The sequence below is a fragment of the Pseudophryne corroboree genome, chromosome 9 (genome assembly GCF_028390025.1).
Source record: "Pseudophryne corroboree isolate aPseCor3 chromosome 9, aPseCor3.hap2, whole genome shotgun sequence".
Lineage (NCBI taxonomy): Eukaryota > Metazoa > Chordata > Amphibia > Anura > Myobatrachidae > Pseudophryne > Pseudophryne corroboree.
This window is the reverse complement of record NC_086452.1, coordinates 46,951,361-47,095,539: the sequence shown is the minus strand read 5'-3', so window position 1 is coordinate 47,095,539 and position 144,179 is coordinate 46,951,361. Positions and strand designations below refer to the sequence as shown.

The window sequence follows — 144,179 nt, the reverse complement described above, 5'->3', positions numbered from 1 at the left end:
TGATACTGACAGAGATTTTGGAGAGTAGGTGTGGCATTGCTGCGGCTGGCATCTTATCATAGGCATTGTAGTCAGAACATTATTGATTGTGCTCGCAAATACAGACGAAACATCAGCACTACTGTATGTGTGTGTGATCAGTTTCCAAATATACAAACAGGTGAAGAGGAAGCACCAAACATCCTGAGTGGAAGGAACGGCTATGGGTGCCCCTTGGCCAACTTAACACCTGGTGGAGAAGAAAACTACACTTAACACCCTATCGCCTGATGTGTGTCTGCTCCCTAATTACAAGATAAACAGCTTCACAGTTAACCTTACTGAAGGAACAACATGGAGGCATATATATGGGGGAAAGAAAAGGTCTGCTTTATTTAATGAAGTGAAACAACTAAAGGGGAAAATGAAAAGGACAGCTAAAGTATGGTTTCAAAGAAAGAACGGCCCCACTAAGCAACATCACCGTCTGCAAACACATCCTAGATGGGAGGACCACTGCCAACTTGTGTATCCATCTCCCAAACCAATGACACAAAAGGCCCACCTAGAACCAGGGCCGTATTATCCATAAGGTTGACTAGGCTGTAGCCTAGGGGCCCGGCAGGGACTAGGGATCCATCAATTTATTTTTGCTGAGGCACTGCTACCTGCACCTAGGGCTCCATTGGTTAAATGCACTTTGCATAGTAGTCAGCTAAGGTTTTTTTTAAGACGATGGGGGGGGGGGGGTAATAGCGGACCAAAAGTAAAATGAGAAAAGAAAAGGAAGAACGATTGTGCTGTGAGAAAAGAGGTCGGCAGACTTTATTTCTACCCAGAGATGTTGCATTAATATGGGGATGGAGCATGACAGAAGATACTGTAAGTAAGCTGGACACTAGCCTACGGAAACATTCAGTGGCAGCGGTAGAATCCCAGGCTAGCTGCACGGAGGGCGTCCATGCTTCTGATATGTGGTTTCTGTGTTAGACGTGAGATTGGGCAACTCTCTGACTAAGCAGTTTCAGAAAATATTTTGAAGATTTAAAAGTGAAGTCTCTTTTTTTTTTAGATTGTGTCAGAATTATGTCAGCTGCAAATAGGCCTTAGGAGCACAAGAAGAAGCCTGTGCTGGGTGCGCTGCCAGCGCCTATGTGTGTGGGATGTTGTGTCCCGGACTCTGCCAAATCGCACACAGTCCTCCCAGTCACTCTACCTGGACCCACAGGATATTGCTCCACTTTACAAACAGATTTAACTCCATTGCTACCAGCCGTGATTTACTGGTCTCTGACGCATTCCTGGGCCTCTTAGCATGTAAAGTATAGTGGTTAAAGGACCAGTAAACTTTATATAGAATTTGATTTATGTAATAATAATATATTAACGAGTGAGAGCTGTATCAAAGCTTCTAAAGAGTGGACATGTGGACAACTGGAGGAGTTGCCCATAGCAACCAATACGTTTCTACTTATTTTATAGAATGTACTTGATAAATGATAGCTAGAAGCTGAATGGCAGTATCGCTGCTGCAGTGCGACCTGGAGCGTCCTTTGGTCACTCTGGGCACGTACCCTACAGTCTGCACAGCTGAGGACGCTCCGAGCAGTGCCATATTTCCAGAAATTGGCGGCCCTGCCCCCTCGGTACAACATCATGACATCTGCTACAGAGAGAGGAAAAAAGGTCATATTAGCGTGGGGATGATGGGCTATCCTATAAATGCTAGATCAGAGGGTTTACTCCCTCGTGGCCAAACCGTATCTCACTACCTGGGAAATGTTCTGCAACATTTGGAAGGCTTTTTACTTTGTTTCTCACTCTATCAGATATCTTTTATTTTATATTTATGGGATAACTGGAGCTATTGTAATCTAGCAAATCAGAACATATATACTTTTTATTTTATAAACATCACATAAAAATACATGCAAAAATACAGCTATTACTTGTTTCTCTACTTGCTCTAAAGCAGTGATCTCCAATCCGTAGCTCGCCGTAGTATTTTCGGTAGCTCACAGAGCGCACAGGCTTGGGCAGTCACTGGCACTCCTTCTCCCTTCATTTTTAATATGGTGCCGGCCGTCAGCCAATCAGAGCTCGTGGACCGGCACTGGCGGCACCTGATTGGCTGCCGGACCGCGAGTTTTGATTGGCTCACTTACCAGCACCATATTTTAAATGCCCGTCACCGCCGGAGACTCTGTCACCCTCACCACAGCCGCTCTCCGGACTTCACAAGAGAGGTGCGCGCTGCGCTCTCCTCCCCTTCCGTCCCTCATACAGGAGGAGCAGCACCGGCGGCAGTAGAAGAAGCCAGCAAGGGTTAGCACTGTGTGGGGCACTGTATCAGACACTGCGGGGGGGCATTTTATCTGGTGCTGCGGGGGACATTTTAAATGGCACTGCGGGGGGGGGAATTGTATCTGGCACTGGTGGGGGCATTATTTGTGTATGTGGCACTGCTGGGAGGCATTATTTGTATATCTGGCACTGCTGAGGGGCATTATTTGTGTATCTGCCACTACTGAGGGGCATTATTTGTGTATCTGGCACTGCTGAAGGGCATTATTTGTGTATCTGGCACTGCTGAGGGGCATTATTTGTGTATCTGGCACTGCTGAAGGGCATTATTTGTATATATGGCACTGCTGAGGGGCATTATTTGTGTATCTGGCACTGCTGAAGGGCATTATTTGTGTATATGTCACTGCTGAGGGGCATTATTTGTGTATCTGGCACTACGCAGGGGGGGTGCATTACTTGAAGTTGGGAGGCCACACCCACTTGTGTGAGGCCACACCCACTTTCACAGAAACGCACGCACATTGGGGAGAGGGGGTAGCTCCTTCAGAGGTTTTATTTTCCGAAAGTAGCTCACACCCCAATTAAGGTTGGAGACCTCTGCTCTAAAGTAACTGATGCAGTCCCTGAAATTTACTCCATAATTTAATGTGTAGTAATTTAAAGCATGTCTGAGGTAGCTATAGGCCAACAACCAAAGTACCAGATTATTTACCCCTTCTGCACACATGAAAGAAGGTCATTTATAAACTTTTTATTTTATTTTTCAACTTTTTATTTTGTCACATTTTTTAGTTTTATTATTTATACTTTCACTTTTAGTTTGAAAACTTTATTTGCACTAGAACAACGAGTGAGAGCTGTATCAAAGCTTCTAAAGAGTGGACATGTGGACAACTGGAGGAGTTGCCCATAGCAACCAATACGTTTCTACTTATTTTATAGAATGTACTTGATAAATGATAGCTAGAAGCTGAATGGCACCCTCAGATCCACGATTTCCCTGCCCATTAATAATGTGATATTACTCCTAATAATTGTGCCCCCCTCTGCCCTAAGAGGTCCAGCTGCTGCTAGAGTAGGAGAACCTAGTGACATCATTGCAACATCACCAGTTTCCACGGCAACCACAATGCGGGTGCAGTGTTTCTATTTACCATTATTACATAGGATGCACGGCTGCCATCTCTACAAGTCATATATTCCCTCGTCTGACAGGATATAGATAAATAGTTAGTGGTCGGGAAGTGGCTAACCTCTATGTGCTCCAGATCTGGGAGCCGGCTTCAAATTCCAGGGCACAGTTTATATTTGATTTTCTTTTTAATTAGGAATACAAGTTAGATATATTGTTTTTATTAAAAATAAAAGATTAAAAATAATATGTTTATATGAAGTACTAGAACATATTTTAAAATATGATTTTTAAATAGTTTGTTCTGTTGTAGTTCATTGTCATGTTAGGACATACAGCCGTAACATCTACAGTATATAGGGGGCCGTAGTGACTGATATGTATAGAAGGCATTGTGTGAAGCATGACAAGTGTTCAGTATGCGGACATGCAATGTACATGTTATGTGGACCTCCTGGAAGGGGGGTCAGCTTGTTGGTGATAGCTATCCTCATCTGGAGGTAGCATGCAGCTACTTTGTTTAAATGGAGAGTGTACCCTCTTCCGGGGCAGAGAGCATACGCATGCCCTTGACCTTCAACCCTTCTTTAATGGGTACACAACAACTGGTCACTTCTCCTGCCCTAGCTGCCTCCCTCATTACTCTGCTGTGTGCATTCCTCACCACACCTACCTTTTGTCTGTCTCAGTAACCCCCAAGTCTCTGTCTCCCCCTTTGTATTTACCTTATTGTCTCCAGTTTTCTATGTGTACCTCTCTCTCTATTTGTTTATGTATACATCATCGTCTTAACTGTATCTGACGGCCACTCCCCCCCCCCCCCCTATGTGTGTCTGCCACTCTCTCTTCCCTCCCTATGTGTGCATGTTTGACACTTTCCCCACCTGCCTTATGTGTGTCTGTCACTCTCTCTTCCCTCCCTATGTGTGCATGTTTGACACTTTCCCCACCTGCCTTATGTGTGTCTGTCACTCTCTCTTCCCTCCCTATGTGTGCATGTTTGACACTTTCCCCACCTGCCTTATGTGTGTCTGTCACTCTCTCTTCCCTCCCTATGTGTGCATGTTTGACACTTTCCCCACCTGCCTTATGTGTGTCTGTCACTCTCTCTTCCCTCCCTATGTGTGCATGTTTGACACTTTCCCCACCTGCCTTATGTGTGTCTGTCACTCTCTCTTCCCTCCCTATTGGGTATATGCAATTGCGGTCGAATTCCCGAAATTGTCGAATTTCGGGTCATTTTCGACCAAAAAAAAAAATCGCCTATGCAATTCAGTGCTTTCCGACCAAAAAACGGACTTTCAAAATTCGACTTTTTGAAATTCGACTTTTTGCAAATTCGACTTTTCTGCAATGATACAAGTGCTGCAATTCGACCAAAGCATATTCAATTCAAGTTTGGAAATTCGACAGCAGTGCTTTTAGACAGCAAATTCGTCATTTTCAATCCGCCACACTTTGGAGGGTGAAAACAAATAAAAAAATTTTAAACATGTTTTTTTTTGTGTTTTTTTGGGGGGGAATAGCAGATCTATTTATATTAGAAGGGATTAGGTACTTTTTTTTTTTTTTTTTTTGGAGGCACAAATATTATTTATATATTTTTTAAAATATTTTTTATTTTTTTTTATTTTTTTTATGCTGGAACGGTGAAATCATAAAAAAAAATGGCGTGGGGTTCCCCCTCCAAAGCATAACCAGCCTCGGGCTCTTCGAGCTGGTCCTGGTTCTAAAAATGCGGGGGAAAAATTGACAGGGGATCCCCCGTATTTTTAAAACCAGCACCGGGCTCTGCGCCTGGTGCTGGTGCCAAAAATACGGGGGACAAAAAGAGTAGGGGTCCCCCGTATTTTTAACACCAGCATCGGGCTCCACTAGCTGGACAGATAATGCCACAGCCGGGGGTCACTTTTATGCCGTGCCCTGCGGCCGTGGCATTAAATATCCAACTAGTCACCCCTGGCCGGGGTACCCTGGGGGAGTGGGGACCCCTTCAATCAAGTACGTGGATTTATCTCTGGACCATGGCTGAGGTGAGTATATTGATCTTTATTGATCTTTTCTTTTCAGGTATCCGTGGATTCTACATGGAGAAGAGGACCGATGTCGGCTTGTGAACATAGGTAAGTATGTGTGTGTCGACCTATGAAATAAAGTTTTACTGTCGACGGTGTGTGTGTCCTGTTTTTATTTGGGTATTTTTTTCCCAGTAGTACTACAGGTACCAGCGGACCCGTTTTTCTCCCGCATGCTGGTACTTGTGGTTCTCCAAGTACCAGCTTGCGGGGGAGGCTTGCTGGGACTTGTAGTACTGCTGGAAAAAACAATATCTTTTTATTATCACAAAAGGCTATCAGCCCCCCCATCCGCAGCCCATTGGATGGGGGGGGGACAGCCTCGGGCTTCACCCCTGGCCCTTGGGTGGCTGGGGGGGGGGACCCCTTGATTGAAGGGGTCCCCACTCCCCCAGGGTACCCCGGCCAGGGGTGACTAGTTGGATATTTAATGCCACGGCCGCAGGGCACGGCATAAAAGTGACCCCCGGCTGTGGCATTATCTGTCCAGCTAGTGGAGCCCGATGCTGGTGTTAAAAATACGGGGGACCCCTACTCTTTTTGTCCCCCGTATTTTAGGCACCAGCACCAGGCGCAGAGCCCGGTGCTGGTTTTAAAAATACGGGGGATCCCTGGCCAATTTTTCCCCTGCATTTTTAGAACCAGGACCAGCTCGATGAGCCCGAGGCTGGTTATGCTTTGGAGGGGGGACCCCACGCCATTTTTTTTTCGGGTTTTTCACGTTTTTTTACCGTTTTTTAAAATCGCGGCAAAATCCGCCAAATCGGCCGATTTTCGCCCGCGACTCTGGCAAATCCGTTTTTCATTGAATATGGTGAATTCCGGAAGCCACCTTCCGGGATTCACCTGTCGAATTGAGTCGAATTAAAAAACGGCGAAAATTGCCGCGAATTCGACCGCAATTGCATATACCCCTATGTGTGCATGTTTGACACTTTCCCCACCTGCCTTATGTGTGTCTGTCACTCTCTCTTCCCTCCCTATGTGTGCATGTTTGACACTTTCCCCACCTGCCTTATGTGTGTCTGCCACTCTCTCTTCCCTCCCTGTGGGGTCGATTTACTTAGCCTTAAATGGAGATAAAGTTGACGGAGATAAGTCACAGCCAATCGGCTACTAACTGCCATGTCACAGTCTGGGTTTGAAAAATGGCAGTTAGGAGCTGATTGGCTGATACTTTATCTCCATTCACTTTATCTCCATCCAAGGCTTAGTAAATAGACCTTTATGTGTGCATGTTTGACACTTTCCCCACCTGCCCTATGTGTGTCCATCCTCCACTCTCCCTCCCTGCCCCTTTGTGTGTCTGTCTGCAACTCTTCTGCTCCTACCCGATGTGTATATTTTTGCCACTTTCCTTCCCTGCCCTATCTGTGTTTGTTTGCCTCGCTCCCTCCAGGCTCCTTTGTATGTCTTTCTCCGGGCCTGATTCAGGTTTGTTAGCAAAGCAAAAAAATCACACGACTGGGAAAAGCCATGCTGCACTGCAGGTGGGGCAGATGTAACATGTGCAGAGAGATTAGGTTTGGGTGGGCTGTGTTCAAGCTGAAACCTGAATTGTAGCGTAAATATAAAGCTGTCTAACATTTGTGGCTACATGCAAAAACAAGTAGTATTTACCCTGCATAGAAATAATGTAACCCACCCAAATCTAAATCTCTCTGCACATGTTACAGCTCCACCTGCAGTGCAGCATGGTTTTGCACAGCTGTATGCTTTTTCACTTTGCTTACAAACCTGAATTAGGACCCCACTCCGCCCCTTTGTGTATCTGTCTCATTTCTCTCTGCTTCATGTGTCTGTCTCTAATTTTGCATGTACACCTCTGTCTTCCCATTTGTCGCTCTTTGCCCTTTATGTGTCCGCCTGTCTCCCTTAAGCTGACTTATCATAATATATGATATATATATATTGTTTATAAATTGTGGCAATAATAAACAGGTCCTTACCTTTTTTACCTGGATCATAGATGTCATGACTCAAGTTACCAGGCCATTTTGCTGGTTTAGATTATCGCTTTCCAAATAATTTTGCAATAAAAATGGAAATAATAATTTTTTACATATAGGTGATGTTATGACTTTTTTTTAAAATATAGCGAGAGCCCTTAAAATCTCAAACTTGCGATTACATAATATAATTACTTTTTACAGCGATGCAAGCTTCCCATGTGGATGGACTCTACTGCCTGCACTACGCAGGAGATGCTACAGAGGTGAGGCCGGCCCAAATGCAAGTTTCAAGGTAAGTAGCCATCGGTAAATGACCTTCCCTTTTTATCAGTGGCCCTAGCTCTATTGTAATAGGCCCCAGAAACCCTGGATCCCAGTTGTTGCTAGCCAAAGGGTTAGCCGCAGGCAGAGTAAGGGACAAATGTTGGATATACAGGCAGGCAGTCAGAATTCTGTTGCCTCTAGCCAAGGGATGATACAGGGGCAAGGTCAAGAACAAATCCAGGGAGAAACAGAGCTGAAAAGGAAGTCACATAAAGCCAAAGGTCAAAGTGCAGGAAGACAAACACAGCGGTGCCTGGTTAACAGGAACAGCCAGGATAGAGTGTTGCTGTTGTTTTCCAGACGTATATACCACCAGGATGCAGGGTATTGCTTGTAGAAAAGAAGTGGGCGCAGACCAGGCAAATAAATTATGTGTACGTTATTCAGAATAGGGGCCAAAATAATCAACACCTGCTGTGCCCGTCCCCCTCACCTATAACTTCCATATGGGGAAATCCAATTTCCCTCTGGGGCTCTCATTTCATATGGCCAATGCGTGAGTGAACATCAAGAATGGACCGCAGGTCACTAATGCCCATACGTAAACATGTTTTTTTTATGCATGCTGAAGCCTTTGCAATGGTTTTTTTTCCCCATCCTATTCTTTTGATACAATGGTGTTATGAGTCACCAAGCTGGCAGCGATGGCTCACAAGTTGCTAGGCATCCAGGCCGCTACAAGTGACCACACTGGCTGCTGGTCCCGGCTGTTACTAAGCAGCCGTGATGCCTGCCTGTGCCGCCTCCGCCACTCACAGCCATGCAGCTGCAGCGCAATTACATTAAACATAGAAACAGAATTTGACGACAGATAAGAGCCTCTAAGTCCCTCTAGCCCCTTTAAAATGAACAGGACCTGTCACATTAGGGAAAAATCTGAGTGGCTCCTGTATATTGTAAAAGACTGGGAGGGCCTAGCAGTTTCCGTAACCAGGGTGGTGCGGCCGGTGCCATGGCACAGAGCGCAGATGTCCTGTAGGCATACACATCTCAGCGGCGGACGCCCGGCTCAGTCTGACTCCTGGTTGAACTTAGACAGTGAGCTCCGCCTCCCGCAGTCTGATGGTAGAGATGTCAGGACATCAATACGTCCCTCCAGTTTGACTGAGGAGTAGGAACGATGAGGAGGATGGAGGAGTAGGAGCGGTGATGAGGGGGAATGAGGAGGAATGATGTTGAATGATGATGATGATAATAATGATGATGCGGATGATGATGATGATGATGATGACGAACGAGGAGATGCTTTACTGTGGAGTAATGTGTATAAGGGGCTAGGAGTTCATGCAGTTACCTGGGTGTGCTGTAACAGATAGATAGATAGATAGATAGATAGATAGATAGATAGATAGATAGATAGATAGATAGATAGATGCCATCACATTGAAAGTTTTGATGGTCGGCGCTAAGCCATCATTTGCTGGCAGGATTCTGATGTCCATCCTAGTCAACAACATACATCCTGCATACATGTTTTTCAATGCTTATTTCTCCAGAGTCTGAGTCGGCACCGGCAGTGCTGCAAAAACAACCGGGAAAATGGCACAGCAGCCATGTTTCTGGTGATTTGATCATGCACAGTAGAAAAATCTCCAGGAAAATGGCCACCGCAACAGTTTCACGCACACCTGCACACGTACGGTAGACTCTGGAACAGCAGGCTAGAGAGGATGGGGCCAGGACAGAGACTGCACATGGGCCCCCTCCTCTGTTAATACGCCCCTGCAAGACTTCACCCAAGACAGGATTTCTAAATGAATTTCTTATATTTTAAGTCTTCCCTCACTTCTCTGGCCTAAGCCACCCGTGTGACCGCTCACAGTGACAGTTACATCAATATTTGAATTAAAGTAAATTTTTATCTGAAATAATTTCTCCTGTGCCTCTCATCATATTGGAAATTCTCTTTCTCCATAGTCCCCCTGTAGGAGCCTTATCTCAACCCACTATAACTACTTATCTCAACCCACTATAACTACTACTACGAGCAGCACAAAAGAAATAAAAATCATAAACCGATGTGGCTTAACAAAAAGATAAAGGAACTTATGGGCAAGAAAAGGCGAGCATTTAAAAAATACAAATCTGACGGGGAAGCAGAGTCATTTCAGCACTATAAGGAATGTAACAAAATATGCAAAAAGGAAATAAGGGCGGCTAAAGTAGAAACTGAAAAACTAGTAGCAAAGGAAAGCAAAGCGAATCCCAAAAAATTATTTAAATACATTAATAGCAAGAGATTAAAGAAGGAGAGTATAGGCCCTTTAAAAGACAAGTTGGGAGTCTTAAGCAAAAATGATAATGACATAGCGGACACACTAAATGAGTTTTTTTCAACAGTATTCACTAGAGAGGACCCAATTCAGGGACTGACACACAATCTCAATAATGAGAATATCCCACTGATAGGTACTTATTTAAGCGAGGAAGTAGTCTGTGACCGATTAAAACATTTAAAGATTAATAAGTCACCAGGTCCCGATGGTATACTATTCACCCAAGGGTTCTAATGGAACTTCACTCTGAACTTGCAAAACCGCTATTTTTGATCTTTAAGGATTCAGTAATATCAGGTATGGTTCCCAAAGACTGGCGTATAGCGGAAGTAGTGCCTATATTCAAAAAGGGAAGTAAAGCTGAACCAGGTAATTATAGACCAGTTAGTCTTACATCTATAGTGGGGAAAGTATTGGAAGGTTTTCTAAGAGATAGTATTCAGAAGTTCCTTGAAGTCAATAAGGTCATTAAAAGGAATCAACATGGGTTTATGAAGGACAGATCCTGTCAAACCAACTTACTTGGCTTTTATGAAACAGTAAGCGCAAACCTAGATCAGGGTAAAGAGCTGGATGTAATCTTTTTAGATTTTGCCAAAGCATTCGACACTGTACCACACATGAGACTTATCTACAAGCTACAAGAAACAGGGCTAGGAAGCACAATATGCACTTGGGTCAAAAACTGGTTAGATAATAGGGAGCAGCGCGTTGTGGTTAATGGATCTTTTTCAAATTGGACTGAAGTGCTAAGTGGTGTGCCGCAAGGCTCAGTATTAGGACCGCTATTGTTCAATATTTTCATTAACGACCTAACAGAAGGTCTAGAGAGCATGGTGTCAATTTTTGCAGATGATACTAAATTGTGTAAAGTTATAAATGCGGAGGGGGATGCTGAGTCGCTTCAGAACGACTTAGTTAAATTAGAAGCTTGGGCAGCGAAATGGAGAATGCGCTTCAATACAGACAAGTGTAAGGTAATGCACTGTGGTAACAAGAACAAAAATAACACCTACCTACTAAATGGGGTAAAATTAGGGGATTCTGTACTGGAAAAAGACTTAGGTGTCCTCATAGATAGCAAACTAAGCCCAAAGTAGGACTGCAGCAAAGAAGGCTAATAAGATATTAGCATGCATAAAATGGGGAATTGATGCTAGGGACGAGAGTATTATACTCCCGTTATATAAATCACTTGTGAGGCCACACCTTGAATGCTGTGTACAATTCTGGGCACCTTACTACAAAAAGGATATCCTGGAGCTAGAAAAGGTTCAGAGGCGGGCGACCAAACTAATTAAGGGTATGGAGACGTTGGAATATGAGGAAAAGGCTTGCAAGACTAGGCATGTTTACACTGGAATAGAGGAGATTAAGAGGGGACATGATCAACATTTACAAATATATAAGTGGACAATATACAGATCTTGCGCAGGACCTGTTTTTGGTTAGCTCAATTGAGGTTTGGAGAGAAAAAAGAAACAGAAGAATCTGTAATATTGACACACTTACTAGAACTATTATTAAAATATAACCTTTATTCGATATTCATTAAATGAGAGTTGTATTATGAATGATTGATCCAGACTACAGCGAAACATAGAATAAAAAAATGACAAGGACTAACATATATGTGAATTAAAGAAATGAGAAAATGTGAATAAAGATTTAAAAAGTGTGTCCACGTGTGTTTTTCAATATGAGATCTTACCACCTCCCACCCAACCGCACCACCCCGCCAAATGCGTTAACCCCGCACCAGCCCCTCACCCACCCACAGCGCCCTCTGATCCCCTCCCCCATCCCCCATCCGCCCTATCCCCGCACCCGCCTCTCCCCTGCCCGCAGTGCATCCAGGCCCCTACCACACCCCCACAGCCACCACTCCCCCACCCACAGCACCTCCGGCCCCTCCCCCACCCCGATCATCTATAGACACCTCCCCCACCCCCAGCACTTCTACAAACCATCACCCAACCTCCCCCTCTGCAACCCCACCTCCCCCTACATCGCCCCTCCCCCACACACAGCACCTCCAGACCCCCTCCTTCATCCACAGCCTCCTGCACCTGCCCCTCCACCACCAGCAGCATCTACAGACCCCATCCACACACCCTCACCCCCCCCCACCCCTGGCACCCCACCCGCAGCATCCCCACACCAGCCCCTTCCCCACCGCCGCACCCCCTCCCCTGCACCAACCGCCCTACCCCAACCGCGGTATCCCTGCACCGGCACCCTCCCCCACCCACCGCAGCAGCACACCTGGCCCACCACAACCGCCGTAACCCCGCACCCACCCCTCACTCATCCACAGCGCCCACGGACCCCGTCCCCCATCTGTGCCATCCCCGCACCCGCCCCTCCCCTGGCTACCGCACATCCACATCACCTACCCCATCCAGATCACCTACCCCACCCGCAACACCCCCGCCACTCCCACAACCACAGCACCTACCCACCCGCATTATCTACAGACACCCTCCACATCTGCGGACCTCCCACACCTGCCCCTCCCCCACCCGCAACACCTCTGGACCACCACCCGAACCACCTCTGGACTCCCTCCCCCATCCACAGCTCCCCCGCATCCACCCCTCCCCCATCCACAACATCTACATCCCCCATCCGTGCCATCCCACTCCTCCCCCACCCACAGCACTTCTGAAACCCATCACCTAAGCTCACCCCCCCTGCACCTCCAAACGCACACCCCTACATCGCCCCTCCCACACACACATCACCTCTATACCCCTTCCTTCATCCACAGTCCCCCGCACCCACCCTTCCCCCACCAACAGCAACTACACTCCCCATCCGCGCCCCCTCTACACCTACCCCTCCCCCACCCACAGCACCTCTGCACCCTTTCCGCCATCCGTGCCCCTGCACCCACCCCTCCGCCACCCACAACACCTCTGGACCCCCTCCCACACCCACCCCTCCACCACACGTAGCACCTCAGACACCATCCACAGCCGCTACAAGTGATTCCCTGAATCGGGCTGATCAGCCGCACAGATAGGAACCTCACTGAACCCACCCCCTTTCCAAACCCCCCATACTTTTGTGAGTATAGTTGCTACCAATGGACATTGGATTAATTAGAAACACTAATACTGTGGCCATTATGTGTATAAGCAACACTGCTACCTGTGCCCATTGTGTATAAGTGGCGCTGCTACCTGTGCACACTGTGTGTATAAGCGGCTCTGCTATCTGTGGGCACTGTGTGTATAAGCGGCTTTGCTACCTGTGGGTATTGTGTGTATACGCCGCTCTGCTACCTGTGGGTATTGTGTGTACACGTGGCTCTGCTACCTGTGCCCATTGTGTGTATAAGCACCTCTGCTACCTGTGGGCACTGTGTATAAGCGCCTCTGCTACCTGGGGGTATTGTGTGTATAAGCGGCTCTGCTACCTGTGGGCACTGTGTGTATAAGCGTCTCTGCCCCCTGTAGGTATTGTGTGTATAAGCGGTTCTGCTACCTGTGGGTAATGTGTGTACATGTAGCTCTGCTACCTGTGCCCATTGTGTGTATAAGCCCCTCTGCTACCTGTGGGCACTGTGTGTATAAGCGGCTCTGCTACCTGTGGCCATTGTGTGTATAAGCGCCTCTGCTACCTGTGGGCACTGTGTGTATAAGCGCCTCTGCTACCTGGGGGTATTGTGTGTATAAGCGGCTCTGCTACCTGTGAGCACTGTGTGTATAAGCGCCTCTGCCCCCTGTGGGTATTGTGTGTATAAGCAGTTCTGCTACCTGTGGGTAATGTGTGTTTAAGCGGCTCTGCTACCTGTGGGTATTGTGTGTATAAGCGGTTCTGCTACCTGTGGGTATTGTGTGTATAAGCGGTTCTGCTACCTGTGGGTATTGTGTGTATAAGCGGCTCTGCTACCTGTGGCCATTGTGTGTATAAGCGGCTCTGCAACCTGTGGCCACTGTGTGTATAAGCGCCTCTGCTACCTGTGGGTATTGTGTGTATAAGCGGCTCTGCTACCTGTGGGTATTGTGTGTATAAGCGGCTCTGCTACCTGTGGCCATTGTGTGTATAAGCGGCTCTGCTACCTGTGGCCACAGCACCTTGGTATCTTATCTACAGTGCATTGCTGTTACTTATCCTGTACTTCATAATGCAGACACTAGCAGTATATACTACACTATGTTATTCATTGTGCCCTGTGGCCACTCTGCACGCCCTCACAAAGACCTACGCCCCCTTGACAATCGCACGCCCTCCCCCCTTACAATATTTACCCACTGCCATAAAAAAAAAATCAGGTAATACTCCATCTAATAACAATTATAGCACAGCTGAAGCCCGTGCAGGGGATAATGGGTCATAGCCTCTTGCAACGGTATTTTCTCTCTAACCCCTTGCCTCTCTTTATCCTCTCCCTACCACCCTGACTCTCCCTATCCTTTACCGATCGCACAGCGTTTCTGTACATTCCCTTTCTCCCCCCCCTACGCCTCTCTATCTTATCTCAACCGGACACCATTTCTGTATGCCCTCTATACTGCCCTGCGTTTCTGATTCTGTTATCTACCGCCCTGCGTATGTTCAAAGGCGTACAGAGGTTAACGGGGCGTAGCCCCTAACGACGGTGTAAAGAGCGCCCGTAGGGCGCGATGAATAACCTAGTATAAGATATAAAAGACAATATAAAAGACATATATCTACAATAGATAAATTAGATGTAAATGATGAGATGTTCATCATGAGTCCACTATGTTCTGTTACAGACAGTAAAGGATCTTTATCTTTGTATCTGACAATGTGGGGGCCAGAAAACCTGTCTATGGCTAGATCCTCCTAAAGGACCGCTGATGCGGTCAATGGGTCAGGGACGTGAAGTCTGGAATCAGCACAGTCTGTTCTGAGGGAGAGGTAAAATAGAAAAAATCCCAGATGCGCTGTCAAAGCTGCCAGTAAGGGATTGTCAATCCCAAAAGAGAGATCACAAACAATATAAAAAAGAAACTGGCGCTGTGTTGTGTCTCCAATGATATATACGGATGGATAAAGTTAAAAATTAATTATTTACATTAATAGAAATTCATTTTTTAAAAACATGATTATACATGAATAAAAAAAAGGCTGAGAAGTAAAAATTAATATGTAACTGCTCTCCTTCTAATCCACAATGGGATCCCGGACAGATAGTAGCAATTGCTCCCAATAGGTACCAAATAAGAACAGCTGGTATTACCCGTGGTATATGGTGATATCCAAAGATATGAGGATGTTCAGCAAGCAAGCTGTAAAATGCAGTCCACTGGGTGTTTTCCAAATAATGCTGTATTGCAGTCGGTCCAAGAAATAGATACAGTCCCGGGAGTCTTGTTTAAAAGTCCATATCTGGATCCTTTTGCGCAGGTGGAGAAGGACAACGGCAGTTCAATGGTCTTTACGCGTTTCTCTAGGCACGGCCACCTAGCTTCTGAGGGAGAGCTTTAGTATAGTGAATACAGAAATCCAGCAATTAATGAAATAAAGCCTTCATGGTCTACAGTGCCAATGTGTGTGGTCGTTGCTTATGCCACTGGCAGAGTATAAAACATGGAAACATTAACGGCAGATAAGAACCACTTGCCCATCTAGTCTGCCCATGTACATACATATACACACTAACACACTAGGGTTCATTTTTGTTGGAAGCCTACTAACCTACTGTACCAGTATATTTTTGGATTGTGGGAGGAAGCTGGAGCACCTGGAGAAAACCCGCACAAGTATGGGGAGAATATACAAACTCCACACAGTTAGGGCCATGGTGGAAAGGATAGCATTGACCTGACGTGTTCCATTACACTGTCATAACTTCATCAGAGATAAGGTTTTGGCTCTCTGGACATCAAAATCAACCAGTTCTCAATCTGTTTCTTTTTTAATTTCCTCCATGTGCTCATTATAGTGTAGACTACCTTCTACAGACTTCTTTCCCTTCCTCTCCGTCATTATAATCATCGCCAGCTTACACCCTTGTTTTTTCTCCTAGCTGGGCTTAGAGTCTTAAAGTTTTCAAATATTACATCATGTTTATCATTGCTGACTTTACTCCAAAGTCTATACTTGTGTTTGTCAGCGGCTTCGCTCACGTAGATGTCATTGCTCAGGGAACTAATTTTACAATGACAGTAGTGCCATCTAACATAGGGGGTCATTCCGAGTTGATCGCTCGCTAGCAGTTTTTAGCAGCCGTGCAAACGCATTGTCGCCGCCCACAGGGGAGTGTATTTTTGCTTTGAAGAAGTGCGAACGCCTGTGCAGCAAAGCGCCTGCAAAAACATTTTGTGCAGAAAAAGACCAGCCCAGGACTTACTCTTCGTGTGCGTTGATTCTAAAGTTGGAGGGTTGGCTTTTGACGTCACACACCCGCCCAGCCACGCCTGCGTTTTTCCAAACACTCCCTGAAAACGGCCAGTTGACACCCAGAAACGCCCCCTTCCTGTCAATCTTCTTGCGTTGTGCGTGCGACTGAAAGCTTCGCTAGAACCTGTGCAAAACCACAAAGGACTTTGTACCCGTACGTCGCACGTGCGCATTGCGGAGCATACGCATGCGCAGAAATGCCGATTTTTAGCCTGATCACTGCGCTACGAACAACGGCAGCTAGCGATCAACTCGGAATTACCCCAATTGTGATGTATATTTTATATTGTACACATGGGGGGGTCATTCCGAGTTGTTCGCTCGTTGCCGATTTTCGCTATACTGCGATTAGTCGCTAACTGCGCATGCGCAAGGTTCGCAGAGCGCATGCGCTTAGTTATTTTACACAAAAGTTAGGTATTTTACTCACGGCATAACGAAGCTTTTTCATCGTTCTGGTGATCGTAGTGTGATTGACAGGAAGTGGGTGTTTCTGGGCGGAAACTGGACGTTTTATGGGAGTGTGCGGAAAAACGCAGGCGTTCGAGTTGCAAAACGCAGGAGTGGCTGGAGAAACGGGGGAGTGGTTGGGCAAACGCTGGGTGTGTTTGTGACGTGAAACCAGGAACGAAAAGGACTGAGCTGGTCGCAATGGCTGAGTAAGTCTAGAGCTACTCAGAAACTGCTAAGAAATTTCTATTCGCAATTCTGCTAATCTTTCGTTCGCAATTCTGCTAAGCTAAGATACACTCCCAGAGGGCGGCGGCTTAGCGTGTGCAATGCTGCTAAAAGCAGCTAGCGAGCGAACTCGGAATCACCCCCATTGATCACAAAAGTTCTTTGTAAACAATATTTGCAGTTTTCCTTCAGGGATTAACACAAAAAGATGTTTGGGGCTACGACCTCATGAGCAGGCCACGTAAAGCTGTCCATGGGAGAAGCAGCTGATCCTGAGATCTCTGTCAGCAGCCCTGAGCATTTGCCCCTGCGACTTGTTGATTTTCATAGTGAAGCAAACGCTTACAGGAAACTGCAGATGCTTGGATTGAAAAGGAAATTTGTTGGTAATAAGGGGTATATGTGGTATAAAAACCTACGCCACATCCCATTAGAATTTTACTTGGGTGGAGTCAAAATCTGCAGAAGCATGATCGGAACACCAGCTTTCATTTTGCTGAGTGTCAAGCATCTGGCTTTTCCTTTATTGCTCCTGTGTCTAATGTCACATTAAGATCATACATACCTCAGTTTCTTTCTAGGGGCCTAGTTCAGACCTGATCGCTGTGCTGCAAACAGGGGCGTGGCTATGCCTGACGGGGCCCCATAGCATAATTCCTCCCCCAAGAACAGACCCGCCCCCCGCCGCTGCTGACGTGCGTGTCCGTGTCCCCATCCCCCCTGGTAATTCCTCAAAAGAACCCCTTCCACGCAGCACTCACCAGTGGGGCTGCACTGCCACATCATTCGCTCTCCCGGCCGGCTCGGCTCCATCTCGTGTCTCGTCACAAACGCTGGGAGGAGGCGTGGCTGTGGTCCAGGGATGTTCCTGCAGACTCAGCCATGCCTCCTCCAAGCATTAGTTAGTACTCAGGAGAGGCGGAGCTGGCGGCCGGGTGAGCAAGTGTGGCTGCTGTGCAGCAGCACACTTGTAAAGGTTAAAGATGCCAGCGCCGGGGCTCAGCAACTAGGAAGGCTCGGGCCCCAGAGACAACTTGGGCCCTTAAGCAGTCGCATCCCCTGCACCTATGGTAGCTACGCCCATGGCTGCAAAATTACACTGTCCTGCGGTCAGATAGTCGCCGTCCAGGGGGAGTGAAAATTTGCCCAGTGCAAGTGTACGATTGCATGTGTACGCTGAAAATTCCCCTCAGTCAGTGGACAGCTGCAAAACCGTTCGAATCAGACTGATCATTGAGTGTTTTTCCCATTCTGCGCAGTGTGTGCAGTCTGTGCGTAGCTCAATACTTACTCCTCCAGTGCGAAGAAATCAGGCTGATCGGGGCTGGAGCTGACGTCACACACCCGCCCTGAAAAAGCTTGGGAACGCCTGCGTTTTTCCAGACACTTCCAGAAAATGGCCAGTTACCACCCACAAATGTCCTCTACCTGTTAATCAGCTTGCGAACACCCGTGCAATCAAAATTTTCGCACCATCCTGTCGTTGTTTTACAATGCACCTCGGCATTGTGGTGCATACGCATGCGCAGTAGTTCGATAATCGCCCGCTGTGCGAAAACGCACATCAGCGATCAGGTCTGAATCGGGCCCTAGGTCACTAAGCTATACAATAGGGAAAATGTGATTCAAATTCATCCAGTCGTTTTTGCATGAAACCGGAACAGACAGACAAAAATTCTGTCTCCAGAGTTCATAAACAGTCCCTGGCTCCCCCCTTCCAAAAAAAATTCTGATGCCTCCCCCCTCCCATGATACCTGCTCATTTTCAGAGTATTCCTCCCCCCCCCCCCCCAACAGCCGCCACCTCCGTGGATCTGCAGTCTCGGCGGGGAGCCGCTGTTGGCTCCTGCCCCCTTCATACATTGAAAATGTCCCTCCCAAAATGGCCACCGCCTCCTCTAGCATCCTTAACACCAAATGGCGGTGGCCATTTTGGGAGGGATATCTCCCGCATGGTGGTGCTCCTTAGGCCAGCGGCTTTTCTCTGCTGCACTGACAGTGGTGTGGCTGCCCAGGACAGTTGTCCCCACAGTACCCTTAGCGCCCACAAGCCACCCAGCACCTCTGAGTACCACGGGGTCTGTGGAGACTGTTGCTATGCCACTGGATTAGCTATCATTGACACAACATGCCTGTGTAACTTTCGATGATTTTAAGAAATAGCTATTAACAAAAATAACACATCAAAAGCAAAAACAGCAGCTGCTGTAGCTCACCTGGCAGAATCATGGCTTCCAAATGAACAGGACCTAGGGTGATGTCCATTTCTAATTATTTGTATAATATAGTCACACTACCCCCCTTTTTCACAAGCAGCTTCCAGACACTATTCCCATTGGGTTTGCAGGGTACATGTAACGGAAGTCTTTTAGATTATAAGGTTGAATGACCCTGGCAGGTACCCACGTATCTTCTTAATCTGGTAAACCCCTGATAAGCATCTAACTTCCAAATGTACACAAACTTGGCTATTGTCATATTCGTCTCTGCCCACTCTGTAACCCTGACCATTTACATGTACCAAACTGGGACTACTGGGGCCCCCGACTTGCCAGGGAGCTGTAACAATGCCCCCCAAGATGCTAAGACCATGCTGCATCATATACCAGGCTGCATTATGGACAGTGGTGAACCTACATTTTTGGGGCCCTGAAGCTTGAACCGTTATGGAGGCCCCTTCACAACCAGCAACAATAGGGCAATATGCAACAAAATCCAAAGGGCCTTGCTGCCCTTGCAAAGACCTTGAGACCCAAACTGGGGACAATGGGGTTGTGGGGTGGAGACCTTGAAAATGGTCCATACAGTGAGCCCCTTCCTACCAGCAACAAGGTCTGGGTAAGCGCTATTATCTTCTTCAACGGGGTTGTTCCATGGCTGGTCACCACAAATTTTTTTTTGCACTTACCTGCTGGTTGCACTGGCACCAGCAACGGACAGGTCAGGTATTTAGTATGATGAGAGAGTCTGCAGGGGCAGATGTGGTGGGTGACAGGGTGAGAGAGTCTGCAGGGACAGGTGTGGTGGGTGACAGGGCAAGGGTCTGTGGGGCAGATATGGTGGCTGACAAGTCAAGAACCTGTGGGGCAGATTAGGTTTACAGCATTCCCCACCCCCCCACACTTCCCTGCACCTTTAATGTCTACCTCTCACAGAACTCCACCCTTCAATTATTACCTCACAAACACCCCCCCCCTTCAATAATCACCTCATAGAACCCCCACTTCCTTAATTACCTCGCTCTCGTCCCCCCACATCTTCAATAAACACCTGACAGCACACACGGCTCAGCGCCAAGAAAACTACCTTCTTATTAACAAAATCACCTTATTGTCCCAGGCTCCTTCTCACCTTTCATTGCTGGAGGAAGAGAAATGCAGATGCACACTCTAAGTACTAAGAACACTGATAGTAAAAATACTTTAAATAAACTCTCACAATTTAACATGGGGTATAATTGAAGTTCTTAGCACACATTTGTGCAAATATGCGGGCCCATGTACCGTGGCCAGGTGACTTCATCACATGGGTCCCTAACATTCCTAATACTATCACCTTTCATTGCTCCCAGCCTCCTTCCTAGAATGGCCCTTTCAGGCTCTGCCATTCCTGGCAATGTCACAATGAGAAGTTCTGCAGGCTGTCGGGAATTGCAGTTTAAAATGGATAAACGTTTCACGCTATTTACAGAGCGCAAATCACAGAGCTAGATTACAACTCCCAGCAGCTCCCATGGTACTAAGCAACGTGCATCCAAGCTGTAATAGCCGCTATGCTGTAATAGAAGCCTGGTTGTCATGATGATATTGGTGATGAGCTATAACCATACAGTACATAAAAACAAGAGGTGAAAATCTGATTTTTGGTGTTAAAATGGACAAGCGAGACGAGTGATGATTCTATCACTAAAATAACCTTAGTTTAATAACAATACATTTAAAAAACTCCATCGATTTTGTTGAAAATTTCACTCATTAATAAAAAAATAGCTTCAGGGCCCTTCCAGGTTTAAGGGCCCTAAAACTTAGGCTTCCATAGTTTCATAGTAGATCTGCCAGGCTCTGGCCGTGTCACAATCTAGTTGTAACAGGTAGGTATGGTGGAGTGTTGTTGTGAGTGCAGGTGTCGATGGACGTACCTGGATTCTTCACCCGGAATCACTTTTTGGATTGGGTCTCCCTTCTGGAACCCTAGGCAGAGGAACGAGGAACCCCAACCTCGGAGGACCCAACATATAAGTCACCACACATTAGGACGGTGACATAAAGATTTATTAATCAGGATCAAACTGGTCACCTCTGTTAGAATATTTGATTAAAAGGGCAAATACACTTCCACAAATAAGACAAAGGGTGCACATAAGGATACAGGAAAAGGTTGTAAAAAGTACAGCAATATCACAGTATACTAATAATCAGATTGGTAAACCATTTGCATAAGCATTTACATACTGAGAATAAGTAATATTCTAATATGCCACCTCAGGGCGGTAACCTTTGATGTCGTCACAAGCTGCTGGTGACTGAGTTGTTTACCTAGTACCAGAACTAAACCAGGGCAGCAAAGAGTTCATTTACATGCTAAAATTCTGAACCCTTTATAGACTACTTGTCAGCATTCGGAGTCTTACCTCCGGTTCTGGTCCCTGCGGCCTTCCTGTTAGCCAGCTCGTGTGGCTGCGGAGGATTGGAGCTGCACCAACGAGGTCTTCCGGTGCGGCTGCTGGGCGTCTGGTGACCGGGGTCCGGGTCCTGGAGAGTGGAGCACGGCAGCCGGAGGTGTCTGTTTCCAAGTGTCCTGTTGCTGGAGTGCAGCATCTGGGAGGCTGAGGCCAGAGGTAGTGGCTGTATGCTGGTTCCACATGTGTCCTCTGTGCAGGGAGCAGCCATGTTGGAGACCAAGCCAAGCCAATAGATATCCCACTTTGCATTCAGCCAATCCGGTGCTGTTTCCCCTTATAAAAATGGGTGGATACTTAGCTATGGTGCCAATGCTTCAGGTTACTTGCTGCTGTAAGGTGCTCAAGCTCTGTGCTCCAGGGTTAACTCCTGGTTTCCTGGTTCCGTGGAGGCCACCCGGTGGTCAGTTCTGTTATTGCAGTCCTTTGTTCCAGTCCACCTGCCCTTGTGGTTTAACTGCTGGGTCCTCTATCTGGTAGAGGGTCTCCGTATGCTGTCAGTGCTCACAGTGATCCTCCCTTCAACATCGTTCTTCAAGTCATCTTGTCATTCAGTGTTCTTCAGCATCGTTTACAAATCACGTCATCTCTTCATCCAGTGAATTTCAGCATCTTTTACAAATCACAAGTCATCTCCCCATTTGGTGTTATTCAGCATCGTTTACAATTCACAAGTCATCTGCTCATTCAGTGTTCTTCAGCATCGTTTACAAATCACGTCATCTCTTCATCCAGTGAATTTCAGCATCTTTTACAAATCACAAGTCATCTCCCCATTTGGTGTTATTCAGCATCGTTTACAAATCACAAGTCATCTCCTCATTCAGTATTCTTCAGCATCATTTATAAATTACAAGTCATCTGCTCATTCAGTGTTCTTCAGCATCGTTTACAAATCAAAACTCATCACCTCATTCAGTGTTCTTCAGCATCATTCACAAATCACAAGTCATCTCTTCAGTGCATCTCAGCATCGTTTAAAAATCACAAGTCACTTCTCCATTCAGTAATCTTCAGCACTGTCTACAAGTCACGAACATTTTGTTCTTCAGAACTCACTCGGACTTATCTCCTAGTTGTTGAAGTCTCATTAAAACTGAATTCATCTTTCTTCAGTGTATCGTTCTCAGTCATTGCCCCCATTGCTTACCCCTCTTCATCTTCGGGCTAACGCTTCAATCCATGAGTAAGAACTATGGGGGTAATTCCAAGTTGATCGCAGCAGGAAATTTTTTAGCAGTTGGGCAAAACCATGTGCACTGCAGGGGAGGCAGATATAACATTTGCAGAGAGAGTTAGATTTGGGTGGGTTATTTTGTTTCTGTGCAGGGTAAATACTGGCTGCTTTATTTTTACACTGCAATTTAGATTGCAGATTGAACTGACCACACCCAAATCTAACTCTCTCAGCAAATGTTATATCTGCCTCCCCTGCAGTGCACATGGTTTTGCCCAACAGCTAACAAAAATCCTGCTGCGATCAACTTGGAATTACCCCCTATATTCAGCCACCTCGTTTCCTTCATATGCCGAAAGCATATTGTCAGTCGTCAGATCCTCAACTCAAGCTGAGCATGACACTACTGTCTTAATAGTAGCAGGTAGTGCTGATAATTGAAAGTCAATAGCAGAATTAAGCACAGTTCAGTGTTGCAGGTCAGCAGAATTAAGCACAGTTCAGTATTGCAGATCAGCAGAATTAAGCACAGTTCGGTATTCCAGATTAGCAGACAGTAGGTATACAGTACAAAGTAAGCAGTTCAGTGAAGGGTGAAATATAGCGTACTCATTTCTCACACCATTCAGAGAATAAAGGGGCATGCATAAATTGGCAGACTTAATAAAAGGTTCAGCAGGGTGCAGGCAGCAGCGTTTCTCTTAGGTTGCAAAGAAGAGCAGTTTTTAGCACACAACAGGAGTAAAGCAGAGTTGGTATTGCAAACTGTATTAATCTTTGGTTCTCTATCTCCAATAACTATAAGGTGACAGGTGCAGGCTGTGTAAGCTCTGCTAGCACAAGTGGCAGATCACTCTTGGATACAAAGCTGTGGGAAGGTTTTCCATGAGTAGGTCTCACAAATCTCTGTCACTATCCTTGAAGGGGCGACTCTGTAGGAGGCCACAGTCCTCTATCCTATACCACAGAGTATATAGCGGTCCTTAATTAATGAGCCCTGATCAAATGTTCAGTAATTTTCCCTTGAAAGTATTACTCTAAGGCAGGCATTCCCAACCACGGTCCTCAAGGCACACCAACAGTGCAGGTTTTAGTGATATCCAGGCTTCAGCACAGGTGACTTAATTAGTAGCTCAGTTATTTTGATTTAACCATCTGTGCTGCAGCCTGGATATCACTAAAACCTGCACTGTTGGTGTGCCTTGAGGACCGTGGTTGGGAATGCCTGCTCTAAGGTCTCACATAATCCATGGATAAGAACCCCTATTAATCCCCGGTCACTCACTAAAGACTCTCCTGGCATATACTGGAGCCTCTCTTCAACTGGCGCCTGACTAAAAGATTGATGGGGCTGAGTGTCTCTGGCTGGCTAGTGCTGGTGCAATGTAGGTGCTCGTTCCTTACCCGGCTCACTTGAGGTCAGTCACTGATATAGGACCCAACCCCAGCTCATGCACAGAGTGTTACTGGCGTTTACCTCTCCTGGCTCTTCCCTCCCTCAGTGGTGGGCAACCTGGTAGCGGTGTACAGGTTCCGGCTCCAGTAACCATGTCAGCTGGCATCTCACAGCTTCCCCGGGGGTCTCCTCTGATGCATGCCCTCGCTGAGGCCACCACACTCCTCTTAGCGTGATCCCTTCTCAGCAGCGGCACCTGCTCAGCTCTCTTCAGCGCCTCTCTCTGTCAGCGCGCGGTTCCCTCCGGCTTCTGTCACCTCAGTCGCCACTCCGCTCTCCACAGTGCGGCTCCTTCTCTCCACACAAGCCCGAACTCCACCCCCTCAATTCCTGCTCTCCAAGGGCCAATCAATGCCCTGTCAGCCTTCCTGCTCTGGTCAGCACTGCAGGGGCACTCAGGGTCCTAGTGTCCATAGGATTCCTGCCGTGGTGCTGCTGACGTCATGATGGGGAGTGCTGATAAGGGGTATTAACCCCTTCAGTGCTACTGGGCCAGCTAGTGAAATGAGGCTCATTCACGGGTCTCACCTGGGTGGTCTCAGTCATTAATGATGGTGCCAGTAATATATACATATATACATATAACCTTTATACATTTAGGTACCAGGGGTCTGTATCAGAGTGTCACATATTCTCCCACTAAAAAAATGCATGTCCTCACGCAAGGTTGCCAAAGGCAAAAGTTCTGAGCAACAGTGTTACAGATTCTCACTCAAGTCTCTAAAGTGGCAGAGCAACATCCACATACAATATATAAATTTCCATAGGTACTTATTTACAGAAACAGTGGTTAAGAAAACATACTGTATCAAAACATTTTATTGCAGTACCTTAGAGGTAGCGTACCTCTTGTACTGCGCTCTGGCCTCATAGGAACTGGGGTAAGCACCCCTTTGGCCTGATCAGACATAATACAAGGTGTGTCATCACATTCAGTGGGTACCTCTATCCTGGGTCCCAGGTTTACTGGTTTCATTGAGCTCGGAATTGTCCTACCCATAAATAGTAAGAGCTCTATGGGGTCATGGAATGGAATGCCCCCTGGGGTTCCCCGCCCTTCTGCCAGAGGTGAGTCTTTCTCTACTGCCGGGACTTCAGCGGTGCAGAGCTTCACTTGGTCACGGGGAACGGTACTCAAATGTCCATCAGGTCTTTGGATTTGGTAGGTATATAGTCCATCACCTGGAACTCGGACAATCACATAGGGAATATCTTCCCACATGGCATCTAGTTTACTTGACCAGTGATTTTTCTTCTTCCAAACTCTATCTCCGATCTGGAAGGGCGTTGGCCGGGCATCAGAGTTATAGTTCTCCTGATGCACCATTTCCCTCCGTTGTTCAACCAGTTGCCGAGCAGTTTCTATCCAGTGCTGATGTTCTTGCACCCAGTCAGTCCGCACGGTGTCAGGCTCATCTACCATTGGCGTGAGCTCTAAGTCCTTCAGGAGTTTACCCTGTTTCCCGCACATTAAGTAACCTGGTAGCGATGTACAGGTTCCAGCTCCGGTAACCGTGTCAGTTGGCGTCTCACAGCTTCCCTGCGGGTCTCTTCTGATGCATGCCCTCACTGAGGCCACCACACTCATGCTCTCCTCTTAGCGGGATCCCTTCTCAGCAGCGGCACCTGCTCGGCTCTCTTCAGCGCCTCTCTCCGTCAGTGCACGGCTGTACTCGACCTCCGGCTTCTGTCACCTCAGTCGCCGCTCCGCTCTCCACAGCGCAGCTCCTTCTCTCCACACAAGCCTGAACTTCACCCACTCAATTCCTGCTCTCCAAGGGCCAATTAATGCCCTGTCAGTCCTCCCGCTCTGCTCAGCACTGCAGGGGCACTCAGGGTCCTGGTGTCCATAGTATTCCTGCCATGGTGCTGCTGATGTCATGATGGGGAGTGATGAGACGGTGTATTAACCTCTTCAGTGTTACTGGACCGGCTAGTGAAATGAGGCTCATTCAGGGGTCTCACCCGGGTGGTCTCAGTCATTAGTGATGGTGCCAGTAATATATACATATATACATTTAACCCTTATACATTCAGGTACCATGGGTCTGTTTCAGAGTGTCACATTATGATAAGCCATTTATTGCTAAGATTAATTAGACCCATTAATTATACCATACATTATCAACTGTTGCTTTTGGCTTTTTTTTTTCAAAACTCACCTCCAACAGTATTGGAGTAGAGAAAGCTTTAAAAATAGTTGCTACTTAAACAGTGTAGCAACGAAATCCCTGAAGTAACTTTCTGCTTTTTATACAGGATCTCTAGTATAAAAGGACTGACACGCGTTTTACCGTCATACTGCGTGTTGCTTCAGAAGAATAACATTAATGAAGGTTCAGTTATCCATATAGATCAGGGGTGGGGAACCTCCGGCCCGCGGGCCATATAAGGCCCACAAAGCCGTTTGTTCTGGCCCACCCGCTGCTGTGTGTGTCAGCGAGACACGCCGCCCCTCAGTTTGGCGGCGGCGTGTCTTAGCTGTCAGGGTAGGGAGGAGAGTGTAGCTATGTCCGGCGGCAGCGGCGTGTTGGATCTCAAACCAGCCGCCGATTCATGAGCCAATCAGAGCTTGCGGACCGGCAGCCAATCAGGAGCTGCCGGTCTGCGAGCTCTGATTGGCTGGTTTGAGGTCCTACAGGCCGCCACCATCGCCCGACTCCCTGCCCTGATCCCTGACAGCAGTGAGCAGAACAGTGGGGTGGGGAAGGGCATGTGTGGGGCAATATGTATCTGGCACTGTGGGGACATTTGTGTATCTGGCACTGTGGGGACATTTGTGTATCTGGCACTGTGTGGGGCAATATGTATCTGGCACTGTGGGGACATTTGTGTATCTGGCACTGTGGGGACATTTGTGTATCTGGCACTATGTGGGGCAATATGTATCTGGCACTGTGGGGACATTTGTGTATCTGGCACTGTGGGGGAATTTGTATATCTGGCACTGCACTGGTATATGTTTATTTGGCACTGCACTATTGGGGGCATATGTGTATCACGTCCCATTTTAATTGGCCACACCCATTATTTGGCACACGCAGTCAGTTCCACTAAGGGGCATAACTACTGGGGGGCAGGGTAATTTTTAAGTTGATAATTTTTGTATGGCCCCCAAAGGTTTTATAAATATCCAAATGGCCCTTGGTAGAAAAAAGGTTCCCCACCCGTGATACAAATAATGAAAATATGCAGATTGCCTTCCATACACGGCTAAGCTCAGATCAATGCAGGGCTGGTCAGTGCAGCCACAATAAATCATTTTTCTGGTCTTACTACATTTGCTCTGGTGAATGCATTTGAGATAAGGAAATTGCGAGATGAAAGCTCCCCTAGTGAAAGGGTTCATGTATCTGATTAAAATTATACAGTGCTGAGGGATGACAATAACAATAGTAACTAGACAGCATGTTGTATTGAAGATTAACACATACACTGCAACGTTCAGGAAGGTTCTGGTGCAGGGACAATATATATAGTTCAGTGCACCGAAGCATGAGAGTTAGTAAGGACACCAAACACACAGACCGACAAAAACGTTTAAGTGGAGGCGAAAGGATGCCACAAAATGACAGATGCTATATAGTTTAGTAGAAAACCTGGAGTTAGCAACAAGATGGTCTGCACTCTCAGTGATGTCAATGGCTCCTAGTGAATGGATAGGCTGCATTCTTAGTGATATCACTGGCTCCTAGTGAAAGGATAGGCTGCACTCTCAGTGATGTCACTGGTTCCTAGTGAATGGATAGGCTGCACTCTCAGTGATGTCACTGGTTCCTAGTAAATGGATAGGCTGCATTCTCAGTGATATCACTGGCTCCTAGTGAATGGATAGGCTGCACTCTTAGTGATGTCACTGGTTCCTAGTGACTGTAAGGGTGCACTCTCAGTGATGTCACTGGTCCTCAGTGAATGGATAGGCTGCACTCTCAGTGATGTCACTGGTTCCTAGTGACTGTAAGGGTGCACTCTCAGTGATGTCACTGGTCCTCAGTGAATGGATAGGCTGCACTCTCACTGATGTCACTGGTTCCTAGTGAATGGATAGGCTGCACTCTCAGTGATGTCACTGGTTCCTAGTAAATGGATAGGCTGCATTCTCAGTGATATCACTGGCTCCAAGTGAATGGATAGGCTGCACTCTCAGTGATGTCACTGGTTCCCAGTGAATGGATAGGCTGCACTCTCAGTGATGTCACCAGTTCCTAGTGAAAGGATAGGCTGCACTCTTAGTGATGTCACTGGTTCCTAGTGACTGTACAGGGTGCACTCTCAGTGATGTCACTGGTCCTCAGTGAATGGATAGGCTGCACTCTCAGTGATGTCACCAGTTCCTAGTGAATGGATAGGCTGCACCCTCAGTGATGTCACTGGCTCCTAGTGAATGGATAGGCTGCACTCTTTAGTGATGTCACTGGCTCCTAGTGAATGGATAGGCTGCACTCTCAGTGATGTCACTGGCTCCTAGTGAATGAATAGGCTGCACTCTCAGTGATGTCACTGGCTCCTAGTGAATGGATAGGCTGCACTCTCAGTGATGTCACTGGACCTTAGGGCAGGGTTAGGTTGCATTCTCAGTGATATTACTGGCTCCTAGTGAATGGGTAGGCTACACCCACAGTGATGTCACTGGTTTCTAGTGAATGGATAGATTGCATTCTCAGTGATGTCACTGGTTCCTACTGATGTCATTGGTTCTCATATAATTGTTTAGCTGCACTCTCCAATGCTCTCCATCATGTCACGGGCTACAGGGGTTAATGAAGGCATTTGATGACCCTAAACTGCAAGCAATCAAGGCTCCATTGATGCCACAGCTTTGCACCCACTATAATTCCACCACTGTCCCATAACACAGTGACATGACTACAAATTGGAGCATTCCCTGCCTGCCTACGGCAGGAAAGCTACAGGCTGCCCACATTTGACCTTCAAAAAGTCTGACCTTAACTTTCTAAATTTTGTTTTTTTGCGCCATTTTGATCTTGCAGAACAAAACATCAAACAGTTGTAAGTTTGTATTTTCTATTTAGTTTAAAATCTTTTATCATACACCTCAAAACCCTCATCCCGTAATCGCATATATTGGCTTTCTATATTTCTATAAAATGAAAGCTCTCTATATTATATCACCTTTTTCAATTTCAAATATTATTTTCACTGAACTAATGATTTTTGCGAGTAAAGTGAAAGCGCCTTACGTGTTTATACTGCGAGCGAATTAATACTTCAATAGGGAAAAACTCAGTAACGAGGACGGGTGTTGGCCGAGGTGATGTCACAGGTCCACTGGCCGTAACTGGCTCTGCAGCTGCTCTTGCGGTCCGCGGAATATGAGGCAAGACTGCGCCACATACGTGACTTGTATAGAAGTAGTTTAATGTACAGCCAGAAATAACTGACTGTGGATTGCTAATCATGTAATAATTAGGTAATAGATTACAAGAAGGCCACAAAAACAAAGCTGCATTTTGTGATCATGTGATATGCAATGTGACATAAGGAATAGCTGGAAAATCTTTACTAATAACATTAAATGCTAAAAGAATGTACTAAGGCCCTCATTCCGAGTTGTTCGCTCGCTAGCTGCTTTTAGCAGCCATGCAAACGCTAAGCCGCCGCCCTCTGGGAGTGTATCTTAACTTAGCAGAAGTGCGAACGAAAGGATCGCAGAGCGGCTACAAAATAATTTTGTGCAGCTTCAGAGTAGTTCCAGACCTACTCCTAGCTTGCGATCACCGCAGACTATTTAGTTCCTGTTTTGACGTCACAAACACGCCCTGCGTTCGGCCAGCCATGCCTACGTTTCTCCAGCCATGCCTGCGTTTTTATCTGTCACCCCTGCGTTTTTTCACTCACTCCCTGAAAACGGTCAGTTACCACCCAGAAACGCCCTCTTCCTGTCAATCACTCTGCGGTCAGCAGTGCGACTGAAAAGCTTCGCTAGACCTTGTGTGAAACTACATCGGTCGTTGTAAGAGTACGATGCGCAAGCGCATTGCGCCGCATACGCAGAACTGCCAGTTTTTTGCCTGATTGCTTGCGCTGCGAATGAAAGCAGCTAGCGAACAACTCGGAATGACCACCTAAGTGCCTAATTCAAGGTTGATTACAAAACAACATTTTCCACTAATGGGCAAAACCATGTGCACTGCAGGGGGGGCAGATGTAACATGTGCAGAGAGAGTTAGATTTGGGTGGGGTGTGTTAAAACTGAAATTTAAATTGTAGTGTAAAAATAAAGCAGCCAGTATTTACCCTGCACAGAAACAAAATAACCCACCCAAATCTAACTCTCTTTGCACATGTTATCTCTGCCCCCCCTGCAGTGCACATGGTTTTGCCCATTAGAGGAAAATGTTGTTTTGCAATCAAACTTCAATTAGGCCATAAATGTATTAAGAGTATCTAAAAGTGTTCTTTTCCTGACTTTGCACACTAGAATCATGTCATTTCGGAAGCCTGATCACAGCTAAATTGCATTGCTCAGAAATGTATCTGACGCTTGTCTATCATCTCAGTTTTGTCAGTCTTGCATTCTGTGATCCACTGACCCTCTTCATGATCTAAATAGTTTACTTTTCTCAATGTATCTAGACCTGAGGTCTGGGCTGATAAATGGAGAATGAGGTTCAATACAGACAAATGTAAAGTTATGCACTTTGGGACTAAAAACAATCAGGCAGCCCATAAACTAAATGGGGAAAATGTAGGGATAACGGTAGTTGACATAGATTTGGGAGTGCTCATTGACAATAAACTTGGTAGCAGTACGCAATGTCAAAATGCAGCAACAAAAGCAAGTAAGGTGTTAGCATGCATAAAACGGGGAATGGAGACAAGGGATGAGAGTGTAATCCTGCCACTGTATAAATCATTGGTGCGGCCACAGCTGGAATATTGTGTACAGTTCTGGGCACCGCACTATAAAAAAGATATCTTGGAACTCGAAAAGGTTCAGAGGCGAGCCACCAAACTGGTTAAGGGGTTAGAGGCACTGAATTATGAGGAAAGACTTAAAAGATTGGATTTGTTTACACTGGAAAAGAGGCGGCTGAGAGGAGACATTGTTAATATTTTTAAATACATTGGGGGACAATACAAGGATTTATCAAATTATTTGTTTTTTTTTTTTAAACGCTACACAGGGCACGAGGACACCCCCCGAGGTTAGAAGAATAAAAAATTCACACAACGGAGAAAAGGGTTCTTCACAGTAAGAACAGAAAAGATTTGGAATTCTTTGCCAGAGAAGGTAGTAATGGTGGACTCAATCAATAAATGTAAAAATGGATTAGATAAGTTCCTAGCGGAAAAAAATATCCAAGGATACAACATTTAATTGAGATTTTTAAAAAAATGTATTATACAGGTTGAACTCGATGGACATTTGTCTTTTTTCAACCTCAACAACTATGTAACTATGTAAAAGGTGAGCTTAACCGAGGCTCTCACATCCTTGCGTAGATGGTAAAAATAAGATTTTAAACCTACCGGTAAATCTTTTTCTCCTAGTTCGTAGAGGATGCTGGGGACTCCGTAAGGACCATGGAGATAGACGGGCTCCGCAGGAGACATGGGCACTAAAAAAGAACTTTAGGTATGGGTGTGCACTGGCTCCTCCCTCTATGCCCCTCCTCCAGACCTCAGTTAGAGAAACTGTGCCCAGAGGAGACGGACAGTACGAGGAAAGGATTTTTGTTAATCCAAGGGCAAGATTCATACCAGCCCACACCATTCACACCGTATAACTTGGGTTATACGAACCAGTTAACAGCATGAAACAACACAGCATCAGTCCGAGACTGAACAAAACTGTAACATAACCCTTATGTAAGCAATAACTATATACAAGTCTTGCAGAAGTAGTCCGAACTGGGACGGGCGCCCAGCATCCTCTACGGACTAGGAAAAAAAGATTTACCGGTAGGTTTAAAATCTTATTTTCTCTTACGTCCTAGAGGATGCTGGGGACTCCGTAAGGACCATGGGGATTATACCAAAGCTCCCAAACGGGCGGGAGAGTGCGGATGACTCTGCAGCACCGATTGAGCAAACATGAGGTCCTCCTCAGCCAGGGTATCAAACTTGTAAAACTTTGCAAAGGTGTTTGAACCCGACCAGGTAGCTGCTCGGCACAACTGTAATGCCGAGACGCCTCGGGCAGCCGCCCAAGAAGAGCCCAGCTTCCTAGTGGAATGGGCCTTAACCGATTTTGGTAACGGCAATCCAGCCGTAGAATGAGCCTGCTGAATTGTGTTACAGATCCAGCAAGCAATAGTCTGCTTAGAAGCAGGAGCGCCAACCTTGTTGGCTGCATACAGGACAAACAGTGCCTCTGTTTTTCTGACCCGAGCCGTTCTGGCTACGTAAATTTTCAAAGCCCTGACTACAGCAAGGGACTCGGAATCCTCCAAGTCTCGCGTAGCCACAGGCACCACAATAGGTTGGTTCATATGAAAAGATGAAACCACTTTGGGCAAGAATTGAGGACGAGTCCGCAATTCTGCTCTATCCACATGGAAAACCAGATAGGGGCTTTTGTGAGACAAAGCCGCCAACTCCGACACTCGCCTAGCCGAAGCCAAGGCTAACAATATAACCACTTTCCAAGTGAGATACTTTAATTCCACCGTTTTAAGTGGTTCAAACCAGTGGGACTTAAGGAAACTCAACACCACGTTAAGGTCCCAAGATGCCATCGGAGGTACAAAAGGAGGCTGAATATGCAGCACTCCCTTCACAAAAGTCTGTACTTCTGGGAGAGAAGCTAATTCCTTCTGAAAGAAAATGGAGAGGGCCGAAATCTGAACCTTAATGGAGCCTAATTTTAGGCCCAAATTTACTCCAGTTTGTAGGAAGTGAAGGAAACGGCCCAGATGGAATTCTTCCGTAGGAGCCTTCCTGGCCTCACACCAAGAAACATACTTCCGCCATATACGGTGATAATGTTTAGCTGTCACGTCCTTCCTAGCCTTTATCAGAGTAGGAATGACCTCATCCGGAATACCCTTTTCTGCTAGGATCCGGCGTTCAACCGCCATGCCGTCAAACGCAGCCGCGGTAAGTCTTGGAACAGACAGGGTCCCTGTTGCAACAGGTCCCGTCTTAGCGGAAGGGGCCACGGATCTTCTGTGAGCATTTCCTGCAGAGCCGGATACCAGGCCCTTCGTGGCCAGTCTGGAACAATGAGAATTGTCTGTACTCCTCTTTTTCTTATGATTCTCAACACCTTGGGGATGAGAGGAAGAGGAGGAAACACATAGACCGACTGGAACACCCACGGTGTCACCAGGGCGTCTACTGCCACCGCCTGAGGGTCTCTTGACCTGGCGCAATACCTCTGTAGTTTTTTGTTGAGGCGGGACGCCATCATGTCTATTTGGGGCAGTCCCCACCGACTTGCAATCTGTGCGAAGACTTCCTGATGAAGTCCCCACTCTCCTGGATGTAGATCGTGTCTACTGAGGAAGTCTGCTTCCCAGTTGTCCACCCCCGGAATGAACACTGCTGACAGTGCGCTGACATGATTTTCCGCCCAGCGAAGAATCCTGGTGGCTTCCGTCATTGCCACTCTGCTCCTTGTGCCGCCTTGGCGGTTTACATGAGCCACTGCGGTGATGTTGTCTGACTGAATCAGAACCGGTAGATCGCGAAGCAAAGTCTCCGCTTGACGAAGGGCGTTGTATATGGCCCTCAGCTCCAGGACGTTGATGTGAAGACAAGATCCTGGCTTGACCAAAGACCTTGGAAGTTTCTTCCCTGTGTGACTGCTCCCCAACCTCGGAGGCTCGCGTCCGTGGTTACCAGAATCCAATCCTGAATGCCGAACCTGCGACCCTCTAGAAGGTGAGCACTCTGCAGCCACCACAGGAGAGATACCCTGGCCCTGGGGGACAGGGTGATCATCTGATGAATCTGTAGATGTGACCCGAACCACTTGTCCAGTAGGTCCCATTGGAAAGTCCTCGCATGGAACCTGCCGAAGGGAATGGCCTCGTAAGACGCCACCATCTTTCCCAGGACTCGAGTGCAGTGATGCACTGACACCTGTTTTGGCTTCAATAGGTCCCTGACCAGAGTCATGAGTTCCTGGGCCTTTTCTATCGGAAGATAAACCCTTTTCTGGTCCGTATCCAGGATCATGCCTAAGAAGGTCAAACGAGTCGTAGGAACCAACTGTGACTTTGGGATATTGAGAATCCAGCCGTGTTGCTGCAACACCTTCATTGAAAGTGACACGCTGTTCAACAACTGCTCTCGTGATCTCACTTTTATGAGGAGATCGTCCAAGTACGGGATAATTGTGACACCCTGCTTGCGCAGGAGCACCATCATCTCCGCCATTACCTTGGTGAAAATCCTCGGGGCCGTGGAAAGCCCAAACGGCAACGTCTGAAATTGGTTATGACACTCCTGTACCGCAAATCTCAGGTACGCCTGATGAGGTGGATAAATGGGAACATGAAGGTATGCATCCTTTATGTCCAGTGATACCATAAAATCCCCCCCTTCTAGGCTGGCGATGATCGCTCTGAGCGATTCCATCTTGAACTTGAACCTTTTCAAGTATAGGTCCAAGGATTTTAAATTTAGAATGGGTCTGACCGAACCGTCCGGTTTCGGGACTACAAACAGGGTTGAGTAATACCCCTTCCCTTGTTGAAGCAGGGGAACTTTGACCACCACCTGTTGAAGACACAATTTGTGAATCGCATTTAAAACTATCTCCCTGTCTGGGGGAGAAGCTGGCAGGGCCGATTTGAAAAACCGGCGAGGAGGCACCTCTTCGAATTCCAGCTTGTACCCCTGCGAAACAACTTCTATTGCCCAGGGATCCACCTGTGAGTGAACCCAGATGTGGCTGAAAAGTCGAAGACGTGCCCCCACTGGGGCGGACTCCCTCAGCGGAGCCCCAGCGTCATGCGGTGGATTTTGTAGAGGCCGGGGAGGACTTCTGCTCCTGAGAACTAGCTGTGGTAGGCAGCTTTTTCCCTCTGCCCTTACCTCTGGCAAGAAAGGATGATCCTCGTACTCTCTTGTTTCTATTTGACCGAAAGGACTGCATCTGATAATGTGGCGCTTTCTTAGGCTGTGAGGGAATATAAGGCAAAAAATTTGATTTACCTGCCGTAGCTGTGGAAACCAGGTCCGAGAGACCTTCCCCAAACAATTCCTCACAACTGTAAGATAAAACCTCCATATGCCTCTTTGAGTCGGCATCACCTGTCCATTGCCGGGTCCATAGGACTCGTCCAGCAGAAATCGCCATAGCGTTGACTCTAGAACCCAGTAGGCCAATGTCTCTTTGAGCATCTCTCATATATAAGATAGCATCTTTAATATGACCCAGGGTCAATAACATGGTATCCTTATCCAGGGTATCAATTTCCGCCGATAAGGTATCTGTCCACGCTATTACAGCGCTACAAACCCAAGCCGACGCTATCGCCGGTCTGAGTAAGGTACCAGAATGTGTGTAAATGGACTTCAAGGTAGTCTCCTGCTTGCGATCAGCAGGATCCCTGAGGGTAGCCGTATCTTGGGATGGCAGCGCTACCTTTTTGGACAAGCGTGTCAACGCTTTGTCCACCCTTGGGGCGGATTCCCACCGTATCCTGTCCTTAGTCGGGAAAGGAAATGCCATAAGAATCCTTTTGGGAATCTGCAGTTTCTTGTCTGGAGATTCCCAAGCCTTTTCAAATAACTCGTTCAGCTCATGAGACGGGGGAAAGGTTACCTCAGGCTTCTTTTCCTTATACATGCGCACCCTCGTGTCAGGGACAGGGGGTTCCTCTGTGATATGCAAAACATCTTTTATTGCAATAATCATATATTGAATACTTTTAGCCAATTTTGGCTGTAACTTTGCATTATCGTAGTCGACACTGGAGTCAGAATCCGTGTCGGTATCCGTGTCTACTATTTGGGATAGTGGGCGCTTTTGAGACCCCGAAGGTCCCTGTGACATAGGGGCAGGGAGGGCTTGACACCCTGTACATCCCTTGGACTCAGCTTTGTCCAACCTTTTGTGCAATAAATTCACATTAGCACTTAAAACATTCCACATATCCAACCAGTCAGGTGTCGGTGTTGCCGACGGAGACACCACAGTCATTTGCTCCACCTCCTCCCTAGGAGAGCCTTCTACCTCAGAACACACGCGTACCGAAACACCACACTCTCAGGGAATCCTCTTATCTGAAGACAGTTCCCCCTTAAGGCCCATTGGAGAGACAGAGAGAGAGTATGCCAGCACACACCCAGCGCTAGTGACCCAGGGAAAAAACACAATATGTTTACCCAGATAGCGCTGGTATCATCTATTTTGCGCCAAATTATGTGCCCCCTTCTTAAAAACCCTCTTTCACCGTGGTAAGCAGGGGAGAGTCCGGGGAGCTTCCTCTCAGCTGTGTGCTGTGGAGAAAATGGCGCTGGTGAGTGCTGAGGAACAAGCTCCGCCCCCTCAGCGGCGGGCTTCGGTCCCGCTGAAAAATGTAAAAAAACTGGCGGGGGTCTCATATATACAGTGCCTAGCCTGTATATCACTATTTAAGCCAGATTTGGAGGTCCTTATTGCTGCCCAGGGTGCCCTGAACCCTTACAGTGACTGCCGTGTGTGTGCTGTGTGGGAGCAATGGCGCACAGCGTTACCGCTGTGCGTTACCTCTATGAAGATCTGAAGTCTTCTGCCGCCTCTGAAGTCTTCTTTCTTCCCATATTCACCCGGCTTCTATCTTCCGGCTCTGCGAGGAGGACGGCGGCGCGGCTCTGGGACGAACGGCGAGGGTGAGGCCTGCGTTCCGTTCCCTCTGGAGCTAATGGTGTCCAGTAGCCTAAGAAACAGAGCCTAACATTAAAGTAGGTCTGTTTCTCTCCCCTCAGTCCCTCGATGCAGGGAGTCTGTTGCCAGCAGGCTCCCTGAAAATAAAAAACCTAACAAAATACTTTCTTTTCAGGAAACTCAGGAGAGCTCACTGTAATGCACCCAGTCTCCTCTGGGCACAGTAATAAACTGAGGTCTGGAGGAGGGGCATAGAGGGAGGAGCCAGTGCACACCCATACCTATAGTTCTTTTTTAGTGCCCATGTCTCCTGCGGAGCCCGTCTATCTCCATGGTTCTTACGGAGTCCCCAGCATCCTCTAGGACGTAAGAGAAAGTATAATAGAAGCATTTAGCGTCATTTATCAACTTTTAGGGGGCAATGTATCAAGGCTTCGAAAAAGACAAAGTGAAGAAGTTGGACAAAGCAACCAATCTTGATACATCTCCCCCACATAAGTTTTTTGTGTATTGATGACCTGTGTTTGTTACACCTGGGAAGATGGAACAGGGACGGGCAAGAGTACTTATTTAGAGATATACAGAGACCCCTGTATTTTGGTTCTAATTTCATCCTTTGTGTTTTGGTTTTGCAAAACCACCCTCAAGTGTTTTGTTTAAGATTTGAAATTCGTATCGGGTTAAAATTAGTAAAAAAAAATCTATAATCATTGTTAAAAATGTATAAAAACTGCTAAAATCATGTAATTTTTCAAATCCAAAACCCAAAATTTGGATTTAAAATACAAATTCCGAATTACGGGAAGATCCAAACTGTGTCGGTTCGGATTGGACCGGGTTTTTGTTCGGTTCGGATCCACAAAATTCAGATGGATTCAGATTTCTGGAGAACCAAACTGCACATCTCTACTTATTTATTAATAACCTACAAATATAGTATTCTCTATTCTGTATAGGAAATCTCATTACACTATTTTATTGTGTACAAATAGGATAATGCGACTTTCGTATTTACTACTAACTCTGTTGTGCTACACTGAGCGCTAGCTCAACACTAACAAGGGATGTAAATATATACACTTGCATAGTCAGATTAAGGGGGGGCGCAGGAGATACTGTACCCCGGGTCCCCCTTTGGCAGGGGTCCACGGCCAGAGCACATTGACATCACTAGGTTTCTTTCTTATACACCAGAAAAACCAAGCAGCCAGAATGCGAACAGGACAGTATGTAGTGCAGGCAGACACACAAGAGTATCAGGTTTCATAACATACCGACAGAGATTTCTGATCAGAGAAGAGAGAGGAGGGTGGAGAAAACTGTAAGTGACACAGTGATCCCAGCTTCTCCTCCTCCCCAGCCGGGTGTCTCGGTCCTGTGTAACCTGTTATCTAATAAGGGTCTAGAAAGAGACAAACACACACACGCGCGCACACACACACACACACACACACACACACACAGAGTCCTCTTGAGTCCTGTCCCAGTGTGTAAGCAATACAGAGCCTGCTGCTACTCTTGCATGCGACAAGATAAAGTATACATTTTATTTTTCTATGTGTATTGTAAGGTTGTTTAAGTTGGCTTTGCGACACTACAAGAAAACTTTATAAAATTGTTGTCTTTCAGTAAGGTGGAGCTATAAACAGTGCCCAGGCATTAAGCCATTAGTTTAAATCTAATATATGCCATTGGTTTAAATTTTATATACACAATCCATACACCCCAACATGACTCATTCCAAGAGGTACAAAATGCTCTCTACCTGGACTTCCTTCTTTATTTATGATTGTAATCACCTGTGTTAAAACAATTGTCTTATCAATTAAATAGTTCAACACAGGTGACACCAATCATAATATTTAGAGGGAAGTCCAGGTAGAGAGCATTTTGTCCCTCCTGGAATGAGTCATGTTAGGAGGTATGCACAATCTAATATACAACACCCCCACCTTCCACCAGGCCCCCCTGTCTTAAGTGCCCTGGGCACCACCAAGGCTTAATCCGGCACTGCACACTTGTAACTACAAATATACATCTTGCGCAGAGGCTGCTGTTTTTTTTTTTTAAATGTGCCTACAACCTCTTTTTATGTGATTTTGTGACATAAACAGCCCATTCCTGGTTCAGAAACCTTTTTGCAACCAATTCATGCGAAACAACAAATACCCCGCTACCTAAAAATTCATAACAATACGCGAAACAAAATGTAGTAGAATAATTAAACATTATGAGCTTTTATTTAAAAAGCATCTTTGTACAGCAATTTCTGCAAAAAACAAACGCTCGATTTTGTATTCTACAAAAAGTATCTGAATATTCTTTTTTTTTGTGTTTTTTTTCCTCTTTACAATATGAAACATTATAAAAATACTGACAATTTATTTCATTTTATACAAGTCTCTAGTTGTAGTTTTATTTTTTGTCCTTTAATAGTGAAATTACTACCACAGATCTACAAATATTTTAGTTGACTATACAAAAATTAAAACTGTTGCTTTTATTTTAAGCAGCAAAAATAACACAGGTCAAGACACATTTAATCATCATAGTGGATATATCTAAAATTGTTTTGTTTTTCAGAAATAATATTTTACATAGTTAATTTTTAATGTTTTATACATTATTTATATAATATATCATATATAAAAAAAAAATCATAGCTTGCTATAGTTGAAATGATAGGACGGATTCTCTGGTAATATGGATGTGCAAATGGTTAATTTTATACGATGAATATAGTCCTTTTAGGTGTAGCCCTTTCAAAAGGTTTTATACGTGCCTAAGATTCATTCTTAAACTTTCAGAAATTTGCAAACTTGATATTGTAGACTGTTGATGTTGAGTATGTGAAATGCGTTGGCTTCCTTACTTAACACAGACGAGGTTGGACAGACTACAATTGATTTTATGAGTTTACCGTCCAGCGGTACTTATCGAAATGGCTGATTTAATGTTCAATGGGTATCAACCCCAAAGTTTATAGTGCTTCAAAAGTCTCGAGCAAGACAGACTTCTGGCCACAGAAGAAACATTTCAACGAACTCAAGACCGTGTTGGGCAGCTCCGGGTTTTCACTATTGCTGCTTTCTGGTTGCCTCAAGAAAAAGGGTGTTGACTTTGTTGTCCTTAGTGGGAATTCCTGACTCAGGTTAACAAATTATTGGTAAATTACACATATTATATTTATATATATATTCATTTGCACAGAAAGATGCCTCTGGTTTTGTCAATCCTTATTCACACAGATATAACCTTCACAACATGACTCCTGGGAGCAGCTCCCTAATTACAGTCAGTGCTTTTGTTTTCTTCCTAATATATAGTGCTATCATTAATTGCCAACATCACTACGAGGCTTTAATAGCTAGTTTCAAAGATGACTCCCTTTTTGTTGCTGAAAAAAAAAAAGTTTTAGAGTTCAGAAATTTATGAACAATGTGTTGTTCATTAAAACATGAACAAATAAAGACCAATTGTACATCTGGAATTCCAACTCCACGTTTCGTCATCGCTTGGCTTTCAGTTAGTTGAACACCCCCCGCATTATGCAACGTTGCAATTGAAAGGCCTCATAGCAGACAGTTGTTTTTTTTATCGTTGTTGTTTTTTTTTCCTGTTATTGTCTTTTGGTTGGGTAACACAAGTTTTTCCCTACATTCTATTGTCTGATGAGATTTGAAAGCAGCAGGTCACTGGGTTCACTGTCAGAAGTTATTCCGCAATCTGCTTGTGGCGTTTATACAATGTTTCTGTCGATAATATCCACAGGTGACAAAGATTCCTTCTTGACCACTGGTGGGGGGCAGCTCTTTTTTGGGGTCTTAAAAAGGTCCGATACGAAAAACACCTATGGGAGAAAAAAAAAATAGATTTCGGTTAATTGGTTCCCCTGAAAACCTGTAAGCAGCTTTATTTTTCCGACAAATAGAAATTAAACTGAAAGATGGAATTATAAGCCTGAGGAACATTAAGCCATGTGTTATTTTTGAGTGTTGCCACTTTAAAATGTGCCGGTGTGGTTTCCCTTTTAAATATGTGAAAGTTGTTTTCCTACCAGCTAATAGTTGTTCAGTATGGTTGGGGTTATTGGTTTTTAGTGTTTGTGAGGCAGTGTATGACTTTTTCCCTTTGTTGTATGTTTGTATTTGGTTTGTAAGGCAGTATAGAATGGTAGTTTGGTTGTGTGGGTGCGCTTTTCTTGCATGGGAGTATGGTGTTAGCCAATAGTCCTGTACAGGAAATGGCTACACCCCCTGAACGTGGAGAGCTGAACATCAATGTTTGGGTTTGGTATGTGCATGTTGGTTGTCCTGTCCGCTCTTTACCGTCACCACCATTTAAAAAATTGTTTCAAAAATTCTTAGTGGTCAATAAAATATTAACGCAAGCAGCATGGTCTGTGTGTTTATTCTTAGTGTCATAGGTTACCGAACATTTGAAGTGCAACATGTAAAACACTCGGAGTTTAAAATATTTTCCTTTTCTCCGCATCTTTATAATGACGCCCTGCCCTTTGGTCCTAAACTGCAATTTAATCCAATTAGACATTTCTCATAACGTTCTCACATATATGCAAAAATCTGTCCAACGTGACATATTATATTTCAAATGGTGTATGATGTTATCTAGCCGAGTGCAAGTTTCTGCCTTCTGTAAATCTCAATTGACGGCCTCTACTGGTTCCTGATTAACACACAGCCTGAAGTTTAAATGCAAGTAACCATGAATAGGATTTGACACCTGCTCTGGTAACCTGCTACAGTCAAATCAGACTGACGCACCCGCTGGCTGGGGGTGAAATTCTCCCTAACCATGGGTGTTCCTGAGAATGGCACCTCCACGTTTATCAAATTGGGTGCAGGGAATTTATTGCAATATTATAACAAACTGCATAGAGCTTCTTCATTGAGAGCCTGATTCAACGCATATCGACAGATTAGAGTGAAGGTCATCCAGACTGTGCTTACCACAGATTCATATGATTTCAGAGAGATCTCTTGCACCAAAGATATGACAAGTGCAACTGCACGCTGATTTTATGGCGGCAACGTTTACAAATGGATGTATGGGGGCCGCGCGGCCGCATTTGAATGCAGTCGGGAATCTGTATTTGTTTTCAAGCACGCAATGCGGCCCCAGATGTGAATAAACTGCGTTCAGGTCTGAAGCTAGCCCGAAGTTGGAAGATTTGGTCTTTGGTATAGAAGAAAATCGTTTTGACTGCTGAACAAACTTTTAACTCATAAAAACTATTGTAGTTTTGAATTTGTTTTGTGAAACTACAAGTCCCAGCTTGCCCTGTAGTTCCTCAACAGCTGGTCAGCCTCAGGTCCTGGCAGATGACTGCTAGAATGATGGAAAAAAAGTGCAAGCCTTGACCTTTATCCCTGATTACACAGAGGTTAACGCCAATGGAAGGAAGAGATATTGGGCCACGATTTCCTGAATACCCAATAACGGAAGCCGTCTGCAGGATGTGAAAAAGACGACATTTAACAGAGGGCAGAAATATACAGCGGAACAGGGGCGGGTGCAGGGAAACTTCCACCTAGCTTCCTCAGCCTCCCAGCGCTTTCTATAGCTCATAAAGTGTCAGCTGGGGACAAGACACAATAGAGAAAGCAAAAAGTACAAAAAATCTCATCTTTAACCCATTTTACTAATTTGTGTTTCATTTTACACTTTTTTATGGTATCAGAACCCAGTCAACCAATTAACCAGGAACAAGGGATGGGACTGAGGCACAAAGTGTATAATCTCTGGGGCAATGACCCATGTGCTGGAATTTTAATGGAAGAATAATACACAAGCTCACGGAATTCTCGCTTCATCTTTCACACATATAGAAGGACGTATATATTGAACGTTCTAAAGAGTGGTAAAGTTGGCCAAAGAAACAAACCAGCTTTTAGTTATCTTTTATGGAACGTACAGTACTAGATAAATGCTAACTGGAAGCTGCTTGGTTGCTACGGGCAACTTCTCCACTTGATACATTTCCCCCAACGACTTTTAACAGACCCTATCCGGGATGGAGTATCCTTAATTTTATCCACCGGAGGAATTCTACACATATGCAACGTCTCTTCCTAAAGAACGCTACAATTAAACTGTTGTCATTACCACAATATTCAAAGAGATTATATTTACGTTGTTTAGCAAATTATTACCACTGACTATAGCTGGATCATCCATTAGGCAACCTAAGCTCCAGCCGTGGCCACAGTAGACACCAAGAGACTCAGAGTATCCTTACCCATTTCTGTGCCATAGTCTCTGTTACAGACAGAAGACCTCATTCAGAGACGATTATTTCGCAGTTAAGCGATTATCGTCAGTCCGTGCATGTGTCTGAGTCGCACTGCGCAGGGACTGTAATGGTCTCACGACCACGGCTGCACGGAGTATCGGCCATGCTGCACAGCCATAGGGTCACTCAGAACTGATCTGTGACGGATGCCGCGTACTTGCACGCAGCCACTGGGATTGGCAAAGCTGCCGGCAGGCATCTCAATACAAATCCCAGCAGCTGCAGCACTTGCATATTTTCGCACGGCCGCCGTGTACACATTCACAGCTGCGAATGCATTTACGTACATCTATGAATCCGGCCTAGAGTGGGATAGGGGGGCCAAACCAGTGTGTCATATCTAGGGCCTCATTGGGTCTTAATCCGGCTCTTCCACAGAAATGTTCCAAATGTAAATCCTTTCTTACTTAGTAATGTTCACTATCCCTTTCATAGAACTAGGGGCCTAATTCAGACCCGATCGCTGCTGTGCGTTTTCGCACAGCGAGCGAAAGGGTCTGTACTGCGCATGCACCGCAATGCGCCGGCCATCGGTGCATACAGACAGGATGGCCGAAAAAAGCGATCGTACGGGCGATCGCAAGGTGACTGACAGGAGGAGGCCGTTTGTGGGTGGCAATGGACCGTTTTTCGGGAGTGTTCGGAGAAACGCAGGAGGGACCAGGCGTTTGAAGGGAGGGTGTTTGACGTCAGCTCCGGCCCCGAACATCGCACTGGGAGAATAAGTCCTGAACTGTGCGGAGACTGCACAAACTTCTGCTTGTGCCGCTCTCATGCACATGCGATCGCACCCCTGCACAGCAAATTCCCCCTCCCCCTGTAGGCGGCGACTACCTGATCGCAGGGATGCAAAAAATGCACCCTAGCGATTAGGTCTGAATTAGGCCCTAGATTCTTCTAATACAGGAACGTTACTCTATACATAGCTATTTTGGCCATATTCTCATTTTCCTAGCAATATTCAGTTTACTAACATAAAATAATCTTTCATTGTTTGTGAATTCAAACATAAAAGAGAAATTGTCAAAAAAATGTGTAAAATATTAAAGCTAGTTTTGCAAATTCCACTCATAGTTGGGGAGTACGGGATGTTTCCGCATAACCTCCGTTCAAATATTTTAGGTTAAGAAAAAAAAAAAATCTAAAAAGGATCAAATTTCTTTGTAAGAACTTGCAGTAAACTTTACACACGTCTGTAAAGAGCATTTAAAGAGCATTTAACATCCACCACTATGTCTAATTCCGAGTTGATCACTCGCTAGTAACTTTTTGCAGCGCTGCGATCAGGTTAAAACTCGGCAAAACTGCGCATGAATATGCACCGCAATGCGCAGGCGCGTCGTACGGGTACAAAGAGGATCGGTGCTGGGCGAACAGCCGATCACAAGGTGATTGACAGAAAGAGGGCGTTTGTGGGTGTCAACTGACGGTTTTCTGGGAGTGGTTGGAGAAACGCAGGCGTGTCCAAGGGTTTGCAGGGCGGGTGTCTGACGTCAATTCCGGGACCGGACAGGCTGAAGTGATCGCAGCGGCTGAGTAAGTTCAGACCTACTCAGAAAATGCAAAAAAACGTTTTTGTGCCATCGGCTGCAAAAGCGTTCACACACTTGCAAAGCGAAAATACACTCCCCCGTGTGCTGCGACTATCTAATCGCAGCACAGCAAAAAGTTGCCAGCGAGCGATCTACTCGGAATGACCCCCCTAATTCAGACCTGATCGTAGCTGTGCAAAATTCTGCACGGCTACGATCAGCCAACTTGACATGCGGGAGGACGCCCAGCACAGGGCTTGTCCGCCCCGCATGTCTGGCCCTCCCCCCCGCCACACAGGTACAAAAGCATTGCACGGCGCCGGTGCTTTTGTACCTGAAGAGTAGCTCCCTACCAGTGCAGCTCCTCCACGCTGGCAGGGAGCTACCCATCGCTCTCTGGGTCGCAGCGGCTGCATAGTCATGGTCCAGGCATGCCTGCGTTGCCCAGACCGCGCCCCCAAAATGGCGGCCCACCTCTGCCTGTCAATCAGGCACAGGTGATCACTGGGCTGAGATGCTGATAGCATCTCTGGCATGCGCCGGCGCACTGCGGAGCCTGCATGCGCAGTTCAGATCTGATCGCCCGCTGCGCGAAAAATGCACACCAGCGCTCGGGTCTGAATTAGCCCCCAAGTATCTACATTTACAGCGCTAGTTCCAAATCATGCACACTTGCAGCGGTTTGCACAGTGCATGCAGCAATTTACCTTAAATGTTGACTTAAATGGTGATTAAAAGTTACAGGAGCCTCTTGGAAATCCCTCTTACGGTTTACCTGGTATTTCAGGGTGACAGGACTGAAATTGCTAAGTTACTAAGCTCTTTGTTTGGTTTCGGCAGCTGTGGCCCATTCCACTATGGTTTGAGGTTACACAAACACTGGCAGGACCTACGAAATACAACCCCTCCTGAGCTGGGTTACTGGGTTAAATATTCCTGGTGCTTCGACTCCGTCAGACAATGAAGGGCCGTGAATAGGGGGGGGATTTTTTCTTTTTTTTTTACTGGGTTTGGTCCATTTCCTGCAAAGTGAGTTCCCCACCCAATAAGTAAACTACAGATCTGGGTTAGGAATGTGTATTCATTCCGGACTGATTTGTAAAATTTTTAAGCCTCTTCATCTTTTTTTCCACATATTTCAGAGAAGGGAAAATTCATCTTTGGGGACATTCTGGAAAGCAGATGCCAAGATTTAAGGGTCCGTTGGCATTGGAGCACCGAATACTTGAGAGATACTAGGTGCCGGGAACAGGAGTGGTTGTTATAATGATCAATGACTCTTCCGCAGACGGTGCTCCAATGTAAACAGTACTTTACATTTTAGATTGCAAGCCTTGGTGGTCAGGAGCTGTCGGTTCAGTCTTTTTTTTCTTTTAGCGGCTTAGACAAATGCTCAGCCAAAAAAAAATATTACTGCCTGCATTTACTTGAACATTTCTATTATATATATATATATATATATATATATATGAACCAAAATCTACTTAGAAATATATTAATTCCACACATCACTAGCATGAAGATATTTTGAGAGTTGAATGAATAATTAACCAACAAATTCACAGGGAAGCAGTGAGGCATGAGGCATTAAGTGCCTCATGCCTCACTGATGTCACTGGTAACCTGTAAACTGATAGGCTGCAGTTTCGGTGCTTAAAGTCATACAATGGCAACCTCCTCTCGCTGCGTGATGAAGGGTGCACTTTAATATGATCCATTTTAGGACATTACAGCAACTCACTGCGGGGAATGAGAGGCCGGTATTCTCCTAGCTTATGGGATATCTAGTACAACACTCTGGGTTCACATCCTGCCACAGAAGTGCGCCGATGATACTTCCTATCAAATAAAGATGACTCTATGGCGGCGGAGCTGACATTTCAGCATTGTGCGGTAAGGATGACGCAGGATCAGGGTCAGACGCTGCTGTATTTTTCGGGGAGAGTGAAATCATTTTTAATTTTCTCTGACATTTGTGTGACACTGAGCAGACTGTGATACACATGTCCGAAGTCCACGGTAGCCGCTTTACCCCATCCAAGACAATCACTCCACAGTGTTCCGCCTCACAAAGGTCGCGGCTGATTCACTGCCGCAGGCTAAGCTGATTCACAGAGATATTATCTCAGTAGTCTGTGAGGGGGAAGTGGGTGACCAGGCTGATTTGCATATGTAAATAAATGATTAAAGGACAACCACGCCAGCTGCATTTCATAAGAGATACTAATAGATTAACTGGGATTTTAAGGTTAGCGACCCATAGATCAGTCAATAATGGAATCATGGCTACTTGGGCTCGGATAATGCAGAAAGTATGCGTGCACCAATTTTGAGACGAGTTCCTGCCATTTGTACAATATCTATTTATATGATGGAACAGCGCCCTAAGACTTGAGCACAGACATGAGGTAAGCCGTGGGCACAACAGTAGAAGGGAGGTCGCAAATCTCCAAGTGAGTCTCATGCAGCATGTACACTACAGGATATATTTACTAAAGTGCGGGTTTACCAAAGTGGAGATGTTGTTAGTAGCAACCAATGAGATTCTAGCTATTATCTTCTAGCCAATGCTAAATAAACGATAAGTAGAATATGTTTGGTTGCTATGGGTTACATCTTAACTTTAGTAAACCTGCACATTAGTAAATATACCCTACATGCCCAACAGATAATCCTCTAATATGCACACACCCTGCTGATATACAGTAATGCCATTTCATGGACAGTGAGACATGGACATGGAGATCCGTTCTGAATCAAAGAATCAGGATATAGGGGTCTATTTACTAAGCCTAGGATGGAGATAAAAGTTGACGCAGATAAAATGCCAGCCAATCAGCTCCTGACTGCCATGCCACAGGCTGGGTTTGAAAAATGACAGAAGCTGATTGGCTGGTACTTTATCTCCGTCCAAGGCTTAGTAAATAAACCCCATCGACTTTTTATCCCTTTAAATCCTCCTAATTCTTTACAAGTATACCGATACCAAACACACATTGAAGTCCTCTATTCTGTGACAATCTCCTCGCAACAAATAATCAAGAATTATCCATGTCCTCACTAACACTCATCTACATGACATAGCGATGACGTGTTATTTACTAGCACTGCAATAACTGTAGCAAACAATCGCCTACGTTGTGTAACTGGCTGTAAATCCACTGCAAGTCGATTGCTGGACACTTGCCAGAATGTGACATCCAAATGCAACGTCAGTAATACCCCTTTCACATCGCACAAATAACCCGGTATCGACACGGCATATTGCCGTGTCGAAATGGGTCAGTGTGCGATGTGAAAACTCCTTTGCTGAATTAGCGGGTCGCCTGGTAAAAAAGAAGGGTTATTACCGGGTTGAATACCGGGTCAGGTGCAGTGTGAGTGGGAGCCGTTCCGATGCGGCACGGCTCCCATTCACAGCATAGGGAGAGGCGGCGCAGGAGATGAGCTCATCTCCCAGCGCCGCCTCCACCCCCGCCCCTGCTGCTGCTGCGCCCCCCGCTGCTATGGCAACCGACCCGGTATATTGCCGGGTCGGAAAGCCAGCAAAGGAGCGCAAATGCCGGGTCCCACCCGGTAAGGACACGTTTCTCTTACCGGGTGGGATCCGGCATTTGCGATCTGAAAGCAGCATAACTTACTACAACTTGGCACACCCCAAACATCTGCACCGTAAAGTCCCTGCGCCTGTGCGTGCTGGGCATTAGACGTGTAATCCGGCCACTGCGCGATTAGTGAGGTTACACAACTGGCAGAGCGGTGAAATCTGTTGCATTTCTCCCCTGTGTTTTTCTTGTGCTGACCGGTGCCCCAGCCTCAGATAAAACTGGAGACACAGCTTGATTACATGTTAATCTTTCCCACTGTGCTCCCAAATGAAGTGGTAACACATGTTGCCCTTGCGGCGTTCTGGTAATTGTTTTATAGTTATAAGTCGCAGGAGACGAAACACAGCGACTTTAAGCAGCAATCATGGTAAACTGATTATCCCAACTCTAGAACCAAGAGGTTTCTCCCAATAAGAGGAAGCTGGCAGAGTTTTCCAGAGCGGGCAAGCTCTCAGACTACCTTGTGCAAAATACACAGGCATGGCGCTTCCTGCATAAAACGGCTATGATGCGCGTCCCCACAAACCGATGCGGACATAGACATTAATTATTCCCGCACCTTCACCCAACGTGTCCCTGGAGAGGCAGGTCAGGGGTAAGGGATCCTTCTAATGCAGGCGAATATAGTCAGGGTGTGTTAGCGAATTGCGGACAGTTAGAGATCAGGGCACCGAAACATATACACCTGACAAAGCCATATAATTTCCGGGTGGTCATTGGCAGTGCGGATTCAGTGGTGATGATAGTGACAGTCACCATTGCTAGGCTGTCTGTGAATGCACCGCTAACGCTGATTAATGCTTTCTTTATTCTTTTGCGCAATTTAGCATTTTTTTTATTTCCCTTGCACGAGACAGGACCCACATTTAGGCCGGTTTAAAGAGATTTTTTTATTTCATTGAATTGATACCTAATAGCGAATGATAAATGATGGATAAAAACGTGGATGTCTGTGCAAGTGACGCATGTCCGGCGCATATGCCCCTGGTACCGAATTGCACCACGCAGTATAGTGCACGCCCTGTCATTATGTGGAGTGCAAATCTGCATCTCACTGTGCCTCAGGCCCTTGTAGTTCCTCTGCTCCATACGCTCATTGTGTCACACACGGAACATAATACTTGCAATGATGCCTTTGCCATATGGCAGCCCATATGTGCTCACAAACCGACCGCGGCCTTTACACGGCATCAAAGAGACAGCGGGGGACAGTCCAGTGTAAGATAAAGTGCGACAATCACATAAGCACAATGGAGGCCGGTATTTTGTGTGCGAAATCAGATAACGAGGTCATTAGCGATATTAATGCACCTTAAAATATTAAATATTAATACACGTCCTCGTATGACTACTTATATTTTACAGCACAGTCGCCCCTTATACCAGGAACCAGCTATGTTTCAGATCTCGGAGTCACAGCTCATTGAGTTCTTCATTAGATAGCTTGAGCAGCGTTCTTTCAAGCTCTCGTATTTATGGGAATTTCGTCTGGCTGTTTCATTTCCTGTGTGAAGCGTTTTCCCCCCACGCTCAATACTTACTATGCAGTACGCCACCAAGGCCCCCTGAGCGAAGCCTGCCAGCACGTCGGTGGGGTGATGCTTGTGGTCCGAAACTCTGGACAACCCTGTGTAGAAGGCCATCATGAGGAGGGTGAACTGCAGGAGTGGGCGCAGGAGGCGGGCCCCTCTCCACGTAAATCTGGACTGCAGGTAAAACTGCAAAATAAGAACGAGATTGGATCAATATTTTTATCCGGTTCGCTAAAGTAAATACTAATTTATACAGTCATTCTTGAATGGAAAGCCAACACACAATGGGGTAGGTGTACCAAGTCTTAGGGGGACATTTACTAAGCAGTGATAAGAGCGGAGAATTGAGCTAGTGGATAAGTTGCCCCATCAACCAATCAACAGCTCTGTATCATTTTATAGCAAGCAAATTATAGATGTTACTTCAGTGCTGATTGGTTGCCATGGGCAACTTCTCCACTGGCTCACTTCTCCGCTCTTATCACTGCTTAGTAACTGTCCCCCTTAGGGGTCTATTCATTAAGCAGTGAAAAGTGTGGAGAAGTGAGCCAGTGGAGAAGTTTCCCCATCAACCAATCAGCAGCTCTGTATCATTTTTTAGTATGCAAATTCTAGATGTTACTGATTGGTTGCCATGGGCAACTTTTCCACTGGCTCAATTCTCAGCTCTTAACACTGCTTAGTAAATGTCCCCCTTAGGGTTCTATTCATGAAGCAGTGAAAAGTGTGGAGAAGTGAGCCTGTGGAGAAGTTATCCATGGCAACCAATCAGCTCCTCCGTACAATTGTATAGTATGCAAATTATAAATGTTACTTCAATGCTGATTGGTTGCCATGGACAACTTCTCCACTGACTCACTTCTCCATACTTTTCACTGTTTCATGAATAGACCGATAAGAGAGAGATAAAGTGGAGCAGTTACCCAAGGCAACTAAATATCATCTAGCCGTCATTTCAAACTGCTAGATAAATGACAGATAAAAGCTGATTATTTGATTTCTCCTCTTTATCTCTTTCCAAGGCTTGATACATCTCCCACCAATGAGTTTGGTGTTTTCCTTGACAGCAGAGCTAACAATCCATAACCGACATTTTATACAGCTACTGCTTTGCACAATAATTTCCTAATATATCTTCATCATTGTAAAAGAACCAATAGGCGGAGGCATACACGTTTTACTCAGTCCCTATAGAAATAGATGGTAAATATATATCCGTTAATAAAGATAGCAGAGTTTTTAATTTAGCAACAAACGCTGAAGGGTTCTGTTATTTTTTTATCCTTATGAGATAGCGATCTAGTGAAAGCAATATTCTCCATGACATGCTGACGCCTACAGTAATCGAGCTCTTAACTTAGCTAAAATTAAATTTACTGGCACAGAGGGTGATGGGGAAATGAGGGCCAGAGGCGGGTCAAAGCTGTCACAACTGTGGATTTGAAGACTTGTAAATTTCAAGGCCAAAGAAACTACTGTGCAACGTAAACGCTGAAATCTAAAACTAGGGATGTGGCGCTGCTTTATAGGCTGAGCACAATAATGCGGCTCTGTCCATTACTGTACATCAGGGATAAGAAAAGCACCTGGATCAGGGCAACGCCGGCCTATCATTTTCTTAGTACAACATACCGTTGTACCATTTTATACGTAGGAGAATATGGGGGTAACCCTGTACCGGGGAGCCGGGTGAGAGTATGTAGTTAGGGGTCTATTTACTAAGCCTTGGAGACAGATAATGTGTACTGAGATAAAGTACCAGCCAATCAGCTCCTAACTAGTTGCGTTTTAAAAAAAATGACAGAAGCTGATTGGTTGATGCTTTATCTCTGTCCATTGTACCTCTCTCCGAGGCTTAGTAAATAGATCCTACTGCTGATGATTCACGTGCAATCTGAGTTGGGCAGCCAACATGCACTATTCCGTCACACAGTTCCACCTTCCACTGTACCTCATACCTCCCCTGTTCTATTTCTGTGAGGTACCAAGGATAATGTGCAACTAATGCTCTATATTAAATGCTGTGGAGATCATAGTGGAACCCTACGGGGTCTATGTACTAATGGTGGGTACACACTGGAAGATATATCTGCCAATCAATTGATCGGCAGATATATCTATGGACAGATCAGGCAGTGTGTTGAGCATACACATTGCCCGATCCGTCAGGGACTGACGTCATGAACTGGGCGGGCGTGTACACACGTCGCCGCCGACTGCCGCAGCATGTGTACGGGCAGTCGGCCGACCACCATACACACACAGCGACGCGCCAATATATCGGTAGATATATTGGCCGTCGGCTGTGCTGCGGGGCCGACGCGATACGTCTGTGAACGACGGAGTTCACAGACGTATCGGCCGTACACACTGGCCGACGGACCCGCGATATATCGGCCGTTCAAGAGAACGGCCGATATATCGGCCAGTGTGTACGGGCCTTAAGACTTGGAGAAAGATAGTGGACAGAGATAAACTACCAACCAATTAAAAATAAAAATATTATGTGATTTATGAAGCTTTTTTTCTGTTTTTTGTAAATGTATTAATCTGTACTCGCGGGCCACTTATCCAGAGTAGTTGATAGGAATCCCCATATCGCAGTAGCTAAAACGCACAAAAGCAAACAACGGTCTATATATAAAAAATAAAACAAAGGTTTAAATCAATTTAAGGAAGGTGATCATGTGACAACGAAATAGCTGTTTATCTTTTTGCTTCTAACTATTTAACTGAGGGCGTCTGTTGGCGCTAGAGACCACCTCACCACTGTCCACCACTCATTCTGGCCATAAAACGCATATTGATTGGGGGGTTGGGGCTGGCCAAAACATATTGTCAGCTGTTCATTGTCAACTTGTTGCTGTTTCCGCTTGAACTTTGGCCCAGCCCGCTTCCTAGGTTCCTGTGGGAACCATTTCAGACAAAGGGGAAAGAGACACAGGAAAATTGAATACGTTCGTCCCACAAATCAAAGCTGATTGTGGATGACCAGGTTGCAAGGAGTGGAACAGCCAGTTTACAAGACCCAACGACAGAGCGCACCCTTCCTCTAGGAAGGAAGCCAAGGGCCTGGTCTGCTTGCTTATGCTAGAGGTTAGAGGTTTATTTTTAAGTTGAGTCTCGCAGGTCCGGAAACGTACGCACAATACGCAGGAACATCATGAGGCGAGCTTTGCTTTCTGACACTTACAGAATGATCACTATATAATATCTATCTATCTATCTATCTATCTATCTATCTATCTATCCATTATCTATCTATCTATCCATTAAATGGCACTCATTTAAAGAGCTGAGCAATGCAACCTATCCTGCTAGGAACCAGTGACATCCAACTTGTGCCGCAGTGATGTCACAGGTACCCAGTGACATCAAGTGTCCAGCCCACAAAATGGCTGCTTTCACTGTGTGTACTTCATTCAACTTGCTTCCCAGCTCGTATTTCCACAATGCCGATCTGATATATTTTGTGTTGAAAAGGCAAAAGCAACTCGCACCAATAGCACTAAAATATTTCACTTCTCCCCTTTTTCCTGCACAAGCTGCGGCCTCTACTAGCTCGCTGTACACTTCCTGCAGCAGTTTGTGTTATTGCACATCCTTAATCTCCTCAAAAACATACTTCCGATTTTTCCTGCAAGATCTGCAACTTTCCTTTCCTACTATTATACGGATGACTGATTCTGCCCGTCTTATGGTGACGTCAAGTGACGCCAGCTTTCGCTTCCCATCGCGGCCCTTTGACCCAGGAAGTGATGTTTCCTTTGTCATTAACTATTATTCAGAGTTGTGGTCAAAAGTTATGGCCCTCTGTGAAACCCTGACGTGAGTCACACCTAAGTGTTAATCATTGGATGCAGAATAAAAGATATTCGCCCATAAGATTATAAACCACAGATTATACTGATCCATCCCATTACGCACAGTCAAACACACATGGTGCCATATGGTAATTACATAAAACAACACAAACAACAAATTACTTAATTATTATACAAGTTACAATACCCCAGACTGTCTACCTCTGTTGTAGACCATTTTTAATTTGACCAATTCTGCAAAAAAAAACATAGGTGAAGGGTCAATCCCTACTGTAAAGCGCAACGGAATATGCCGGAACTATATAAATATATGTTAATAAATAAATCTTATTATAATACAGTATAATCAGTTGACCCAAATGCATAGTATGAAATATAGTACGAGATGGGAGAAGTATCACTCTTTGAAGAGTCTTAGGGGCAGATGTACTAAGGAATGGAGAGAGATAAAGTGGAAAGACATAAAATTCCAACCGCTCAGCTCCTGTCATTTTTCAAACACAGCTGGGCCCCTGTACTGGAATGAAGGGCGTGGCCTAAAAGGGGTCGTGTCCACACTTCCTGAAAATAAACTATATTAGTCCCATGCGCTCCAGGCGGGGAGCAGGGGAGGGAAACCACTTCCTGCCTTGCTTACTTGCTCCAGGAAGCGGGTCCTCCTCCTCAGTCGGCGCCATCTTCCCAGTGATATTTGGGAAGATGGCGCATGTGCACTAGAGAGCAAAGCTCTTAATTTGCGGCGTCATCTTCACGAAGATGTCACTGGGAAGATGGTGCCAGCTGTGGTAGAGGGACCTGCTTCCCAGATGAAGGTAAGTATACTTAAGTTGGGGGGGCTGGGGCAGCGGACCAGGGCCCCTCCAGCAAGCATGGGTAATTAGTACCCACCCCCTCTCGGTGCCAGTAAAAATGTGCAGAAATAGTTATAATAGAGTATGGTGAACAGTATTCACTTTCATTGACTTCATTTTGAAAGCTGGATCCTGGCTGCTAAATTTCACTGACCGGCGCCTGAATTCTAAATTGTGTCCATCCTGTAGCACTTCAGGTTAAACAAGTAAAACAATAAGAGTAAAATCAAGGCCTGGATTTAGATCCTCGAGGTATGTGACCCCTTCCTCCCCCTTATTGTACTTTATTAGTCCTGATGGAATCTCCATTGTTTTAAATTGCATTGAAAAGTTTCAGCTTTCAGAGAAATCCCCAGTACCATGAGGGACTGATAAAGGGATTGCTGGGGCATTAACCATTACTCTGGCAGCGTAATGTCAACACTGTCACCTGGCCGGGTCCTGGTGACCTCTCAGCTCACCTCCACGTCAGGCACGTTATGACTCCCAGCGTCTGCAATTCATCACACAGAGGATTCAGACCACCATCCTCCCACTGTTTTATCAAACGCATCCTAAAAACAATGGCCCCAGATTGGGATCACTGGTGTGTTGTGACAGTGGTAATGCGATCTGGTTCCAGACTGTTCTTATCCACTCCAAGATAAAACATATTAACAGGCTTGGAATCCTGGGAAGTCATTTAATTATTTATTAACAGTTCTATAGCCCTGGCTATTCACATCAGTGTCTGCTGCCCTGGTGGATCTTACAATCTATGAGGGAGATATATGAAGTAGTGATAAGAGTTTAGAGGTTGCCCGTGGCAACCAATCAGCTGCTATATTTAATTTTCTAGAATGAATTTGAGAAATGTTACCTCAAAGCTGATTGGTTGCCATGGGCAACTTCTCCACTCTTTTCACTGCTTCATACATCTCTCTCATATGTTGCCTACCACATACACACCAGGGATAATTTGGTTTTGGGTTTTTTGCAGAATCCAATTAACCTACCATTATGTTTTGGGATTGTGGGAGGAAACCATAGCACCTGGACTAAACACACAAGCACAGCGAGGACATACAAACTCCACACAGTTAAGGCCTTGGTGGGAATTTAACCCAAGACCTCAGTGCTGTGAGGCAGTGTGCCAACCATTCCACCAAAATCACAGCCTTTGATATTTAGACCAATCAATGCGTCACATGGCTGAGCAGATGGAAAAGCCGCTGGCTGCTGCTGCATTATTAATCCCTTTCCTTCTGTTACTTATATTAACCACAAACCTAACAACTGTCTTGACAATGAGACACGGGATTACTCTGGAGGTACCTGCACACCAGTAAATTCATCAGCGGCTTTGCTTTCTACTCCTGACAAACGTGTTATCTACGAATGACTGTGCGATTTAAATTTTTACACCACCCTGTCGCTGTCCGGCGACGCCTGTCATTTTTTGCTGACGCACGTTCGCACTGCGGTGCATACGCATGCGCAGTCTATCAATAATCGCCCGCTGTGCGAAAACGCACCGCAGCGATCAGGTCTGAATCGGGCCTTGTGTACTGCTGCCATTATCAGACCGCTCTAAAAAAGCTGTAAATGAAAACAGTAATTCTCACTTACATTTCTAAAATCCAGATGTCGGAGGTATTCAGCGCTTAACGCAGGAGATATCCTGATATCGCCAATCTTCCATCCCCGCCATCCCCATACTCTAATATGTGGACCTTTGTTCATCATACTCTGAAAGCTGTCAAAGTTTGATAGCAATAACCTACGCATCTTGAGATGATGTCAGTTCCCGGAGCCCCGTTCCTTCCTATGGGATGGAGGGTATCCGTTCACATGGTCGACCATGTTATGGTCGACAGTCATTAGGTCGACCACTATTGGTCGACATTGACATGGTCGACGTGGACACATGGTCGACACATGAAAATGGTCGACACATGAAAAGGTTGACATGAGTTTAACTTTTTTTTCTTTTGGAGAACTTTTCCATACTTTACGATCCACATGGACTACGATTGGAACGGTAAAGTGTGCCGAGCGAAGCGAAGGCACCATGCCCGAAGCATGGCGAGCGAAGCGAGCCATGCGAGGGGACGCGGTGCACTAATTGGGGTTCCCAGTCACTTTACGCAAAAAACGACACCAAAAAAAGTTAAAAAACTCATGTCGACCTTTTCATGTCGACCTTTCATGTGTCGACCATGTCAACGTCGACCAATAGTGGTCGACCTAATGACTGTCGACCATAACATGGTCGACCATTCATACCGGAACCTCCTTACACGTGCGTGTACTCAGGTCACAGGTGTGTACTAACACTGCCGGGTCAGACATGGCAGCGTAATGTTATGCCTTTACTAATTAGCGCCGTTACTGTCAGTGCTCGCGGGGACAGCTGCCCGCAACGGTGCAATCTTCTAATTGCTCTGATAATACGGTATTTGATGCTGCAACCTGCGTCGAGTCACACCAAAGTATCAGGGGTTATAATTAATTAATAAGCCCCCCAAAAAGAGAAGATTATTTGATAGCTTGTTCCCCATCAAAAATAATTGTGTGGGGGGGGAGAAGAAGCACTGGCAGTAACAGTTTCTCGCAGCACAGCAATCGGGTCGGAACTGCGCATTTGCCGGCGCATGGCAGCCGTCGTTTAGGGGGGAGCGGTCCGGCCAACGCAGGCGTAGCCAGGACAGTTGGGGGGAGGCGGGGTTTTCCGCGGCGGCTGCGTGACGTCACACGCAGCCGCTGCGGGCCGGGGAGCGATGAGTAGCTCCCGGCCAGCACGCTAAAGCTGCGCTGGTCGGGAGCTACTCTTGAAGTTCAAAGGCATCGCCGCAGTGCGATGCCTTAGCACTTCTGCGGGGGGGGGGGGCCAGCACTGACATGCGGGACGGACTAGCTTTGTGCTGGGCGTCCCCCCGCATGTCAGTGCGAATGATCGTAGCTGTGCTAAATTTAGCACAGTTACGATCAACTCGGAATGACCCCCCATGTCCCCTATATATATATATATATATGTATCTATCTACCATAATGTTCCTTCAGTGGCTGTTACATAGCCTGTGTGTCAGTGAACCCTAGAGAGAGTGAACACTACACAACTGTTCAGACTTATACATAATACAGAAAATATTGTTCATCCTACAATTTCCGCTGTGTTACATACAGGTAACTTTAGACTCCCTGAAAAACACATTTACTGTTGAAGGCAGAGCGAGAAGCGCTGCCGGCCGCTGACCTGAGAATCCTATGTTTGTTTTAACCAGGTGAATGCCCGAGACAATATTGCCTCTGTGCGCTGAATGACTCATTATATATTAATTGCGAAACTGATTTCTTCGCTTCACAAGTAGCTGAACCAGATAATCTGTTATAAGCAACTTCCAAAACCCCATCTCGTCTCCCACTGTCCAGAAATCCACAACAATGGCCCTAAATTGAAAAACAAGAAAGCTTTTCCCAGCACCAGGCATGTTTTCACTGCTCTCATTCTCTCCTGCGCCAAGTGACGCAACTGCATTTCCGGTCGGACAGGTTTTGTTGTGTCAATATTCCCAAATTAAAAATCTGAATTTACTCCAAGCTCACACAGTCGCTGCCAAACGCTCAACTGCTTACAAACACTCAGCGGTGCCTCATTAAACTCTATCTGTTGTACATATTAAGACTCCCAATTAAAAGACAAATATTATTTTTATAGGGTACCTGTCGCCCACGGACATTTTTGTGCTTAAACAAAATTCCCGGGAATGCAACCAATCAATTTCCCTGGAACGAGTGCCTCATTCATGTCACAAGTTCACTGTGAATTGTGCAATTGCAGTGCCTCATGTGCCTCTGATTCATTAGTTTCTTGGTGAATGATTACCTTTCAGTGCCTTGTGCCTCAGTGATGTCACTGGTTCCTAGGGAAACGTTAAAACTGCTGTGCCTCCTTGTAATACCTCAGTAAAAAATTATAAAAAACAAAACAAAAAAAACCTGCTGTGCCTTGTGCCTCAATGATGTCACTAGCTCCTAGCGAATTGTTAAACTGCTGTGCCCTGTACCTCAATGATGTCACTAATTCCTACTGAATTGTTAGGGGGTATTCAATTGTTTGAAAAGTCAGTTGGGTGTCTGTTTTTTCCTATCTAATAGACAGGAAAAAACAGACACCCAACCAACTTTTCAAACAACTGAATTCCCCCCTACAGACTATAGTCCACTATAAACTTCGTCAGGTATACGTTAATACAACTGTTTCATTGCGGACAATCCTCTTTTATAGGAGTTTACAGTTATTAATTGAATTGGATTTCTCCCCCCCAACTTCCCCTTAACTACTTTGAAAAGTTTTAAATCTTCAATAATCATATTTAAGATGTATATTTACCTCATGAATGTATATTTTTGTTATCATTACTGAAAAAACTCCACCAAAGGTCTTATAAATAGAACTCACTGTTCAAATTTAGATAAAATTAAAGTTTTTTCTTAATTAAATGAGCAAAACAAAACTTTCATTCAGTAACAGAAATAGGGTAACTTCTGTTTTAATAATGTTGGGGGAAGGAACTTACGAAAACAGCGCACAAGCAGAGGAGCAGTTTAGCGGACTAAAATGTTTTCATAGCATCCGAGTAGGGAAAGTGTATAACTTGGAGCAGACCTTGGGGACACAACTAATTCTGCCGCTGAGGAAATCCACCACCGCCTCCCCCCTCTAACACCTGCAACAGGTAATATTTTAAGGCAAAGCAGTGATCGGTGTTCTCAAATCCTTTTCCAGACCTTGTGCATCATAAATAAAGTCTGTCGCCAAATCTCCACAGAAGACTGGATGCACTGTAACTGTTATATTACAATTTCTTATTATTACTATTCCACTTTTCTAAGACTTTTACTTATTGGTTTCTGCATGCCCTACTGCAACTAGTATTCAATACATTGCTTTAAGTGCCAGACTTTTGCTACCTTTGGATACGACACAGAACACCTCCGTGCACTGGATACAATTGTAACTCCCATCCGGATTTGAATATATTTACAATATATACAACAACAAATCTGCACCATGGATACAGTGGCGCCACTAGTGGGGTGCGGGCCACACACAGGTGTCACCCCTCGGTGTGGGACCCTTTGCAGTGACAGGAGCCGGGTGCTGCAGTGGGACACTCTCCTGCAGAACTCGGCTCCTGTCACACAGTGTAGGCAATAGTCTCTGCGGGCAGCCCAGCATCTCCCGGGATGCTGGTCATGCTCCCGGAGTGATCCAATCGGGATTTCCCATGCAGCCACTCCCCATTTATGTTAGGCCACACCCCTTTTTGAAAACGCCCCTTGCATTTCTGCTACCGCGCGTCCAAATTTGATCTGTGTGAACAGAACCGAGACGCAGGTGTGGTTTTACTCCGGCGCATGGCAGCAGAAAAACATCATCAGTGTCTGTAAATAAACTCTGATTTATAGGACATTAAATATACTTACCACCAAGTAGAGCATAGTATACATGGAGAAGGAGGCGTGTCCGGAGAAAAATGACTTTCTGTAAAATAAAGATTAAATAAGATAAGAACAGAAGTGTCATTAACTTTTAATCACATTGTGCAAACTCTGACTCACAGCCTTATCGCGCCGTAAATCAATAAATACGTGTAGCATGCACAAGTATACAATGAAGGCACATTCATCAATTCAGATAACACTGGAAACAAGTATCTCTGCAGGATAAGATGGAGATAATGACTCTGATCTGGGCACTGAACATGATTCACTATTACACAATCCTACACATTGCAAAGATCAATTTCAGACATTTAAATAAATGGTTTGCTGTGGTCAAAATGACACAGATTCTATTCCTAACAAAGAATCTAGGGGGTCATTCCGACCTGATGGCACGCTAGCTATTTTTTGCAGCGCTGTGATCAGGTCAAAACTTGGCAACACTGCGCATGCGTATGCACCGCAATGCGCAGGCGCGTCGTACGGGTACAAAGCGGATCGGTACTGGGCGATGGATTTAACGAAGAATCCATTCGCACAGCCGATCGCAAGAAGATTGACAGGAAGAAGGCGTTTATGGGTGTCAACTGACCGTTTTCAGGGAGTGGTTGGAAAAACGCAGGCGTGTCCAAGCGTTTGCAGGGCGGGTGTCTGACGTCAATTCCGACCCCGGACAGGCTGAAGTGAGTTCAGACCTACTCAGAAGCTGCGCAAACTGTTTTTGTACCGCTCGGCTGCACAAGCGTTCGCACACTTGCAAAGGAAAATACACTCCCCCATAGGCGGCGACTATCTGATTGCAGCGCAACAAAAAATATCTAGCGAGTGATCAACTCGGAATGACCCCCGCTAATCTTCCATTCATGAGTAGCATACATAATATTGTTAGAAGTGAGAACTACTATACCCAGCAGAGTCTGGCCAAATACATTCTTATTCCTTTAAAATGACATCTAGAAGCTGATTGGTTGGCATCTTTCTTGATAAATACCCCCCCCCCCCTGGAATATACCAGAGAACTTGACGTCTGTAAACCGTACCTTGCTTCGGTCACTTTGCTTGGCGGTCCTCTACACGTATATTCCTCTATATAGTTTCCAACAGTGCAGTTGAGGCGCGTGAAATCTGGATCGCAGATGTCCAGGAAATGGGGTCGCAGGCGGCCAATGGAGACCTTGGCAATATCCGTGAAGGATTGGCTTATGGCGCAGCCAAATAGGAAGCATCCCACCTGCTTGTATAGGGCGGAGACGTAGGGGTTTCGGATGAACGAATGAGACTTCGCTTTCAAGTAATAGATCCGGAAGAATTCACCTAGTATGATCTGCAGAAACAAACAATGGGCCTTAAATAGAGAAAGGGAAACTCATGATAAAACAAATAGTCAGTTTATCTACACATGACATGGGGGCAGCCATCTTGTGCGCTGAACCGACATTCATAAAGCCCATGATGTGACTGAGGCACGAGACTCAAATTAAGATTGAGACATTGATTTAGATAACAAAGCGGCAGCCTTTTCTGTGAGTATGCCTCTGTGCCTCATGCCTCTGTGCCTCATGTCTCATTAATGAAACGTGAACAAACAGGAAGGATATTTGTTCAGCCCACAGTGCAGCTTTCTCGTGTGTGTGTGTGTGTGTGTGTGTGTGTGTGTGTGTGTGTGTGTGTGTGTGTGTGTGTGTGTGTGTGTTTGTATCTGACAGGGACACAAAGTCCATAGTGTGTGAAGTCATGGGCTGTTTTTATATAGGTGTAGCTTGAAATAGGGACTGTATATTTGGGTAATATATATTGGCCAGCACTATAGGGGGCAGCTTTTCCTGATGCACTAGTTTCTATACATGCTCCTACTGGGCAATCCTATTTATTAAGTTTTATTATGTGATAGATGCCTCTCTGCATGCTAAACTCTTTGAAGGCAATTCAATTTCAAGTGATGTTTGGTCGCAATGCGCGACTGTGCCCATGGCTCGGAGTTACCAAAGGCCACCTTCACATATTTCTTCTGAGCACCTCAGTGGGGTGTGAGGAAAAATTTGTGATGTCCACGGACATTAGGTCAGAGAAAAGTAACGCCACCGGCTCCCGTCCATCCCTCAGACATGAACTGCCTCCTTTACGGCAGTAATAGGGAGATCTGTTAGAGAAAGGTACGGTCCTGCGTCCTTATTGCCATGGTGACAACCGAAAGATTGAATTTGGTTCATTAGGGATTACGTCAAAATACAAGCACCCATGCAGGTTTACACAACCTGTAACAAATTAATGTTCATTCAGGGTATTCAATCACCCGTGAACCATGGTTCCCGCTACGCAAGTGGATAATACAATGGTAACACATTAAAGCTCTTCCAGCCTTTTAACTGAGATATCAGAAATGTAACCGCTGAGGAAATAATAGAGTGGGCTAATTCTCCGGTCCTTTGAAAGTTTTCCATCCATTAAGTCTTATTTGCACATGAATGCAGTAAATCTTGATAAACCGATCATCGGTTATTTTCTCACAAAGCAGTTGCAATGCAGCAGCGCTGGATCCGTCTATGTTCCAAAGCGCGCCGGCAGGAACAAACCTTGGTATTTAAATGGGAGCATAAATGGGCAATACATCAATGGGCAATTCATCAATATTCCATGGATTAGAGTTGAATGCTAAATATTGGTCTGCGTAATATAGTAGCGCTTAACATAGTAGCGCCGTACAAACAATAATAATTAATAAGCGACGGACCAATTTCTAGATCTGGTTTAGGATGCAGTTAAAGCTGAGCAACCTTTAAAGAGAGTTGTGCTTGGCCCCAAATTACTATGGACCTCCTAAGCAGGCTTTAAACAATTATTGAGCTGCACATAACTTCTACCCTCTCTGCTGTGTGTAGTCGTAAATCTGCCGGAATTATGGTGTATCAGTAAATGATGGACCCCTGCTTACGAACCGTAAACCCTTCTCTCCATATAGAGTATCAGAGTTATGACTTAGGCTCGGGCCGTTAGTCATTAATTTAAAGGGCACATAAATAAAATCAGGCAGTAAAATGGCGGACTGGGACAAAATTGCTTACGGCAACACGATGGCTTTCCCCTGGACTACAGGCTGGAAGTCTTACATGAAAAGAACAATATTTATACTGGGATGTAAAACATTTGGCGTTTGTTTGTTGGTCCAATGTCGCTGCATGTAATCTACAGATGCATCATTTGGTCTACGGCGCTATGAAAAGAGTAATAACACTGTATATGGACGAGTGAAGCGGCTCTTCTGTTTATGAAGACCTGAAGATTAGAGCATTCAGTATTTATTATGCTTGTTGTATTTGTCTTTGGTAGGAGAGGAAGGATGACTGGGCAGGATCAAATGAAAGCTGCAAATTAACCTAATATGGATACTCTTATGAGGTCCATATGCGACTGGCTGTCCCGCACAGTAAACAGACTTAGGAATACTTTAGCAACACATGTGTAACTCCAAATTCTAGGCATGGGGCTTTGTATATGTGAGTACATGTTGGGGACTATGTATATATTTGGGGACTGCCCAGTGTAAGAACCGGGACACGAATGGCAAACTATTCCCCTTATTTATCAATGAGTGATAAATTTCACTGTGAGTGATAAATTGCACCAGACAATCAGCTCCTAACTGCCATGTCACAGGCTGGGTTTGAAAAATGACAGTTAGGAGCGGATTGGCTGGTGCAATTTATCACTCACAGTGAAATGTATCACTCATTGACAAATAAGGGCATATACTGTATTTCTGTATCATAATGTGAGGCGGATGTACTAAGCCTTGATAACGTGGAGATAAACAACCAATCAGCTCCTGTCATTTTTCCAACACAGCCTGTAACACGTCAGTCAGGAACTGATTGGCTGGTAGTTTATCTCTCTCTATACTGTATCACTCTCCAAGGCTTAATACATATCCCCCCCTTAATCTGTAAAAGTGTCCGAACCTCGAAACGATGTTTTCAATAGTTCCCCTTCACTTCATTTTTGCCCCACGTAGTCATATACTCTAGTGGAGGCTGCCATAATATGGCCTGAATCAATATCCCTTTATTAGGTACTAGTGATAAAACTGAGGCATGAGGCACAGTGTGCCTCAGTGATACCACTAGTAATGAATTCACTGATTATGGGGTTCAGCCCACAAAGTAGCTGCCTCTAATGCATGGAGGCGATACGGGTTTGAAGAAGAAAAAAAAAATAATCAAAAGAAAAAGATGTAATATGTGTACTAGAACTCGTTTTGCGTAACTATAAACATGTTTATCGTTATTTTCAAAATAACAGAAACATATTCAAATGGACTGGTCTATAATGCACTACAGCCCTGAAGACTGAACTTGGGCAACAGGATGGCACTTACAAGTGCCATGGCACTGAATGGATGCCCTTTAAATATTTTTATTAGTAATGTTGATACACCTTGTGTTTGTATTTAGTTTCTGTTCACGCTCCTATCATTCTTCCCCTATCTGGCACAGCCTGTGTTGGTGGTCTTAATGATAACACAGATGTAGCCAGCTGCAAAGAATTAATTGGAGAATTAGGTCCCCACCGATTGACCACTGTGGAGTGTTTTCTATTTTGGTAAGAAAACAGATCACAAATAACAGATATTTTGTTGTACGTCGGGTGCAAGTATAGACCCTGATTCTTCCCAGATGGGGTTAGGTGGCAATTAGTATAAACTGTTATAAAGGAGACTCTCAAATTCAGAATTGGGTGTAACTGGCCATTATAAGAGTGAACAGCTTTTAGAATGGCTGCAGAATAATTTTGGAAATACTGACTCACAATAGTAACTGTATACTGTTCCGAGAATGGCCGGATGACAATATTATCATACTATGGGGGAAATTAAATTTTCAGGCAAAAACCACAATTTGTTGCCCAATATTTTTTTCCGGGCAATTCAATTGCAACTCGTTCCCCCCCCCCCCCACCCTATCCTCCACCCAAAAAAAGAAAAAAAGTTTTTGAAAAACACACACCGTAACCGGGATAAGTTCCGCCAGCCTCCAGGCAGATGAAAAAAAGATCCCAGATAGTGCTGTCTTTCAGGGATAATTGGATAACCCCTGGGGGATCAATTAGCCATAGTAAATTACCGCCACTGATTGAATTCCCCCCTATATGTACATTGCTATCTAAAATCTTTATTTTCTATGGCACTACATGGGTCATTAGTCTTTAGGATTTTCACCTAACAATTGAATATTCAGACATTAATTATGAAGTGTCTTAATATCTTGTTTGAATTTTCAACTACAATAAATGAATAAATCTCTTTAGGACCCTTTAATAACTTTTACAACAGTGAAGGGAATATCTGATTTATCTGGTTAATCACACATATATACATCGGGGGAAGCCACAGGGGTCTATTCATGAAGCAGTGAAAAGAGTGGAGAAGTGAGCCAGTGGAGAAGTTGCCAATAGCAACCAATCAGCTGCTTTTATAGTATGCAAATTACAAATGTTACTTCAATGCTGATTGGTTCTTCTCCACTGACTCACTTCTCCACAGTTTTCACTGCTTCATGAATAGACCCCTAAATGACATGAAAATGAGGAGAAAAAATGCAAGCAACAACGCACATCAAACGCGTCGGGTTAGACAAGCTTTCTCACTTGCGTTTTTTTTACTTGTGCTGTTTAGCAAAAATGAAGGTGCCGTTAGGTGTGAGGCCTAATGAATAGCTTTTATTTATAAAAGTAAAGACCCTTGTGGCTAAACATGTTTATTTGTCCCCATGGTGAATATACACCATAATAAGGGCCTGTGAAGGGTAAAATGCTGCAGGCCCTTATTACTGTGTATATTCACCATGGGGTAATTATAATACAACAAAGGCTTACCCAACTGCCTAATGCCTAATACATAGACCATAGGTTCTCAAACTCGGTCCTCAGGACCCCACACAGTGCATGTTTTGCAGGTCTCCTCATAGAATCACAAGTGAAATAATTAGCTCCACCTGTGGACCTTTAAAAATGTGTCAGTGAGTAATTAATACACCTGTGCGCCTGCTGGGTTACCTGCAAAACATGCACCGTGTGGGGTCCTGAGGACCGAGTTTGAGAACCTGTGACATAGACAATATACAAATGTAAGAAGAAGAAAGAGTACTATACTCAAGACAAACTTTAACATGAAGCAGAAAAATACACAGTAAAGGCAGATACAATAATATAATATATATATATATATATATATATATATATATATATATATATATACATATATACACATACACAATATGTAAACATTTATTCCTTGAAATACAGTCTTTAAGGAGGGTAAGAAAAGGGTTGTACACATATGGAGGAGAAGGCAAAATCCCAACACCAATGCAAAAGCAGATAATGCGAAATAAATCAGTAGTAATTAAAAACAGATACACATAAAACAGAAATAACAGTAATTGCTTCCAGAAATGCATGAGAAAAAAAATAAAAATCGGAACTCTGCTCTGTTGAATAACATAAAATGTGGGGCTGGGCTTGAGAAATGTTTTTGAAACTCCCTATAGAGGGAAGGATTGTGGGGGAGGTACATCAAGCCTGGGAGAATGATAAAGTGAAGTCACCCAATGCTTCTGTCATTTATCTAGCACAGTTTTGAAATGACAGCTAATTGGTTGCATTGGGTAACTTCTCCACTTTAGCACTCTCCAAGACTTGATACATCCACCCCTCTATCTTGCAGTGAGCCTATGTTGAGCTTATACGTGAATAGAGGCTGGTGGGGGGCATCAAGTGGTTGTTAAAGTTCTGAGACAATGTTGGACTTCAATTAAGTTGATCAACAGAAGTCAACATTTGAAGTACTTGAGACTTCGCAAGACTGGATGAGGCTATGTACTATTGTCATTCTATAATACTATATTCACTTTTCAGAGTTGTTTTACTTTGGTCTGCTAGATGAGTCCCAGAAAACATATGTTCTAAGCTCAAACTGAATTTTAGTCTTTGGTGAAAGTCTACTATTCAGTTACAGGTTATGTGGAACAAAACCCCAAAATATTGTGACCTCAGCTTCTAGTTTGGATGTTTTGTATTTTGTATTGAAGCTAGGAGGCAGCAGGTTTTTATTTGGCAGTAAAAAATAAAGTTTGCAAAAACACTAGATGTATTTTTCATGTAATGGACTAGTCTACAAAATACATTACACTGTCCCGACCACCATCTACCTTGGTGCAACCAACTGATGCCTGCGGTTTAATAATAACTAAAGAACTAACCGGGGCATTTGGTCAATGTAAGTCGCTTTTCAACTATTTTATTGTGTGTCTGCTTTGTGAACCAATTGTAAAAATTCAACAAGTTCAGTACAAGGGTTCTTAACCACCTTTCGCACTCACATACTGTTGATTAATAATTCACAACGGATTATGTACAGTGCTTCCGTTTAATCGTTTCAGCTTGTCTACTTGAGTACGTTGCTGTAATAAATACTGATCTTGTACAAAATAGTAAAAGTATGATTAATTAATGAAGACTTTTACTAGTTGGCGGTACACAATCCATTTTTATTTTTAAAGATATATATGGTGCCTTCGGCTAAACGGCATAGTCGGCCATGCTTTTTTTGGCCCCGGATAGTAGGTTAAGAACTCGTTGCAGACATTTTTGGAAGACGACAGAACACAGGGAAAAAAAAAAAATAGAAGAGATTTTTTGTAATTGACAGGTTGTGCACTTACAGCAAGGATGGAAATGATAATACCAACGACAGATAGCATAATATCATTAATTGTTTCTCCAGATTTGCTGGGGTACTTGATACTTTCATCGTCACAGTAAAACCCCCGGTGATACGGTTGGATTTTATTAGATTCAATTATCATGAAAGGAAGGCCAGCTAGCGAAAGAGCGAGAGAAAGAGAAAGAGAGAAAGAGACAAGAAGAAAACATTGTCAATGCACAGGGTAATGCACGTGAGCTAAAACACCAAAGCAAAGCACGGGCCGTCCGGAACAATGCAACCTTCTGGCGGTAACAAGGATTTCCGTATGGGGTGTGAGACGGCGCCTGGAACAGTAAAGGGTCAGGGCGCCCTCCTACAACCTGCACAGAGTTCATCATTACGTTTTAGAAGCTGGCATGGGCTCAGGGCGGTCTCCGTGCTGTTGTACATATCACTTACAGAGACCAGCGTCACCAACACCCCCAATGTTAGAAGCAGTGGAATAGATATAGTGCTTTTCTGATACTCATATCTGATGCTTTCATCACTGCAGAAAAAGCCCCGCTGGTAGGGCAAGATAAGAGATGTACAATTCATCACGACTGCTGGTGCGATAGCTGTCAGGATAAATGGTGAAATGTTACGGTTACAATGCACATTCAAAACACCAGCGGTTATTAATGCTGAAGTACCAGGATTTCTTGCTTCATTTGGCCCAACTAATTAATCATCTGACTTTACAATATGTCTTATGGTACCAAGTGATTCCTATCCGCCGTCAAATTTTATGTTTCCATTTTACTTTTAGTTATTTTTCTTACGCGTTTCATCAAATGCAAAAGAACTTGTTTCTATATTAATGTTAGGATTTTTCTAATGCGTTTCATAAAATGCAAAAGAACATGTTTCTATATTAACGTTAGGTATTTTACTTACACATTTCATAGAATGCAAAAGAATATGTTTCTATATTAATGTCATGTATTTTGCTTACGCGTTGCATAAAATGCAAAAGAGCATTTTTCTATGTTGATGTTAGGTATTTTACTTACGCATTTCACAAAATGCAAAAGAACATGTTTCTATGTTAATGTTAGGTATTTTGGTTACGTGTTTCATAAATTGCAAAAGACCATGTTTCTATGTTAATGTTAGGTATTTTACTTACGCGTTTCACAAAATGCAAAAGAGCATAGTCTGCATCATAAGGGTAAGCTTAACTTTAATATGAATCAAGAAACAGCAATGATTGACCGGCAAAATGTTACTGACTTGCGGAATGTCCCATGCAAGTTGGCCAAACCCCTGTTGGTAATGGTAGTAATTCTATAACCTATTTTCCTTTAAGCAACTATAAAATGAATCAAATTAAACAGCATAATGCATTCTTACTTACTAAACCTTTTCTACTGTTGGGCTCATTAGTTTTAATACTGCATTTGGGACCCCTATGTAGCCAGAGCTATAACCTGTATTCCAAAATGAATATTCTACATGGCTTCTCAGTGCAATAAGTTAAAAAGTTGGGAAAACACAACCTACAGCAATACTCTACATGTATGACAGGGCAGCTTCTAATTGGTTAGCATGTTTAACAGCACTACCCTTAACTAGCTTCAGTTTATGTCAATTTCAATGAACTCACATCTTGAAAATATAAATTACATTTATGAAACATAAAGTAAAAAAAAAAAAACAGCATAAAATAATAACAAATGTTTAAAACGAACATAAAAATAAAGCATAACAGTCACATTTTGGATAGGGTGGAAAGTGAAATAGGGTTTACTCCTCTGACACATATAATAATATATTTAGAGTATGTTGCAGCCAGACCGGCCTTCCAGTCTTTGGAGGAACACGGTGAAATGTCTTATAAATAAACGTATAAAGCTCAATTTTACGGCGTAAACGTTCCAGGACTCTGGTGACGTCACTGCGCTCTACACCTTGACTTAATCCAACCAGTGAAATTAGATTAGTAAAGAAAAACATCTCAGCCAGCGTCTGCAGCAGTACACTTACGTGGCTTAGTGTCATTACTATTATCTTATTTTCGTGCTCTTCTGCAAATGGCTTGCACATGACAGATCTGTAAAACACATGTTACTACACGTTGCGCAGTTTGCAGGAATGTTAACCACTTCAGCTCTGGAAGACGGCCATATGTGACAAAGTTTGCACATGTAATAATATTACAGGGAGAACCGTTTAATCCGTTCGTTACTGGAAGGGCTGCCGATGGAAGAGGTTAAGTGTTTTCAGATGTTCCTCTAAGAATCCTTATTTCAACTTTATTCACTGACCCCATAGGCAAATGGCCGACGGGGATTCCTGCCGCACTGGTCAATTCTCACTCTCAGGCTGACGTTGGATATTCCTGGGTTTTTCCTCAAATGTAGATGTCATGTAATTGTCTTGGGTTTTGGTAAGTTAAACTTGTGGTCTGAGTGGGATGTGTTTAATCCAATACAGAGTAACCTCAGAGATTCTTTTACTACAGCCAGAAGAAAAATATATATATATCCATCTCTTGCCTGTAGGGGTATTATTGTATGCAATTTCTAGGTTTGGTCGGCTAGGAAGGTGGGTTCTATGGCTGTAATCCGATGGTATATCTTGCTGAAGAAGGACTTTCAAAACATTTACATTCGTTTCTATAACTTACAGCAACGTCTGGGCATTATTTTTGAGCACAGCTATTAATCACGGTCTATCATCTATATTTACCTGTCCTGTACTAAATATATACATAGAGGCCAGTCTTGGCGGGAGGTAGCCTTTGAAAAATATAATATCAAGGCATAAAGGATAGTAGCAAAGCGACATTTAGTAAAACTGGAGTACTTGTATATCCATTCAGTTGCTATACTATATGCATACTGATTGGTACTTACAGAAAATGTATTTGCATATTTTAAAGTGAAATAACTGACATGCTGTGCTTTGCAACTTGAGCTTTTTGTCCTGCATAGTCGCTGAATCTGCATTTGCTTATTTGTTTGTATTGGATAAGCATGACATACTCGGTCACATCTTACTTTGAAACAAAGTTGCAGAGTGTCCTCTACATTCTTCCTTCTTTCTACTCTTACTTGATGCAATTACACTGGTGGGTCTTCAACAAGGAACTATTTACTGACAGCCAAAGAGACAGGTTAATGGTGCCACAAACTTTATTTAGACTAATCTTCACATTACAAATTTCCGCGGGCTGAAGACGGAGCTTGGAAATTTACCTCTAATATTTGGTAGCAGTTTAATTTTGGGAACCAGGCCAGTGACTGGAAAGGGGGTTGGGGGTAGTGGGGGTTGGCGACTTGTATAGAAGTGTGCCCTGGTATGTGATACTGGAGTTAGACTCGCACAGTAAATATTATGATTTCACGCGTATGCAAGGGTTGCTATTTTAAGCAGCTAAGGGCTACTGGTCTTGGGGTACGTGTAAACCTCATTCGGTTTGTAATATACGTTCAGATTATTGAAACTGGCTCCCGGCCAAATCGACTGGAGCTGAATGTCTTATTTTCTGCTGGGGACCCTTTGAAGCTGCTACATTTATGAAGAAACGATGTCTGTGTACAACACCTCCGTAGATGTTCTCTGTTCGGCTACCACCCTGCCAGTGTTATTAAACAGCAGTTACACATATATAAAATGATTTGTGGGCCCAATTAATGTGTTCATATATTTATTCTAAACCGCCTATATTTGTGCTTTTCATCTGAAATAGCCTTGGCGTTCCACATAGGCCGGTCTCGTAACGTAAAAGTATGTAAAAGTTATTTAAAAGAAACTAAGATAGCTACAAATACAACCTTAGTTTTTCAGTGGTTTAGGGGAGTGGTTTGTCTGCTGCGCTCACTTCCTGTCCAGCTCTCAGTATCTTGAATTGCTATGAACTATTCAAAAAAACATTAATCTATGAAAATATTCATATATATGTGAATATTGTTATTTTTTTCAGTAGTGCTAAGGACACGTCAAGTGCTTTTCATGTTTAAAACCTTGATGAATGTGAGCTCTCAAATGCAGTTCAGAATTATTATACTTTATATGGCGCCGCAAGGGGTCTGCAGCGCCTCGCAAAGTACAGAAACAGAAACAGTACAAACAAAACAAGAAAAAAGTGACTTAAGGTGGATACGGCCGATACGTCTGTGAACTCCGTCGTTCACAGACGTATCGCGTCGGCCCCGCTGCACAGCCGACGGCCAATATATCTACCGATATATTGGCGCATCGCTGTGTGTGTACGGGTGGTCGGCCGTACACATGCTGCGGCGGCCGGCGGTGATTGACAGCTGAAATGGGCGGGCGTGTTCATGACGTCAGTCCCCGACGGATCGGGCAGTGTGTATGCTCAACACACTGCCCGATCCGTCCATAGATATATCTGCCGATCAACTGATTGGCAGATATATCTACCAGTGTGTACCCACCTTTACAGTACAGAACATTGCGGGACATGAATATTGGCCCTCATTCCGAGTTGTTCGCTCGGTAAAAATCTTCGCATCGCAGCGATTTTCCGCTTAATGCGCATGCGCAATGTTCGCACTGCGACTGCGCCAAGTAAATTTGCTATGCACTTAGTAATTTTACTCACGGCTTTTTCATCGTTCTGGCGATCGTAATGTGATTGACAGGAAATGGGTGTTACTGGGCGGAAACAGGCCGTTTTATGGGCGTGTGGGAAAAAACGCTACCGTTTCCGTAAAAAACGCAGGAGTGGCCGGAGAAACGGAGGAGTGTCTGGGCGAACGCTGGGTGTGTTTGTGACGTCAAACCAGGAACGACAAGCACTGAACTGATCGCAGATGCCGAGTAAGTCTGGAGCTACTCAGAAACTGCTACGAGGTGTGTAATCGCAATATTGCGAATACATCGTTCGCATTTTTAAGATGCTAAGATTCACTCCCAGTAGGCGGCGGCTTAGCATGAGCAAATCTGCTAAAATCCGCTTGCGAGCGAACAACTCGGAATGAGGGCCATTGTGTGTAAACATTGCTGCATCAGCGGTCATAATACCCAAATAAGCTGCAGGGTGGTAGAAGCCAAGCGTTATGCTTGGTATACACTTGTAGATATATCTACAGATCAATGGATCTGTAGATATATCTACAGGCGGACCGGGCAGTGTGTTCTGCATACACACTGCCTGATCCGTTGGGACTGACGTCAGTTGTGCTGTCAATCACCGCCGGCGTCTGTTGCAGGTTTACGGGCGCGTACAAAGTGATGCACCAATATATCGTTAGATATATTGGCCGTCGGCTGTGCTGCAGGGCCGATGCGATATGTCTATGAACGACGGCGTTCACAGACATATCGTTGGTACACACTGGCCGACGGGCCCGCGATATATCGGCCAGTGTGTACCCAGCATTAGAAGTGTTACAGGCAGTAGGGAGGAGATGATGGTATAAGTAAGGAAAGGAAAAGCACTTGTGGAAAGAGGGCCCTGCTTGTGAGAGCTTACAGTTACATTTCAGAAAACCTAATGCCAACATGCAATAAAGTAAACTATTTTGGAGAGTCAACCGTAATTCCTGAATGCAGCCCATAAACTCAATACGGACCATGAAAGGGGTACTTTCCCTTATTGATACAAGATGAACACTTTTAGCAGAAAACACAGCGATCGCCCCAAGGATGCCAAACGTAGTCGCTGTAACACCTCTCAGCCCTGCCTCTACAACAGAGCTCCGTGAAGATAGGACATTGCACCGCGTTCAGGGGCAGATGTATTAACCTGGAGAAGGCAAAAGGAAGTGATAAACCAGTGATATGTGCAAGGTGATAAAGTCACCAGCCAATCAGATCCTAACTGTTAATTTACATAATGGAGCTGATTGGCTGGTGCCTTAATTACCTTGCACATATCACTGGTTTATCACTTCCTTATGCCTTCTCCAGGTTAATACATCTGCCCCTCAGTGTCATCCTATTCCCTAACATTAGGTTATATGGAGTTTCACTGTGTAGTTGCCCCATTTTGCTGTACATGGGTAAATATTTGATGGAGGATGAATTATTCTAAAGTGGATACTGGCCATAAAGTGTTGCCACTGGTTCCTAGTGAAGGTTAATTAACCTGGTTTCAGTAGGCCCCTGGTCATGGTTCCACCATTCAGGTGGGGCCTTGCTCCTGGTCTGCTTGCTTCTTTTGGCAGTGACTGGTGCACACTATGCTTAAAGGGGGGTACACACGGAGCGATAATCTAAGATTCCTTAGATTTTCAGCAAGATCGCTCCGTGTGTAGCCCTAACAGCCATAGCGATGCGCAGCCCTGCGCATCGCTATCGCTGGTGCTAGACTGACCTGCATGCAGGCCAATCTAGCGGGTCGCTTACTTCACCCGCTGGGTGAATTGAGCGCCCCCCCATCTCCCCCTGCACGCTCAACACAGATCGCGCTGTGCTGAGCGGCGGGAGAGATGTATGCTGAGCGGTTTGCTCAGCACACATCACTCCTGCATCGGCCCGTCTATATGGGCCTTAACAGTAGATTGTGGTAGGCCCCTGGAAGACATTAGAACCACCCGATTTCTGGACTCCAGATGTTTAACTTTTTCAGACACCCCATGTACTAAAGTTATTGCATGAAGTTTCAGTTTTGGTTGGATTTATGGAGTGTGTGTGATATCGTAGTGTTTTAAAGGGAGTGGAGAAATTTCGGGAGCCCTGCAGAAGCATTTGCAAGTGGAAGCTGCACGCCCCAACATGACGTGGCCACACGCCCCAGTGTGATGCAACCATATTCCCGGTCTTGATTTCAGAAATATGAAAATATACTGTAACCCCTCCTGTCATCCAGTCATTTTTTTTTTGGGGGGGGGGAGGGGAGCAGTCTGGGAAAAACATGATTAGGCCTGAAAACTGGGACAATTCTTAAAAAAGTTGGGATACCAAGAAGGGTGGGAAGAATATGAAATTGAGGGAATGGGTAGGATATGGGATCGGGGGAATGGGTAAGTATATAACTATATGAATATAGCATTACTGAAAACAGTTGCTGCTACGGTTGGATTTTAAATGTGAATATCTGGTGACAAACCCAATTTAAAGCAAAAAGAAAACATAGTGTGACGATAAAAGCTTTACTCAATATTTAACTGTGGCACAGTCTCAATAGTCACATTACGGGCAGTGTCAAACTGTGCCAGACATCTTTAATAGTTGATTTCCGTAGCTATATTGACATCTCTGCGTCTGGCGAAACCCGACAATTGTAAACACCGGTTTCATGCCGGTCAGTAAGGAAACTCGTTTTATGAATGACTGGTTAATGAAGTATACGATTAAACTGAACCCCAGGATGTGATAGTAAAGCACCAGATTTATGTATCTGTACAAGCCAAACTTACACGGCCAACTCCGTCAATGTCTCTATTGTAAACTTGGAGCCCCCTTCTTCAGAGTAGACATCTGCCACCTGCATAAACAGCACAAGTGTATGAATGTCTATCAAAATACAAGCCCGGGAACCTTAGTAGCTTAAAGGGAAAGCGGAAATATTTGGCATGCTTCTACAAAGTCCACTAATTAGTTTTTTGGGAAGAAAAAGTATTTTAAGGTATTTCCTATGTCGATACATATACTTTAGACTCTCAACTTGAAGTAGACTTTTACGGCGGCGCTGAATTTATGACAGTCGCCTGTTTTCCGTACTGATTCAGTGCAGGGTTTCCAGACCTTGAAAATATTCTTTATTGACAATCCGGTAAAACTGTGCAAACTGCGTTTTGTGTCTACTTATTATGCAAGTGGTATATACAATAGCTATTAATGTAAACTTAGACATATCTATAAGGGACAACACATGAGGTGGTTGACTTTCTATTGGCTAAAAGATGCTGAACATAGAATCCACCTACAGTGCAGAGAGATAAAGTTTCAACCAATCAGCACTTAACTGTAATTTTTCAAAAATAGGCCCAGATTTATCAAGCCTTGGAGAGTGATAAATTGCACGGTGATAAAGTGCAAACCAATCAGCTCGTAACTGTCATTTTCAAACACATCCTGCAACATGGCAGTTAGAAGCTGATTGGTTGGTACTTTACCACTGTGCAATTTATCACTCTGCAAGGCTTGATAAATCTGGGCCATAGCCTGTAAAGTGACACTTAGAAGCCGATTATTACTTTGGGGTCTATTCATGAAGCAGTGAAAAGAGTAGAGAAGTGAGCCTGTGGAGAAGTTGCCCATGGCAACCAATCAGCTGCTCCGTACAACTGTACAGTATGCAAATTATAAATGTTACCTCAATGCTGATTGGTTGCCATGGGCAACTTCTCCACTGGCTCATTTCTCCACACTTTTCACTGCTTCATGAATAGACCTCTTTATCGCTCTCCACTTTCTCTCTCTCCTAGCTTTGATAAATCTCCCCCTAGAAGAGTCCCAGAAAACCTCCATATTCCCCCTAATCAACAAACAGTGAGCTGAGGGTGCATACGAACAGCACTTAACGTGAGGAGCATCCAAACATACTCCCTAATAGTGGCAGTATTCAGGCCCTGGCTAATTATGCTTACATTTGCTCAATCACCTGGCTTGAATAGGAATTTGGCCGTGCTAAATCCCTCGCCTTTGTCCTATGGCACGCAGGTTTGTGAGGATCTCATGGCAACAAGGGAATCCTTTCAATTCCCACGGGAGGGATTTCACTACTATGGTGGCTCAGCCACTGACCTCCATTCACCGCTCTCTTACTTTCACACAGACAAAAGCCCCGGCTATGAAGGAAGCATTGTGCTCAGTCTGCATGTTAAACCTTGCAGACTATTAAATCCGCACCAGGAGCGAACAGGTTAAACGGCAAAGCAGGCAGAGAAAAAAAAACTGTCACTCACCATGTACCCTAAACAACATGTGCACTGTTCATTTATATAAAAAAAAAGAGATTGATCAGCCCCAATGTCCTCTTAAAGACCTAGTAACAAAGCTCTGCTATCTTGCAGCAGCGCTGAGAAAATGGACTTAACGAGGGCTCAAGATGGAAGACACCGCTCGCCCCTCCATTGTGTACCAATTTCAACAAAGAGTCCTCTGATTACTCAATTTGAAAGTGGATTTCAAACGCAGAGGAATGGAATGTATCACCCTCTATGAAAATAGCACCAACATATTCTGCAGCTGTATACAATCTGAAAATTTCAGTCAGCGTCGATAGAGCTTACAATCTAACCTACCTCGCGCTGGCACATAAATACATACCAGATACCCTTTACCCAGCAGCTGATGAACCCACCAGAATGTCTTTGGACTGTGGTGGAAACCAGGAGAACCACAACGGTTACTGCTGGTATGATGTGATGTTTTACTAAATGTTAAACCTGCCTGGACCAAAATGTTATTAAAATGGATGATTACAAGAAACTGAATCCGAGGCAGGTGCATACATAAAGGCATGCAATGGCACGCGGGCACATGCATACCCAGACAGACAGATGGTTATGTTCCAGGGCCCTAATTTAAAACACATAAGGCGCATTCAGGTAACGAAGACTTTTTTTTTCTTTTTGCATTATGAATAAACATCGGCCGCATGAGTCACTGCGACTCTGGAAGCCCTAATTAATCAGCCAGTTACATCCCCACTAGCTGGGAGATGTCCTGGCTTCATTAAGTGCATTTCACAAAACTCTGCAAGACAAGAAAGATTCCAACACCCCATAAAGGGAACAAGAACTTAGCTGGAGCTCAGCGGAGGACTGAGGGGCTGGTAATTATATGTGGCTTTCCGGCCAACGCATCATTAAGGGGGAGGGGGTGCAATCATCAAGGCTCCTTGGAAAACAATTTAATCAGGAGTGTAAGTACTGTAGGACTGTGACTGTGTCATTATGCAATTACATAGCAGCGGCTTACCCATAGGCGGGTGCAGACGCTTACAGCTGCAGGCTGCCATTTCTTATTATTGCTTCCCGAATGTTTGCACTCAGAAAGAAGCCACTTTCCCAATCAATATGTCAATATGTGTTAGTAGAGAGTAGCAGAATTGGGCGGAGGGGGGGCTGACTTTAGACATCTTGCAGCAGAAATATTGGGAAGAGAGGAATATTTGCTTTCTGCAACGGTGACATCCAATATCTAGACATATGATCTTCAACCCGTAGCTCGCCGTAGTATTTTCGGTAGCTCGCAGAGCGCACGGGCCTGGGCAGTCACTGGCACTCCTCCTCCCTTCATTTTTAATATGGTGCCGGCCGTCAGCCAATCAGAGCTCATGGACCGGCAGTGGTGGCACCTGATTGGCTGCCAGATCGCGAGTTTTGATTGGCTTACTTACTGGCATCATATTTTAAATGCCCGCCACCGCCGGAGACTCTGTCACCATCACCGCAACCGCTCTCCGGACTTCACAGGAGAGGCGCGCATTGCGCTCTCCTCCCCTTCCGTCCCTCATATAGGAGGAGCAGCACCGGCGGCAGTAGAAGAAGCCAGCAAGGGTTAGCACTGTGTGGGGCACTGTATCAGACACTGCGGGGGGGGGGGGGGGGGGGGGGGCATTTTATCTGGTGCTGCGGGGGGGGGGGGGGGGAATTGTGTCTGGCACTCATGGGGGCATTGTTTCTGGCACTGCTGGGGGCATTATTTGTGTATCTGGCACTACGCGAGGGGGGGGCATTACTTGTAGTTGTGAGGCCACCCCCACTTTTGTGAGGCCACACTCACTTTCGCAGGAACGCACGCACATTGGGGGGAGCTCCTTCAGAGGTTTTATTTTCTGAAAGTAGCTCACACCCCAATTAAGGTTGGAGACCACTGGCCTAGACTGTAAGCATTGCAATTATGTAAATCTTTACACATCTTATAGAAGAAATATTGGGAAGAGAGGTATATTTGCTTTCTGCAACAGGTGACATCCAATGTCTAGAGTAGACTGTAAGCTCTCAGGAGCAGGGCCTCTACCAGCTGTATTATCTACAGTATGTACTTATGCATTGCAATTATGTAAGTGTGTATGTTACTTTCTCATCTGTACCATTTTGTACTTATGCACTTGGGCCTGATTCTCAATACCACGAAAATCCAAGAGCGATTTTTAGCAAATTGTGCGAGGGCGGTTCTCTGTGTCCGCAAAATGCGCGTTTCCAGGTGTCAACTGGTCGACCCCTAAGGACGCACCCCTATGTACTACGCTGCGGAACCTTTGTGTCACCAGATAAATTAAAGATTATAATAATGCGATCTTACGGAAGTGCATACAATCGCTAACTTTTATTTCTCTGGGTAACTGCTAAGGATCCCTTATTGTTACTGCTATCACAAGTATTAATAAATATCCACTGACTACAGCTTCATTTGCTTTCCTTTGTTCCGCGTACTGTAAGCGTCCTCTAGATCAAATGCATTCCTCCCAGCCCCTCTGTTTATCCTCGAGAACCCAACGTCTTGAGCTGGCACCACCTAATCACTAACGCCTGAGAGCCCCTACAGAAAGAGCTGTTGTCTGATTTGTAAGCAGGGGCTGCAGATAAACAAGCGCTGACAGATTTTCTCTCCATTGTCTTCTGATGGAAGCAACAGTGGGAAAGCTGCAAAAAAGCGCGCAGCAGGCAGACACATTATCGCTGGGTCCGGGTGCTGGTGCATGGAGGCGACGACGTGAAGGGTGTGAGAAAGTGGAACAGATACAGAAGATCTCATGGGTCATGTTACACTTGTAGCACCAGCATATACCATGGCGCTGCACAATAACTAGATACATCGCACTCACGGTGCTTACTGGGACAGGCTAGGGGGCCTATTTATCAAGCAGCTTTTGTCCGGAAAATCATGAGGAAACGCCAGTACTGCATGGATCATGTGATCGCTACCCGGCAGGTCCCACCCTCCTCTTTACTGCATTTTGCATATTTATCATAGGGGGTCTACTCATGAAGCAGTGAAAATATACCCTCCAACATTGTACACGTAAAAACCGGTACAAATGAGGAAAGGGGCGTGGCCGCGGGTAAAGAAGGCGTAGCCACGCCAGCTTTCCTATACTTTCAATGGAGATGCAGCGAGTCAAAAATCGGTACAAAGGCCTTTTTGCCCGGTACAGACCTTAAAAAAACGGTACTGTACCGGCCAAAAAGGTACAGTTGAAGGGTATGTGAAAAGTGTGGGAAAGTGAGCCTGTGGAGAAGTTGCCCATGGCAACCAATCAGCATTGAAGTAACATTTATCATTTGCATACTATACAATTGTACGGAGCAGCTGATTGGTTGCCATGGGCAACTTTTCCACTGGCTCACTTCTCCACTCTTTTCACTGCTTCATGAATAGACCCATGCACCCTTTCCTAATTGGAAATAAAATGATGGCGAAAGCTTCACTGTGGCAGCCTCTTGTCGGAACTAGTGATGGAAGAGCCATGGACAGAGTGTAACCTGCTTGCTGACTATGTTTAAGTGGTAGCGTCTAGTTTCCCTTCGTGGAGAGGACCTTTCCCATAAGCCCCTGGGTCCATGTCACAAACTATTTGGAATAGTAACCTGTGGCGAGCGGAGCGAGACACCGAGCCCGAAGCGTGGCGAGCGAAGCGAGCCCGCGAGGGTCCAATGGTGCATAGAATAAAAAAAATAACGTCAAATGAACGGAGAACGGAGAAAACATTTAGGTGCTGTAAGGGCGGAAGTTCTCTCCTGCCCTCTCGTTATGTCACTTCCAGGTCCTCATCACGAAGGTAACAAAGACACAACCATGTTTAAGTACAACCTGGTGTTCCGCTTCAGGTAATGACCGGGTTCCAGGAACCTGGGTGGTAAGTTATATATCTATCTATGCCTGGAAGTGTTGAGCCGGAAAATTCCCAGCAAAATATTCTCAGAGGCAGCTGCTTTAAAATTACCAGTCACTAGTTAGAAAGTTACTCATTAACTACATCACTTATAAATCTATTGCCAGGAAGCTCTATTGGCAAACATGCTGCTTCCATAGATGTTACATTGTTCACTAGAGATCTCATTTTAATTTATTTAGGGATATTGAAAATCAAGATGAGGAAGCATAAAAAGCCTGAGGGGGAAATTTATCACAGAGATAAAGTAGAGAGAGATAAAGGGGTCTATTTACTAAGCCTTGGACAGAGATAAAGTACCAGCCAACCAGCTCCTAACTGTCATTTTTGAACACCACCTGTATCATGGCAGTTAGGAGCTGATACTTTATTTCCGTCCACTTTATCTCTCTCCAAGGGGTCTATTCATGAAGCAGTGAAAAGTGTGGAGAAGTGAGCCAGTGGAGAAGTTGTCCATGGCAACCAATCAGCATTGAAGTAACATTTTTAATTTGCATACTATACAATTGTACGGAGCAGCTGATTGGTTGCCATGGGCAACTTCTCCACAGGCTCACATCTCCACTCTTTTCACTGCTTCATGAATAAACCCCCAAGCCTTAGTAAATAGACTACAAAGTGCCAGCCAATCAGCTTCTTTCATTTTACAGTCTGTGTCAAAAATGACAGTCGGAGCTGATTGGTTGGTACTTTAGCTCTCTCCACTTTACCTTTCTCCAAGCTTTGATAAATGTCCTCCTCAGGCAGATACAGTAAAACTACCAAGGTTATGGCCCCCATACAGCAGCAATAATTAACTGCAATATCCAGTCCACCACCAGCAAAGTTGGGGAATGGGGAATATAAAAAAATTTTTAAATCCTGATTCTCCGATCCTGACCACTTTGATACAAATCTCCCTAAAGATTTATCACCTGGAGGTTTATCCTTTCATTCCTCTGGACGTCCTGTTTTGAAAATCAAGCATGAGCCGTTATTGGAGAGGAGTCATGGCCAATTTGTGATATTGGAAGCGGAACTTGTCCCCAAAAACTAAATTGGGAAAATCCTAAAGTGACCCAGAAAACCTCAGAAAATAAAAGTTTTCATAAGTTTTACCGCTAAAATATTTTGATACAATTACCTGGAAAAAATGCATCAACCTCTTTATTTTTCATCTACCATGCCATGCAGTGTTGCCATGGTTCCCAAACTCAGATCTCAAGGCGCCGTGACAGTTCAGGTTTTCCGGATAGCCAAGATTGACCACAGGGAAATTAATTAGTACTGTACCTCAGCCAATTTGAGTTAACCATTTTGTGCTCAGTCATGGATATCCTTAAAACCTGGACTGCTAGAGGACTGTGTTTGGCAACCGCTGCATTAATGTATTCCTCAGAACATCTAAAAAAAAATGTTTTTTTTATGAAAACCCACAAAAAACAACAACTTTAAATCCCTTATAACCTACACATTTGTCATGTGAATTATTCAGCGTATACAAAGAATAGAGCCCCTCGCAGACACTACTATACATAAATTGCCTGATGAAGTTCAAAAACAGACTGTCCAGGTCAACACACGTTTATCCAGATTGCTGCCAAGGAAGCGAAATCTGGGCTGGGAGCTGAAGAAAATATTTTAATCCAATTTAAATTCGATCTCCAGATGCCACTTCCCTCCACATGGGGAGAGATCAATTTACAAGTAATTTAGGACCATTCAGGATACTTGTACCTGCCTCTTACAAAAACACCAGAACTTCTGAAGTTTTTTATTTTTTCATCCCCCGATGGATTTTCCACTGAATTAAATCCAAATAAAATCGAAATGTTTGTGTGCGGAGAAATCGTACACTCCTGTTTTTTTGCACATTCCGAGTGCACTCCTCAAAAGAAATTGCTTTGCATTCAGCCCAGCGCACTGCTGTCCTCCTGAAAAGACTCATTGTTTTTACCCATGAGCCTTTCAAGATCTCTGTATCCTGAACTTGAACCCCAAAGATTTTTAACTGGTGAAATGTTCGAGCCGCCCTGAGCGCTGCCAGCGGGCCTGCGGTTCATAATAGATCTGTAATTCTTAGGACTCAGGGTCTTCCAAGGAACCTTTTTCAAGGTAAAATAAAAGAGTTGGGTTTTTTTAAAACGAAAAACAAAAAGGGATTAATAAAGCATAACATGTTCAAAGGAAGTTCTGGAAGTACTCGGTGTGATAGAGTCAATTCTGGTGAAAGTTGATTCTGAATATTAACCTGGACTAATAGATTACTTACTGTTTGTTTCTGGAGTAATTAAAGTATGTTATGCTGGGACAATCAACACTGCGGGGGGAAAAAAATGGCAAGCTCTGTGACAACTGAGAAAGGGCTGTGCGCAATAACGCCGGACTCTGCCAATAGCTGGAAATGGACCCAGGGAATTTATGTGCTGAGTATTCTTCAAAGACATAAAACACTACACCTACCCAGATGATAATACGTTCAATTACACCCTATACAGACATAGGACACTACACCCCCAACATGACCTGACCACTGGCCATGACCATAATCCATCTATTACACCCTATACAGACATAGGACACTACACCCCCAACATGACCTGACCACTGGACATGATCATAATACATCTATAACACCCTATACAGACATAGGACACTACACCCCAACAAGACCTGACCACTGGCCATGACCATAATACATCTATTACACCCTATACAGACATAGGACACTACACCCCAACATGATCTGATCACTGGACATGATCATAATACATCTATAACACCCTATACAGACATAGGACACTACACCCCAACAAGACCTGACCACTGGCCATGACCGTAATACATCTATTACACCCTATACAGACATAGGACACTACACCCCCAACATGGCCTGACCACTGGACATGACCATAATACATCTATTACACCCTATACCGACATAGGACACTACACCCCCCAACATGACCTGACCACTGGACATGACCATAATACATCTATTACACTCTACACAGACATAGGACACTGCACTCCCAACATGACCTGACCACTGGACATGACCATAATACATCTATTACACCCTATACAGACACAGGACACTACACCCCCAACATGACCTGACCACTGGCCATGACCATAATACATCTATTACACCCTATACAGACATAGGACACTACACCCCAACATGACCTGATCACTGGACATGACCATAATACATCTATTACACCCTATACAGACATAGGACACTACACCCCAACATGACCTGACCACTGGACATGATCAGAATACATCTATAACACCCTATACAGACATAGGACACTACACCCCAACAAGACCTGACCACTGGCCATGACCATAATACATCTATTACACCCTATACAGACATAGGACACTACACCCCAACATGACCTGATCACTGGACATGATCATAATACATCTATAACACCCTATACAGACATAGGACACTACACACCAACAAGACCTGACCACTGGCCATGACTGTAATACATCTATTACACCCTATACAGACATAGGACACTACACCCCCAACATGGCCTGACCACTGGCCATGACCGTAATACATCTATTACACCCTATACAGACATAGGACACTACACCCCAACATGACCTGACCACTGGCCATGACCGTAATACATATATTACACCCTATACAGACATAGGACACTACACCCCCAACATGACCTGACCACTGGACATGACCATAATACATCTATTACACCCTATACAGACATAGGACACTACACCCCCCAACATGACCTGACCACTGGACATGACCATAATACATCTATTACACTCTACACAGACATAGGACACTACACCCCCAACATGACCTGACCACTAGACATAACCATAATACATCTATTACACCCTATACAGACATAGTACACTACACCCCAACATGACCTGACCACTGGCCATGACCGTAATACATCTATTACACCCTATACAGACATAGGACACTACACCCCAACATGACCTGACCACTGGCCATGACCGTAATACATCTATTACACCCTATACAGACATAGAACACTACACCCCCAACATGACCTGACCACTGGACATGACCATAATACATCTATTACACCCTATACAGACATAGGACACTACACCCCAACATGACCTGACCACTGGCCATGACCGTAATACATCTATTACACCCTATACAGACATAGGACACTACACCCCCAACATGACCTGACCACTGGCCATGACCATAATACATCTATTACACCCTATACAGACATAGAACACTACACCCCCAACATGACCTGACCACTGGACATGACCATTATACATCTATTACACCCTATACAGACATAGGACACTACACCCCCAACATGACCTGACCACTGGACATGACCATAATACATCTATTACACCCTATACAGACATAGGACACTACACCCCAACATGACCTGATCACTGGACATGACCATAATACATCTATTACACCCTATACAGACATAGGACACTACACCCCAACATGACCTGACCACTGGACATGATCAGAATACATCTATAACACCCTATACAGACATAGGACACTACACCCCAACAAGACCTGACCACTGGCCATGACCATAATACATCTATTACACCCTATACAGACATAGGACACTGCACCCCCAACATGACCTGACCACTGGACATGACCATAATACATCTATTACACCCTATACAGACATAGGACACTGCACCCCCAACATGACCTGACCACTGGACATGATCATAATACATCTATTACACCCTATACAGACATAGGACACTACACCCCAACATGACCTGATCACTGGACATGACCATAATACATCTATTACACCCTATACAGACATAGGACACTACACCCCAACATGACCTGACCACTGGACATGATCAGAATACATCTATAACACCCTATACAGACATAGGACACTACACCCCAACAAGACCTGACCACTGGCCATGACCATAATACATCTATTACACCCTATACAGACATAGGACACTGCACCCCCAACATGACCTGACCACTGGACATGACCATAATACATCTATTACACCCTATACAGACATAGGACACTGCACCCCCAACATGACCTGACCACTGGACATGATCATAATACATCTATTACACCCTATACAGACATAGGACACTATACCCCCAACATGTCCTGACCACTGGCCATGACCATAATACATCTATTACACCCTATACAGACATAGAACAGTACACCCCAACATGACCTGACCACTGGCCATGATCATAATACATCTATTACACCCTATACAGACATAGGACACTATACCCCCAACATGTCCTGTCCACTGGCCATGACCATAATACATCTATTACACCCTATACAGACATAGGACACTACACCCCCAACATGGCCTGACCACTGGCCATGACCGTAATACATCTATTACACCCTATACAGACATAGAACACTACACCCCCAACATGACCTGACCACTGGACATGATCATAATACATCTATTAGACACTATACAGACATAGGACACTACACCCCAACATGTCCTGACCACTGTACATGACCATAATACATCTATTACACTCTATACAGACATAGGACACTACACCCCCAACATGACCTGACCACTGGACATGATCATAATACATCTATTAGACACTATACAGACATAGAACACTACACCCCCAACATGACCTGACCACTGTACATGACCATAATACATCTAATACACCCTATACAGACATAGAACACTACACCCCCAACATGACCTGACCACTGGACATGACCATAATACATCTATTACACCCTATACAGACATAGGACACTACACCCCAACATGTCCTGACCACTGTACATGACCATAATACATCTATTACACTCTATACAGACATAGGACACTACACCCCCAACATGACCTGACCACTGGACATGATCATAATACATCTATTAGACACTATACAGACATAGAACACTACACCCCCAACATGACCTGACCACTGTACATGACCATAATACATCTATTACACCCTATACAGACATAGGACACTACACCCCCAACATGACCTGACCACTGGACATGACCATAATACATCTATTACACCCTATACAGACATAGGACACTACACCCCCAACATGACCTGACCACTGGACATGACCATAATACATCTATTACACCCTATACAGACATAGGACACTACACCCCCAACATGACCTGACCACTGGACATGATCATAATACATCTATTAGACACAGGGCACTACACCCACAAAGTGATCATAGTCCTATTCTATACAACTCCTGATGAACCCCCAATCTTTATACTCTGATATATATATATATTTATCTATATCATGTGTTCCCACTAGGATGCGGGAAGGGCAGGGCGTTATGGTGCGGGCACAGTATTGCTGCGCACGACAAAGGTCAAGGAGGAGGGAGGCCCCACCGACGTCACTTTTGGGGGTGGTGCAGACCTCTCGGCATCACTATTTGGGGCATGCCCAGCACTTACTGGGCACCCCCAAAGCTCTCCCCTTATTGTGCATAGATGCACAGCACCGGGCAGGCTGTTTTAGCAGGGCGTCGGTATGAGGGCATTTAAAAATCGGGGCACCCTGCTAAAACAGCCTAGCGTGAACACTAATATATATGTATAGTGCTTCATGGCAGTTCTGTTTCAGAGGCGAACCATGACTGCAAACGCACCAGGGACTGTCTCCCATGTTAATCACAGCACCATTCAGCACTGCTTCTGTCTGAATAGAGCTCTGACAATGGGCTAGATACAGTGTTTTCACGCTCCCATTAGTAACAGTTCATAAAACAATGCACTGTAATGTAAGGACAAGATGACCCTCGCTTTCATTGTAACTATACACAGATCTCCGCAAGCATGCAGGCTGATTCACGTTCATATCAAATAAAATATTACAATCAGACGGTGCAGGGAAACAGGTGCATAAAAACGAATATTTATTATAAACGTGTATTATATCTGAGTACACGTATTGGAGTGATATCCCTTTTCTAAGAAGAATGATGCTCCTGTACTATGGGGGTAATATGACGGACATGGGCGCATTACTCAGGATGAATATAACAAATGGGTTCCAAAGCCGGTTCCCATGGAGACGGGGCCTTAAACAATGTCCATTGTGGAGACCTTTCAATAGAATTGGTGGGAAAAAAATAACTGCCATTGGGTTCTCTCAGAGTTATGTACGGCATGAATTGGCATTCACCGGGACTTTTCTATGGACAGCTAGAACGCCATGCACAATGTCGTATTCACTTCTCAAAGATACTAAATTAGATCAGGCAGTTGAAAGGAGCATTGTTCTAGGTTGATGGCTGAGGTCCCTGTTGGCTCTTGTGGATTTCCTAATCAGATGGCTGGCAGAGAAAACGCATGTGAGGTAACGCTTCCAAGGTTCGTAACACAAGAGGAGGAATTGCGTATCACAGTGAATGAGCAAAGACGCATAACATTACCTCACCACTGTTACCTCAGGTGATACAAAGATGGCGGACGACATTGTTCCAAGCTTAGCTTCAGATAGTCCTCAGCACACAGGTGTAGGACCATGATTGGAAACCACCAGTCTTTTCACCCCAATGACTATCATTTCAGAGGTAACGGAAGCGATGGCATTTGAGCGCCGGATGTCAGGGAGGAGAGCGACGAGAGGGGGGGATGGGAAAGGCCTGTTTCTGAGTCACGCGCAATGCTGACACAACTCCAAATGTCTTCCAATGACCGTAAGTCCTATGCGAATATCTGCCCATATTCTGAGTTCAGGCACATCTATGCGACAGCTCCAGGGAAAAGGGTGCGCCAAGACGCAAGGCCTCCAGGCACCCTGGCTGAAGTTCTGCCACTGTTTACTCGTCTCTATATTCATCTCTTGGTTATGATAATTTAACAGATGGAATATAATTTACCCCCTACTGTAGTTATACGGATATCAGACACCTCCAAAGGAGGTTTCATCCATTTATATGAGTTACATCCATTTATATGAGTTACAAGAGACTTCTGATGTCTGTAATCATTTACAGTAGGAACTATTTGTGCTACTTATTATAATGCACACAATCCTAATGGGGATCCGGTCTGCAGATCGACAGTGTCTAGGTCGACAATGTTTAGGTCGACCACTATAGGTCGACAGTCACTAGGTCGACATGGATGGAAGGTCGACAGGGTTTCTAGGTCGACATGTGCTAGGTCGACAGGTCTAAAGGTCGACATGAGTTTTTCACATTTTTTTTTTTTTTTCATACTTAACGATCCACGTGGACTACGATTGGAACGGTAAAGTGTGCCGAGCGAAGCGGTAGCGGAGCGAAGGCACCATGCCCGAAGCATGGCGAGCGAAGCGAGCCATGCGAGGGGACGCGGTGCACTAATTTGGGATCCCGGTCACTCTACGAAGAAAACGACACAAAATATATATTTTTTTCTCATGTCGACCTTTAGACCTGTCGACCTAGCACATGTCGACCTTCCATCCATGTCGACCTAGTGACTGTCGACATATAGTGGTCGACCTAAACATTGTCGACCTAGATACTGTCGATAAAACGAACCACACCCTCCTAATGAACCCTGAAATTAAGAAGTCAGCGGGGTAATTTACTAACTGCCGCTTTCCAAAGTCGACGCGTCTTCCGTGGTTCCGTCCACTGGATTTAAAGGGCAATAATATTAAATACAAAACACGGCTGGTTTTGCATTTAATATCATTGCCCATTTAAACCATCAAAGACAAGGTGGTCCTAAAACACCACGCTAAGTAAATCTACCACCAGGGATCATTGTTCATTCAGAGAGTAAATCTAGTTGATGCAAATATAATACACAAGGAATGTATTTATATGAAAAACTCCAGTAAATAATATCTGCATAACCCGTTCTGATGTCATCACTTCCGTGTCCATTAGAAACAATTGTGCATTGTACGGTATAAATCCACCCCTACTGTAAATCATTACACAGAGCTGGCCCTAACCAATATGATGCCCTAGGCAAGATTTTGGCTGGTGCCCCCTAGCACCGCCGCTAGTTCTGCAGGAGATCCCTGGCGTGAGTCAGCTGGTAGCTCTGCTAACGTTGGGCGCCTTTTGTTTATGAAAATGCATCTTATTTGCATTACTATGTGGCTAGGATGCACAAGCAGCTTCTGCTGATTAAAATGATATGCAGCATGCCTATATTCTGTGTGTGACTGCGGCTGTATCTGCGTCCGAAATGCTACATTACAGTGATTTCCAGGAATACACTGCAATGTAACATTTCATATGCAGATACAGCCACAGTCACACCCAGAATATAGGCATGCCGCATATCATTTTAATCAGCAGAAGCTGCTGGTGCCCCTAAGTATACCAAATGCCCTAGGCATTTGCCTAGTTTGCCTATGCCTAAGGCCGGCTCTGTCATTACATATATAACAAGTCACCTAAGATTTAGGTGACTTGTAAGAAAACCCTCTGGCTACAGACTTGTGCTTTCACATGCTAGAGAAGTATTCCGTATCCTATATATTATTAATTTTTTTTGTTTATTACTGTGTAACCTTATTAAGAGTAGGAGGGCCTCACTGACTCCAAATCTCGAGTGACGGAATTAATAAGTAGCACCTCCTCTATTCAGAGCTGTCTGGATTAGGATGAAAAGTGGAAAATAAGAGTGTTTGCAGTAAAAGTGGCTCTTGCACAGAACGCTACAAATGCCTTCCTGTCAGCTGTTACAACAAAACCTACAGATACTACATCCTAAATGCCCTTGGGTTTTCGCCAACAAAGCTATTGAATGAGCAGTGAAAACAGTTTTGCCTCGCTGAAAAACGTACAAAGGCAGGAGACAAAAAACACTATTAAATAATGAAAAATAGAGTGACGCAATAATGGAAAAATAGCAACAGATTTTTTTATTTGTGTCTATAAAAAAAAAACACTACATTTTCACTTTCAGAACTAAAGGATGTTTTTTTGGGTACACTGAAAGCAATTTCTATGGTACGTTAGGAGAACCTTGAAAAGTGATTCTTCTGAACGCTCAGACTGACGTTTTCCCTCTTGGTTTCGTGTTCTGACAAGACTTTGACCCTGTTTCACATTTTCAAACCATATCTATTCCTTTGAAGCTCCATTTTGAGTCAATATTTTGTGACTACAAACCCTCCCCCACAAAAAAAGTACTGGACTTTCAATCTGTGCACCTAAAACCATTGTGCAAACACATATTTTTCATGTGATATAGGTTAGACAGTCTATCAATGCATTAGGAAACAGTGTCCATTTTATGCCTCGTACTTCAATTTTGCCTCTCGTTCATGGTGAATTAATAGGCTGTACTGTCTGAAATAAGACAGGCCCCTGAAGTATGGCTGCCGACGCTGTATGCAAGCTACTTCCTGTTTGCGGAAGCAATACAGGTAGACACGGAGATGTGAATACGAATAAAGTTTGTTTGGTACAGTATATTTTTTTGTATTTAGGGGTCTATTCATGAAGCAGTGAAAAGTGTGGAGAAGTGAGCCAGTGAAGAAGTTGCCCATGGCAACCAATCAGCATTGAAGTAACATTTATAATTTGCATACTATACAATTGTACGGAGCAGCTGATTGGTTGCCATGAGAAACTTCTCCACTGGCTCACTTCTCCACACTTTTGACTGCTTCATTAATAGACCCCTTAGTCATATATGTAATTACAGTACATAAGAAATTGGGGGCATTTATTTAAGCTTACCCCGGCTGAGGTAATTTAGTTACATGCAAGAAACAAACAATTTGTCATTATTTATAAAATAATTGCATTTTAACGTTATCTTGCAATAATCCTACATCCTCAGCAGAGGTCAGTTGTAAGAATAAAATGGCTTCTGTCCACTATGGGGGTCATTCCGTGTTGATAGCTCGCTAGCTAGTTTTAGCAGCCGTGCAAACGCTATGCCGCCGCCCACTGGGGAGTGTATTTTAGCTTAGCAGAAGTGCGAACGCATCTGCAGCCGAGCTCTGCAAAAACAGTTTGTGCAGTTTCAGAGTAGCTCTGAACCTACTCAGCGCTTGCGATCACTTCAGCCTATTCGTGTCCGGATTTGACGTCATACACCCGCCCAGCGAACGCCCAGCCACGCCTGTGTTTTTTCAGACACGCCAGCGTTTTTACAAACACTCCCTGAAAACGGTCAGTGGACACCCAGAAACGCCCCCTTCCTGTCAATCTTATAGCGGCCGCCAGTGCGAAGAAAAACTTCGCTAGAACCTAAGCACTACCACAAAGGGCTTTGTACCCGTACGTCACGCGTGCGCATTGCGGGGCATACACATGCGCAGAAATGCTATTTTGTCACCTAATCGCTGCGCTGTGAAAATTGGCAGCAAGCGATCAACTCGGAATGACCCCCTATATGCAAAATAACGAATCACAACTGTGCGTGCTGACTTTCACTAGGAAGCCATAGAAAATCTATACCCTAGGCGCATGATTAGGCTACCCTGTGGACGCATCTTGCTTGGCGTACAGTAGGTGGCCTTCTGGTAGCATAGAGGAATTGCATGCAGGCAGCATCAAGCACACGTAAAAAACAGGTATGAAAAGCAACAAAGAGATAGATCAGCTTTTCCAAAAATCTTTAATCAATGTAAATCGATGTAAAACAACAATTCAATTATCTAGCTGCTGGCAAGGAATGATTCGCAATGATGAGGTTTTGCAATCAGGTAATGACCTCTCCCTACACTTACCAACCTATTACAACAGCATTTATTGGAATCCGCGTCCAACATATTGTTACAGTAGAGAATTACTTTAAAAATACTTTAACCCAGCCAGCCACTGAAAACGGTATTCTCACAAGTAACACATTACTCATACAACATAATGCATCAAAGAACGAAATACCTCTTGAAAGATATTGGTAATCAAAATTGCTGGTAACTTCTACTGGTTTAGATGTATCAAGCCTCCTTAAGAGCAGTGGGCTGGCCAGTAGAAGACATTGGTCATATAGCATCCAATCAGCTTGCAGCTAGCATTTATCAAGCATATTCTATAAAATGATAGGCTGAAGCTGATTGATTGCTATACTTCTCCACTTGTCCACTTACCCACTCTTTAATAATACATCGCTCCCACTATACGTTATGTAAAATGTACTTATCACTTATCCAGAGTGGTGGTCACCATTTTGTTAACTGAACCAATATTTTGGGGAATGCAGCCTATCCATGCAATATGAACTAGTGATGTGATACTACTGAGGCACAAGGCACCATATTCCACTTCATGCACTAGACCGGGAATGTGATATTATCGAGGCAAGAGGTACTATATTTCTATCTATGCACTAGGAAGCAGGGATGTCATATTATTGAGATATGAGGCACCGTATCCCTATACATGCACTAAGAACCAATGATGTGCTATCATTGAGGCATGAGGTGCTGTAAGTACAAACAAAAAAGTTCCGAGTATATTTTTTATTGACAATGATCTAACCTTCAGGTTCCTTAGATCAAGTGCCTGTTCATATAACCTTCATATCTTAGCTGTCACTGGAATACTCACTTATAAGGAACGTGTGAAGGTCACCTCTAGAACAGAGTGCTAGCTACAATCTCATATTTCAGGACTCAGACCACAGCCGCAGAGTCAGCTGAAGAACCTTCATACACTCCAAGACCTTCATATGTATTTTTTGAAGTATAAAATAGCAAAGTTGTTAAAAGAAAACAGACACATGTATATCATTTCACTGCCAGTTTCCAGACCATGTCACGGCGTCTGTGCCGCTTGAAGCTCCCCCCTTTACAGACCAGCAGGGAGATCCTGTTTCCCCGAACAAGAGTAATTAAGGAGGGGGGAAAAGCAAGAAGTGACTGAACTTCTCTTGAAAGTTTTGACCACAAAAAGGAGGACTGCACATTACCTGCTGTTTAATTAGGCGTCCCTGGAAAGTTTAAATTTCCCATTTGGTCCGTACCCACATTACAGACATCTTCTAGGTTATTGTTTTTGCAGACGGTGAGTCCCTCCGGATGGCCCGCCGAGGGCTCAAGGAGAGGTGCCCCTTAACATTAACAAACCATGGCTTGCCTGAGCCACAAAGAGTTAAACACTTCCCATCTCTAGCTGAAAAATTATTCCAGATGGTCCTGAAACCTCTTCCAATCCAGTAACACAGGGGGAAAAAAACATTTCTGTAAATATTATTAACTGGGTGGGTTAAATGACTCCAATTGCTGCCCAGAATGGGAGAAGTATTTGAGATTTTCCTACAACCTTCAATTCCGGTACCCTATAACTGCTGGAAGACGTGGTTTCTACAATGACGATGGGGACCTTCTAATAATTCCTCCATGAACGTTTCTAGGAAGGACCATAAGTGAATGTAACTGTCAATCATTCTTTATAAAACTGAAGGGTCTGCATGATCTTAGCGACGATCTACAAAACATTGGATGCAATCATGGGGAGCTATAAGGTCCAAGGCGGTCACCCACCCCCCACCATCGGCTGCTCACTGCTTTACCAGCCGTCACAACCTCCAGTTCACCTCAAACTGACCTAGCAGGTTCTGCCCACAGTTTCCAGTCAATTTTCCAGCATAGGACCTTTGAGGGTACCACGGAATGTTAGCACTGAGTGGAAACACTGGTTCTGCTTCTCATCTAACCTTCTCTGCTGGCCATTCCCAGCAACTTTTGTCCCCACAGAGTCAAATGCAGGTTTTTCCTTCTTACCAAGATGTATTATTGCGATGACTGATAAAGTTCTCAAGATGTCACTGTCATTATGTTACTCTACTCTAATCCCTGGTGGGAATTGAGGCTCATGGTGACCTCCTAAATGCTCTAAGTGCAAGTTGCAGCATAAGGTTAGAAAGTTGAGCTCAGGGCAAGTCCATTAGGAGTGATGCTAAAGATACCTGCTTCTACAATTAGTTATGTAAATGTGACTTGTCTCAATGCAGGCTCTTTAAGATGCGGAACACTCACTAATGAATCCTTTGTCAGGAAGATTCCTTGTGACAAGGAATCAACTCGAATCAGACAGTTGAGCACAGTGACAATAATTAGGTAGAACAACAATGAGGAGGGCAAATTAACCCTGCTCATTGGTGTAATCATTGACTGTACGGGATGGGGTTATCTTTGCCACAGACATTGAGTTTGGGACCTTAGGGTAGGAGACTCCACAGCTTGTGTCGTTACACCTTTGTGCATTGGTCTATGGAGCTGGCTGCTTTGGAAGTAAAGTTTGCAGACAAGAATGACGACTCCTACTGTGACCACCTCAGGAATTCAGCAATAAGACGACCTGAATTCACTAATTAAATGCTCACCACCCCCTGACAAAGCAATCATCTTGCTGACAACCAGTGTCCTTTTCCAAGATTTATAGATGTATCCTACTGCAACTGACTATACTCTAGTGACGAAACATGACGCAGGAACCAATCGTCACTACAAGTCTCATGATTCAGCCAGTGGAGAGACACTGGTTGGCTTCCCAAAGATCTTCAGTTGGTCAAGTGCTTAATTGAAGACTATGGAGGAAATGTGTCAAACCTTCTAAAGATGACAGGTGAAGTTGCCCAGAGAAACCAGTCAGCTTCTACTTATCATTTTATAGACTGTAGTTGATAAATGACAGCTCTTTATAAGGTTTGATACATCCCTTATCTCTTGGAGACACAAACATATTTACCCCCACACTGTTGACACCCAATATCCACCTAGATGTCCAGTTCTGCAATATTTGACACTTCCCCTGTTATATTGTACTTTAACACTGGACATTATGGTGATGGGGGGGTCATTAAATGTCCAACGTTGCCAGGGAAACAACGACACAGTGACTGTAGGAAGGAAGCCAGTATCACTGTTACGTTGTCCCTTGCACCCTATAGAGTTGCTTAGGAAATTTGCCAATATCGGGGCACCATAATTCTGTGGGATGGGTGCGAGCTAATCATGTCCCCCCACACATCGTCAAGAACTGAATTCTCCCCTCTGAATGCTTAAATATAATTATCATCCAGCCATAAATCATTCTCACTACACCATGAAAAACTTTTTTTTTTTCCACAACTTCAATAACTGCTGGGTGAAAACAGATGTGACCATCTACAGTATCTTCTTCAGGATCCCGATTACCAGTCAACATTGCCAACAGTGTCAGGAAGCGTCTGCACAGTGTCACGGGATATCTATACCTCCTAGAGAATTTGGACATCATATTTCATAGCCACCAGCAGTAACTGAGCATCAGAGAAATCCAGCGACACTTAAGACGGCCTCCGGGGAATACTGACACGCACTCGGGGATCAACTGTACATGTTAATTTCTATCCTAGGAGACCCTATACTGCTGTCTGCACAGAGAAGACAGCTGTCCTCGTCTGCGCAGCCAATGTCCCCGCTGTAGATTCGATATCAATTTGACGGGGAAAACAACAAAAAATACCATTAAATTCAAATGACAAAAACCACAAGAAATAAATGTTCTGAGAAAGGTCTCACACATACAGGTGGAGGATTAGCTGGTGATTCCGTGGGCAGTCTCGGATTAGCTCCTATATTTGGAAAGTTTACAGCGCAAACACCGAGTTAATCTGCCAAATCTTGTCTTTTGGATTTAAGAACATAATACGATTAGGCGGAACCTTGGACTTTAATCTGGGTGAAACCGCTGACAATCTATAGCGAGAAATTCTAAGGTGAATAACGCTGCAAAACTTTTCATGCAATTCTAAGGTGAATAACGATGCAAAACTTTTCTTGGAAATTTTTTATGCATCCTAGAACGACCACCCGATCGATGTTTTTTTTCGTTGGGGGGGGGGGGGGAGTTATATCTCCACTAATTCTTGTAATATAAAACTTTTAACCGCTGCAAACGTTAATCATGCAATTTACACTAGACTGAGGGAAAAGTAGATCTGCCCCACACTAACTGGACGGAAGCCAAGATGGCTGGCATGTCAAGGGGGCACTTACTGAGTTTAAAGAACCTAATTCCAGCCAATCCCCACCATTCTCAGTTACTCAAAACAATACGAAACAGATGCCAGTTGTGTCATGACTGATGCATTCCGCTATAAGACTCAGTTCTGCTCAGTCACCTAAGTAGTCCTGGGCTACCTATGCTTTGTTGACGTATAGCTTAGCAATAAAATAAAGTGTTTCATAGTACACTTCCCTGACATGACCTTTGAAACCCGGTCATTATAAGTGCTTTTATGGCACTGAGTAACACACAGACATTTGTCCCCAGGAAAGATGCACTAAAACAGACGGCATTATGAATGGCTGAGAGAATCCAATGCAGACACACTCTCTGGGCACAGGGCAGACCTGACTCCTCACCTTCACTCTAGTCATTTCAATCATCAATAACCATCAGCTTTCACGTTTGTGTCTGTTTGTGGTTCCAGAAAATTACTTTATAAGTGTTCTGCTGCCGAATGGATGGGACCCCCCCCCCATATGTCACTTACTGCAGGAGGATTCAGCCCAAGACAGAAACTGCACATTATTCGTTCAAGATACTGAGAGGACCTCTCCTAAATCTGACAATGCTGAGACAAGCCTGTCATAACACTGCAGATCCTTCCAACAATCAATAATGTATAGATACATATAGTTGGACTAGAGTATGAGAATAGTTTGAGAAGTCTTGAACTAGGGAAGTTTATGTTCCTCTCACACAGAGTTTTAGCCACCTTTTGCATCCAAGCTACCCCCCCCCCCCCCCCCCCTTCCACTCCGTAACCAAGACCACACAGCAGTGTATACAACGTCAGTTTATATGGTGAATGCTGCAATCTGAACACACAAATGCAATTTCCATAGTGGCAGATGGAATGCTTAAGTGCTTCATGTACATAGAAAAACGATCAGAAACTAATTATGCGCTCCATATACATAAAGGAATATATATATATATATATACATACACACACACACACACACACACACACACACACACACACACACACACACACACACACACACACACATATATCTCAGTTTTCATCTGCAGTATATTTGCCCCCAGGCAGCTGTATAGTGGAGCAGAAGGCAGCAGTATCATATACAGATAACACATGTATGTCTTCAATTAAGTCTGTCATTGTTTTTATGGAGTTTCCACAGATAACTGATGCAGGGAAATAGGTCCAGTATAAGGAATTTCTAGGTACTTTCTGCAAATTAAATCCACTTTCCTTTTTATGCTATCAATTTACAGCACAATCTAAACTCAGTGCAGCAGCAGCAGCCAACAGTGGTGGCATCAGGGTATTAGTGAAAGTTTATACACTTTTTCTGCACAATTTTGAACAGTCACATAAAATGATTCTTTTCTAGGAATAATAGTATCCTGGAGCCAGGCAGGGGATACAGCACAATGGATATTGCATACACTCATTACTGTCCAAGCAGAAGCATTGGAGGGGGGATTATGAAAAGTTACAGGAGAAATGGGGGGAGTGTTGGAAAGTTAGGGGAGCAATGGGGGGTAGTTTGCAAAGTTTGGGGAACACTGGGGGGGGGGTGAGTTTGGAAAGTGACAGGAGCACTGGGGGGAGTGTGGAAAGTTTATGGAGCATCGGCTGGAATTTAAAAAGTTAGGGGGGGCAATGGGGGAAGTTTGGAAAGTTAGGGGGCAATGGGGGAAGTTTGGAAAGTTAGGGGAGCAATGGGGGAAGTTTGGAAAGTTAGGGGGTAATGGGGGAAGTTTGGAAAGTTAGGGGGCAATGGGGGAAGTCTGGAAAGTTAGGGGGCACTGGGGGAAGTCTGGAAAGTTAGGGGGCAATGGGGGAAGTCTGGAAAGTTAGGGGGGCAATGGGGAAAGTCTGGAAAGTTAGGGGGGCAATGGGGGAAGTTTGGAAAGTTAGGGGGGCAATGGGGGAAGTCTGGGAAGTTAGGGGAGTCCAGTGCAACACTCCAGTCTACACTACAGCTGCCAGTATACTATGTAGCAAGTAAGGAATACACGAATACACATATAAATCATTGTCAGAGGAGTAAACCAGAGTAAAGGGAGGGGTGCACAGGACAGGGCTCTGCAGGACAGTGACAGCCCCTGCACGGAGCGCAGGGACAGGGACAGTTGCTCACCTACTACCAGGCAGAATAGATCCAGGAAGATTAGGAGAATCCTCTTGCAGTTCCCGGGGCCATTGTTGTTGTTTAAAGTGGTGCTGCCCCCGTTCCTGCTCTCAGGGGCCATCGCCTTGTCGTACTTGTAGTTCTGCATGCTGGTGGAGCAGTTGGAGACAATTCTCTTTAGATCCAGGCTGCCCAGTTTTGCCCCCAGTCAGTGACAGCGCAGGGACCGTCCTCTGCTGACAATCCCACAGAGCAAAGTCCTGGAGGTCAGATGCAGCGCTGCACAATGCACACAGTCCTTAGGAAGTGTCCAGGCTGGTGGGGTGCTAGTGTCCTGCACAGGCTGAGGGGTGCTAGTGTCCTGCACAGGCTGGGGGTGCTAGTGTCCTGCACAGGCTGGGTGTGGATGGAGAAGGGCTGCTGGCTGCAGAGGGATACCAGGCTGGCTTGCTTGCTGCTGTGAGTGGCTGTGTTCCTCCTGCTCAGCTGCTGTCCCCCCCAGCACTTTTATTCCAGAGTCTGATTTCCACCCCCTGAAGTCACTGCCTTGCTCCTGGCTCTGGTGGGGTTTCGCTTGTACAGCCCCCTTCCTGAAACTCACTTATACATATGATAATTAACTGCACATTTCTTTCCAGAAGAGCTGAGCCTGGCAGAATGAGCGCCTCCTCCAGTGCGCTGCAGTGCAGAGCACTCACACAAGCGCTGCTGCACAACTTTCCCAAACTTCCAGAGTACAGTCCCAGCCCAGCCCTGTCCTGTCCTGAGCCCTCCTCCCCCCAGAGGGACAGAAAGGTGACTGTGTGTGCACCCTGCAGATTGCAGGTAGCAGGAACCAGGGCTGCCGGGCCTCCTGGGGTGGGGTCACAGGGCTACATAAAGCTTATTTGGCTCTGCCACAACCAGGAGACCTAGAAGTGTGAGGCTTGTTTTCTCTGTGCTCATTCACATGATGCCATGCGTGTGCAAACCTGCAAAGGACCGTCACCAGCAATTTGTTGGCATGTCTGGGGCTGGGCCAGCTGATAAACTTTTAACACTTGGCTTGCCACTGGGTTCTCTCCCAAAGTTTCCTCTTAAAGGCAAGGCTTTACAGCGGTGGTGGAACTAAAAGTACCAGCATGCCCACTCTGCCAACTACACGTACCAGCATGCCCAGTCTGCCAAAGAAAGGGATGGCATGCAGGTCCTAGTAGTTCCACAGCAGCCAGAGAAGCACGGGCGGCCTAATCCTACATCAGTACATTCTGGGACTTGTAGTTCAGCTACAGCTGGCAGGCCACGGGTTGAGGCTGGCTCACATCAAGCCTGCATTTCCCCTGATTTTAAGCAGCTAGAGAACATGTGTAATTCATGAGTGTCCCAGTTTAAAAGGATAGAATGGGGTAAGCTTGTATATATATATATATATATATATATATACACACACACACACACACACATATATATAAATATCTATAGATGTATATCTATACCTATATGTCTCTTTCTCCCTCTCTCTCTCTAGATATATTTATATGTATAGTTGGAGCTGGGATTCACAGGTAGCTGCCTATCCTGTACATACAGGTAAATCCGGGCAGGCAGGGGTTAAGGCCCGCCCTGCAGCCTCAGGTAATGTTGTGTTTAATACTCATTAACAATGCAGCAGGTTTACAACGTACTGTATGGCGTGTTTACCTAGCTCCTCTGTCTCCATACTGCGCCTCACCTCAGGTCACAGGGTACAGATGACTGCTGTAAGCTGTCAGTGTTTAGCTATATACTGTAGGTACTCTGTATATCCTGGGAGCTGCGTGCAAAGACTGCAGTATCATTTATAATAAACTACACTGCACAGCTACCCAGGCTGGAACGCTATGGATGACCGTGTAATGATCCGCGGCTATCTGGGACTGGGTATCCGGTCTCTAGGTCGATCCCACTTAGGTCGACAATGTCTAGGTCGACCATTATTGGTCGACAGTAACTAGGTCGACAGGGTTTCTAGGTCGACAGGGTCTCTAGGTCGACATGTTCTAGGTCGGCAGGTCAAAAGGTCGACATGAATTTTTCACAATTTTTTTCTTTTTTGGAACTTTTTCATACTTAACGATCCATGTGGACTACAATTGGGAATAGTAACCTGTGCCAAGCGCAGCGGTAGCAGAGCGAGGCACCTTGCCCAAAGCATGGTTATTCGCTCGCCATGCGAGGGGACACGGTGCAGTAATTGGGGTTCCTGGTCACTGTACGGAGAAAACAAAACCAATTTTTTTTTAAAAACCCTCATGCTGACCTTTTGACCTGCCGACCTAGAACATGTCGACCTAGAAACCCTGTCGACCTAGTTACTGTCGACCAATAGTGGTCGACCTAGACACTGTCGACCCTCCATACCACACCCCTGGGATTGTGACTACTTACTGCAGACACCTGGTGGATAATATTAGAGTTTCTTGTTGCCACATTTTTCAGGGAATAGTTCGAACAAAAAGTTACTGATTGTAAACAACATGCAGTCTTACTGCCAGGGACATCTGACGGGTTAGACTCATCCACTGGCGTCCTTGATCCATATTTAATATTTCAGCAGTTCAATCCGAACCTGGGATCTCAGAACCACTCATATTAATATATCTAAATGTACAGAAAAACAAACCAATGCATAATATTACACTTTCTCTAACTGGAAGCTTTCATGGAAAAATAAACAACTGAAGATTGTATATTCTGCCTGTCATAGTCCCTTCCTTCACTGATAATAAGATTATATGAAGAATTTATTAATGTTTCTGTTTGTAGCGTTGCACCAGAATGCAGCAACATTGTAACATTGTTGCAGCCTATGAAGCAGGTATCATTTCCGCTCAGTGCAGAACATTGAATATATGCACAACAGACGTATATTCTCACAGGTACATTTTGCCTAAATGACAAGACAAGTACAAAAACAGGGAGATAATGAGGCACGGGTCGTTCATACCTCCCAACATTTGAGAAAGTTGAAAGAGGCATACTTTACTGTAGTTCACACCCACCATACACCCCAAATCCTGCACCTTACTGCAGGAACCTTGCCTCCATCCCCCTGCCTCAATGCCAACTTGCAATAGGCCACACCCCTTTCAGGGTCCAAGAATCAGGACTATAGGAATATACGGGAATTTGTGTTACCAAGCACCTATAGAGTGTAAGCCTGCGAGCAGGGCCCTCTTACCTCTCTGTCTTTATGTTATTACTCAGACTTGCATTATTACTGTTCTCTTCCCAAATGTAAAGTGCAGCGGAATATGCTGGAGCTCTATAAGTAAACGTTAATAAATAAAGGACGCAGGGCCAGATTTATGGAGCAGTGGCCTTGGCAGGTTTGACCTGGAAATTTAAAGTAGAAAGAATATTAAGTGCAATTGCTGGCGTGTTTTGGTTGTCGTATTATTGCCATTTTACAATTACAGGTCAAACCCGCTAACAAGTGTCAGCTTGCATAAGAGGCTGCTTCGTAAATCTAGCCCAAAAAGGGGGAGATTTATCAAAACTTAGAGAGAGTTAAAATGGAGAGAGATAAAGTACCAACCAATCAGCTCCTGGCATGTTACAGTCTTATTTTCCTGATATGACTTTTCCTACAAAGCAAAGGTCTTTTTTTCCCCTTAGAAGATGTGATCCCTGCAGCTGTACAAAACATTATTATATGTATAATATCAATAGATACTTTTCTACCTGCCACCTTAACATAATTATCTGGGTGTCGGTCCATACCGGTGGGCAGGACGAACCCTTTCTCCTCTGTGAAAGTTGAGCTTATACCATGCATCCGCTACCTTTCCATCCATCTGTCCTTTGCTTGTAGAAACTTGTATGAGTCTTGGATTCATTACTTGGACTGCAGGAACTGTACATATTTAGCAATTATGTATTTCATTCAGTGGCCTGTAGCGTCAGGCCCGATGCAGGTATTTCTCAAAACACCGCAGTGCATAAGGTTTAACTCAACGAGATGTTATCCCAACCAGTCTGAAGAGAGCAGAGATGGGGTTACGCTGCATCGGAGCCTGAATTAATCCGGACATGTGAACCCTTCCCAGATGCCTTTGCAGCAAATGGTTATTCAAGTCCAAAAAGAGAGAAGACGCTCGTTTTGTGGCGCAGTCTAGACTGGAACGGCGGTGATGAGCCCCTGAGTGTGATCGAGATCTGCCCATATCTCACGTATGTCACATCTACAACAGCAGTCTGTAATCAGAAAACCTGGCATGCAGCGCCATAATAGAGGCAATGGGCTGAAGGGCACGTTAGCACCTTCCAAGCTGATCATTCCACCCTGAGTGAGTAAGGTTCTACCTAATATTTGCCACATGTCAAATGATACATGCAGTAATCAAGGATCTACTGACTTACTGCTTATAGAGGGAGAGATGTATCAGACCTTGGAGAGAGATAAAGTACCAACCAATCATCTTCTAGCTGCCATGTTACAGGCTGTGTTTGAAAAATGACAGGAGCTGATTGGTTGATACTTTATCTTTCTCCGCATTACGTCTCTCCACGGTTTGGAGTTCAAATCTACTGTAGAATGTGTTAGATTTCCTCATTAGGAGGAGATTTAACAAATGTTCCAAGGAGGACAAATTGAGTTGTCACCTATAGCAACCAGATTCTAACTTTCGTATTATAGTATGTACTAGATAAATGATAGCTAGAAACTGATTGGTTGCTGTGGGCAACATCTCGACTGGTCTATTTTAGAAGGTCAGATAAACTTTCCCCTAAATGTGATCCCATTGTGTTTCCATTGGGCTTGCCCGATATTCACCAGACTCCAGCCTATAAAAATTCTAGAGCCTAGTGACATCACTGAGACATTTTATACAACCTATCAGTCCCTTGGGATTTAGTGATGTCATAAGCTCCTACTTCATTCATAGTTTGCAATCACATATTGTACGATCTTTGATCCCCAGGCTACATCTTCCGGCCCCCCTGATGGACAGAGGACTCAGTACAGGAGTCTGTGTCTCAGATTTTATTTCTCATGGAATAATTTCTGTCTGGTGACAGTGCCCTGAAGGATTTGCTAAAGCTTATTATAAAACAGTTTTTTTTTTAAGAGCATAGTTTTCAACCTCTCTGGAGAAAGTTGACTTGCAGGAGCATGCCTGAAATGTTACTGGAATTCCACAACTATTCACGTTACCTCAAACCACAATCAATAACAATAAAACAATTAACCCACGTTTCCTAGGAAAAGCGGAAATCTGGTAAAATATCAATTGTGGCCCCGGATTCCTGTGGTATGACACCCCCTCCCACCTGATATTAAAGGTAAATTACATCCTCCTAGGCACAGTTCTTTACCATTCCATGTCATTAATGGCAGTAACCCCTCAGCACACCATCAGCGTCACAGGTTCTATCACTGAGACCTACTAGGATGGAGACAGTGGGTAAGAGGACAAGGACAGTACTAAAGGCTCCATCGAAGATCATTTGGGGATCCTCAAAACATAGATAATGCGGCTGCATAGAATCTCTAGGGCCGCTGGGAAACTCTGCTCAGAGATGTAATAACCATTGCAGAATGAGAGAAACATTTTGTTATTTGATGTAGAACTACAAGTCTCAGCATGCCCTGCTTATTCTATAATAAGTCGAGAAACTGGTGCTTGATAAAGGTTTTAGATCCCACCACAATACGTTTGGGTTGCGTCCAGCTGTGTGACACAGCATCCGGCCCTTCATTACTAACTAGGGATGGCCATCGATGGCTAAACTGTGAGTGGCCATCGGGACGGTCACCATCTATGCTATGGGGGACCATCGATGGTTTCACTCACCGATGGTCATCCCTGTTATTTCAGTGAATCACACACGCAGGCCAATCACAGCCCGGGGACGAGGCTTTGCGATGTCGGGGGCAAAGCTATACAGAGTCCCGACACCTTGCAAAAATAAAAAAGTTTATACTGTGCCATCGATGGAGGGAAACCATCTGGTTCCCTCCCATCAATGGCAAAAGCATTTAGGAATCATCGGTGGTCGATGGCCATCCCTATTACTAACATTAATATATAATATAATATTAGATGACTGTATAATACTATGACAGAGCTGTTACGGGTAATGAGTCATTATCTCCGCATATACAGTATACTGCAGATACAGCGTAATGGAATGAATAGAGAGGTGCAGAGATCCGGGCAGGAATGACATAACTATGTCACACAATGCCCAGCAGTCCGTACTATTTCTGTCCTTCCTGAGCCGACAGTGAATCAACTTATGTTTTACAGCACCAATTAATGGATCCAAAGCCTGGTGAGTAACAGCATCTTACTGGATGGGAAGGTCGGGTCGGACAACAAGAATAGAATCCTGTAGAAAGGGATGAATCAATACATCAGTTAAAGGAGCCCCAGGACCTTTTCCAGGAAATAGGCCCAGCAGGTGCATTGTCTGCACCAAAGCAAAGAGTTATATAAAACTCCATCACATTTATACCCCTTCACACCAAAATACCAGGTCTGACCCGGATTTTAGAACACTGTTCCAAGCCAGATCTGACCCGGGACTGTCCCCAGTTACAACGCAGCTCCGACCCGGGTTATTGCACATGGGGGGTAATTCCAAGTTGATCGCAGCAGGACATTTTGTAGCAGTTGGGCAAAACCATGTGCACTGCAGGTGGGGCAGATATAACATGTGCAGAGAGAGTTAGATTTGGGTGGGTTATTTTGTTTCTGTGCAGGGTAAATACTGGCTGCTTTATTTTTACACTGCAAATTAGATTGCAGATTGAACTCACCACACCCAAATCTAACTCTCTCTGCACCTCTTATATCTGCCCCCCCTGCAGTGCACATGGTTTTGCCCAACTGCTAAAAAATTTCCTGCTGCGATCAACTTGGAATTACCCCCATGATTCAGTGTTATCCAGCTCTCCCTATGCTGCAAGTGGGACCGGGATCAGCTGACCCGGGTCATTCATTTACACTACCCTGTTACCCGTGTCCAACCCTGCTTGCTTGTTGGTTGGATTCCCGGGTCACTGGACCCAAGTTATTTTTCAAGGACCCTTTCACACAGAGCTGTGACCTGGGTTTCCTGGACAATAACCTGGGTTATTGCGGCGGCGTGACAGGTGTATTACAGTACCTGCTGCCTGGTGCACAGAGATAAACAGCAGCCATACAGTGAGGTGTGTGCGCGCCAGTCCCCCCCCCCCCCCCCCCCCATAACTGACTGAGATGTTTTTAGGTGCCCCAGGGCATGATCTGACTTCTGTGTACAGGAGACTAACCTGTAAACGGTGTGAGGCTGGCATTATAACGGCAGTTTATAAACATCACTGTATGCGTGTGACAGCTCAGTAAGCACATTCGTTTGCTTTGCACTTAAAGAGATTTTGATGTCTGCTTTTCCTGGGCAATTAAAGTCTGTCACAGACAAAAGCGATTAACTAAACGGTCAGCACTGGATGGGGCGGCCTCGGGGCTTTCACAGTTATGGTTGTGGTTACAGCACGTACTGCGGCAGCAAGTGTCAATCACCTGCAGGTTCCCGGGTTATTACAGGCACCTCCCTCTGCCCCGAAATTGGATTCCTATTTATACACTATTATGGTTATCATTAATATTATTCTTTGTAAGTCATTACAAAGGGGCCGTATAATGGGCAGCGGCGGACAAAGGGCATACAGAAGTACAGTACAAACATAAGACAACATAAAGTACATACAAAACAGAATACAGGTTGAACCCGATGGGCATTTTGCCTCTTTTCAACCTCACTAACTATGTAACTATGTAAAGTGCATACAAAAGTACAGTAAAAACATAAGACAACATAAAGTGCATACAAAAGTACAGTATAAACATAAGACAACATAAAGTGCATACAAAAGTACAGTATAAACATAAGACAACATAAAGTGCACACAAAAGTACAGTACACACATTAGACGACATAAACAGAATACAGGTTGAACCCGATGGGCATTTTGCCTCTTTTCAACCTCACTAACTATGTAACTATGTAAAGTGCATACAAAAGTACAGTACAAACATAAGACAACATAAAGTGCATACAAAAGTACAGTAAAAACATAAGACAACAAAGTGCACACAAAAGTACAGTACAGTACAAACATAAGACAACATAAAATGCATACAAAAGTACAGTACAAACATAAGACAACATAAAGTGCTGAATATTTAAAGAAAATCTTTCTGCAAATATTTTATTACAATGACATTTCTAGTTTACATTGTTTTGTTATCGATAAATGTGAAGAGGGTACATTGCATTAACCCTAAAGGTTAGATGGCACCAACGAGCTCATAAACACCGGTATAGTGAATAACCGGTAACCATATTCTGTGTGGGATGGGCATTAGAGGTGAAAGGTGAGGCCGATGTTAAGTTTGGGATAACTGGTTGACAGCGATAGAGGAAAGACTGGTTAGTGCTCTTTGAAGAGTCAAAGTTAAAGACTATAATTAATCGATAATTGATCCTGAAAACCAGTTTATAGCGAAAATACAAGTGCCATAAAATAATTCAAGTACTCATTGCTGTAATTATACACAACTACATGGTCAGTAGCAGCTAACGACTCTCCTGGCCTGTAAAGATTACCAGTAATTATATCCTTTGGTTCCAGCGGAAGACTTAAGAGTGTAAAATTGTTTGACAGGGAGATTTCTCAATAACAAAGCATTTTTCCAACCGCAGATCTAAAGGACTGTCAGGATGGGTCACACTGTAAACAAAAAAAGTTTCAGTGGGAACAAAACGTGTGCTTTTCATTAATAAATGTGTTTTTGTCTACATGGCAGTGCGTAAATGTGTTCATCACATCACAGAAAAATGACCTACTGTAAGTAACGAGTGAAATCACTTTTGGAGGAAGGTCACCTTGCACACGTTATGTAGTAATTTTAAGCAACTCATTGCAATGCACAGAGGAAAATTGAATTTCATACATACAGTAGAATTGCAGCAACAACGGGATGTTTTCTTTCAAAAGTAACAGAATGCTGCCACCTAATGTTTGTGTAGTGACTCACAAGTCACTAGTAAATACCAATTACTCTTAGGAAATCTGAACTCACATGTATTAAAAAATAAGAATTTACTTACCGATAATTCTATTTCTCATAGTCCGTAGTGGATGCTGGGGACTCCGTAAGGACCATGGGGAATAGCGGCTCCGCAGGAGACTGGGCACAAAGTAAAAAGCTTTAGGACTACCTGGTGTGCACTGGCTCCTCCCCCCATGACCCTCCTCCAAGCCTCAGTTAGGATACTGTGCCCGGACGAGCGTACACAATAAGGAAGGATTTTGAATCCCGGGTAAGACTCAAACCAGCCACACCAATCACACCGTACAACTTGTGATCTGAACCCAGTTAACAGCATGATAACAAAGGAGCCTCTGAAAAGATGGCTCACAACAATAATAACCCGATTTTTGTAACAATAACTATGTACAAGTATTGCAGACAATCCGCACTTGGGATGGGCGCCCAGCATCCACTACGGACTATGAGAAATAGAATTATCGGTAAGTAAATTCTTATTTTCTCTAACGTCCTAAGTGGATGCTGGGGACTCCGTAAGGACCATGGGGATTATACCAAAGCTCCCAAACGGGCGGGAGAGTGCGGATGACTCTGCAGCACCGAATGAGAGAACTCCAGGTCCTCCTCAGCCAGGGTATCAAATATGTAGAATTTAGCAAACGTGTTTGCCCCTGACCAAGTAGCTGCTCGGCAAAGTTGTAAAGCCGAGACCCCTCGGGCAGCCGCCCAAGATGAGCCCACTTTCCGTGTGGAATGGGCTTTTACAGATTTTGGCTGTGGCAGGCCTGCCACAGAATGTGCAAGCTGAATTGTACTACAAATCCAACGAGCAATCGTCTGCTTAGAAGCAGGAGCACCCAGCTTGTTGGGTGCATACAGGATAAACAGCGAGTCAGATTTTCTGACTCCAGCCGTCCTGGAAACATATATTTTCAGGGCCCTGACTACGTCTAGCAACTTGGAATCCTCCAAGTCCCTAGTAGCCGCAGGCACCACAATAGGCTGGTTTAAGTGAAATGCTGAAACCACCTTAGGAAGAAATTGAGGCCGAGTCCTCAATTCTGCCCTATCCGTATGAAAAATTAGGTAAGGGCTTTTATAGGATAAAGCCGCCAATTCTGATACACGCCTGGCTGAAGCCAGGGCTAACATCATTACCACTTTCCATGTGAGATATTTTAAGTCCACAGTGGTGAGTGGTTCAAACCAATGTGATTTTAGGAATCCCAAAACTACATTGAGATCCCAAGGTGCCACTAGAGGCACAAAAGGAGGCTGTATATGCAGTACCCCCTTGACAAACGTCTGAACTTCAGGAACTGAAGCTAGTTCTTTTTGGAAGAATATTGACAGGGCCGAAATTTGAACCTTAATGGACCCTAATTTTAGGCCCATAGACAGTCCTGTTTGCAGGAAATGCAGGAAACGACCCAGTTGAAATTCCTCTGTAGGGGCCTTCCTGGCCTCACACCACGCAACATATTTACGCCAAATACGGTGATAATGTTGCACAGTTACATCCTTCCTGGCTTTGATCAGGGTAGGGATGACTTCATCCGGAATGCCTTTTTCCTTCAGGATCCGGCGTTCAACCGCCATGCCGTCAAACGCAGCCGCGGTAAGTCTTGAAACAGACATGGTCCCTGCTGGAGCAGGTCCTTTCTTAGAGGTAGAGGCCACGGGTCTTCCGTGAGCATCTCTTGAAGTTCCGGGTACCAAGTCCTTCTTGGCCAATCCGGAGCCACGAGTATAGTCTTTACTCCTCTCCTTCTTATGATTCTCAATACCTTGGGTATGAGAGGCAGAGGAGGGAACACATACACTGATCGGTACACCCACGGTGTTACCAGAGCGTCCACAGCTATTGCCTGAGGGTCCCTTGACCTGGCGCAATATCTGTCCAGTTTTTTGTTGAGGCGGGACGCCATCATGTCCACCTTTGGTTTTTCCCAACGGTTCACAATCATGTGGAAGACTTCTGGGTGAAGTCCCCACTCCCCCGGGTGGAGATCGTGTCTGCTGAGGAAGTCTGCTTCCCAGTTGTCCACTCCCGGAATGAACACTGCTGACAGTGCTATCACATGATTTTCCGCCCAGCGAAGAATCCTTGCAACTTCCGTCATTGCCCTCCTGCTTCTTGTGCCGCCCTGTCTGTTTACGTGGGCGACTGCCGTGATGTTGTCCGACTGGATCAACACCGACTGACCCTGAAGCAGAGGCCTTGCCTGACTTAGGGCATTGTAAATGGCCCTTAGTTCCAGGATATTTATGTGAAGTGACGTTTCCATGCTTGACCACAAGCCCTGGAAATTTCTTCCCTGTGTGACTGCTCCCCAGCCTCTCAGGCTGGCATCCGTGGTCACCAGGACCCAATCCTGAATGCCGAATCTGCGGCCCTCTAGGAGATGAGCACTCTGTAACCACCACAGGAGAGACACCCTTGACCTTGGAGACAGGGTTATCCGCTGATGCATTTGAAGATGCGATCCGGACCATTTGTCCAGCAGATCCCACTGAAAAGTTCTTGCGTGGAATCTGCCGAATGGAATCGCTTCGTAAGAAGCCACCATCTTTCCCAGGACCTTTGTGCATTGATGCACTGACACCTGGCCTGGTCTTAGGAGGTTCCTGACTAGGTCGGATAACTCCCTGGCTTTCTCCTCCGGGAGAAACACCTTTTTCTGTACTGTGTCCAGAATCATCCCTAGGAACAGCAGACGTGTCGTCGGAATCAGCTGCGATTTTGGAATATTTAGAATCCAACCGTGCTGTCGTAGTACTATTTGAGATAGTGCTACTCCGACCTCTAACTGTTCTCTGGACCTTGCCCTTATCAGGAGATCGTCCAAGTAAGGGATAATTAAGACGCCTTTTCTTCGAAGAAGAATCATCATTTCGGCCATTACCTTGGTAAAGACCCGGGGTGCCGTGGACAATCCAAACGGCAGCGTCTGAAACTGATAATGACAGTTCTGTACCACAAACCTGAGGTACCCTTGGTGAGAAGGGCAAATTGGGACATGGAGGTAAGCATGTCCAGAGACACCATATAGTCCCCTTCTTCCAGGTTCGCTATCACTGCTCTGAGTGACTCCATCTTGAACTTGAACCTTCTTATGTAAGTGTTCAAGGATTTCAGATTTAAAATGGGTCTCACCGAGCCGTCCGGCTTCGGTACCACAAACAGCGTGGAATAATACCCCTTTCCCTGTTGTAGGAGGGGTACCTTGATTATCACCTGCTGGGAATACAGGTTGTGAATGGCTTCCAATATCGCCTCCCTGTCGGGGGGAGACGTTGGTAAAGCAGACTTCAGGAACCGGCGAGGGGGAGACGTCTCGAATTCCAATTTGTACCCCTGAGATACTACCTGCAGGATCCAGGGGTCCACTTGCGAGTGAGCCCACTGCGCGCTGAAAATCTTGAGACGGGCCCCCACCGTGCCTGAGTCCGCTTGTAAGGCCCCAGCGTCATGCTGAGGACTTGGCAGAAGCGGGGGAGGGCTTCTGTTCGTGGGAAGAGGCTGTCTGCTGCAGTCTTTTTCCCCTTCCTCTGCCCCGGGGCAGATATGAGTGGCCTTTTGCCCGCTTGCCCTTATGGGGACAAAAGGACTGAGCCTGAAAAGACGGTATCTTTTTCTGCTGCGAGGTGACTTGGGGTAGAAAGGTGGATTTCCCGGCCGTTGCCGTGGTCACCAAGTCCGATAGACCGACCCCAAATAACTCCTCCCCTTTATACGGCAATACTTCCATATGCCGTTTGGAATCCGCATCCCCTGACCACTGTCGCGTCCATAATCCTCTTCTGGCAGAAATGGACATCGCACTTACTCTTGATGCCAGAGTGCAAATATCCCTCTGTGCATCTCGCATATATAGAAACGCATCTTTTAAACGCTCTATAGTCAATAATATATTGTCCCTGTCCAGGGTATCAATATTTTCAGTCAGGGAATCCGACCAAGCCACCCCAGCACTGCACATCCAGGCTGAGGCGATTGCTGGTCGCAGTATAATACCAGTATGTGTGTATATACTTTTTAGGACATTTTCCAGCTTCCTATCAGCTGGTTCCTTGAGGGCGGCCGTATCAGGAGACGGTAACGCCACTTGTTTTGATAAGCGTGTGAGCGCCTTATCCACCCTAGGGGGTGTTTCCCAGCGCGCCCTAACCTCTGGCGGGAAAGGGTATAATGCCAATAATTTTTTAGAAATTAGCAGTTTTTTATCGGGGGAAACCCACGCTTCATCACACACCTCATTTAATTCATCTGATTCAGGAAAAACTACGGGTAGTTTTTTCACACCCCACATAGGGGGTAATTCCAAGTTGATCGCTGCAGGAATTTTTTTAGCAGTTGGGCGAAACCATGTACACTGCAGGGGGGGGGGGGCAGATATAACATTTGCAGAGAGAGTTAGATTTGGGTGGATTATTTTGTTTCTGTGCAGGGTAAATACTGGCTGCTTTATTTTTACACTGCAATTTAGATTGCAGATTGAACTCACCACGCCCAAATCTATCTCTCACTGCACATGTTATATCTGCCTCCACTGCAGTGCACATGGTTTTGCCCAACTGCTAAAAAATTTCCTGCTGCGATCAACTTGGAATTACCCCCATAATACCCTTTTTTGTGGTACTTGTAGTATCAGAAATGTTCAAAACCTCCTTCATTGCCGTGATCATGTAACGTGTAGCCCTACTGGAAAATACGTTTGTTTCTTCACCGTCGACACTGGAGTCAGTGTCCGTGTCTGTATCGACCTGATGTAACGGGCGCTTTAGAGCCCCTGACGGTGTTTGAGACGCCTGTATTAACTGATTATCCGGCTGTCTCATGTCGTCAACAGACTTTTGTAAAGTGCTGACACTATCACGTAATTCTTTCCATAAGATCATCCAGTCAGGTGTCGACTCCCTTGAGGGTGACATCACTAACATAGGCAATTGCTCCGCCTCAACACCATTTTCCTCCTCATACATGTCGACACAACGTACCGACACACCGCACACACACAGGGAATGCTCTGATAGAGGACAGGACCCCACTAGCCCTTTGGGGAGACAGAGGGAGAGTTTGCCAGCACACACCAGAGCGCTATATATATACAGGGATAACCTTATATAAGTGTTTTTCCCTAATATAGCTGCTGTATATCTTTATATGCCAATTTTATGCCCCCTCTCTCTTGTTTTACCCTGTTTCTGTAGTGCAGGACTGCAGGGGAGAGTCAGGGAGCCTTCCTCCAACGGAGCTGTGAGGAAAAAATGGCGCCAGTGTGCTGAGGAGATAGGCTCCGCCCCCTTTTCGGCGGCCTTTCTCCCGCTTTTTTATTGTAATTTAGGCAGGGGTTAAATACATCCATATAGCCCAGGAGCTATATGTGATGTATTTTTAGCCAAAAAAAGGTATTTCTATTGCGTCTCAGGGCGCCCCCCCCCAGCGCCCTGCACCCTCAGTGACCGGAGTGTGAAGTGTGCTGAGAGCAATGGCGCACAGCTGCGGTGCTGTGCGCTACCTTAAAGAAGACAGGACGTCTTCTGCCGCCGATTTTCCGGACTCTTCAGTCTTCTGGCTCTGTAAGGGGGACGGCGGCGCGGCTCCGGGACCCATCCATGGCTGGGCCTGTGATCGTCCCTCTGGAGCTAATGTCCAGTAGCCTAAGAAGCCCAATCCACTCTGCACGCAGGTGAGTTCGCTTCTTCTCCCCTTAGTCCCTCGATGCAGTGAGCCTGTTGCCAGCAGGTCTCACTGAAAGTAAAAAACCTACTTTAAACTTTTTCTCTAAGCAGCTCAGGAGAGCCACCTAGATTGCACCCTTCTCGTTCGGGCACAAAATCTTAACTGAGGCTTGGAGGAGGGTCATGGGGGGAGGAGCCAGTGCACACCAGGTAGTCCTAAAGCTTTTTACTTTGTGCCCAGTCTCCTGCGGAGCCGCTATTCCCCATGGTCCTTACGGAGTCCCCAGCATCCACTTAGGACGTTAGAGAAATGTGCTTTCTAGGATATTACTATTCCTTTATTGTAAAACACTTTTACCAGCCCCAGGTGACTTTGGCCGACATGAGTGTTAAAACTAACACAACCACCCGGCCGGTACCTAAAGGTACCAATGCAAGTTGCAGATTAACATTACAATAGGCAGCACCAATACAATGCCAGTTTCAGGGTAACACAATGAGCTATTATCCCCTTAGGAGGAGGATAGGGGATAGTCTTTAGATGCAGAGTCTGGAGTTTCACCGTAAAGAATACAAATTCTCCCTTAATAAATTGGTCAATTAGTGGCCTGAGAACTAAAAACGCTTAATGTTTTTGTCACTGGTGTAATTCTATTATTATTTAAAACATAACAAATGCAACACGTGTCCCACAACATAAATCAGTTCCTCCAATAGTTTCCCATCAATGAAACTTGTATTCATTTTCTTTCAATTATAACTTTTTTTTTTAAAGTTTTTACTATCAGAAAATTCTTGTAGTTTTGCTATACATATTGGCGTCTGTCAGTATACAGGAGTTCAGTTCTACTGTAAATAGGGTTTATTAAATTTAAAGTGCAATTAAAATATAATTCTCATTCATTCAAATAAAACACCTTTTTTAAAAAAATTTATACAAACGCTAATAGGCAAATAAATCTAATTCATCAGCTTATTCAAAAGTGGCGCCTCATTTTGTTTTCATTTTATTCCATTATTAGCAAATATTTTAATGCAGAGTTATACCAGTTTTAACAGGTGTTCTGATACGTTCAGAACAGATGGTAGAAAGCATCGTGCCCCCGTGAGCTTACAACAGGAACAGAAACTTAGAATGTGACGGCAGATAAGAACCACTTGGCCCATCTAGTCTGCCCCATGTACCCCCACACACTTAGGTCAACTTAACTGTTACCCAAGGATTTCACTAATGTCCATTTAGTTCCTACAAATATTGTGCAACCCAAATGCTCAGTTATCTACCCTGTTAACAGGGGCGCATCTAGTGAGGAGAATGCCAGTGTGTCTGGGCCCCCTCCTCTCATGATGGAAGCGCGGTGTATTCTGGGCACTAGGGGACCCTAGCGATGTCCAAGAGTCTAGTGCACATGCGCGGAACACCTGGAAAATGTCTACCACGCCATTTTCTTGGTGATTCCTGTAGCGCTGCTGCTGCCGACACGGGACTCCGGAGGGTAAGTATTGAAAAAAAATGGGTGTAGGGTGTACAGTGTGGGCCCTACTAGACACGGGGGCTCGCGTGCACCGCATACACTGCGCCAATTATAAATACACCAGTGCCTGTTAAGCTTATTTTATATTTTTGCTGTAAATGCAAATGTAAAGCACTTTGAGTCCTATTGGCAGAAAAGTGTTATATAAATACATTATTATTATTATTATTCATTCTTATTATTGTTATTATTAAATTGCACTGTCATGCAGCTGTTACATAATCCAAGAAAAATAAACAACAGAAACTATTTGGATATAATGAACACCAATTTTGATTCTGTAAAGATATAAGGCCGAATTCAATTAGCCACAAAATTGCAGTAATTTGCTGTGACTGCCACTTTCAATGCTTTTTTGCCTCGAAAACAGGCTTTTTGTGCTTATGCGCGCTCCCGTGATTCACCTATGCGATAGCAAATTCGCAAAATAACAGGATTAGTGAAAATTGTTGCCAAAAGTAAAAGTAAAAAATGGGTAAATCTGCCTATACCCCCATCCCCCCCCCAAAAAAGAAAAAAGCTAAACTAACATCGGATAACAGTATAAAAGTTTATTATTGGTTATAATAAAAGTATTTCTGGTACTTAAAGTGGGTCAAATGGCTATTATATGCATTTTTTTATGTAAAAAAATTATAGAAAGCTATTTTTTCCAGCAAAATAAGTGCTAAAATTAAATTTGGGGTATATAAAACAGGGTATAAGTATATACAATATTTGGATAATTTTAGCGGACTTTAAAAAAAAAAGTGGAAACAGACCGATTACTCCCACCTGCAAGTCTAAAAACACTTGTCCCACTCATTAAGCACCCCAATACACCTGTCCCATACCTTGTACCCCAATGTCCATCACTTTGCATTTTTTGTCCCCAAAAATGATGTCATTATTGGCTAATTAAAAATAATTAAAGGGTTCTAAGTGCCTAATTAGTCATTCAGGGGGGTGTCCCAGGGGTTCTGAGCCAAACCCTGACATTTTTAACTTAAAATAGGGATTTTCCCAATTTTTCACCTGCTCCGAGTTTTTGAATTGAAATTTGCAGTAAATTTACCACAATTGAATAGGCACTTTTCACAGTTCGCAGTAAAATCAGCGTTTTTTTTCACAGCTAATTGAATTCGGCCCATAGTGGTATATGTCACTCATGCAGTCTCATACCAACAATTGAAGCATACTGTAGAAAAATATAATGTGACGGCAGATAAGAACCATTTGGCCCATACAGTCTGCCCTAAATGTACATTCACGCTAGGACTAATTTTGTCAGGAGCCAATTAACCTAACAGTATATTTTTGTATTGTTTTAGGATACTGGAGTACCCGGAGGAAACCCACGCAAACACGATGTAAAGGAAGAAAACGGCGAATTTACAGCAATTCGCAGTAAATTCACATCTTTTTTACAGCAAAAACGCCTTTTCGTGGCTAATTGAATTCGGCCCTGAAGCTGTCTGTATTAGAGTAATGTGATAGTTACAACCAGCAAAACTGATATACAGGGCAGGAAGGAGAGAAGTAATTTTATTCTATCATTAGCGATAATCACACTGGCAATCTGATCATTCTGGCAAATGCCCTGATGGGCCAATCCGGCCATCTGCAGTACTAGCCGAAAAACTCTGCCTCCCAGTGCTCTACTTGGCTTGCATGCTTAGATGAGTCTGACGTGGGAACTCTCTGTATGCCCCATGATGCGTGGACATGCCCTCTTTTTCCTTGTGCCAACAGGAACTCTGCTCTATTGACGTCTAGACTTCAGCAGAATAAGCAAAGTGGCGGCTTCTATTCATGGCACAAAAAAAAGTAAATATGAACAGCATGATTGAAGTAGTGGTTAGCATTACTGCCACACAGAACTGAGTCAATTCCTAGTCATGTCCAATCTGTGTGGAGTTTACACACCCTCCCCACGTCTGTGTGGGTTTCCTCAAATGCTCCGAAAACATGCTGGCAGGTTAATTAGCCGCTGACAAAAAACGACCACTAGTGTGTACATGTGTGACCATGTGGCAGGGGCTACAGACTGTAAGCTCCACTGGGGCAGGGTCTGATAATATGCTCTGTAAGGTAAATATGTGGGCGCTATATAACTGTTAATGAATAAATAAAATAAATAGGCAAAATATAATTGAGATGCTCAAAAATGAATTAAGGCCATAAGCATGTTTCATGTATAATCATCAGCAGACCCCAACTCAATTTTGAAATTTGCAGATACACTGTATATTAAAATATAATAATAATAATAATATAATACTGTATTTAAAGAAGCCTCTCTAACAAAAACTTGTACTTAATAATGCAGGCAACAGTGACACCTACTGGCTACTAACAGGATTCATTTACACACTAAAAGCTGTATTCATCATTACAAAGCAAAACATCAAGACCATATATTTTACTATTAGTAGTAATAACAACAACAACAACAACAACAACAACAACAATAATAATAATAATAATAATAAAATGTTGTTTTTGAGTTCCAAGATTCAACTATATTTAATACTATACACCATACTTGCCTACCTGACCCTCTCCATGAGGGAGAAAATGCTCTGTTCCTGGACATTCCTGGTAATGTATGATTGCCATCACCTGTGGTGAGCTAGTTAATTGATAAGAAAGGTGTTTCACCACAGGTGATGGCAATCATACATTCATACATGCCAAAATCCTGGCTGCTCTATTCGGGAGAGAGCAGCCAGGTTGGCTCAGCAGGGGTTCGGGGCAGGGTTATGTCACTGATAGGGGGCGGAGGCAGAACAGGGGCGGGGCACATAATTTAAGCCATGTCCCCTGTTATGTAATGCCGCGATTACCGGCATTATACAGCAGGGGGCGTGGCTATGATGACGCGATTCAGCAAGAATTGCGTCAGCGACTGCGCGGACCGCCCACTTTACTCACTAAGTGGGCGGTCGGGCAGGGGGGCCCCTAAAAAATCGGGAGACTTGCCTGCTCTTCCGGAGGGGCGGGAGGGTCACCCGATTTTCGGGAGCCTCCCGCCCATTCCGGGAGATTAGGTAAGTATGCATACATTACCAGGAAAGTCCAGGAACAGAGCATATTCTCCCTCATGGAGAGGGTCAGGTAGGCAAGTATCAGTGGCGAGCGGTGAGGTCATTGGCTGGTGAGGCACTGCAGCCATAATGATCCGCAAAGTCCGGCGATGAACCTTACCGCCACTTGTGATGTCATGGAAGTAGGCTGACAGTGCCTGCCTACTTCTATTTTTTTATTTAAACATTTATTTATTTTTTGCAAATATGTGTTTTAGGTAGCCCTTGAGTTGAAATAGTTGGGGCATTGGGATCAGAGTTAGGTACCCCTTTTTTACACACTACGGCAGACAGCACCCCTCTTTTACTCATTACGGCAGACAGCGTCCCCCTTTGTTACACATTACATCAGTCAGCGTCCCCCTTTTTTACCCTTTACGGCAGACAGCGTCCCCTTTGTTACACATTACGGCAGACAGCGTCCCCCTTTTTTTTACACAGTACGGCAGACAGCGTCCCCCTTTGTTACACATTACGGCAGACAGCGTCCCCCTTTTTTACACATTACAACAGACAGCGTCCCCCTTTTTTTACACATTACGGCAGACAGCGTCCCTCTTTGTTACACATTACGGCAGACAGCGTCCCCCTTTTTACACATTACGGCAGACAGCATCCCCTTTTTTACACATTACGGCAGACAGCGTCCCCCTTTTTTACACATTACGGCAGACAGTGCCGCTCTTTTACTCATTACAGCAGACAGGGTCCCCCTTTGTTATACATTACGTCAGACAGCGTCCCCCTCTTTTACACATTACGGCAGACAGCGTCCCCCTTTGTTACACATTATGGCAGACAGCGTCCCCCTTTTTTTACATATTACGGCAGACAGCGTCCCCCTTTGTTACACATTACGGCAGACAGCGTCCCCCCTTTTTTACACATTATGGCAGACAGCGTCCCCCTTTTTTTACACATTACGGCAGACAGCATCCTTTTTACACATTACGGCAGACAGCGTCCCCTTTTTTACACATTACGGCAGAGAGCGACCCCTTTTTTTTACACATTACGGCAGACAGCGTCCCCTTTTTACACATTACGGCAGACAGTCCCCCTTTTTTTTTTACACATTACGGCAGAGTGACCCCCTTTTTTACACATTACAGCAGACAGCGTCCCCTTTTTACACATTACGGCAGGCAGCGTCCCCTTTTTTACACATTACGGCAGAGAGCGACCCCCTTTTTTACACATTTCGGCAGATAGCATCCCCTTTTTACACATTACGGCAGACAGTCCCCCTTTTTTTTTACACATTACGGCAGAGAGCGATCCCCTTTTTTACACATTACGGCAGACAGCGTCACCCTTTGTTGCACATTTCGGCAGACAGTGTACCCCTTTGTTACACATTATGGCAGACAGCGTCCCCTTTTTTTACACATTGCGGCAGACAACGTCCCCCTTTTTTTACAAGTTACGGCAGATAGCGTCCCCCCCTTTTCTTTTTTTTTTATACATTACATCAGCAGGAGAGAGAGAGAGAGAGAGAGAGAGAGAGAGAGTGAGTGAGTGTGTGTGTGTGTGTGTGTGTTGTTGGTACTCGCCTTGGGGGGGGGGGGGATCCGCAGACACACTCTCCTCGGGTCCTGGCAGCTGTGGCGATGCTCCGGAGCAGACAGCCGGCGGCAGCAGGAAGCAGGTCACAGGGGCTAAGTAGGGACGGCGGCGGCGGCGGGACTCAGGTACGACGGCGGCGACGGGACAAGGGGAAGGCGCGCCTCACACTCGTAACACCGGCGGGACAGAGACATGGCCAGAGATCGGGACTCGCAGCTTCCCTCCTGCTCTGCGGATTCCGGCCTGACAGGGGCAGCTGGCAGGTTCCCGCTCCACCGCTGCTGCTGCTGCTGCCAGTATTAGCGACAGGGGCGTGCTATGGGTTGAAAGCATGCCCCTGTCACTCCCCTGTCAAAGCGGCACTTCCACTAAGTGCCGCTTCAACTTCATTTTTTAATGGGAAACAAAATGGATGTGGCACCACGTGGCGCTTACTTTTATACCCTCAAGAAAAAGACCTTACACAATGGAGTCTGATTTGTTCTCATAGATGGTAAAATTCATATGAGGCATATTGATTTCTAAAATACAAAAGTACACACAAACATAGTGCAACTCTGTTTTAACACCAAACAACACTTCAATCTCTATGGTCTCACTCACATAGAGCAATTTTGATATTGCATGTAGAAAATCAAGGATGATGGAATGGCCTCTGTCACTCAATGGAACGAGATTCCTTATTGGATGGCTTAAAAAGAAACAAGGCAATAGTGCACTAACGTCTTAAAAGCCAAAAACGAATTTAATAAAATACACTCACAAACATAGAATAAAATTCAGCATGTAGGGGATCAAGTGGACTCCTGAACAAAGAAAACTGTTGCCGGAAATAATCACCGCAAGGTTCCAGTAGAGGTGCCGTCTCCGGCCGCACACAGAACTCAGTTCCCGTCTGTCCGTCCGTTTGCCCTTGTCCTCCTCAACTCCCTGCTTTAGCGCTTTCGGACTACGTCCTTCATCAGAAGCATGGGAGTTGTTGTAGAAAGTTCCTCCTTATATGGCTCCTTAATGACCCGCATCTCAATCACCTGCATCTTCCGGACACGTCCGCCCGGAAATGACGTACCGGAAATGACATCCCGGAAATGAATCTGCGGCCATATTTTCTTATATGCGTTCCACTGTTTCAGGAAGTGGAATAACTGGTGTATATGAGTCCAGTCTGTTTCCTTGACATTACCGATCATGCGTTCCATAATTTATTGTAGTAGAATTCGTGAAAAACCATAAAATAAAGATAGAGATATAAATGACTAGCAGATGTAAAAAACATAACTATAAAAAACATTTTAACTCGAAGTCACTATTTAGACCCAGGGGGACTAACGTTTTCAGGGTATAGATCCACTTCATCTCCATTTTTGAAAGGATCGTGTCTACCTCTTTATTTCGTGAAGTGGGGTTTGCAATTTGTATTCCCCAGAAGGATTTAAAGTGGTTCGGGTTAGAAGAGTGTTTTTGTTTGAAATGTTTAGGGACAGTATGTGTCTCCATCCCTTTTTTTACATTATAAGTGTGTTCGTACAGTCTAGTTTTTAAATTTCGGCCTGTCTTCCCGATGTAGAGTAGGCCGCACTCACATTCTAAAGCATATATTACATTCCTGGAGTTACAGGTAATGAAGTCAGAAATTATATAAGTGATTCCATTGACTGTAAAATCCTTCATTTTGCTAGGACCCGTGGTACACTTACACATGGCACACAGTCCACACCTATAGAAGCCCTTGCTTCTAACACTACTCCTTTTAATTGGTTCTATGGAACTATGGACTAAACGATCTTTCAATGATTTCGATCTCCTATAAATGAATCCTGGTTTTATTGGTAGACAACCCCCAAGAATCGGGTCTTTTATTAACACCTTCCAGTGTTTCCTTATTGTGGCTTCAATTTCTTTATATTGGGAATTGAAATTCATTATAAATGACCATTTAGATTCATCAGTCCTATTTCTCTTAACTCTTTTTCCACAGATTAAATCCCCTCTATTTGTATCGTCAGCTCTCTCCTGTGCTTTAGAAAGCAGCTGTCCGGAATAACCTTTTATCTAGGAGTCTATCGGTAAGTTCCCTTGATTGTATGGAGCAGATATCCGGATCAGTACAATTCCTCTTGACCCTGAGCAGCTGACTAAATGGTATTCCATCCAACCAGTGCTCATGATGTTGGCTAGAGCGTTCGATAAAGCTGTTAGAGTCTGTTGGTTTACGGTATAATTTGGTTTTTAGCTGATCATTTTCTATATAAATACATAGATCGAGATAAGTGATCTCCTTATTACTAATCAGAGAGGATAACTTGATGTTAAACGTGTTTCTTTCTAGATGATCAAGAAAAATAGTCAATTCCTCTGGGTCATTTTTCCATATAAACAAAATGTCGTCGATAAAGCGATGCCAATGCACCAGGCCCGCCCCCAGCACACCTCCCGGCCACACAACAAGATCTTCCCAGTAGGCCATGAAGAGGTTGGCATAGCTGGGGGCGAACCTGGTGCCCATCGCCGTACCGACCCGTTGGAAATAATAACTTCCATTAAAAAGAAAGTAATTATTCCGGAGTATGAATTTAATACCCTCCCTTATAAAGTCCTTTAGGTCATTCGTGTAGTCAGATCTATCAAGGAAGTAGGTGACTGCTTCCAGACCCTTTTCTTCTTCTATAATCGTATATAGAGTTGATACATCCGCACTCACAAGTATATAGTTAGTCTTCCAATCAAACCCCTGTAATAGGTTCAATAAATGTCCTGTATCTTTTAAATAAGATTTGGTCTCCTTGACCAAGGGTTGTAGATAATGGTCAATGACCATGGACAAATTGGAGGTGATACTATTTGTTCCCGAAACTATCGGCCTGCCAGGTGGATGTATAGGGTCTTTATGGACTTTTGGTAAACAGTAAATAGTTGGAATGGATGGTTGCTTAATATTAATAAATTCAAATTCATCTTTTGTGATGATATCTTTCAATAGGGCATCATTAGTTAAATTATGTAATGCCTCACTGATTTTTAAAGTGGGGTCTGATTTTACTTTCGAGTAGGTGGTCCCATCACTGAGTTGGCGTTCTAATTCTGCCACAGAATCAGTTTTATCAATAAGTACAAGACCACCGCCTTTATCGGCGGGCTTGATGATTAGGTCGGTATCGTCCCTAAGGGACTTTAGAGCCAACCATTCTTTTTTTGTAAGGTTGCATTTCTTCCTTTTCTTACGTAACGTATTTTCAACGTCATCCAGAACCAGTTTATTGAAGCATTCAATAAAACTACCTTTCATATATGTGGGGTAAAAAGTAGATTTCGGTTTAAATTTAGAAAATGATGTGGTTCCTATAGTTTCCACTTCCGAATCACCTTTATTAATAAAAAACTTTTTTAAGGTAAGTTTGCGAATGAACTTTTGCAAATCTATATAGAACTCAAACGGTTCTAGCTGACTCGTGGGTGCGAACTTAAGTCCTCTGGTGAGTACCTTACGTTCATCTATTGTAAGCACCCTTTTGCTTAAGTTGAAAATTTTTACTGTATTACATCCATCGATATTATCGACAAAAGTGCTAACCTTTTGTTTATTTGGAGGTTTGTTTTTTTTACTCCACCCCTTTTCCCCCTTTTAGTAGGCACCTTTTTCTTATTAGATTTATTTATAGATGGATTATCCTTCTTATTGCAGCCTATCTCCTCCACCGTGGAGGAGTCTTGTCTAAAAAATCGGCATTACGATGGTTGTTAAGTTGTGCCCATCTATTCTCACCTCGATCCCAATCTACCCTTCTCCTATCATCATAATGGTTCCTCCTATTATCATTCCTAAGGTTGGCATCGAATTCCCTCCTATAATTGGTTTGGAATCTTTCTCTCCTCCTCCCATTTGGTCTATAACGATAACCATTCTTTCCAACTACTTGCCATTCATTATTTGGTTCTCTATCAGCTTTTTCCTCTCTCTGCAGTTTGTTACCCTGACTGGCTTTTTTTGGTTTTTCTCCTTCCTCATTTATAGATGTTTTATTTGGATACACTCTATCTCTAAGGTATTTCTTTCTCTTCCTTTCTTTTATCTCTCTAGTCTCTTTATTTAGTTTACGCACAATCTCTATCTCTGCTTCTTTAACATCTTCCAGTTCTATTACCGGATCTATTGTAACCCTAAGGGCGGTAATTTCCTCATTGAGTTTCTGAAGATCTTTTTTCCTTTCTAATACAATTAATTCCATTAGTCTTAACGAGCAATGATCCAGAATGGAATTCCATTCTTTTTTGAACTCTAAATTTGTAGAACCAAATGAGGGTTCTTTTTGAATTTGTAAGCCTTTTGGAATTAATTTGTCTATCTGGTACCTTTCCAACGTGTTGATTTCCCACCACAACCGATTTTCCTTAATTAAAGCAGAATCAAGCTTGTGTAAGACCGAAGATAGGTCTTCGTCACATAACGTGGGATCTGTTACATCTTGATTAAACATTTCATCAAATATGACTCTTCTATTATCTCTGAAGGTAAACATATTATAGCAGCAAATGAGTCAATGGTGAACACAACAATTGAAACAAAGAAAATATAGACTTCTTGTGCGCTTAAATACTAATAGCAGCCCTTGGATATCAAAAAACCTTTCACCGTGGTTTGCAATATGTGAAACAAAATGGATGTGGCACCACGTGGCGCTTACTTTTATACCCTCAAGAAAAAGACCTTACACAATGGAGTCTGATTTGTTCTCATAGATGGTAAAATTCATATGAGGCATATTGATTTCTAAAATACAAAAGTACACACAAACATAGTGCAACTCTGTTTTAACACCAAACAACACTTCAATCTCTACGGTCTCACTCACATAGAGCAATTTTGATATTGCATGTAGAAAATCAAGGATGATGGAATGGCCTCTGTCACTCAATGGAACGAGATTCCTTATTGGATGGCTTAAAAAGAAACAAGGCAATAGTGCACTAACGTCTTAAAAGCCAAAAACGAATTTAATAAAATACACTCACAAACATAGAATAAAATTCAGCATGTAGGGGATCAAGTGGACTCCTGAACAAAGAAAACTGTTGCCGGAAATAATCACCGCAAGGTTCCAGTAGAGGTGCCGTCTCCGGCCGCACACAGAACTCAGTTCCCGTCCGTCCGTCCGTCCGTCCGTTTGCCCTTGTCCTCCTCAACTCCCTGCTTTAGCGCTTTCGGACTACGTCCTTCATCAGAAGCATGGGAGTTGTTGTAGAAAGTTCCTCCTTATATGGCTCCTTAATGACCCGCATCTCAATCACCTGCATCTTCCGGACACGTCCGCCCGGAAATGACGTACCGGAAATGACATCCCGGAAATGAATCTGCGGCCATATTTTCTTATATGCGTTCCACTGTTTCAGGAAGTGGAATAACTGGTGTATATGAGTCCAGTCTGTTTCCTTGACATTACCGATCATGCGTTCCATAATTTATTGTAGTAGAATTTGTGAAAAACCATAAAATAAAGATAGAGATATAAATGACTAGCAGATGTAAAAAACATAACTATAAAAACCATTTTAACTCGAAGTCACTATTTAGACCCAGGGGGACTAACGTTTTCAGGGTATAGATCCACTTCATCTCCATTTTTGAAAGAATCGTGTCTACCTCTTTATTTCGTGAAGTGGGGTTTGCAATTTGTATTCCCCAGAAGGATTTAAAGTGGTTCGGGTTAGAAGAGTGTTTTTGTTTGAAATGTTTAGGGACAGTATGTGTCTCCATCCCTTTTTTTACATTATAAGTGTGTTCGTACAGTCTAGTTTTTAAATTTCGGCCTGTCTTCCCGATGTAGAGTAGGCCGCACTCACATTCTAAAGCATATATTACATTCCTGGAGTTACAGGTAATGAAGTCAGAAATTATATAAGTGATTCCATTGACTGTAAAATCCTTCATTTTGCTAGGACCCGTGGTACACTTACACATGGCACACAGTCCACACCTATAGAAGCCCTTGCTTCTAACACTACTCCTTTTAATTGGTTCTATGGAACTATGGACTAAACGATCTTTCAATGATTTCGATCTCCTATAAATGAATCCTGGTTTTATTGGTAGACAACCCCCAAGAATCGGGTCTTTTATTAACACCTTCCAGTGTTTCCTTATTGTGGCTTCAATTTCTTTATATTGGGAATTGAAATTCATTATAAATGACCATTTAGATTCATCAGTCCTATTTCTCTTAACTCTTTTTCCACAGATTAAATCCCCTCTATTTGTATCGTCAGCTCTCTCCTGTGCTTTAGAAAGCAGCTGTCCGGAATAACCTTTCTCTAGGAGTCTATCGGTAAGTTCCCTTGATTGTATGGAGCAGATATCCGGATCAGTACAATTCCTCTTGACCCTGAGCAGCTGACTAAATGGTATTCCATCCAACCAGTGCTCATGATGTTGGCTAGAGCGTTCGATAAAGCTGTTAGAGTCTGTTGGTGTACGGTATAATTTGGTTTTTAGTTGATCATTTTCTATATAAATACATAAATCGAGATAAGTGATCTCCTTATTACTAATCAGAGAGGATAACTTGATGTTAAACGTGTTTCTTTCTAGATGATCAAGAAAAATAGTCAATTCCTCTGGGTCATTTTCCCATATAAACAAAATGTCGTCGATAAAGCGATGCCAATGCACCAGGCCCGCCCCCAGCACACCTCCCGGCCACACAACAAGATCTTCCCAGTAGGCCATGAAGAGGTTGGCATAGCTGGGGGCGAACCTGGTGCCCATCGCCGTACCGACCCGTTGGAAATAATAACTTCCATTAAAAAGAAAGTAATTATTCCGGAGTATGAATTTAATACCCTCCCTTATAAAGTCCTTTAGGTCATTCATGTAGTCAGATCTATCAAGGAAGTAGGTGACTGCTTCCAGACCCTTTTCTTCTTCTATAATCGTATATAGAGTTGATACATCCGCACTCACAAGTATATAGTTAGTCTTCCAATCAAACCCCTGTAATAGGTTCAATAAATGTCCTGTATCTTTTAAATAAGATTTGGTCTCCTTGACCAAGGGTTGTAGATAATGGTCAATGACCATGGACAAATTGGAGGTGGTACTATTTGTTCCCGAAACTATCGGCCTGCCAGGTGGATGTATAGGGTCTTTATGGACTTTTGGTAAACAGTAAATAGTTGGAATGGATGGTTGCTTAATATTAATAAATTCAAATTCATCTTTTGTGATGATATCTTTCAATAGGGCATCATTAGTTAAATTATGTAATGCCTCACTGATTTTTAAAGTGGGGTCTGATTTTACTTTCGAGTAGGTGGTCCCATCACTGAGTTGCGTTCTCACAAGTATATAGTTAGTTTGGCGGTGGTCTTGTACTTATGGATAAAACTGATTATGTGGCAGAATTAGAACACCAACTCAGTGATGGGACCACCTACTCGAAAGTAAAATCAGACCCCACTTTAAAAATCAGTGAGGCATTGCATAATTTAACTAATGATGCCCTATTGAAAGATATCATCACAAAATATGAATTTGAATTTATTAATATTAAGCAACCATCCATTCCAACTATTTACTGTTTACCAAAAGTCCATAAAGACCCTATACATCCACCTGGCAGGCCGATAGTTTCGGGAACAAATAGTATCACCTCCAATTTGTCCATGGTCATTGACCATTATCTACAACCCTTGGTCAAGGAGACCAAATCTTATTTAAAAGATACAGGACATTTATTGAACCTATTACAGGGGTTTGATTGGAAGACTAACTATATACTTGTGAGTGCGGATGTATCAACTCTATATACGATTATAGAAGAAGAAAAGGGTCTGGAAGCAGTCACCTACTTCCTTGATAGATCTGACTACACGAATGACCTAAAGGACTTTATAAGGGAGGGTATTAAATTCATACTCCGGAATAATTACTTTCTTTTTAATGGAAGTTATTATTTCCAACGGGTCGGTACGGCGATGGGCACCAGGTTCGCCCCCAGCTATGCCAACCTCTTCATGGCCTACTGGGAAGATCTTGTTGTGTGGCCGGGAGGTGTGCTGGGGGCGGGCCTGGTGCATTGGCATCGCTTTATCGACGACATTTTGTTTATATGGGAAAATGACCCAGAGGAATTGACTATTTTTCTTGATCATCTAGAAAGAAACACGTTTAACAAGTTATCCTCTCTGATTAGTAATAAGGAGATCACTTATCTCGATCTATGTATTTATATAGAAAATGATCAGCTAAAAACCAAATTATACCGTAAACCAACAGACTCTAACAGCTTTATCGAACGCTCTAGCCAACATCATGAGCACTGGTTGGATGGAATACCATTTAGTCAGCTGCTCAGGGTCAAGAGGAATTGTACTGATCCGGATATCTGCTCCATACAATCAAGGGAACTTACCGATAGACTCCTAGAGAAAGGTTATTCCGGACAGCTGCTTTCTAAAGCACAGGAGAGAGCTGACGATACAAATAGAGGGGATTTAATCTGTGGAAAAAGAGTTAAGAGAAATAGGACTGATGAATCTAAATGGTCATTTATAATGAATTTCAATTCCCAATATAAAGAAATTGAAGCCACAATAAGGAAACACTGGAAGGTGTTAATAAAAGACCCGGTTCTTGGGGGTTGTCTACCAATAAAACCAGGATTCATTTATAGGAGATCGAAATCATTGAAAGATCGTTTAGTCCATAGTTCCATAGAACCAATTAAAAGGAGTAGTGTTAGAAGCAAGGGCTTCTATAGGTGTGGACTGTGTGCCATGTGTAAGTGTACCACGGGTCCTAGCAAAATGAAGGATTTTACAGTCAATGGAATCACTTATATAATTTCTGACTTCATTACCTGTAACTCCAGGAATGTAATATATGCTTTAGAATGTGAGTGCGGCCTACTCTACATCGGGAAGACAGGCCGAAATTTAAAAACTAGACTGTACGAACACACTTATAATGTAAAAAAAGGGATGGAGACACATACTGTCCCTAAACATTTCAAACAAAAACACTCTTCTAACCCGAACCACTTTAAATCCTTCTGGGGAATACAAATTGCAAACCCCACTTCACGAAATAAAGAGGTAGACACGATCCTTTCAAAAATGGAGATGAAGTGGATCTATACCCTGAAAACGTTAGTCCCCCTGGGTCTAAATAGTGACTTCGAGTTAAAATGGTTTTTATAGTTATGTTTTTTACATCTGCTAGTCATTTATATCTCTATCTTTATTTTATAGTTTTTCACAAATTCTACTACAATAAATTATGGAACGCATGATCGGTAATGTCAAGGAAACAGACTGGACTCATATACACCAGTTATTCCACTTCCTGAAACAGTGGAACGCATATAAGAAAATATGGCCGCAGATTCATTTCCGGTACGTCATTTCCGGGCGGACGTGTCCGGAAGATGCAGGTGATTGAGATGCGGGTCATTAAGGAGCCATATAAGGAGGAACTTTCTACAACAACTCCCATGCTTCTGATGAAGGACGTAGTCCGAAAGCGCTAAAGCAGGGAGTTGAGGAGGACAAGGGCAAACGGACGGATGGACGGACGGGAACTGAGTTCTGTGTGCGGCCGGAGACGGCACCTCTACTGGAACCTTGCGGTGATTATTTCCGGCAACAGTTTTCTTTGTTCAGGAGTCCACTTGATCCCCTACATGCTGAATTTTATTCTATGTTTGTGAGTGTATTTTATTAAATTCGTTTTTGGCTTTTAAGACGTTAGTGCACTATTGCCTTGTTTCTTTTTAAGCCATCCAATAAGGAATCTCGTTCCATTGAGTGACAGAGGCCATTCCATCATCCTTGATTTTCTACATGCAATATCAAAATTGCTCTATGTGAGTGAGACCATAGAGATTGAAGTGTTTGGTGTTAAAACAGAGTTGCACTATGTTTGTGTGTACTTTTGTATTTTAGAAATCAATATGCCTCATATGAATTTTACCATCTATGAGAACAAATCAGACTCCATTGTGTAAGGTCTTTTTCTTGAGGGTATAAAAGTAAGCGCCACGTGGTGCCACATCCATTTTGTTTCACATATTGCAAACCACGGTGAAAGGTTTTTTGGTATCCAAGGGCTGCTATTAGTATTTAAGCGCACAAGGGGTCTATATTTTCTTTGTTTCATTTTTTAATGGGCTTTTACTGCCCAATTCTTGGTCCCGCCTCCCCACTTCCTGCCCTTTGCACTGACAGCGGGAGGCACCGACAGCGGTGCCTCCTAACCTCATTTAAACTAATATTTTACATAGTAGGAATCATTAAAATAATATAAAGCCCAACGCATATACTTATGACACAGAATATGTGTCATAAGTATTTTCTTTATATTATTTTAATGATTATGACGGGGAGGGACTGCCTCCCGTACCTCCCCTGACTGCACGTCCCTGGCAAGTATGCTATACACCAGGCATTCCCAACCACGGTCCTCAAGGCACATCAACAGTGCAGGTTTTAGTGATATCCAGGCTGCAGCACAGATGGTTAAATCAAAATAACTGAGCTACTATTTAAGTCACCTGTGCTGAAGCCTGGATATCACTAAAGCCTGCACTGTAATGGGCCCTACACACTGGCCGACAAACTCCAAAGATATGAACGATCTCGTTCATTGCTGAACGAGATACCGTTCATATCTTTCAGTGTGGAGGCACCAGCGATGAACGATGTGCGGCCCCGCGCTCATTCATCGCTGGTGCCCCGTCGGCTGTGCATGCAGGGCAATATGGATGATCTCGTCCATATTTGCCTGCACATCTATGGAGCCGTGTGACGGGGGGAGTGAAGGAACTTCACTCCCCCCGTCACTGCCCCCCCAGCCGCCGGGTCGCCCGTCGGCCGTATCCGCCGTCGGGCAGCTCGGCGGCGGAACTATTAATGTGTAGGGCCCATTAGTGTGCCTTGAGGACCATGGTTGGGAATGCCTGCTATACACTCATAACATAATAAAATCCTACTTTGACTTGGTTTTAATTGTATTTAGAAAACATGAAGAAAAAAGAACATAGTAACATAACAAATGCTATGCAATTCTGTTGCAGGCTTTCCTGGGTGACCTGTGTCCCATAAATTCAGATATTTGCAGACCATGCAGTGAGGTAAGTGCGCTCCCATGATGACACAAGGAAAGTGAATGGGGAGCATTCTCCTGTACAGAGGAGCAATCACACACAAATGCTGAGATTATTAGTTCCTTAGGAACGCTGGAGGAGGAGTCTCCACCCTGCCCTCTGTTTGATGCAGTTTATATGATTTTACCACAGATTACTGCTAACAGGAAATACAAAAATACAATTCTGCGAATGTCATCAGTGGGCGTCACACTGTTTTACTTACAGTTATGTGCATCTGTGCCCTGCCACAACCGAGTATACCCTACGCTATGTGACATCATGATGTCACATAACTAGCGCTAGGGGGTACTGGGGAAGCGGGAAGATTTATTATTTATTTATTACCAGTTATTTATATAGCGCACACATATTCCGCAGTGCTTTACAGAGAATTAGCCATTCACATCAGTCCCTGCCCCAGTGGAGCTTGCAATCTATATTCCCTATCACATGTACACACAGACACATTCACACTAGGGTTAATTTTTGTTGGGATCCAATTAACCTACCAGTATATTTTTGGATTGTGGGAGGAAACTGGAGTACCCAGAGGAAACCCAGGCAAGTACGGGGAGAATATACAAACTCCACACAGTTAGGGCCATGGTGGGAATCGAACCCATGACCTCAGTGCTGTGAGGCAGTAATGCTAACCATTACACCATCCGTACTGCCCCAAGATGGGTGCTCGGTGTATCCTAAGGATGCGTTTATGTGGGGGACACCTCTCCAGGCACACAGCATAGTAGGGTAGTGGGCTGCCAGTCCAGGGAGTAGTAGAGGCAGAGGCAGCTTACATGCTGAGCGGCAGCACTGGTTGTACACCCCTAGTTACTGCCCTGCTTGCTCAACCTGAACATACGGACGCAGGAACAAGTGTCTTCTAAGGTGGTCAGCACCTCTGTATATATACTATATAACTGGACCCTTTCTAATAGGTTACCTTGGACACATTATTATACTGGGCAGGGAGATAACGGGCATGTTAGAAGCCATTCTAGGCTCAGAGAGATGGCTGGCAGTGTCATTCATTGGCAGGAAATCCGGTGGGCATAGAAAATGCTTTCAGGCATGATCAGACCTTATCTCTAATATCTTCAGTTACGATAAGCTAATGAATATTTTACATGTAAATGCGTGACTGTTAAGACTATCACTTCTATATAAAGTAGAGATGAGCAGGTTCGGTTCGCGGAGAACCGAACCCTACCGAACTCCACGTGTCAAACACTGTTCCGAGCCCGGCTCGGTTATACACGCCTGACTCAGAAAACCGAACGAGGCCAAACGTCATCATCCCGCTGTCGGATTCTCGCGGGATTCGGATTCCATATAAAGAGCCGCGCGTCGTCGCCATTTTCACTCATGCATTGTAGAGAGTACAGAGAGGACGTGGCTACGTTCTCTCAGTATCAGTGCTCATTGTCTTGTGCTGCATCGTGCTGCTCTGTAATACTAGTACAGTGTCTTGTGCTGCATCGTGCTGCTCAGTAATACTAGTAGTGTCTTGTGCTGCATCGTGCTGCTCAGTAATACTAGTAGTGTCTTGTGCTGCATCGTGCTGCTCAGTAATACTAGTAGTGTCTTGTGCTGCATCGTGCTGCTCAGTAATACTAGTACAGTGTCTTGTGCTGCATCGTGCTGCTCAGTAATACTAGTACAGTGTCTTGTGCTGCTCAGTAATACTAGTACAGTGTCTTGTGCTGCATCATGCTGCTCAGTAATACTAGTACAGTGTCTTGTGCTGCATCGTGCTGCTCAGTAATACTAGTACAGTGTCTTGTGCTGCATCGTGCTGCTCAGTAATACTAGTACAGTGTCTTGTGCTGCATCGTGCTGCTCAGTAATACTAGTACAGTGTCTTGTGCTGCATCGTGCTGCTCAGTAATACTAGTACAGTGTCTTGTGCTGCATCGTGCTGCTCAGTAATACCAGTACAGTGTCTTGTGCTGCATCGTGCTGCTCAGTAATACTAGTACAGTGTCTTGTGCTGCATCGTGCTGCTCAGTAATACTAGTACAGTGTCTTGTGCTGCATCTTGCTGCTCAGTGTCAGTTCTCAGTAGTATCATCTCATCAGTGCTCAGTATCACTGGTCAGTGCTCAGTGTCTTGTGCTGCATCGTGCTGCTCAGTGTCAGTTCTCAGTATCACTGCTCAGTAGTATCATCAGTGCTCAGTATCAGTGCTCAGTAGTATCATCAGTGCTCAGTATCACTGGTCAATGTTCAGTGTCTTGTGCTGCGTCATGCTGCTCAGTGTCAGTTCTCAGTATCGCTGGTCAGTAGTATCATCAGTGCTCAGTATCACTGCTCAGTAGTATCATCAGTGCTCAGTATCACTGGTCAGTGCTCAGTGTCTTGTGCTACATCGTGCTGCTCAGTGTCAGTTCTCAGTATCACTGCTCAGGAGTATCATCAGTGCTCAGTATCACTGCTCAGTAGTATCATCAGTGCTCAGTATCACTGGTCAGTGTTCAGTGTCTTGTGATGCATCGTGCGGCTCAGTGTCAGTTCTCAGTAGTATCAGTGCTCAGTATCACTGCTCAGTACTATCATCAGTGCTCAGTGTCTTGTGCTGCATCTTGCTGCTGTAGGGTGCTGTGGTAGTGTCCGGTCACTGTGCATAGGTCATCATCATTCCAGTCACAGTGGTATCTGGTATCTATCTAATGGTATCCAATTCCAGACATTACTGCTGTCTAATTCCAGATATATTACTGGCATATAATTCCACACAGTAAAAAATGGAGAACAAAAATTAGGAGGGTAAAATAGGGAAAGATCAAGATCAACTTCCACCTCGTGCTGAAGCTGCTGCCACTAGTCATGGCAGAGATGATGAAATGCCATCAACATCGTCTGCCAAGGCCGATGCCCAATGTCATAGTAGAGAGCATGTAAAATCCAAAAAGCAAAAGTTCAGTAAAATGACCCAAATAGATCAATTAAAATCGGTTGAGGAGAAGCGTAAACTTGCCAATATACCATTTACGACACGGAGTGGCAAGGAACGGCTGAGGCCCTGGCCTATGTTCATGGCTAGTGGTTCAGCTTCACATGAGGATGGAAGCACTCATCCTCTCGCTAGAAAAATTAAAAGAGTTAAGCTGGCAAAAGCACAGCAAAGAATTGTGCGTTCTAAATCACAAATCTCCAAGGAGAGTCCAATTGTGTCGGCTGCGATGCCTGACCTTCCCAACACTGGACGGGAAGAGGTGGCTCCTTCTACCATTTGCACGCCCCCTGCAAGTGCTGGAAGGAGCACCTGCAGTCCAGTTCCTGATATTCAAATTGAAGATGTCAGTGTTGAAGTACACCAGGATGAGGATATGGGTGTTGCTGGCGCTGAGGAAGAAATTGACGAGGAGGATTCGGATAGTGATGTGGTTTGTTTAAATCAGGCACCCGGGGAGACACCTGTTGTCCGTGGGACGAATATGGCCATTGACATGCCTGGTCAAATTACAAAAAAAATCACCTCTTCGGTGTGGAATTATTTCAACAAAAAAGCGGACAACATTTGTCAAGCCGTGTGTTGCCTTTGTCAAGCCGTAATAAGTAGGGGTAAGGACGTTAACCACCTCGGAACATCCTCCCTTATACGTCACCTGCAGCGCATTCATAATAAGTCAGTGACAAGTTCAAAAACTTTGGGTGACAGCGGAAGCAGTCCACTGACCAGTAAATCCCTTCCTCTTGTAACCAAGCTCACACAAACCACCCCACCAACTCCCTCAGTGTCAATTTCCTCCTTCCCCAGGAATGCCAATAGTCCTGCAGGCCATGTCACTGGCAAGACTGACGAGTCCTCTCCTAACTGGGATTCCTCCCATGGATCCTTGAGTGTAACGCCTACTGCTGCTGGCGCTGCTGTTGTTGCTGCTGGGAGTCGATGGTCATCCCAGAGAGGAAGTCGGAAGCCCACTTGTACTACTTCCACCAAGCAATTGACTGTCCAACAGTCCTTTGCGAGGAAGATGAAATATCACAGCAGTCATCCTACTGCAAAGCGGATAACTGAGGCCTTGACAGCTATGTTGGTGTTAGACGTGCGTCCGGTATCCACAGGGACTTAGAGAATTGCTTGAGGTAGTGTGTCCCCGGTACCAAATCCCATCTAGGATTCCACTTCAGTAGGCAGGCGATACCGAGAATGTACACAGACATCAGAAAAAGTGTCCTCAGTGTCCTAAAAAATGCAATTGTACCCACTGTCCACTTAACCACGGACATGTGGACAAGTGGAGCAGGGCAGACTAAGGACTATATGACTGTGACAGCCCACTGGGTAGATGTATTGCCTCCCGCAGCAACAACAGCGGCGGCACCAGTAGCAGCATCTCGCAAATGCCAACTCGTTCCTAGGCAGGCTACGCTTTGTATCACCGCTTTCCGTAAGAGGCACACCGCTGACAACCTGTTACAGAAACTGAGGGACATCTTCGCACATTGGCTTACCCCACTTAGACTCTCCTGGGGATTTGTGATATCGGACAACCCCACCAATATTGTGCGTGCATTACATGTGGGCAAATTCCAGCACGTCCCATGTTTTGCACATACAATTAATTTGGTGGTGCAGAATTTTTTGAAAAACGACAGGGGCGTGCAGGAGATGCTGTCGGTGGCCCAAAAAATTGCGGGCCACTTTTGGCATTCAGCCACCGCGTCCCGAATACTGGAGCGCCAGCAAACACTCCTGAACCTGCCATGCCATCACCTGAAGCAAGAGGTGGTAACGAGGTGGAATTCAACCCTCTATATGCTTCAGAGGATGGAGGAGCAGCAAAAGGCCATACAAGCCTATACATCCGCCTACGATATAGGCAAAGGAGGGGGAATGCACCTGACTCAAGTACAGTGGAGAATGATTTCCGTGTTGTGCAAGGTTCTCCAACCCTTTGAACTTGTAGTATCATCACGTGAAGTCAGTTTAGACACTGCCAGCCTAACTCAGGTCATTACCTTCATCAGGCTTTTGCAGAAACAGCTGGAGAGATTGAAGGAGGAGCTAGGATGGAGCGATTCCATTAGGCATGTGGGACTTGCCGATGGAGCCCTTCATTCGCTTAACCAGGATTCACGGGTGGTCAATCTGTTGAAATCAGAGCACTACATTTTGGCCACCATGCTCGATCCTAGGTTTAAAGCCTACGTTGTATCTCTCTTTCCGACAGACACAAGTCTGCAGATGTTCAAAGACCTGCTGGTGGGACAATTGTCAAGTCAAGCGGAACGTGACCCGTCAACAGCTCCTCCTTCATTTTCTACCGCAGCTGCCAGGAAAATGATAACATTTCCAAACCCACCCGCTGCGGTGATGCAGGGCAGTCAGGAGCAAGTGCTGACATCTGGTCCGGACTGAAGGACCTGCCAACGATTACTGACATGTCGTCTATTGTCACTGCAAATGATTGAACGAATGGTGTAGGATTATATGGGTGACAGCATCACTGTAGGCATGTCACTTATGTATACTGGCAGGAAAAAGAGGCAATTTGGAGGCCCTTGCCCAAACTGGCTTTATTTTACCTAAGTTGCCCCCCCCCCCCCCCTCCAGTGTGTACTCCAAAAGAGTTTTTAGTGCAGCCGGCCACCTTGTCAGCGATCGGCGTAGGAGGTTACTTCCACTAAATGTGGAGAAGGTGATGTTCATCAAAATTAATTATAAAGTCCTCCGAGGAGACATTTACCAGCAATTGCCTCCAGAAAGTACACAGGCACCTGTGATGGTGGATTCCAGTGGGGATTAATTAATAATCTGTGATGAGGAGAAGGCGGATCTACACCCTGAAAGGGGTGAGGAATCTGAGGGTGAGAATGAGGACGACATCCTGCCTCAGTAGAGCCAGTTTGTGCAAGGAGAGATGAATTGCTTTTTTTTTTGGTGGGGTGTTTAATTTCGTCTTTTTATGTGGGGGCCCAAACAAACCAATAATTTCAGCCACAGTCGTGTGGCAGACCCTGTCGCTGAAATGACTGGTTTGTTAAAGTGTGCATGTCCTGTTTATACAACATAAGGGTGGGTGGGAGGGCCCAAGGACAATACCATCTTGCACCTCTTTTTTTATTTATTATTTGCATCATGTGCTGTTTGGGGACTATTTTTTTAAGTGCCATCCTGTATAACACTGTAGTGCTACTCCTAGATGGGCCAGGTGTTTGTGCCGCCCACTTGTGTCGCTTAGCTTAGTCATCCAGCGACCTCGGTGCAAATTTTAGGACTAAAAATAATATTGTGAGGTGTGAGGTGTTCAGAATAGACTGGAAATGAGTGGAAATTATTGTTATTGAGGTGAATATTACTATAGGATCAAAATTACCCCCAAATTCTATGATTTTAGCTGTTTTTTAGTAAAAAAAAAAAATCACCCGAATCCAAAACACACCCGAATCCAAAACCCGAAAGGGTGGTTTTGACAAAACGCGTCCGAATTTAATACATGACCGCGAACCCAAATCCAAAACCAAAACACAAAACCCGAAAAATGCCCGCTGCACATCTCTAAATTAGCTTGGATTTTAGGTATGCAAGCCTTTAACCCTGTTTAGGCCACGTGGGGCTCATCCTCTGGGTATACAGCAAGACTGTGAAGGACGAGTCCCACTCATCCGCTGCATACACGCAGACATCACTTTTGAAAAAAAAAATAATGAAAGTGGTTTGTGAAGGACTTTAAAGGGGGGAACACACGGAGCGATGTTCACTTAATTTCTAAGCACTCTGACTAGATTGCTTAGAAATTAAGAACACATTGCTCCGTGTGTAGGGGTGGGAGGGTTCAGTTACTCTCCCCAGTCGCTGGAGGGGGGGGATCCTGCCATGCTGACCGATCAGCAGTGATCGGCAGCACGGCAATCAGTGGGGGAGAGTGCAGGGAGGCAGAGGGACCTTCTGGTCCCTCTGCCAGCAGCAGCGGAGGGAAGTTTCTCTTTCCTGCCGCTGCTAACACTCTCTATCTGACTGGTCGCATCCTGTGCAACCAGGTCAGATAGAGCACTTGCAGGCATGGTCGCATCTGATGCGACCATGCCAGGCAAGTGGTTAAGGGGTAAATGTATGAAGCAGTGGTAAGAGTGGAGAAGTGAGCCAGTGGAGAAGTTGCCCATGGCAACCAATCAGCAATGACGTAACATTTATAAGTTGCATACTATAAAATTCTACAGAGCAGCTGATTGGTTGCCATGGGCAACTTCTCCACTGGCTCACTTCTCCACTCTTATCACTGCTTCATACATTTACCCCTAAGTCCATTTACATTAGTTCCCAAACCCCACCTCCTAGAAATATGGAGGTACTCTCATTTGAAAGAGAGGAGTCCCCTCTGTCAACCGGTGTGCTCACATAAAAGTTAATGAGACATAAGTCTTGGAGAGAGATAAAGTGGACAGAGATAAAGTACCAGCCAATCAGCTCCTAACTGCCATACCACAAGCTGTGTTGGAAAAATGTCAGGAGCTGATTGGCTGTTGCTGTATCTCTCTCCACTTTATCCCTCAACAAGGCTTTGTACATCGGCTGGTGATCACAAGGATAACCAGATATTAATCCCCCGCACTACAGAAATATCATGTAGACCAGGCTCATGGAAAGTTCTCCCCCAACCAGGCTACAAATAATTAATGGGTACACATGGTAAAAATAGGACAATCCCCTCTTTCAGATGTTGGGGGCCCTTAGTACTTAATGCCTGGTGATCACCAGAGAATAACTGAAACATTACAAAATAAAAAAGTTCCACAGATGGGGGGATCCAAAGCCCATATTTTTCCAGGTATCCGGTCTATAGATCTACACTAAAAAGGTCTACAGTCAATAGCTCCACCACTAAGGGTCGACATGCATTAGTTCAACAGGATCAAAAGGCCAACAGTTTAAAAGGTCGATAGGGTCAAAATGTCGAAATGACAATGGTTGACGCACATATGGATGACACAAGTTTTTTAATTTTAAAAAAAACTTTTTTCATACTTTATCATCCACATGGACTATGATTGGGAAGTAACCAGGCCCGAAACATGGCGCGTATACCTTGATACCATTAGAATGAGTAAAACAAGACTAATGGCATCACGGTATCATGTGTGTGGGTACCACATATAACATAGCAATTGATATAGATGTTGGACTGTGATGAGCGCAAATGGAACAAAATGACCTCAGCCCAAGAGTGAGAGAGCTTCAGCTGCTAAGGGGTTAATGCAATACTGATAAAGTGCCAATATGTAATAACAATAAAAAGTGAACCGGTGCACAAAACCAACGTAGGAGGCATTGCATGTGCTACAAAGCATCATTGAGGCTCGTCGATAAAACAATCACGCAACAAATATATAAATTATCAGCGTGCCTTAGTCGTCTTTGTGAATTCGCAGAGTTTAGAATGCTGAATTATTTCGGAGACTGAATGTTGTGGAAATATCGTCGTTGGAAATATTCTGGAGAGTTGGAATCTCTGACTATCACGGTCTCTTCCTCCTAAGGTTTTATCCAACACGGTAAAACGCAGTGAGTTGCGTCCAATGCTTCTGGCTGCGTCCACGCAGTGCACGACAATGATCATCAAAGGGAAAAGAGGTCCCAGTCTAGAACCTCATCAGTCTGACGAATCCAACCCTAATATAATACATACAGATGGAGCCAGGGCTGCCACCAGAAATTGTGGGGCCCAGGACTGAAAAAATAGGCAGCCCCCCCCCCCCCCCACTCCGAATCTGCCTATGCAGATATATATACATATATATATATATATATATATATATATATATATCTAGTGGGGCAGCTCTATATGTTTAGACACAGACACACACATATATACAGGATCAACATTTTTTATTATTTAATTATGACATAACATACTTTTTTTCTGGATGGCAGCGGTCAGGCTCCTCAGTAGTCAGTCCTCAAGCAACGCAGAGTCGCAGACTGCTCACACATCCGCAGACAGCTCCCTGTGTCCGTCCCTCCTCCTTCCTGCTTCCTCCCTCTTCCCATCCCAGCATGCAGCCTGGGCCTCTTAATTGCGCTGGGCCCCGGTGCATTGCACCGGTTGCACTGGCACTAAATCCGCCACTGCTCAGGCTGACATTTGAGAATTGAAGCAGCAGCGGTGGAGGGCGGTCTCTCACACTCAGACAGTGCTGCTGCTCGGACGGCACGGCCCGCGGAAGTACAGTTATGGACCCAGCGCCGCTGTCGGTGGCTTCAATTCTGAAATGTGTTGGGCAGGTGTACGTTTAAATCCGCCACTGACTAGCAGCCGGCCAGCCGCGGTCAGTGTCACCGGCTGCCGCAAGGTATATCCATGGCTGGCTGTGTGTGCAGCCCGGGCCCTCCACTCTGTCAGAGTGGCCGGGTCTGGGAAAACTGTACACAGGGCACCCCCTTGATGGCGGCCCTGGATGCAGCCACAATCATCTTGGCTTCTCTGCTGCGCCATGGTGCACCAAGGCTTATTAGCATAAAACCTTCATCTATTGTTCTCAGCTGCAATACAATACAGAGAGAACAATACAGCAGGGGATTAAGTAATTGCAGCAGGGGATTAAGTCCGACTGCCCTGGCTCATTTAATTCTATTAAAGGCCAAGATGGAGATGGCGCCATCTGTAAGTGAATAGTGAACAAATTAAATTAATCTATTCACTTATTCTAATTTTTGGAACAAAATGGCCCATACACCCATCGACTGAGTGGGGTGTAGGTGAGACAGCCTTCCTAATATTGCCACTCCCCCATCTAAATCGGGACAGGTGCAAGGTATCCTCTCCCAGGAAATGAATGGTTAAATTGAGTAATATTTATGCTTTGTGGAGCTGGAGGGGTGTGGTTCATAGGGTCGACCACACTTAGCTTGACCACTATTGGTCGGCAGTAACTACGACAACAATCAAAATAGGCTGACTCAAGCATTAGGTCGACATGGCAAAAGGTCGACATGTTGTTTTTTTTAATGTCGTTTTCTTCGTAGAGTAACCGCGAACCCCAATTGCTGCACCGTGTTCCCTCGCATGGTTCGCTTCGCTCGCCATGCTTCAGGCAAGGTTACCGTTCCCAATTGTAGTCCACGTGGATCATAAAGTATGAAAAAGTTCAAAAAATAAAAATTGTCAAAAACTCATGTCGACCTTAAGTCACGTTGACCTAGAACATGCCACCCTAGAAACCCTGTCGACTTAACGCATGTCGACCAACAGTGGTCGACCTAAGCGTGGTCGACCTAGAGACCGTATACTGAGCTGGAGAAACATGAATCGCAGACATTAATGTATTTGTTTTATCTAGTAAGGTATCAATGTAATGTAAAAACAACAACCCATAATTGAGTTTAAACTGTGGTTCTCAGTGCTGAGCGGTGACCAGGAGTAAACCAGTATGATCTTAGTTACGGCGGTGATGCATACAGGAGCCGTGCTGTCTGTGTGTGTATTAAGAGGCCGGTAATCGGAGAGCCAGCCAAGCTCCCTGTGACCTCACTGTCCCCAGCATATGCCAAGATGACATCCTAACCTCCCCCAGATTCAGAAGCTGTAACCCAGCATTATCCACCTCTGAAAGACTGCATCCACTGAGAATATGTAAAAGGTTGGTTATGCAACAGCTCACACACCGGGGCCTGTTCTCCTCCATTCGCTGTGAGGCTTACCAGACCTTTATCTCCCATACTCTAAATGATCCGGGGAGTTATAACTTCACATCTGACCAGTCCATCAATCTGCCAGGCTGGAGGGAGACGTTAACCACGCTGGAAAAACAATGTTAAAAGGTTTTATAGTCAGGGTACAAGTAAGGCACTGACGTAATGTCCCTTATTCCCAGATAAGACTGCGCGGTGTGTGATAAATCACAGCATAATGCGGCCCGCATGGATTTTATACAGGGCCCAACTAATCAGACAACTCATAATACCGTAGTAAAATGAGTTCCAGCCTGTGAGAATGTATTTATATGCTGGTGTGTGCGTGACATTTGGACAGCACTTTGGTCATTTAAAAAATGAAAAAGTGATTAATACTGGCCAGAAATTCTGTACAGTATATATGGAACCGCGCACATATCTAAGAGCCCATGCATGCATCACCTGACCCCTGGTGCACGCCTGTGTGCCGGGACGTTAGGGGAAGTGGGACTCAAACGTACCTATTCACAGCAAAACGTGTAACCGCTAAGTGCGGCCCAGGATCATGCGCTGTCGGGACCATCATTAATTCTAACGTCTACATTTTTATCCCGAAATAACGTGTGGGCCTAATTTATATTTCATATAATGCCTGACAGTAAGGAGGCGCTGGATCTGCCTATGGGCCTAATTCAGACCTGATCGTAGCAGCAAATTTGTTAGCAGTTGGGCATTTAATAGTGATGTGCACCGGACATTTTTCGGGTTTTGTGTTTTGGTTTTGGATTCGGTTCCGCAGCCGTGTTTTGGATTCGGACGCGTTTTGGCAAAACCTCCCTAAAATTTTTTTGTCGGATTCGGGTGTGTTTTGGATTCGGGTGTTTTTTACAAAAAACCCTCAAAAACAGCTTAAATCATAGAATTTGGGGGTCATTTTGATCCCATAGTATTATTAACCTCAATAACCATAATTTCCACTCATTTCCAGTCTATTCTGAACACCTCACACCTCACAATATTATTTTTAGTCCTAAAATTTGCACCGAGGTCGCTGGATGGCTAAGCTAAGCGACACAAGTGGCCGACACAAACACCTGGCCCACCTAGAATTGGCACTGCAGTGTCAGACAGGATGGCACTTCAAAAAAATAGTCCCCAAACAGCACATGATGCAAAGAAAAAAAGAGGCGCACCAAGGTCACTGTGTGACTAAGCTAAGCGACACAAGTGGCCGACACAAACACCTGGCCCATCTAGGAGTGGCACTGCAGTGTCAGACAGGATGGCACTTCAAAAAATAGTCCCCAAACAGCACATGATGCAAAGAAAAAAAGAGGTGCAATGAGGTAGCTGTGTGACTAAGCAAAGCGACCCAAGTGGCCGACACAAACACCTGGCCCATCTAGGAGTGGCACTGCAGTGTCAGGCAGGATGGCACTTCAAAAAAATAGTCCCCAAACAGCACATGATGCAAAGAAAAATGAAAGAAAAAAGAGGTGCAAGATGGAATTGTCCTTGGGCCCTCCCACCCACCCTTATGTTATATAAACAGGACATGCGCACTTTAACAAACCCATCATTTCAGCGACAGGGTCTGCCACACAACTGTGACTGAAATGACTGGTTGGTTTGGGCCTCCACCAAATAAGAAGCAATCAATCTCTCCTTGCACAAACTGGCTCTACAGAGGGTAGATGTCCACCTCCTCCTCATCCTCCGATTCCTCACCCCTTTCACTGTGTACATCCCCCTCCTCACAGATTATTAATTCGTCCCCACTGGAATCCACCATCTCAGGTCCCTGTGTACTTTCTGGAGGCAATTGCTGGTGGATGTCTCCACGGAGGAATTGATTATAATTCATTTTGATGAACATCATCTTCTCCACATTTTCTGGAAGTAACCTCGTACGCCGATTGCTGACAAGGTGAGCAGCTGCACTAAACACTCTTTCGGAGAACACACTGGAGGGGGGGCAACTTAGGTAAAATAAAGCCAGTTTCTGCAAGGGCCTCCAAATTGCCTCTTTTTCCTGCCAGTATACGTACGGACTGTCTGACGTGCCTACTTGGATGCGGTCACTCATATAATCCTCCACCATTCTTTCAATGGTGACAGAATCATATGCAGTGACAGTAGACGACATGTCAGTAATCGTTGCCAGGTCCTTCAGTCCGGACCAGATGTCAGCACTCGCTCCAGACTGCCCTGCATCACCGCCAGCGGGTGGGCTCGGAATTCTTAGCCTTTTCCTTGCAGCCCCAGTTGCGGGAGAATGTGAAGGAGGAGCTGTTGACGGGTCACGTTCCGCTTGACTTGACAATTTTCTCACCAGCAGGTCTTTGAACCTCTGCAGACTTGTGTCTGCCGGAAAGAGAGATACAACGTAGGTTTTAAATCTAGGATCGAGCACGGTGGCCAAAATGTAGTGCTCTGATTTCAACAGATTGACCACCCGTGAATCCTGGTTAAGCGAATTAAGGGCTCCATCCACAAGTCCCACATGCCTAGCGGAATCGCTCTGTTTTAGCTCCTCCTTCAATGTCTCCAGCTTCTTCTGCAAAAGCCTGAT

At 44.6% G+C, this 144,179-nt stretch overlaps 1 protein-coding gene and 1 long non-coding RNA gene across 5 annotated transcripts; one reads left to right on the top strand and one right to left on the bottom strand.

Annotated features, from left to right (window-relative positions):
- Nucleotides 1-39,414: 39,414 nt before the first annotated feature.
- On the bottom strand, nucleotides 39,415-99,612 carry PLPP3 (phospholipid phosphatase 3). 4 transcript variants are annotated; one of them, XM_063939294.1, is made up of 6 exons: nucleotides 98,948-99,612; nucleotides 68,499-68,656; nucleotides 61,381-61,664; nucleotides 60,323-60,380; nucleotides 50,188-50,364; nucleotides 39,415-41,043 (listed from the first exon to the last, which is right to left on the bottom strand). In XM_063939294.1, the coding sequence occupies exons 1-6, from the start codon at nucleotides 99,084-99,086 to the stop codon at nucleotides 40,933-40,935; spliced, it is 927 nt and encodes a 308-aa protein (XP_063795364.1). In that variant the 5' UTR covers nucleotides 99,087-99,612; the 3' UTR covers nucleotides 39,415-40,932. The 4 variants fall into 4 exon arrangements, with proteins under 4 accessions (XP_063795364.1, XP_063795363.1, XP_063795365.1 ...); XM_063939293.1 differs by lacking the exon at nucleotides 68,499-68,656 and adding an exon at nucleotides 68,056-68,213 and having other exon boundaries at nucleotides 98,948-99,591; XM_063939295.1 differs by lacking the exon at nucleotides 98,948-99,612 and adding an exon at nucleotides 68,056-68,213 and having other exon boundaries at nucleotides 68,499-68,567.
- A 281-nt stretch (nucleotides 99,613-99,893) lies between these two features.
- Nucleotides 99,894-117,646, top strand: LOC134957406 (uncharacterized). The gene is made up of 3 exons (XR_010186586.1): nucleotides 99,894-100,323; nucleotides 100,446-100,552; nucleotides 116,531-117,646. It is a non-coding gene; the product is annotated as an uncharacterized LOC134957406 (long non-coding RNA).
- Nucleotides 117,647-144,179: the final 26,533 nt, after the last annotated feature.

Coding starts and splice junctions, on each gene's coding strand:
- PLPP3 (XM_063939294.1), bottom strand. CDS start 99,086: ATGCAGAACTACAAGTACGACAAGGCGATGGCCCCTGAGAGCAGGAAC. Junction 61,665..68,498: donor TGTTGGTGACGCTGGTCTCT/GTAAGTGATATG, acceptor TTGTTTCTGCAG/ATCATACTAGGTGAATTCTT. Junction 60,381..61,380: donor AGCAAAGTGACCGAAGCAAG/GTACGGTTTACA, acceptor TTTATTTTACAG/AAAGTCATTTTTCTCCGGAC.